Source organism: Oncorhynchus gorbuscha, linkage group LG03, assembly GCF_021184085.1.
Source record: "Oncorhynchus gorbuscha isolate QuinsamMale2020 ecotype Even-year linkage group LG03, OgorEven_v1.0, whole genome shotgun sequence".
Lineage (NCBI taxonomy): Eukaryota > Metazoa > Chordata > Actinopteri > Salmoniformes > Salmonidae > Oncorhynchus > Oncorhynchus gorbuscha.
Genome location: NC_060175.1, coordinates 64,978,049 through 65,122,227, shown reverse-complemented (window position 1 = coordinate 65,122,227; position 144,179 = coordinate 64,978,049). Strand labels below are relative to the sequence as shown.

The following is a 144,179-nucleotide window of genomic DNA, read 5'->3' as shown; positions in this document are numbered from 1 at the left end:
AAAGCTCCGCCCCTGCGCTTTCTTCTCGAGGACACTCGGTCCGGCAGAGCAGAACTATGACGTTGGGGGACCGGGAGTTGTTAGCTGTAGTCAAGGCTCTGAAGGTGTGGAGACATTGGCTTGAGGGGGCCAAGCACCCTTTCCTTATCTGGACTGACCATCGTAATCTTGAGAACATCCGGGCAGCAAGGAGATTGAATCCGCGTCAGGCCAGGTGGGCCATGTTCTTTACCCGATTTCGTTTGACGATTTCCTATCGGCCAGGCTCCCTTAATACGAAGGCCGACCCGCTCTCCCGCATATATGACACCGAGGAGCGGCCCATCGATCCGACTCCCATCCTCCCAGCTTCATGTCTGGTAGCACCGGTGGTATGGGAGGTGGATGCGGAGATCGAGTGGGCTTTACGGTTGGAACTTGCACCCTCTCAGTGTCCAGCAGGTGTTCAGTATGTGCCGCTTGGTCTTCGTGATGGGTTGATTCGATGGGCCCATACACTACCCTCTTCGGGTCATCCTGGGATTGAGAGGACAGTGCGGAGTCTTAGGGGGAGGTACTGGTGGCCCACTTTGGTTAAGGACGTGAGGTTTTATGTCTCCTCCTGTTCAGTGTGTGCTCAGAGCAAGGCTCCTCAACACCTGCCTAGAGGGAAGTTACAACCCCTCCCCGTTCTACAACGGCCGTGGTCGCACTTGTTGGTGGACTTTCTCACCGACCTTCCCCATCTCAGGGAAACACGATCCTGGTCGTTGTGGATCAGTTTTCTAAGTTCCGTCGTCTCAGCCCGTTGCCCGGTCTCCCTACGGCCCTACAGACTGCGGAGGCCCTGTTTACCCATGTCTTCCGGCACTACGGGGTGCCTGAGGACATTGTTTCTGATCGTGGTCCCCAGTTCACATTCAGAGTTTGGAAGGTGTTCATGGAACGGCTGAGGGTCTCGGTCAGCCTGACCTCTGGTTTCCACCCCGAGAGTAATGGGTAGGTGGAGAGAGTAAACCAGGATGTGGGTAGGTTTCTGCGGTCGTATTGCCGGGACCGGCCTGGTGAATGGGCGAGGTATGTCCCATGGGCAGAGGTGGCTCAGAACTCCCTCCGCCACTCCTCGACTAACATGTCACCGTTCCAGTGCATGTTGGGCTACCAGCCGGTCCTGGCTCCTTTGCATCAGAGCCAGACCGAGGCTCCTGCGGTGGAGGAATGGATGCATCGCTCGAAGGACACCTGAAGAGCTATCCAGGAATCATTAAAACAAGCTAGTGGACGGCAAAAGAGGAGCGCTGACCAGCACCGCAGTGAGGCCCCCGTGTTCGCACCGGAGGATCGGGTCTGGCTCTCGACCTGAAACCTGCCCCTCCGCCTGCCCTGCCGGAAGCTGGGGCCGCAGTGTGTAGGGCCATTTAAAGTCCTGAGGAGGATAAACGAGGTGTGTTATAGGTTACAGCTTCCTCCTTACTATCGAATTAACCCCTGGTTTCATGTGTCTCTCCTTAGGCCAGTGGTGGCTGGTCCCCTGCAGGAAGGTGAGGTGCTGGAGGTCCCTCCGCCCCCTCTGGACATCGAGGGGTCCCCGGCGTACACAGTATGCGCTATTCTGGACTCTGACGCCGGGTGAGGGGCCTACAGAACCTCGTGGACTGGGAGGGGTACGGTCCGGAGGAGAGGTGCTGGGTACCGGTGGGGGACATTTTGTCTCCACACCTTTAGAGCCTTGACTACTCTGTTGGTTGTAGATGTGCTGTCGTGTTCGTTTTCTCCGGACTGTTTGATCCTGTGATAGGGCTGGTCGGTTTTATGCACCCTTTACCAACCCTCTGCTCTCTGCGCCTGACTACAACCCACCACTCCTAGTAAACTCTGACAGCGTACTTGTGTCTATCACCTATCCACCTCATTTTCACGCGTTTCTATGGGCACAGCCAAACAACTGTAGTGATGATTCGACTTCCACTTTACCTCCTTACTGCAGCGCACTGGTGGCAAACTTGGCAGAGTCAATTATTTGAGAGTCAATTTACAGAGTGTAAAGGTCAAGTAAACAAGTAGGCTTTAAATGTAAGTGTATAAATGTAATTGTATATTTATTTCATTCAAGTTCGCTAACATTCGCTAGACTTAAAAGTAGGCTAATTCTGTTGTCATAATAACGTTAGTTGTGTTGTGTCAGAGTTAAGGCCAACTATAATGACAAACTATAGGCTATATAACGTTGTTGAGCATCCACATTAGAGGAAAGTTTATCGTTGTACAGTCCTACACCTGTCAATCAACTGATCAACACATCCCAGTGCATGCTGCCTACGAACCAATTAATGCTTGATCTGAAATGTGGTCGGAGGAGCCATTTGGATGGTGTGATGCAATTGCGAAGCACCCGGAGGCACGCAGAGGGGAAGTAGAGCTCTGTACCACAACACAGTGCGCCTCTAAAATTGTGTAACAATGTAGAGGGCTCAGTATAGCTCCGCGTTGATATGATTGTACAAACACAAACTTTTTTGTGTTTGTTGTTGCCTGTTTTGCTTGTTATTTTGGCATTAATATGTGTCACATTTCAGTTTGCAAACAATGTAAATAAAGCCACAATCAAAGATGGTCTCTTTTTTCTGTCTTGAGTAAGGCAGCTCAAAAATACAGGTGTTTTGTCACGCCTTGGTCATTGTATCTTGTGTTTTTTGTTATATGTTTGGGTAGGCCAGGGTGTGACATGGGTTTATATGTTGTATTTCGTATTGGGGTTTGTATTAATTAGGAGTGTGTATTAGTAGGGGTGTATCTAGTTAGGCTTGGCTGCCTGAGGCGATTCCTAATTGGAGTCAGCTGATTCTCGTTGTCTCGGATTGGGAACTGTATTTAGGCAGCCTGAGTGCCCGATGTATTTCGTGGGCGATTGTACCTGTCTTTGTGTTAGTCACCAGATAGGCTGTATTAGTTTCACTCGTTTGTTGTTTTGTATTCTCAGTTATTTCATGTACAGCATTTTCTTCATTAAATGTCATGAGTAACCTACACGCTGCATTTCGGTCTGACTTTCTACAAACAACAGACGAAGATCATTACAGAATCACCCACCACGATTCACAGACCGAGCAGCGTGTGAACTGGCAGGATCTAAAGGAGGACGTTATGGAATCGAAAAGGAAAGCACAGTTATACAGAGCGAGAACCGAAGGTAACGGGGAAAGCGCAAGTATGAGGAGGCAGCACTGCGACGTGGTTGGAAACTGGAAAGTCACCCCCCAAAAAATATTGGGGGGGGGCTTAGGGAGAGTATGGCTGAGTCAGGAGATAAACCTGAGCCAACTCTCCTTGTTCATCGTGAGGAGCCAAGGAGGAGACCTGAACCAGAGCCAGTGTTAGAGGTGAGCGAAGCAGAGACTGTGAAGGAGTTAATGGGGAAAGTGGAGTGGAGAGTAATGAGGGAGTTGCTAGCTTGGTGCTATAGATATAATATTCGTCCGACGGATCGTGTCGGGGATTTAATAGCACCTGAGTTAGCGCTCTATACTCAACCTGAGGTGCGTGTTAGTCAGCTGGTGAAGTTGGTGCCAGCCTCACGCATCAGGCCTCCTGTGCACATCCCTAGCCTTGCACGTCCTGTGCCTACACTGCTCTCAAGATCTCCAGTACGTCTTCACGGTCTAGCCCATCCTGTGCCACCTCCACACACCAGTCCTCCCTGTGCTCACCGTTGGGCTAGAGAGACCGGGCAGGCACCGTGTTATGCTATGGAGCACACGGTGTTTTCAGTGCGGGAGCATAGCCCGGTGAGGCACATACCAGCTCTTCCTATTGGCCGGGCTAGAGTGGGCATCGAGCCAGGTAAGCTTGGGCAGGCTCGGTGCTCAAGAGCTCCAGTGCGCCTGCACGGTCCGGTCTATCCAGAGCCACCTATACACACCAGTCCTCCGGTAGCAGCTCCCCGCACCAGGCTTCCTGTGCGTGTCCTCGCGCCAGTACCACCAGTTCCAGCACCACGCACCAGGCCTCCAGTGCGCATCGCCTGTTCAGCCCAGCCAGTGCTTTTCTCCCATCCTGTGCTATCGGAGTCTCCAGCCTGTTCAGCGCAGCCAGAGCCTAACTCCTCTCCTGCGCTGCCGGAGTCTCCTGTCTGTCCAGCGCCACCAGTGCTCCCAGTCGGCCCAGCGCGTCCAGTGCGCCTCGCCTGTTCAGCGCAGCCAGAGCCTTTCTCCTCTCCTGCGCTGCCGGAGTCTCCTGTCTGCCCAGCGCCGCCAGTCGGCCCAGCGTCACCAGTCTGCCAGGATCCGCCAGAAGTGCCAGTCTGCCAGGATCCGCCAGAAGTGCCAGTCTACCAAGATCTTCTAGATCGGCCAGACAACCTTAATCATCCAGGTCCACCAGCCAGCCAGGATTTACCGGAGCCTACTACCTGCCTGAGCTTCCTCTCAGTACTGAGCTTCCTCTCAGTACTGGGCTCCCTCTCTGTACTGGGCTCCCTCTCAGTACCGAGCTTCCTCTCAGTACCGAGCTTCCTCTCAGTATCGGGCTTCCCCTCAGTACCGGGCTGCTTCGGTCCCGGGCTGCCCCTCTGTCCCGGGCTGCCCCTCTGTCCCGGGCTGCCCCGCTGTCCTGAGTTGCCCCTCTATCCTGAGTTGCCCCTCTATCCTGAGTTGCCCCTCTATCCTGAGTTGCCCCTCTATCCTGAGTTGCCCCTCTATCCTGAGTTGCCCCTCTGTCCCGAGCTGCCCCTCTGTCCCGAGCTGCCCCTCAGTTATGTGGGGATCAGGGTGAGGACTATTAGGCCATGGTCGGCGGAGAAGGTGGATTATCCTAGGACGCGAAGGGAAGGAACTAGGACATTTATGGAGTGGGGTCCACGTCCCGAGCCAGAACCGCCACCATGGACAGACGCCCACCCGGACCCTCCCTATGCTCTTGAGGTGCGTGCCGGAGTCCGCACCTTAGGGGGGGGGTTCTGTCACGCCTTGGTCATTGTATCTTGTGTTTTTTGTTATATGTTTGGGTAGGCCAGGGTGTGACATGGGTTTATATGTTGTATTTCGTATTGGGGTTTGTATTAATTAGGAGTGTGTATTAGTAGGGGTGTGTCTAGTTAGGCTTGGCTGCCTGAGGCGATTCCTAATTGGAGTCAGCTGATTCTCGTTGTCTCGGATTGGGAACCGTATTTAGGCAGCCTGAGTGCGCGTTGTATTTCGTGGGTGATTGTACCTGTCTTTGTGTTAGTCACCAGATAGGCTGTATTAGTTTCACTCGTTTGTTGTTTTGTATTCTCAGTTATTTCATGTACAGCATTTTCTTCATTAAATGTCATGAGTAACCTACACGCTGCATTTCGGTCTGACTTGCTACAAACAACAGACGAAGATCATTACATGTTTCAGCCTTGCTCAGTGCTTTCTGTGTTGGTGTGGCAGCCAGCGGAAAATATAGAGTGTAGTAGGGTTTGGTAATGTTCTCTAGTTGTGTCGTGATTGGCTCAGTGTTCTGTCACTCATGGGGACACTATGTCAATGCAAAATCTACGGGAAGAGCTCGAAAATTCAAGCCCCTTGGGTGCTGCCATAGAATTACATTAGAAGTGCCCATCCAAGAAGGCTCAAGGCCATTGGCCACGGATAAAATTATGTCAAATCACGTTGTATCTACCGTTGCTTTGATTGGACTGATTGTATCAACATCGTACTTTCAAAATCTTAGCTAGCAAGTTGGACAAGCAGTCATCACAATGAATCCTGTCAACAAACTACTGGCAAATCCTTTTCGTCCTTGTCATATGAAGAGAAATTATAGGTAAAACCTATTGGTGCTGATCGGCCATTGGACATAAACATTGGAAGTTGGAAATCCAAAATTCAACAATGAGTGGTTTGGAAAGAATCAGTGTCTTACTGCATGCGTTGCAAAGCAATCACTAGCTTGCTAATTCTGTGGAGTGGGTGTGTGGTCCAAGTCTGGGTTTAAGGCTCTAATTTTCCAAGCTTAAAAGGATTAACATTCAACACCATGGGCCAGAGGTTGAAAACATTGGGCATGCTGTCAATCCAGCATGACTTCTGCCGCGTTCAGAACAATTGGAAACTCTGAACTAGGAAATCTCAGACTTCAGTGAGTTCAAGGCAACTGGGAACCCGAGCTCCGCCTGGGAAAATAAGTTTTGAACGGTCATCCAACTCGGAATTGTAAGTCAGGAACTCTGGCCTCTTTCTAGAGGTCCAACCTGAAGATCACTGACATCATGATTTGGCCCTGTTTTTTTCCCGAGTTCCTAGTTGTCTTGAAAGCACCATAAATCCAGAGAATGCCAGACTTTGATGATAAAGTTTGATGACAAAATATGCCCACAAGGACTGCTGTGCCACCTTCCTGATCAAGTGAGCACAACAAGGTGAGTCCAAAAATGGCATGTATGCTGCTGCTGCATAAATGATGTAATATGCAAGGGAGATATGTATATTGTAGCTAAGAAAGTAATAGTTTGTTGTGAAGTAACCTGTTAGTAGCCTCACCCTAATAATTTGGTCCCTTTCCCCCTCATAACTTAGTCTACTGTTCTGACTCGGTGGTGCACATGTAGCATATAGCCTGTTTTAGAGAAATGTAATCATTGATTATTGTAAGGGTGTTCATTGTCTGCTTATATGCCCCCGTATTTATCCTACAGTTCTGACTAGGTGTACAGGGAGAATATTGTAAGAATGGCCCATGTTCTGAATTCTGTCACTGTACATTTCAAAAGTGCTGAACAAATAGTGATATTGACTATGTCCGTCCTAACTCGCTCATTAATGTCTTAATCGAAATTACGGATTGCCTTTTATCAACTCGTCGTCCCCTTATGTCATAGTTTGTACATATCAATTGTCAGTAGAAACCACATTTGTTTAAGTAAGTCAGCCATATCAGCTATGTTTTTTTAAAGAAAGTAAATTAGGCTGAATGAACTGTTTCGCTGCCAGACAAGGCTCTACTGAGAGCCAGGTGTAGCAGTGGTAAGGATTCACTCCATGGTGCTGAAAAGAACGCTCTACTGTTGGGACTAAATAACTGTATCTTGCCTGCCTGATTGAGCAACCATTTGGATCAGTTAGGCTATGTTTTTTTCTTCTTGGCAGTTTAGCCTACAAGGTCCAGGCACCTTAGTATGTAAGTAATATGGTGTATTTTGTAATGGTGTATCAGCTAATAGAAACGTGCTAATGATTTTCTAGTGGCACACATATGAAGGAGGACGTTGCATCCATAGTTTCTGTGTCCGGCTTCCGTGTTGTAAAAGTGTTCAAAATTAAGTGGACAGACACTTCAAAACAGTCTGGCTATTTAAATGTACAGTATATATCGGAAAAATATCTGTTTCTCCATGTATGAATTTGTTATTAAATGCGTTTCTATGGTCTAATTGGAGTGAGGCTAACTTCAATGTTTCATAAAATGTGTATACATTTGTTTGATAGCCTACTTACAGGGTGTCACGCCTTGGTCTTAGTATTTTGTGTTTTCGTTATTTATTTGGTCAGGCCAGGGTGTGACATGGGTTTATTTTGTGGTGTGTTTTTGTATTGGGGTTTAGTAGGTATTGGGATTGTGGTTGAGTAGGGTTGTCTGGCATAGTCTATGGCTGCCTGAGGCGGTTCTCAATCAGAGTCAGGTGATTCTCGTTGTCTCTGATCGGGAACCATATTTAGGTAGCCTGGGTTTCACTGTGTGTTTGTGGGTGATTGTTCCTGTCTCTGTGTTTGTTGTCACAAAATAGGCTGTATAGGTTTTCACGTTTCGTTTGTTGTTTTGTATATTAAGTTATTTCATGTATCGTTCATTTTTCATTAAAGAACATGAGTAACCACCACGCCGCATTTTGGTCCGACTCTCTTTCAACAGACGAACGCCGTTACACAGGGGTCCTAAAATTCTAAATCAAATAGTTATGCCAAGGATAATTTAGCTATCTTAACCCTCCTGTTGTGTTCGTTTCATGTTAATTAATTATGTTCCCGGTCCAAAATGACCACCCCATTATAGCTGATTATAAATCCATAATAATACATATATTATCACCTAATGTTGTGTTAGATCTTTTTATCAACTTAAGTTCCTGTGAACATTACAAGTTTTGAACGTCTATTTGCTATTTATGGCCTGTAGGCCTCATTGACCTGAGCTCATACAACTCGTTTTTGAGTTTAAAAAAACAATGTATGGATTATTTTGACAAGAACAAATACCCAGATTAAACATCATTTATTACAGACAATTTAATGTCAAAGTTTAACAAGGACTCTCCTCCTCACCAGTGTCATGATCAAAGATATGATGAAGAGCCTCACATACAGTATATCGTTTGGTCATTGAGCTGCCACAGATTGAATTGTGAGCAAGGCCTCAAAAATGCTTTTACATACCAGAGCTGAGAAACGTTCTATATATTATTGAAACAATGTTGCAATTGTTTGTGAGAATGCCAACAGGTGTGGTTCCCAAGGGGGAAAGATTCTATTGGGGAAAGGTTCCTGTGTGGGTTGCCATGGAAGCCAAGAAGGGGAGTGAGGTGTGTGTGGGTGTGTGTGTGTGCTAGCAGCTGCATACAGCCTACGCTCCCTGTCCATCTGGTCAGGGTAAACAAATTGATAACGTTATGTACAGTATTTATTGTCCATTTGTTTGTCAGGAGAAAATGTCAATGTGATTACATTTGGTTGATAATCTAACTTGGGCTGGCTATACCTTTAGAAAATCCAAAAGTATTAGCTGGAATGAATCAACAAAATAGTGATGGAATAGACTGTGATTTCATTTTTAATTAGTCCTACAGTTGCATAGGCCTGCATGATGCAAACATGAAGCTCACCCCTGTGAGTTCTATTGCCTATCAGTGGTTGTCTCTGTTGTCCCCTGTTAGTCTAGTCTAAATATAATTCATATGAACAAGTATAAGGCTGCTGCATAGAAATGGGCTACGTGGCTTATTAGTGTGCATAGAAACGGGCTACGTGGCCTATTAGTGAGCATAGAAATAGGCTACGCGGCCAGCTCTCCAAGCTTTGGAGTCAGAACGTTGAATAAGATAATGTATGCATGGTGTTGGAATTTTATTAATAATCATTGATACATTTGTACCAATGTAACAATGGATGTGGAAATGGCATTTTACATCGTAGAACCAGTTTATTGGTTGTAATGGTCAATTGGGTAATGGTCCTGGGTGCCAAGTGCTTATTATGTAGGCCTACTGGTTTGAGCTCCTGTTAGACTGATTCGATTTGGTTTCTCAGATAGGACAGATACATAGCCTGATACAGAGGCTATTTCTTTTGGGAAATTGCCCGTGTATATTTGGTCAATCTACTTGTATATTTTGTATGATATGGTGCTTTCACCATTGGATCACCGAGACCTGTAAATAAATCTACACTCTGTGTACATCAACTTGCCTTGCCTTCTGCTGATTTCATGCTCCTATGACTGCAAAAGAGTTAGTCTGAGCAAGGAGTAAAATCGTTGACGTGTAATAATGTGATTGTGTTTTTTTATGTGATTGACTCTATATACAGTAATGAGAGAAACTTTACAGGTCCTCTCACTGTGCTTGGAGAGGACAAATTCAATGTGCTATTGGAGTGGGCACAAGAGATGTGGCTTCAGTTCATGTCAGGAGAGAGTTGACAATGGTATTGGAATGAAGTGGTCATCCTGTCTTAATCGGGGAACAGCAGGGGACTTAGCTGTAAATACAGATAGCAGATAGATTCCATTACAGCAGTGCCATCATAGGTTTAGGAAACACTCAATGAAGTTCAATGTCAGGATATGATATGACCCAGATGCATACACTGGAGGCAGATAGTACAGTTCACAGATGATTTATTAGAAACACGGGGCAGGCAAAGGGCAGGTCGAGGCCAGGCAGAGGTTCGTGATCACGTCAGAGTCAGCCAGGTACAGGACGGCAGGCAGGCTCGGGGTCAGGGCAAGCAGAGGTTCGTGATCAGGTCAGAGTCAGCCAGGTACAGGACGGCAGGCAGGCTCGGGGTCAGGGCAGGCAGAATGGTCAGAACCGGGAAAAACTATAAAACAGAACTAGAGAAACAGGAAGGCGGGAGAGAAGACAAGACAAACGGGCAACAGACAAACAGAGAACACAGGTATAAATACACATAATATGAAGTTGGGCGACACCTGGAGGGGGGTAGAGACAAGCACAAAGACAGGTGAAACAGATCAGGGTGTGAGAACTGTACTATCGGCCTCCAGTGTCTGTATCTGGGTCATGTCATATCCTAACCCAGAACTCTCCAAACAGCCTACCCGCTCAGAGGCGTCCGCATGGTCCTAAAAACACCTCACCACTTTTGTATGATAAAACTGGGGAGGACAAAAATACAATTTCAGAATGTACGGTGGACATGACCACCCTATCCCCAGTGAAAGTTGCGCTCCTGCTATAATTGCATCCCCAAAGCAAATGACATGTTCTCAAATCCAACCGCTCAACAGACACTCCTCAATTGTGACAGAGAAGGGTCACCTTGTCTTCTCCTTGGTGGTGGCCTGTTCTCATCATTGGCCTCACTCTGGGATTTGGAAATGGCATGTTTTGGAAAAATTCACGCTGAATATGGACTATAAATTGTGATTTCTGTGGAAGGAGGAGACCATATTGAATTTGTTTTTTCACCTGTATTTACAGTAGAATTCTTTGAGATGGGGTAAGGGCCGATAAAACGGGGGAACAGTTTGCGGGACATGCCCGAGACAATAACGGGCAGCCAAGGTCCGGTGACGGGTCCACCTGTCGTCGATACCTGGAGGTGGTCTTGAGAAAAGCTGACTTGTGACAGCAGTGGACGAACATCTGGGCCAAGGGTATGCTGACCTCTTCCTCTTGCTCCGGGAAGAGCGGGGTTGATATCCTAGGGAGCACTCAAAAGGCGAGAGACCAGTGGCTGAGCAAGGGAGGGTGTTGCGAGTGTACTCTAACCACTCGAGCTGCTGGTGGTAGGATGAGTGCAGCCGCGAGACAAGAGGTAGGGAGGATGGTCTCGGGAGTCCTGTGGAACAGAAGTGGGGCCATAGAGGCGTGACAGCGTATCCGGCTTTACAGTCTTGGACCCCGGGTGGTAGGAGATGGTGAAGTTAAATCGGGTTCTTGTGTAAGTTCTTGTGATCTGTCCATACTATGAATGGGGGTTCCGCCCTCCTCTAAGCAGTGCCTCCACTCCTTCAATGCCATCTTCACTGCCAGAAGTGTTTTTGGTTATTCATGTCGTAACTCCTTTCCGCGGGGTTGAGATGGTGGGAGTGGAAAGCGCAAGGATGCAGCTTTTGGTCTTGGGCTGAACGTTGAGACAGGACAGCCCCCACTGAGGAATTGACCTCCACCACGAACTGCCGGGATAGATCTGGATGGATTTGGATGAGAGTGGTAGTGATTGGTGTTTGAGGTCAAAGAATGCCTGGTCTGCAGCTGGAGATCACGTAAATGGGACCTTGGGAGAGGTGAGTGCTGACGGGGGAAGTCCGGGTTGTGGCCAATCCACCACCGCTCTCACCTTTTCAGGAGCCATCTGGATGTTGCCTGCGGCTATGATGTACCCCAGGAAGGAGATCAAATCAAATGTATTTATGTAGCCCTTCTTACAGTAGCTGAAATCTCAAAGTGCTATACAGAATCTCAAAGTGCTATACAGCTACGCCGCGGGAACGGCGGATAGGTCCGGGGCTTTTCCCGAGCCTGCAGGAAAACGTCCCGGGGCAGGCAGTGCCTACTTCGGCCAATGACCATGGTAAAATGGGCTCCAACCCAGGATAGAACTAGTAGCCCAGTCGATCAGGGGATTGTGCCTCTGGAGCCAGGAAAACCCTAAAACTACAGGTGCTTGAGGGGATTCAATTGGCAGGAACTGCATAAACTCACTGTGATTACCCGACACTATCAGGTTAATGGGACACGTGGTGTGGGGGACTCCAACGCGCTGACATGCATGGGAATGGAGAGCGGTTGTGTGGGTTTCCCCATCTTCAACACCAGGTTAGCGTCCATAAAGCTCTCGTCGGCCCAAGAGTCTATGAGCACTCAAAGAGATTTGGACTGGTCACCCCACAACAGGGTGGCATGGAGAGGGGTACGAGCAATGGAAGATGGGAAAACTCCCCGTACGGCTCACCAGGGTACTCATACTAGTACCTCCTTGATGAGCCTGGTTCTTTAATGGATAGGTAGAAAAAGCATTTATTGTAGCTCCACTATACAGACAGCTCTAGGTGTTAAGTCTGCGTAAGAGCTCAGCAGGAGACAATCTAGCCCAGTTGCATGCGCTCCGGTGGAGATGACTCGCCTGCCCTCTGTGACCTCCCAGAGACTTCGGCCGATGTCGGATCCACTCTGAAATGTGTGCTTCGGGGTTTTCCGGGTTTCATGGTAGAAATTGAGGATGAGTGTCGGCGACAGGGAAAAGACTCCCTCTCCCTCCTATGTTTCCGTAGCAGCCCATCGATCTGGATGGTCAAGGCTATGAGGGAGTTGAGGTCCAGGGGCAGCTCCCGGTCTGCGAGCTCTTCTTTAAATCACCTCCGACAACCCGTGAAGGAACACATTGAACCGTGCTTCCGGGTTCTAGGTACTCTCAGCCGCCAACGTGCAAAATTACACAGTGTAGTCTGCCACACTGCGGGAATCCTGACGTAGTTGGAGCAGCTTACTTGCTTACTTGTTATCACGTACACTATCCTTGAGCGAACCGAGGAAAATTAATAGGGCTGCAGCTCAAAGATGAGAGAACACTGGAAGAGAAACGCCCGGCAGGATCCAGGATCTCCAGTGTAGCGCTCCGGAGGAGGTAAGTGGGGTTCTTGGGAAGGCGGGGTAGATTGGGGAGAAACACCGCTGGTAGCGGGGTAATTGACAGTCTGGGGGTTTACTGTAGTGGCGGCCTGCCTCACAGACAATCTGTGGAATTGTGCCCTCAATGTGTTGAAGGCATGGTCCTGGTGTTACACTAAGGTCTGGAATCCTTCCATAAGACCTTTGAAGTAACTCCTTGTTTCTTCCAATGGTGTCTCCCTTGGGAGGAGACAGTGTTGCGGAGCTGGTCCGAGTCTGCTGGCTCAGTCATGGCCAGTTCGTGCTATCACGACTCAGGATATGACCCAGATGCAGACACAGGAGGTGGATGGTACAGTTGTCAGATGATTTATTAGAAATACGCGGCAGGCAAAGGGCAGGTTGAGGGCAGGCAGAGGTTCGTGATCAGAGTCAGGCAGGTACAGGACGTCAGGCAGGCTCTGGATCAGGGCAGGCAGAAGTTTGTAATCAGGTCAGAGTCAGGCAGGTACAGGACGGCAGGCAGGCTCGAGGTCAGGGCAGGCAGATTGGTCAGAACCGGGAGAGAACAGAACGAGGCAAACTGGAAGGTGGGAGAGAATGCTGGTGAGACCTGACAAGACAAGACAAACCTGCAACAGACAAACAGAGAATACACAGGGGATAACAGGAAGATGGTGACCCCTGGAGGGGGTGGGGAAAAGTACAAAGACAGGTGAAACAGATGACAGGTGACAACTTTGTTGAAGCACCTTTGGCAGCGATTACAGCCTCGAGTCTTCTTGGGTATGATGCTACAAGCTTTTGGCACACCTGTATTTGGGGAGTTTCTCCTATTCCTTTATGCAGATCCTCTCAAGCTCTGTCAGGTTGGATGGTGAGTGTTGCTGCACAGCTATTTTCAGGTCTCTCCAGAGATGTTAGATCGGGTTCAAGTCCAGGCTCTGGCTAGGCCACTCAAGGCCATTCAGAGACTTGTCCCGAAGCCACTCCTGTTTGTCGTGGCTGTGTGCTTAGAGTCGTTGTCCTGTTGGAAGTTGAACCTTCACCCCTGTCTGAGGTCCTGAGCACTCCGAAGCAGGTTTTCATCAAGGATCTCTCTGTACTTTCCTCCGTTTATCTTTCCCTCAATCCTGACTAATCTCCCAGTCCGTGCCGCTGAAAAACATCCCCACAGCATGATGCTTCCACCACCATGCTTCCCCATAGGGATGGTGCCAGGTTTCCTCCAGACCTGATGCTTGGCATTCAGGCCAAAGAGTTCAATCTTGGTTTCATCAGACAAGAGAATCTTGTTTCTCATGGTCTGAGAGTATTTTAGGTGCCTTTTGGCAAACTCCAAGTGAGCTGTCATGTGCCCCTTACTGAGGAGTGCCTTCCGTCTGGTCACTCTACCATAAAGTCCTGATTGGTGGAGTGCTGCAGACATGGTTGTCCTTCTGGAAGGTTCTCCCATCTCCACAGAGGAATTCTGGAGCTCTGTCAGAGTTGACCATCGATTTCTTGGTCACCTCCCTGATTGCTCAGTTTGGCCGGGCGACCAGCTCTAGGAAGAGCCCTGGTGGTTACAAACTTGGGGACCTTCAATGCTACAGAGATGTGAATGAATTAGCTACGCTAACTAGTAGCTACCATAACCAGGTCAGCCCTAGCCTTTTGCTTTGTCATTATGGGTTACTGTGTGTAGATTGATGAGGGGGAAAAACCATTTAAATCAATTCTAGAATAATGCTGTATAATGTAACAAAATGTGTAAAAGTCAAGTGGTCTGAATACTTTCCGAATACACCGGAAATGTAGCCTACTCTATTTCAATGAGGCCACACATACTAGGTGCACTTGAACTCTCACGCTCAACTAGGAGAGGTAGGCTATTTCTGAGTGTGAATAATGAGGAAAATATGTGATTTTAATACAGTGGGTAGGCTAACTCATACAAAGCAGAAAGAGTACCGTTTCCAAATAATCTGTGGGACAACAAAAATATTTTCATTCCAATGTAACGGTTCTCTTGTGGTGAAGGAGAGTCGGACCAAAATGCAGAGTGTAGATTGCGATCCATGTTTAATAAACAAACGTAAAACACAAATCAATTACAAACACTACAAAAAAAAGAACATAATGAACGTAATGAAAACCGAAACAGCCTATACTAGTGTAAACTAACACAGACAGGAACAAGGACACTAAGGACAATCACCCACTAAACACACAAAGAATATGGCTGCCTAAATATGGTTCCCAATCAGAGACAACGATAAACACCTGCCTCTGATTGAGAACCACTTCAGACAGCCATAGACTTAACTACAACACCCCACTAAGCTACAATCCCGATACCAACACACCACATACAAAAACCCCATGCCACAACCTGGCCTGACCAAATAAATGAAGATAAACACAAAATACCTCGACCAGGGCGTGACAGAACCCCCCCCCCCTAAGGTGCGAACTCCTGGACGCACCTCCAAACAATATGGAGGGTCCGGGTGGGCGTCTGTCCATGGTAGCGGCTCCGGCGCGGGACGTGGACCCCACTCAATCACCATCTTAGTCCCTCCTCCTCGCGTCCTTGGATAGTCCACCTTCGCCGCCGACCATGGCCTAGTAGTCCTCACCCAGAACCCCACTGGACTGAGGAGCAGATCGGGACTGAGGGGAAGCTCGGGACTGAGGGGAAGCTCAGCACTGAGAGGAAGATCAGCACTGAGAGGAAGCTCAGCACTGAGAGGAAGCTCAGCACTGAGAGGAAGCTCAGGCAGGTAGTTGGCTCCGGCAGATCCTGGCTGGCTGGCGGATCTGGAAGAGTCTGGTTGACTAGCGGATCTGGAAGAGTCTGGCTGACTGACGGATCTGGAAGAGTCTGGCTGACTGGCAGATCTGGCAGAGTCTGGCTGACTGGCAGATCCTGGCAGACTGACGGATCTGGCTGCTCCATGCTGACTGGCGGCTCTGGCTGCTCCACGCTGACTGGCGGCTCTGGCTGCTCCATGTAGGCTGACATCTCTGGCGGCATCTTACAGACTGGCAGCTCTGGCGGCTCCGTGCAGACTGGCAGCTCCGTGCAGACTGTCAGCTCCTTGCAGACTGGCAGCTCCTTGCAGACTTGCAGCTCTTGTCACGCCCTGGTCAAAGTATTTTGTGTTTATCTTCATGTTTGGTTCAGGCCAGGGTGTGGCATGGGGTTTTTGTATTGTGGTGTGTTTTGTCTTGGGGTTTTGGTATGTATTGGGATTGTAGCTAGTGGGGTGATCTAGCAAAGTCTATGGCTGTCTGGAGTGGTTCTCAATCAGAGGCAGGTGTTTATCGTTGTCTCTGATTGGGAACCATATTTAGGCAGCCATATTCTTTGGTTGTTTTGTGGGTGATTGTCCTTAGTGTCCTTGTTCCTGTTTCGGTTTTCGTTACGTTCTTTGTTTTGAAGTGTTTGTGTTTTAGATTCGTGTTACGTTTTTGTTCATTAAACATGGATCGCAATCTACACGCTGCAGTTTGGTCCGACTCTCCTTCACCACACCTAGAAAACCGTCACAGCTCTGGCTGCTTCATGCAGACTGGCAGCTCTGGCTGCTTCATGCAGACTGGCAGCTCTGGCTGCTCCATACAGACTGGCAGCTCTGGCTGCTCCATGCAGACTGGCAGCTCTGGCTGTTTCATGCAGGCTGGCAGCTCTGGCTGCGCTGAACAGGCAGGAGACTCCAGCAGCGCTGTAGAGGAGGAAGGCTCTGGCAGCGCTGAACAGGCGGGAGACTCCAGCAGCGCTGTAGAGGAGGAAGGCTCTGGCTGCGCTGAACAGGCGGGAGACTCCGGCGGTGCTGGAGATGAGGAAGGCTCTGGCTGCGCTGAACAGGCGGGAGACTCCGGCAGCGCTGGACAGGCGAGGCGCACTGTAGGCCTTATGCGTGGTGCTGGCACTGGTGGGACTGGACCAAGAACTCGCACAGGAAGCCTGGTGCGGGGAGCTGCTACCAGAGGGCTGGGGTGTGGAGGTGGTACTGGATAGACCGGACCGTGCAGGCGCACTGGAGCTCTTGAGCACAGAGCCTGCCCAAACTTACCCGATTGAATGCTCTCGGTCGCCCTGCCAGTGCGGCGAGGTGGAATAGCCCGCACTGGGCTATGCAGGCGAACCGGAGACACCGAGCGCAAGGCTGGTGCCATGTAAGCGTAGAGCCGGCTTCATGGCATTTGGCTCGACGCTCAATCTAGCCCGGCCGATACTCGGAGCTGGAATATACCGCACCGGGCTATGCACCCGCATTGGAGACACCATGCGCACCACAGCATAACACAGTGCCTGTCCGGTCTCTCTAGCTTCCCGGTAAGCACCGGGAGTTTGCGCAGGTCTCCTACCTGGCATAGCCATAGTCCCTGTGAGCTCCCTCCCAATACATTTTTGGGGCTGACTCAGGCTTCCATCCGCGTCGCCATGCTGCCTCCTCATACCAGCGCCTCTCCGCTTTCATCGCCTCCAGTTCTTCCTTGGGGCGGCGATATTCTCCAGGCTGAGCCCAGGGTCCTTCACCATCCAGTTTGTCCTCCCATGTCCAGTCCTTCTCTCGCTGCACCTTGGGGCGGCTACACTCCCTGGTTAGCCCAGGGTCCTCTCCCGTCGAGGATTTCCTCCAAAGTCCAGAAATTCTTGTCGCACTGCTCCTGCTACTGCTGTTGCCTGTTACCATGCTGCTTGGTCCGGGTGTGGTGGGTGATTCTGTAAAGGTTCTCTTGTGGTGAAGGAGAGTCGGACCAAAATGCAGCGTGTAGATTGCGATCCATGTTTAATAAACAAACGTAAAACACGAATCAATTACAAACACTACAAAAAAAAGAACGTAATGAACGTAACGAAAACCGAAACAGCCTATACTAGTGTAAACTAACACAGACAGGAACAAGGACACTAAGGACAATCACCCACGAAACACACAAAGAATATGGCTGCCTAAATATAGTTCCCAATCAGAGACAACGATAAACACCTGCCTCTGATTGAGAACCACTTCAGACAGCCATAGACTTAACTAGAACACCCCACTAAGCTACAATCCCAATACCAACACACCACATACAAAAACCCCACGCCACACCCTGGCCTGACCAAATAAATGAAGATAAACACAAAATACCTCGACCAGGGCGTGACATACAAAGTTGTCTGACCGACTGCAGCATGAACAATGCAGACCGCGCCGCAATGATCTCTGTTGGGACCCGCAGGTCCTGCAGGCATCCCGGGGGAATGCAACCCTCTAGTGCATAGTTAATACACAACACTGCTCATCATTTCTTAGCAGGATCAGATGGTGACTGGGGTCCCAGCAGGGTCATTCATCCAGGGAAGACCAGTCTACAGAGCTCTGGTGAATTTTGCAGTATATTAACAATATTAGTCAATTATATAAAGTTCCATCTTGACTTGATGGGTAGACCTACGGTAGCTTCAGGACAGCAGTTTAAGCTTAAAGCTACACTGTAAGACTTTTCTGTAATTTTCAACAGTAAAACACTGTAGAGTGCACAGTAAAATACCTTAAATGTAGATGTAGATTGCACTGCATTATTGGTAAAATGCTGAAAAATACTGTTATTAACTGTAATTGTAAGCCTCCTGTAAAAATTACTCTAATTTACTACATTTCTTTACAGTAGTACCCAGACACTGCTGTAGGTGGTGGCGCCAATCGTCTGTGGTGTGTGTGCGAGAGAGAGAGAAAGAGAGTTGTATCTCATAGTTGAAACCAAGACTGTTCTCAGGGCAGGTCTGTAATTTTGACTATCAGAAGTTACTTTTCTTAGCAGGTTACAAGAATTAACACAGCAGGTTAGGATAATTAGGTAACGCTAAAATTCGAACAATGTCCCCGACGCGACTCGAACCTATCTACAACCAGGCCTGCGCTGAGAACAGACTTGATTTCCACTAATGGGATGCTCCCCGCCAAACGGTCTGTGAGGGAAGATTTTTTTCCCTCATGCTTTTGCTAATCTTTCAGAAGTGATCCTTATCCAACCATTAATTAGGCAACATTTAAATGAATGATTTTTTAAACATCAAGCACAGACTAATATTTTATTTAGCCTTGTAGTCTGTAATAAAAGTAATACTTGATTGTGTGGTTGGCATGAGTTGCATGGTAATGTATAGCTTGATAGCTCTTTTGGTGTGTGCATGCAATTTGATGGCTGGGGGTAGTGTAATTTTCATATTGCAGGCTGCCTGTTAGCTGGAAGTAGCTTCATTGGGAATGTACGGGTGTAAATCCTGCAATTTATTTTTCCTAAATATTAAAGCATTCGTTAATCATGTAAAACAAAAACATTGAAATGTGGCGAACTACAGTTTTGCTTGTGGGGTAGAGTGCCCTTGCACCAAAGCATCACTACTTGTTACATTACCCCGAACTCATCCTGCAATTTGAGCGACTCATTCGTTTGCGGACACCAAGGTTTGAAAGCAAGCACTCCTACTTCAAGGAGTGTTATTTTATTCAATGTCTCAACTGATTTAATATATGATATGTTGGGTTGTGCAGGTTCCTTTTTCGAATAAACCCTGATGGAACCAAATGCACAGCGAAAGCAGGAGTGAGCTGCAAGACCGGAAAGGTCTTTCAGAGGAAGCCATTGCCAATTGACCCCTACGTTACACGCTTTCTCGCAGACCTGAAGGAGTTTGAGTGGAAAAACTTCAACATGTAAGTACACAAATACACACACACCTGATGACCACAAAATGTATTTGTCAGTTGTCATCTTCCTTTTTACCCAGCGAGTAATAGTAGTAGTAGTGATAGTAATAGTAGTAGTAGTGATAGTAGTAGTAGTGATAGCAATAGTAGTAGTAGTGATAGTAATAGTAGTAGTAGTGATAGTAGTAGTAGTGATAGTAGTAGTAGTGATAGTAGTAGTAGTGATAGTAATAGTAGCAGTAGTGATAGCAATAGTAGTAGTAGTAGTGATAGTAATAGTAGTAGTAGTGATAGCAATAGTAGTAGTAGTGATTGTAATAGTAGTAGTAGTGATAGTAGTAGTAGTGATAGTAGTAGTAGTAGTAGATAGTAATAGTAGTAGTAGTAGTGATAGCAATAGTAGTAGTAGTGATAGTAATAGTAGTAGTAGTGATAGTAATAGTAGTAGTAGTGATAGTAATAGCAGTAGTAGTGATAGTAATAGTAGTAGTAGTGATAGTAATAGCAGTAGTAGTGATAGTAATAGTAGTAGTAGTGATAGTAATAGTAGTAGTAGTGATAGTAATAGCAGTAGTAGTGATAGTAATAGTAGTAGTAGTGATAGTAATAGTAGTAGTAGTGATAGTAATAGCAGTAGTAGTGATAGTAATAGTAGTAGTAGTGATAGTAATAGTAGTAGTAGTGATAGTAATAGTAGTAGTAGTGATAGCAATAGTAGTAGTAGTGATAGTAATAGTAGTAGTAGTGATAGTAGTAGTAGTGATAGTAGTAGTAGTAGTAGTGATAGTAATAGTAGTAGTAGTGATAGCAATAGTAGTAGTAGTGAGTGAGTAATAGTAGTAGTAGTGATAGCAATAGTAGTAGTAGTAGTAGTGATAGTAATAGTAGTAGTAGTGATAGTAATAGTAGTAGTAGTGATAGTAATAGTAGTAGTGGTGATAGTAATAGCAATCTCTCTCTATTCTTTCTATGTCCATGTTTGTCCTAGTTGATGTATCAGAGCTAAGGAGGATCAGAGTTTCAAAGATTGGGGTGATGATCTGCATGCCACCGAGATTTATTTGAGACTTGTTTGCATCTGTCATTCTCTCAGATATCCTGCCATGCGGGTTGGGTCAGCAAATGATCTGCTTGCGCATCCCTTAGCCTGTGTTGGCTTGCGGTAGCGTGCTACTCTGGCTCCAGTCTAGCCCTGCTCGTTCCTCTCTATCCATCCTTCTCTCTCAGCCCCTTTCTCTCTCGATCTCTCCCTCTCTTGTTTCTCTCTCAAACACAGGCAGGCAAGCAGTTCTTGTTTAGTTTTCTCCCTGTTCCACTGTTGTTTTCCTATTTTTCATTGATCTGTTTAGATGTTATTTATTTCTTACATAATCCTGTATTTTCAAGAATGACCTATTCTGATGTCTTGGTTTGTGTATGGTGATGTACATTATTGGCCTGTATTTGTCAATGTTCTTATCACTGTATCTCTCTCTGTCTCTCTGTCTCTTTCTCTCCCCTACTATCTGGAATTGTAATGTTGCTCTTTTCAAATGTTGTTCTTTGTGTTTCAAGTGCAATTCATGTGAAATTCATGTTATGAATATGAATAAATATATATATTTGTAAATGTATTGTTTTTCTTACAATATTACATTTCAGTGAGCTGTATTTTAAAGACAACCTGCAATGCTGCTTAGTACTGTAAATTAATTATATATTACTTCAACACAGTTGCCAGTTTAGTACTTCAATTTTGCTTCACAGCAGTGATGCTATAATATAGTTTACAGCATGATTTTCCTTACTGTAAAACATATTACAGCCTCCCTGCTGTAAATTTACAGAATAGGTCATTCTTGCTGTAAATTTACAGCAGACTTGGACCAGCTCCGCAATGCCATCTCCTCCCAAGGAGCCACCATTGGTAAACACAAGGAGTTGCTTCCGCGTTCTGGTGGAAGGGATCCAGGACGTGGCCGAACGTCACGACCTAGCATTGGACGCATTGCGGGAGCAATACTGTGGGTGGCCTACCAAGCATTCTACCACTGCGGTAACCTCCCAGCCCCTCAGTAACTCGACTGGTAACAGCGCCGTCACCCGGGTTTCCTGGGAACCCCGCTTACCTCCCCCGGAGCACTACGATGGAGATTGCAAAACCTGCCGGGCCATTCTTTCCCAGTGCTCCCTCGTTCTTGAAATGCAGACTGCATTTGGGTCTTACCTGAAACGTTATAGTTAATGTATGAGGTGTTTGCTTCCAAAACTTTCCCTTGGAAATTAAAAAAATGTCAAGTGTGAACTGGGAAGGAAATTGTATTGGGAGAGTTGAGTTATTGACTAGACTGGTAGGTGTCAGGTGTGCAGGTGGCTCAGTCTGGCTAGTTGGTCTGGCTGAAATTTGATATAGAGGAAACCAAATTGGCACCCTTCATTTGTAGTATTAACCCTTTGATGTAGAATTTCTCATACCTAGAAGGAAGGACTTATCAAACTCTTTCCATTTCGTCCTGTAGGAGCCCGTAGGCCGAGCTCCTTGTGGAGGGCTCGAAGCCCTTCACCCTCAAGTTTGAGTCGGACTTTGACTTTGATTCTGCAAATCCAATGTTCGACAAGGAAGTGCTGGAGAGGGAGATGCAGGACAAGTTGAACATCAAAGGTTAGTTGCATTAGACTCACCACATATCTGTCGACATATGGGGTTTGTACTGTAGTTGCAGGAACATGGCAATTCGACCATGACTGTGATCATTCATTAAGAACACAATAGCTCATGTTTTGGCTATCACTGATTGGTGAAATTATTGCAAAAGGGGGACTTTTCTATCTCTGACAGAAATGGTTCCTCTCATTTTTGTCTTCAGTATCATCTGCAAGCTTTTCATCCATTCTAGCCTCTTCACCATCTCTAGAAGCCAATGAAGGAGAAACCAGGAGTAGACAGTAGTGAGAATTCCTGTTTGGCCCTGTCCGGGGGTATCATCGGATGGGGCCACAGTGTCTCCTGACCCCTCCTGTCTCAGCCTCCAGTATTTATGCTGCAGTAGTTTGTGTCGGGGGGCTAGGGTCAGTTTGTTATATCTGGAGTACTTCTCCTGTCTTATCCGGTGTCCTGTGTGAATTTAAGTATGCTCTCTCTTTCTTTCTCTCACTCGGAGGACTTGAGCCCTAGGACCATGCCTCAGGACTACCTGGCATGATGACTCCTTGCTGTCCCCAGTACACCTGGCCATGCTGCTGCTCCAGTTTCAACTGTTCTGCCTGCGGCCAACAACCCAGCAGCAGGACCTCTACCTCCGCCTTTGTGCAAGGAGGAGCTGGAGAAGCACTGCCAGAGCCTTGCAAAATGACCTCCAGCAGGCCACAAATGTGCATGTGTTTGCTCAAACGGTCAGAAACAGGCTCTATGAGGGTGGTATGAGGGCCCGACGTCCACAGGTGGGGGTTGTGCTTACAGCCCAACACCGTGCAGGACGATTGGCATCTGCTAGAGAACCCCAAGATTGGCAAATTCGCCACTGGCGCCCTGTGCTATTCACAGATGAAAGCAGCTTCACACTGAGCACATGTGACAGACGTGACAGTCTGGAGACACCGTGGAGAACGTTCTGCTGCCTGCAACATCCTCCAGCATGACCAGTTTGGAGGTGGGGTGGCATTTCTTTGGGGGGCCGCACAGCCCTCCATGTGCTCGCCAGAGGTAGCCTGACTGCCATTAGGTACCGAGATGAGATCCTCAGACCCCCTGTGAGACCATATGCTGGCCCTGGATTCCTCCGAATGCAAGACAATGCTAGACCTCATGTGGCAGGAGTGTGTCAGCAGTTCCTGCAAGAGGAAGGCATTAATGCTATGGAGTGGCCCGCCCGTTCCCCAGACCTGACCTGTGGTCCTTCTGTAGCTCAGTTGGTAGAGCATGGCGCTTGTAACGCCAGGGTAGTGGGTTCGATTCCCGGGACCACCCATACGTAGAATGTATGCACACATGACTGTAAGTCGCTTTGGATAAAAGCGTCTGCTAAATGGCATATATTATTATTATTATGATATTATATTATTAATTAATATTATATATATTAATTGAGCACATCTGGGACATCATGTTTCGCTCCATCCACCAACGTCACGTTGCACCACAGAATGCCCAGGAGTTGGCGGATGCTTTAGTCCAGGTCTGGGAGTAGATCAAATCAAATCAAATCAAATTTATTTATATAGCCCTTCGTACATCAGCTGATATCTCAAAGTGCTGTACAGAAACCCAGCCTAAAACCCCAAACAGCAAACAATGCAGGTGTAAAAGCACGGTGTAAAAGATCCCTCAGGAGACCATCCGCCACCTCATCAGGAGCATGCCCAAGCGTTGTAGGGAGGTCATACAGGCACGTGGAGGCCACACACACTACTAAGCCTCATTTTGACTTGTTTTAAGAACATTACATCAAAGTTGCATCAGCCTGTAGTGTGGTTTTCCACTTTAATTTTGAGTCACTCCAAATCCAGACCTCCATGGGTTGATAAATTTGATTTGGCATATATTATTTGCATTGATAATTTTTGTGTGATTTTGTTGTCAGCACATTCAACTATGTAAAGAAAAAAGTATTTAACAAGACTATTTCATTCATTCAGATCTAGGATGTGTTATTTTAGTGTTCCCTTTATTTTTTTGAGTAGTGTATATTTTTTGCCTGTGCTTTTCAACCTCTGTGTCACGCCTTGGTCTTAGTATTTTGTGTTTTCTTTAATTATTTGTTCAGGCCAGGGTGTTATTGCGTTGTCGTATTGTTTTTTTTTTGTAGGCATTGGGATTGTGGCTGATTAGGGGTGTGTCTAGCATAGGCTTGGCTGCCTGAGGCGGTTCTCAATCAGAGTCAGGTGATTCTCGTTGTCTCTGATTGGGAACCATATTTAGGTAGCCTGGGTTTCACTGTGTATTTTGTGGGTGATTGTTCCTGTCTCTGTGTAGTTGTTCACCAGACAGGCTGTATAGGTTTTCTCATTCCGTTTGTTGTTTTGTATATTTATAGTTATTTCATGTATCGCTATTCTTCATTAAAGAACATGAGTAACCACCACGCTGCATTTTGGTCCGCTTCTCCTTCAACAGACGAATGCCGTTACACTCTGCTGTATTCTGATAAGTAGCTTGATGACATGCACACTTCCTAAACTATTCAAGGGATCAATTTGAAGATGAAACTGAGGGGAAAATATCTTTAGGTCATGTTTGTGTTCCTGGTATTGTAAATATTACTTAATATAATTATAAATAACTTAATTACAGACCAAATGTCTGCCAGAACTAATGAATTTCCATGTATTTGTTAGTTTTCTATCGTTTTGAGCACAAGTGATGTTACATTGTTACAAATCTAATAAAGATGGGATTGCTGATTCACTTGTTCTTGTTAATTTTCTCTGTTCAATGGTAACTGAACGTTGTAGTTTACATTACATTACATTTACATTTAAGTTCATTTTAATTCTTATCTTACAAATTGTTTCACCTTATGACATCCAGTGGGACAGTCACTGAACAATAGTGCATCTAAAACTTAGGGGGTGGGGTGAGAGGGATTACTTAACCTATCCTAGGTTTAAATACAGGTATTTATTCATTGCAAGAATAAGGCAAAGTCTTAAGGTTTCATAATGTCGATTAGGGCAGCATTGTTTCTCAATCCATTTAATTGGGACTCCCAGGATGGGAGTAGTTTTGTTTTAGCCCAACACTAGTCTCGGCAACCAGACGAGTCTCTCCCAGCACTACCATAGCCTACCTGTTTCAGCCAAACAAGAGCCTGGTGACTAGTCAAAAGAAGTGTGCTAGAACAAAAATATGCACTCCTTAGGAGTCCCTCCAGCATTGGATAGAGAAACGATGAGCAAATTAATGTAAACAATGAGAATCCTGATGCAATATTGAAGATGGATGAAGGCATGTTTGGTCATGACTTCAATCCGAGAGTGTTTATGTCTTCTTCTTTTGTTTCTCTGCTTCCTCCTTTTCCTTTTCAATAGCTGTGACATATTCCTCAATTTCCTCTTGGACCAGAATCTATTTACAGTGGGAAAGAGGTCGTTAGGGGAGCAATTACATTGCATCATTACACAGGTGAGATCCTCTTGACGGATTTGCGGAGGTGTCATGATTTCAAACAGACCTTCATTGATTCATCCCGCTTCATAATGGCCAGCTCAATGTTCTTTCCACCTGACTGGACAACCTGTGAACACATGGAGCAAACCTTGTGACAGGAATATCTGAGATTTCAATCATTAATAGCGGGTGCTCTTGCAATATTGTTGCTGCCAATCAAAAGTTTGGATCTGGACTGGCAAAACCCTCACCTCAAGTAGAGCTCTGATGGCCAGTTTAATGGTGTCTGTATCGGATTCCATATGCTCCTCTTTATAGTTCTTCTCTAGAAACTCACGTACAGTCTTGGCAGATCTTCCAATGGCATTTGCCTATGTACACAACCACAGTTAGGTTTTCCCATTTTGCTCATATATAATTTCATTGCAACTTGAGGTACATTGAGTAATTCATTGGGGTGATGACAAACCTGTCAAAGCACCTTTTAAATAATTCAGATGTATGGGTCAGAATTACACCCCTACCTTCCAAGCATGATATGTTCCTGAAGGGTCAGTTTGGTACAGATGGGGTGTTCCATCGAAATCAAACCCCACAATGAGGGAGGAGATGCCAAAGGGCCTTCGCCCATTGCTTTGGGTGTAGCGCTGAAAGTGGGAATATGTAGAAATGATATATCTGCACATGTGCATTGTACTGTTGTGTGTGTGTGTGTGTGTGTGTGGGGGGGGGGGGTACCTGTTTGATGCTGGAAATGAAGCGTGTGATGTACTCCACAGTCACAGGGTCTTCCACTGTAAGCCTGTGACTCTGACACTCCACCCTAGCCCTGTTAACAACGATCCTGGCATCTGCCGTCAACCCTGCAGGCCATGGGATAAGGAGATAAAGTATGGTACACCAATTAAACCCCTCACCCAACAAGGTGAACAAACAATCAAATAGCTCAATTTCAGCAGTAAAAATGAAATGTATCATTCAACGTAGGCCTACATGATCAAATGTTGATGACATCAATTATACCATACATATGGTAGGCTAATTACATATTTGCAATCAACCACTTCACACCATCTGTGGCTTGGGTGTGCACTGTGCCTTATTGGTCCTATGTTGGTCTTCTTGCCTTATTGGTCATGTCCTACAGTAAGTTACCTGCAAAGGCCATGAAGACGTTGTCATCCAAGGCACAGATTTTGCGCACTGTTCTGTCATCTTGGAGCTTGGCTACAGTTTTCTTCTCCACTCCTAGAACAACAACGTTTTTTCCTCGCACTCCAACCTGTAAACGAATTAGGCCCAATTGATACAGTTGCGCCCGTTGTAAGCACAATTTGGGTCTGCTTCTATTGATAGGCTACGTTTTGCATCGGCACAGTGCTTGACCCATTGTTTTGACCTCAATCAACATTGACAGAAATGAGAAAGGCCTACTTACAGCGGTTGAACCTTTTTTGACCGCCTCCTGTGCGTATTCCACCTGGAATAAGTGGCCATCAGGTGAGAAGACTGTGATTGCACGATCGTAGCTCATCTTCCAAGCACTTTACCTGTAAAGAAAAGCCGATTTCTGTGTCTCCTCGACTGGCCCTCGCTCTTTTAACAAAAGTGAAAGTGATCAGACTTGAATGAAACAGCACATTCAAATTGAACACAGCGCCTCATCCGGACTTTAGTGTGCAACAGCCTTGATTTATTGCGGCCATCGTTGGTTTACGTTGGAGAGCGAGCGCATTGGATGTCGTGAATCAAAGAACACCCCTACTACTGTGAGAAATTATACTGTAGCCTATAGCTGACTGAATGGGTTATACCAACACATTACTGAGTGAGTCTCGAAAAATACGATATTTTCATAGACATGATGGAATTCTGATCAACCATCAATCTTAATAACATAATCAAGTGTAGTATCAATTTGCACCCAGGGGAATAGTGTATTTATAATGTATTTTCATTTCGGAGCAATCCAGGGATTCACACACCCCTATTATTTTCTGAACATGGAAAACCTAACTATGTTATACTGCACGCAAGATAATAGGCTAAATATTAGAATAAAAGGAGCGTTTCTTACCGTTTCCTTATATAACAATGTCGGTGGCATTTTCATCGGCGCGCCCAAGGAGCAAAGGGGAGGTGACACAGCAAACGATACAAAAGGTAGGCTAATGCCATGTCTTTCTCTATTACGTCGTTTTAACAGGACATCTTTTATTCTGGTCGATTTGAGAGCGTGGAGAGAGTCAGCCAGTGCCAACGGTGGGAAAGTAGTCAACATCCGCACATAACTGGTACAATAGAGCGAGCCAAACAAAGTGACGCGATCATAAGACGCCAATGAAAACAAATTGACATTCATCAAAGCCTACTTTTTATTGCGTCGTTACTGTTGTTGCTCTTCACTGCACAGTGGGGCTTTTAACGGAAGCCGACATAACGGCTACTATGTTATGCGTTAGAACAACACATGTTGTCTAATAATAGACTATAGCATCCGAGACCAAACACATCTAGTTTGTCCCGAGTCGGACTGAATTTTGTCTTATTCTGGTGCATGCACTTCATGGGATTTCTTTTGTTAACTGTTTATTTGAGTATTTTTTTGTTAGTTCTTTTTCTTTTAGCAACATTTTATCCTTTACAAAATACACTCTATATGATAGGCTATTGTTACAAAAAAATAGTTGATAGCCAGCCGTGCCAAATATATGAGAAGATGAGCGAGAATTCTTTAGACAGCCAGTGGTAAGAGGCAGGTGCACTGGATGAATGGATAGTCTGACAGGGGCGATGATGATGGAAGGTGTGGGCTTACGTGCAACATCATTGGACCTTTGTTTATCCTCGAAGGAACGGGGAGGACTCTTATTGGTGCTTGTCAAATTGTTGAGAGCATATGTGTGTGTGTATATATATATATATATTACGGTTAGAGCGCCTTCTTTGGATCGTAGCCTATAGAGGACAGGTTCCACTTTCTTGCACCCTCGCTTTTTGTCACTGATGTCAGATTGTTGTGATTGGCTGAAAAATAATGGTCGACTTTTGGAGTTGCAGGAAAAAAAGACCATGGCTCCGTCCGACTTAAACAGTCTCTTCTGCCCTAGGCTCTTTCTGGCAACGTTAAATATACTCCAAGAAAAACAGCTGACCCAGATAATTTTGTTCAGAGAGTAGGGGGGGGGGGGGGGCTTACGTGAGCGCAAGTCCCGAGAATCCAGGACACTTTATTATAGTGTCATAACTCTGTTATAATAAGCTGCTGGCCTAACGTGATTTTTTTATCTCCCCAAGATGCTGGATGAAAATCACCATCTGATACAATGCATAATGGATTACCAGAGCAAAGGAAAAACAGCAGAATGCACACAGTAGGAGTTACACCTGTCCTCATAGTGTTGTCACAGATGCATGTTATGTAGGTTACTATAGCAGATGTGTACTTGTATGAAGATGTGATTCTAAGCGCGAAGAATGGAATATCACAGTTTAAGGATCGTCATCATGTTGAATGCTCTTGTGATTAGTGATTAACCTGTCTTTCTGTGCTTTGACAGGTATCAGCAGATCCTTCACAGAAACCTAGTCTATCTGGCCACGATAGCAGATTCTAATCAGAACATGCAGTCATTGTTACCTGCAGTAAGTCTGTGTGGAGTTACGCAATACAATAGAGGCCCATGTTGGTCTTCTCGCTCTCACTCTCGCTCTCGCTCTCTCTCTCTCCCTTACCCGGCCTCAATAGCTGTTCTTTAACTGTAACACAATTCCCAGAGCTGTAAATTCACATGTCTCTCCTCTCCTCCTGTTCTCTCAGCCTCCTACCCCTAACATGGGGAGTATAGGTGCTGGAGGAATGGGACCGAGCGGAGGCAACGGGCCCCTACACTCCCAGAGTAACCTCAACGACACCATGACCCCTGGCCTGCCCCCTACCTCTATGTTGCAGAGTCAGATGAGCAATGGTGAGACCTCCGTATCCACACACACACACACACACACACACACACACACACACACACACACACACACACACACACACACACACACACACACACACACACACACACACACACACACACACACACACACACACACACACACACACACTCGCTATCCACTGTATGTGTGTACTATCTGAATGCTCGCCTCTCTGCCAAACTGACTGTCTGCTGCATGTACGTCGTCTGTCTACCTCTCCTATGGCAGCATATTTGATCTCGTCCTCTGCTCTGTCCAGACATCATTCTATGAGTGCATCTCCATATTTTAAAGTAGCTTCCTCTTCCACACCGATCCCTGAATACAGGATACTGTAAGTGGATGCTAACTGGGCATTTCATTCCGTCTGTCCAGTTCTCTCACATCACTGCACATTAAGTAATGGAGACGAGGAGAGGAAGCCACTTCAGACTATTTACATGCACCTCTTTATAGCCATACAGGTCTTTACCCTCTCGTCCATTTGCCGCTCCACTAATTCTTCTCTCGTCGTCTCTCCGCATAATATACACACCCTTGATTCAAAACTTCATTCTATGCCTACTGAGTCCTACACAAGCCTCCTGTGGTGTAGCGATGAACTGGATGTGTTTCGTGTTCGTGGTGCCTGTGACCATGCTGGCACTGCGTGTGCCTGAGTGGCTGGCTGCTCTGACTGCTCTGTGTGTCGTCAGGCCCCGGCCACGCTCCCATGCAGCAGCAGGCGGGTCAGACACAGTCGGCTGGGCCCTCATCCACGTCCCTCAGCCTGCCAGCCAGCACCCACGGCTCAGCCTCCGGCTACAGCCACCCCGTGCCCCCCTCCTCCCAGGGCAGCATGATCCAGGGCCTTGGCCCAGGCTACGGTTCTTCCTCTTCCTCTTCTACCTCCTCCCGCAGCAATCTCAACATGCAGTCTAACACAGGTGAGCCAGCCAGGTGTAGAAGAATCAGCGACAAGGGATCAGTGGCATAGGAATACATCATCAAAGCCAATGATATGAAATCGTTATTGGAAACACTATTCCTTTGGAGATACATAATTGCTAATTCCGCTGTTCTATTTCGTTTTCTCCAGCAAGTCTTGTTGCTAAGTGCATTGGTAACGATTGTTGAGTCCACTCATAGTGTATTGTGATTGGCAGGAAGTGAGCAGGGCGGTTGAGAGGCCAGCCCCCACTAGAGTAAATGTCAGAGCTCTGGAAGGGGGCGGATGATCAGGGAGGAAGAGAAGCAAAAAGGTTGAACATCAGAGGATGAATCATAGAGCAGGGATTATCATCTTGAGTCAGCCTATGGCAATTTGTTTCTTTGAGCGGATGGTCATGGGGCTGGAACAAGACCATGAGAAGCCCAAACAGATATAATATTTGACAAAAACATAATAATATTAAACCTTGCTTACATTTGTATATGATCACGTGTCTCTATTATGAGTGGCAATTCTTGAACAGATTTCCAAAATGAAAATCACCTGGAGATGATTTCCTGGTGTCTTAATTAACAGTATTTTTTGTCCCAAAAAACAATAATAAAAAAACACAACGATATTCTGGATACTGAACAAAAATATATAAGTGTTGGTCCAATGTTTCATGAGCTGAAATAAAATATCCCCAAAATGTTCTATATGCACAAAAAACTTGGTTCTCTCAAATTTAATGCACAAATTTGTTTACATAGTGAGCATTTCTCCTTTGCCAAGATAATCAATCCACCTGACAGGTGTGGCATATCAAGAAGCTGATGAAACAACATGATCATTACACAGGTGCACCTGATTCTGGGGACAATAAAATGTGCAGTATTGTCACACAACAAAATGCCACTGATGTGTACAATTGGCATGCTGACTGCAGGAATATCCACCAGAGCTGTTGCATGAATATTTAATGTTAAGTCGCTTCCTTTGTCGTTTTAAGGAATTTGGCAGTATGTCCAACCGACTTCACAACCGCAGAGCCACGCCAGCCCAGGACTTCCACGTCCGGCTTCTTCACCTGCGGGATGGTCTAAGACGAACCACCCGGACAGTTGATTAAACTGTGGCACAACCGAATAATTTCTGCACAAACTGTCAGAAACCGTCTCAGGGAAACGCTTTTCTATGATCGTCATCTGCACCAGGTTCTTGACCTGACAGCAGTTAGGTGTCGTAAACAACTTCAGTGGGCAAATGCTCACCTTCGATGGCCACTTGCACGCTGAATCCCGGTTTCAAATCAAAGTTTATTTGTCACGTGTGCCGAATACAACAGGTGTAGTAGACCTTACTGTAATGGAATTCCTCTTCTTCAGAGGAGGAGGAGCAAGGATCAGACCAATGTGCAGCGTGGTAAGTGTCCATAATGATATATTTAATAAATCAACAGAACACTGAACAAAATAACAAAAGTACAAACAAACAACCAAAACAGTATGGTGAAAACACTAACACAGGATACAACCACCCACACAACACAATAGAAAACAGGCTACCTAAATATGGCTCCCAATCAGAGACAACAACTGACACCTGCCTCTGATTGAGAACCATACTAGGCCAAACACATATAAATATAACAGAACAAAACATAAAAAAACTACAACAGAATGCCCACCCCAACTCACGCCCTGACCAACTAAAATAAAGACATAAAAAGCAACTAAGGTCAGAATGTCACAGTACTCCCCCCAAAGGTGCGGACTCCGGCCGCAAAACCTGAACCTATAGGGGAGGGTCTGGGTGGGCATTTACCGTGGTGGCGGCTCTGGAGCGGGACGTGGACCCCACTCCACCATAGTCTCGGCCCACTTATGTGGCACCTTAGGAGTGGCGACCCTCGCCACTGACCCCGGATTGGGGACCCTAGCAACGGGTCCCGAATGGACGGGAGATTCCGGAAGCACCGGACAGGCGGGAGACTCCGGCAGCTCCGGAGTGAAAGGCGATTCCAGTAGCGCCGGAGTGAAGGGCGATTCCGGCAGCTACGGAGTGAAGGGCGATTCAGGCAGCACCGGAGCAACGGACTGCTCTGGCAGCTCCTGACTGATAGGCGGCTCTGGCAGCTCCTGACTGACAGGCGGCTCTGGCAGCTCCTGACTGACAGGCGGCTCTGGCAGCTCCTGACTGACAGGCGGCTCTGGCAGCTCCTGACTGACAGGCGGCTCTGGCAGCTCCTGACTGACCGGCGGCTCTGGCAGCTCCTGACTGACCGGCGGCTCTGGCAGCTCCTGACAGACGGGCGGCTCTGGCAGCTCAGGACAGACGGGCGACTCTGGCAGCTCAGGACAGACGGGCGACTCTGGCAGCTCAGGACAGACGGGCGACTCTGGCAGCTCAGGACAGACGGGAGACTCTGGCAGCTCAGGACAGACGGGAGACTCTGGCAGCTCAGGACAGACGGGAGACTCTGGCAGCTCAGGACAGACGGGAGACTCTGGCAGCTCAGGACAGACGGGAGACTCTGGCAGCTCAGGACAGACGGGAGACTGGCAGCTCAGGACAGACGGGAGACTCTGGCAGCTCAGGACAGACGGGAGACTCTGGCAGCTCAGGACAGGAGGGAGACTCTGGCAGCGCTGGACAGGAGGGAGACTCTGGCAGTGCTTGACAGGAGGGAGCACCTGTAGGGAGGAGACGGAGAGACAGCCTGGTGTGGGGGGCTGCCACCGGAGGCCTGGTGCATGGAGGAGGCACCGCATAGACCGGGGCGTGGAGGCACACTGGAGGTCTCGAGCACGGAGCCTGCACAACCCTACCTGGCTGGATACTCCCCGTAGCCAGGCCTGTGCGGCGAGATGGAATAGACCGCACTGGGCTGTGCTGGAGAACCGGGGACACCATGCGTAGGGCTGGTGCCATGTACCCCGGCCCGAGGAGACGCACTGGAGACCAGATGCGCTGATCCGGCTTCATGGCACCTGGCTCGATGCCCACTCTAGCCCGGCCGATACGAGGCGCTGCTATGTAACGCACTGGGCTATGCCTGCGCCCCGGGGACACTGAGCGCCTCACAGCTTAACACGGTGCCTGCCCGGTCCACCTCTCTCCACGGTAAGCACGGGGAGTTGGCTCAGGTCTCCTACCTGACTTAGCCAGACTCCCCGTGTGCCTCCCCAAGAAATGTATGAGGCTGCCTCCCAGCCGCGCTGCCGTGCTGCCTCCTCATACCACTGCCGCTCAGCTCTTGGTGCCTCCAGGTCTGCTTTGGGGCGGCGTTATTCCCCAGCCTGTGCCCAGGGTCCCTTGCTGTCCAGAATCTCCTTCCATGTCCAGGAGTCTTGAGATTTCTGCCGCTCGTTACCACGCTGCTTGGTCCTCTTTTGGTGGGTAGTTCTGTAACGTAATTCCTCTTCTTCAGAGAAGGAGTAGCAAGGAACAGACTAATGTGCAGTGTGGTAAGTGTCCATAATGATATATTTAATAAATCAACAGAACACTGAACAAAATAACAAAAGTACAAACAAACAACCGAAAGAGTCCCGTATGGTGAAAACACTAACATAGGATACAGCCACCCACAAAACACAATAGAAAACAGGCTACCTTAATATGGCTCCCAATCAGAGACAACGACTGACACCTGCCTCTGATTGAGAACCATACTAGGCCAAACACATAAAATATAACAACAGAACAAAACATAGAAAAATAACAACAGAATGCCCACCCCAACTCATGCCCTGACAAACTAAAATAAAGACATAAAAAAGGAACTAAGGTCAGAACGTGACACTTACAGTGAAATGCTTACCTACAGGCTCTAACCTAAGTGAAGTGAACAAACTAACCTAACTTAAGTGAACAAAGTAAAGAAATAAAACAACAGTAAAAAGACAGGCTATATACAGTAGCGAGGCTATAAAAATAGTGAGGCTACATACATACACCGGTTAGTCAGGCTAATTGAGGTAGTATGTACAGTACATGTAGATATGGGTAAAGTGACTATGCATATATGATGAACAGAGAATAGCAGTAGCGTAAAAGAGGATTTGGCGGGTAGTGTGTGGCAGGACACAATACAGATGCCGTCAGTTAGCCAATGTCAGGGAGCACTGGTTGGTCGGCCCAATTAAGGTAGTATGTACATGAATGTATAGTTAAAGTGACTATGCATATATGATGAACAGAGAGTAGCAGCAGTGTAAAAAGAGGGTTTTCGGGGAGGCACACAATGTAAATAGTCCGGGTAGCCATTTCATTACCTGTTCAGGAGTCTTATGGCTTGGGGATAAAAACTGTTGAGAAGCCTTTTTGTCCGAGACTTGGCACTCCGGTACCGCTTGCCATGTGGTAGTAGAGAGAACAGTCTATGACTGTGGTGGCTGGAGTCTTTGACAATTTTTAGGGCCTTCCTCTGACACCGCCTGGTGTGGAGGTCCTGGATGGCAGGCAGCTTAGCCCCAGTGATGTACTGGGCCATACGCACTACCCTCTGGAGTGCCTAGCGGTCAGAGGCCGAGCAGTTGCCGTACCAGGCAGTGATGCAACCAGATGCTCTCAATGTTGCAGCTGTACAACCTTTTGAGGATCTCAGGACCCATGCCAAATCATTTTAGTTTCCTGAGGGGGAATAGGCTTTGTTGTGCCCTTTTCACGACTGTCTTGGTGTGTTTGGACCATTCTAGTTTGTTGTTGATGTGGACACTGAGGAACTTGACGCTCTCAAACTGGTCCACTACAGTCCCGTCGATGAGAATGGGGGCGTGCTCTGTCCTCCTTTTCCTGTAGTCCACAATCATCTCCTTAGTCTTGGCTTAGGTTGTTATTCTGGCACCACACGGCCAGGTCTCTGACCACCTCCCTATAAGCTCTCTCGTCGTTGTCTGTGATCAGGCCTACCACTGTTTTGTCGTCTGCAAACTTAATGATGGTGTTGGAGTCGTGCCTGGCCATGCAGTCGTGGGTGAACAGGGAGTACAGGACGGGACTGAGCACGCACCCCTGTGGAGCTCCAGTGTTGAGGATCAGCATGGCAGATGTGTTGCTACCTACCCTCACCACCTGAGGGGGGCCCGTCAGGAAGTCCAGGATCCAGTTGCAGAGGGGGGTGTTTAGTCCCAGGATCCTTAGCTTAGTGATGAGCTTTGAGGGTACTATGGTGTTGAATGCTGAGCTGTAGTCAATGAATACCATTCTCACGTAGGTGTTCCTTTTGTCCATGTGGGAAAGGGCAGTGTGGAGTGCAATAGAGATTGCATCATCTGTGGATCTGTTTGGGCGGTATGCAAATTGGAGTGGGTCTAGGGTTTCTGGGATAATGGTGTTGATGTGAGCCATTACCAACCTTTTCAAAGCACTTCATGGCTATGGATGTGAGTGCTACGGGTCTGTAGTCATTTAGGCAGGTTGCCTTTGTGTTCTTGGGCACAGGGACTATGGTGGTATGCTTGAAACATATTGGTATTAAATTCTCAATCAGGGACTTGTTGAAAATATCAGTGAAGACACCTGCCAGTTGGTCAGCACATGCCCAACAGCACACGTCCTGGTAATCCGTCTGGCCCTGCAGCCTTGTGTATGTTGACCTGTTTAAAGGTCTTACTCACATCGGCTACGGAGAGCGTGATCACACAGTCGTCCAGAACAGCTGATGCTCTCATGCATGCCTCAGTGTTGCTTGCCTCTAAGCGAGCATAGAAGTGATTTAGCTCGTCTGGTAGACTCGTGTCACTGGGCAGCTCGCAGCTGTGCTTCTCTTTGGAGTGTGTAATAGTTTGCAAGCCCTGCCACATAAGATGAGCGTCGGAGCCGGTGTAGTATGATTCAATCTTAGCCCTGTATTGATGCTTTACCTGTTTGATGGTTCGTCGCAGGGCATAGCAGGATTTCTTGTAAGCTTCCTGGTTAGAGTCCCGCATCTTGAAAGCGGCAGCTCTACCCTTTAGCTTAGTGCGAATGTTGCCTGTAATCCATGGCTTCTGGTTGGGATATGTCCGTACAGTCACTGTGGGGACGACGTCCTTGATGCACTTATTGAAGCCAGTGACTGATGTGGTGTATTGTCAATGTCATCGGAAGAATTCCGGAACATGTACCAGTCTGTGATAGCAAAACAGTCCTGTAGTTTGGCATCTGCTTCATCTGACCACTTTTTTATAGACCGAGTCACCTGTGCTTCCTGCTTTAATTTTTGCTTGTCAGCAGGAATGGCCACTCCAATACATTGACTTTGTTGTCCTTAAGCCATTTTGTCACAACTTTGGAAGTTTTCTTGGAGTCATTGTCCATTTGGCAGACCCAATTGTGACCAAGCTTTAACTTCCTGACTGATGTCTTGAGATGTTGCTTCAATGTGCATTCCTCATGACGCCATCTATTTTGTGAAGTGCACCAGTACCTCCTGCAGAAAAGCACCTCTACAACATGATGCTGCCACCCCCATGCTTCACGGTTGGGATGGTGCTCTTCGGCTTGCAAGCGTCCCCTTTTTTCTCAAATATAACGATGGTCATTATGGCCAAATAGTTTTATTTTTTTCCGTCAGACCAGAGGACATTTCTCCAAAAAGTACGATATTTGTCCCCAAACCGTAGTCTGCCTTTTTTTATGTAGGTTTTTGGAGCAGTGGCTTCTTCCTTGCTGAGCGGCCTTTCAGGTTATGTTGATGTAGGACTCGTTTTACTGTGGATATAATAATTTTGTACCTTTTTTCTCCGGCATCTTCACAAGGTCCTCTGCTGTTGTTCTGGGATTGATTTAGCACTTTTCGCACCAAAGTACGTTCATCTCTAAGAGACAGAACGTGTCTCCTTCCTAAGCAGTATGACGGCTGCGTGGTCCCATGGTGTTTAAACTTGCGTACTGTTTGTACAGATGAACGTGGTACCTTCAGGCGTTTGGAAATGAACCAGACTTGTGGAGGTCTACCTTTTTTTCTGAGGTCTTGGCTGCTTTCTTTTGATTTTCCCATGATGTCAAGCAAAGAGGCACTGAGTTTGAAGGTAGGCCTTGAAATACATCCACAGGTACACCTCCAATTGACTCAAATGATGTCAATTAGCCTAACAGAAGCATCTAAAGCCATGACATAATTTTCTGGACTTTTCCAAGCTGTTTAAAGGCACAGTCACCTTAGTGTATGTAAACTTCTGACCCACTGGAATTGTGATGTAGTGAAATAATCTGTCTGTCAACAATTGTTGGAAAAATTACTTGTGTCATGCACAAAGTAGATGTCCTAACCAACACTAAAGTTTGTGTCAGGACCCGGTTACGAACACGGGTCTCCGGAGTGAGAAACAGTCACTTAACCAACTGAGCCACGAATAGTCGGCAGAACCCAGAAGATGAGGCAGACACAGCAGTACTTGAGACGGTGTAATTTAATGAAGTAAAAAGTGAAGTTCTTCAGGAAAACATGTAACTCCACAACCTCAAAAGGAATTTCATAAGAACAAAGGTAATCCTCCAAGACAAAAAGGTAAATCCACAAGGTGGAAGGTATAGCACAAAAAGCCTCAAAAGATACTCAAAAAACAAATAAACAAGAACAAAAAACAGAATTCCTCAAGAGAGTCCACCGGGATCAACAAGAGTACACAGAGTACTGGGGCTGGGTGCTAACATACAAACACAGAGCACAGAACTGAGGAAAACAAAGGGTTTAAATACAATCAGGGGAAACGAGGCACAGGTGCAAATAATAATGGGGATCAAGGGAAAACAAAAGGTCAAAAGGCACAATGGGCGCATCTAGTGACCAAAAACCGGAACAACCCTGGCCAAATCCTGACAGTTTGTTAACAGGAAATGTGTGGAGTGGTTGAAAAACGAGTTTTAATGATTCCAACCTAAGTGTATGTAAACTTCCAACTTCAACTGTACATGTGTAGTCTGGAGGTTGGGATTTAGGATGTACTGTAGTGTCCACTGTATCAGTAGGGCCTAGAGAGCGAGAGAGAGATAGGGAGGGAGGTCTGTCCTCCCAGGATTCTAGAAAATTAGGATTGTATTGATTTAGACAGGAGACAGGACATCGGTGGATGATTCACTGACACAAGGAACCCCTGAAGGTATTCCACAGCTTTTCAACATCATTCTCAATAACCTCCCCTGTGCCCTCTCCTTTTAGAAAACCTTCTCTAGTCTTTATACACTTGAACTTCACACTCCAAAACCTCTGAAAGGCTGCATTGTCCTATATGAACGACAAGAATAACCAAACGCATTCAGTTCATCAGACTGATAGGCAGCCCCATCCTTCCTCTGGAGTCCAGTATTTGCTAGTCTAGCCCCAGTCACCTCACTGCTTCAGGCTCTCCTCTCTTCTCCTGACCTCTAACCCCTGACATGCAGCCCTGCAGCCCACCCTTGTCTGCCTGGTTGTCCATGTGTATTTATCTCTGTTTTATGAACTGACCCCACTTTGGTTTCTTTTCCATTTCCCCCAGAGCATTTTAAAGCCCCTCTCTCTCCCAGATTCTTTGAATATTTGAAACAGACCCCTCCCTTTCTGGTTACTCTCTGACTGTCATGACCCCTCCCTATTTCTTTTCCTTCTTTTGATTCTGCCTGTTTCTGTCCCGGTTATCTATGTTGTTGATGACAATGATGAAGATGTTGACATTGTGTGTGTTAATGTGTAAGATCTCTCCCCATAACGCACCTTCCTCCCCCCAACCCCCCTTTTAGTCTCCATCATGCACCAGCAGTCGGCAACACCTCATTACCCCTCAACCCAGACTGGTGGTGGACAGCAGCAGTACCAGGGTCAGCAGGCTGCTATGGGCATGTTGGGGCAGAGTGGACAAGGCAACAACATGATGAGCCAGAGGCCCATGGGGACCTACCGACCCACACAGCAAGGTAGGTGACCATGGGTCTCTGTCTTTCTCCAGGCTGCTGCGGTTTGGTCATGGGCTGCAGATGCACTGTGGTTTATATATGGAGGAAATGGCTGTGTGGTTCAGGGTGGAGATGATTTCTAGATGAACTCCTGAAGATGTAGCAACTGCGGATGTAGACGACATGGACGTTGGATTGAAAGGTGGAGATGTTAATGGTTAGCAGGTGTTTAGGAGGTGTGAGCCTAAATAATAGACTATAATATTTATGGTGGATATAATCTGTCACGGATGTGCATACGTTACCATGGTATCGCAGGTGTGTAGTCTAGATCTCACCCATAGTAATGTCCTGCCTGTGACTTTAAGAGGCCGACTGAAGATTTATGGCTGTTGTAACTTGGAGTCCCAGTCTCTGTAAATCCCTTTACCCATGGTGTCAGTCAGCATGAGCCTGAAACTAGTCCCGAAAGGTCCCCTTGTGTTTGCTGTGGGACGTGGACTAGGCATGTACCTCACAGAGACTCGTCAGTCGCTCGTCTGTAGGATGTCTGAGAAAATGTCTCCAGGGAAACCGGGTTGTTTGTTGTGGCTTACCTTGGTCTTATCCCAGCTTGTCCAGGTACGATCATTAGATCTTGTCCACAAGGACTCTATTGTTCCAGTGTATAGTTCATCACTGACAAAGGATATTTGTCAATGGGGAATTGAATCGTTTCCTTTTGCCATGAAAGATCATTTGTTCACTAGCTGTTGGCTTCTGTTATAATGGTCCTTTTTGCATTACGTTATTGGATCAATATTTTGTAGAATATTAATATTTAGCGAGACTGTGAGTTGCTGTCTTGCAGATACAGTGATATTTCTAGCAATACTTCTGGCAACGGAAATAAATATATTTGGTTTCTGGTTCAGTCGTTTGTGAAGGAATGGCATCTGGAGTTTCTGCACACCACCACCACAGCGTCTCCCATATGATTGGCCCTTCTGGGATTTCTAAAACCACTCTTATTGGTCCTTTCAGAAAGTCATATTTCATTTCATTCTCATAGGATTCTATAATTTTCAGATCATGGTTTGCATAGGGCTGAACATTCTGAAATGAAAATGGATGCCAAAATGATGCTAATAGGACCTCTTGAACTTGAGTCATTGAACTACAAAAAAGCTTCTCATTATGTAATTAGCACCCTTAAGACACTACTTCTCTTTCTCTCTCTCACACACACACACACACACACACACACACACACACACACACACACACACACACACACACACACACACACACACACACACACACACACACACACACACACACACACACACACACACACACACACACACACACACACACACACACACACACACACACACACACACACACACACACTCCCCTCCAACTGCCAAAGCGCCCTGGTCCAGCTCCCTTTAGTCACCAACACAGAGGCCCATTGGTCCGACCAGCTGATTAACCAATCCTGGTGTCGCCTGTCTTGCAGGATCTGCACCGCAGTACATGGGACAAGACGATTTCTACGGAGAGCAGTACGGACACACTCAGAGCTCCAGCGAGCCCATAAACCAGCAGTATTACTCTGATGGTAATCATTTAGAGCCTTGACCCTCACACAAACAACCCCTCCAACACATACACACCTTTCAGACATCTCAATCACACACACGCATACATGCCATCTCGTCTCAGTGTCATCCCACTGCCCTGTCTTCAAGTTATACTGCAGTGCTGAACTCCATATTCCAATCCTCTGGCTTCTTGTCTTTCCTTTCCCTTCGTGTGGGAGTTCAATGGGAGTCTTATGTACGGTGGATTTTTGTGGAAGGATTATGATTTTGATGGCAAAGTGCTGAGTTTGGTCTTAGAACTGTTTCCTCCCGGTGTGCCTCTGTCAATAGTGTTTCCCTCTGGTGTGCGGAAATTGTAGATTTCCCATTTTTGAAAATCGTTTAGGGCAGAGCGCCAACTGATTCTAGCGTGTATTTGTGTGCTCTGTGTGTTTAAGTGTCCGAGGCACTGCAAATGTCCGTTTGTGCTCTTGTCAACTTATGGGTGCACACCTATGTATGTCAACTTTTTACAAACTGTGAAAGGACCAAGCTCTCTACTCTAAATGTGTGAGGAGCCACGTTGTTTTTGGTAGATTGGTTTTGGCATGTACTCATTCCTGCCCCCTCCAGGTCATGGGGAGTACTCCTACCAACAATCATCCTACGGTGAACAGGGCTATGAGAGGTCCTTTGATGAGTCCTCACAGCACTACTACGAAGGAGGTATGTTTCCAACACACATAGACTCATGCCTAATAAACATAAAGGTTGTGAACTTGTGATAGTATTGTAGCTGCTAGCTATGTGCCACTGTAGGCCCAATGTCAGACACGCCGAACTACAGTAAAATCTTGCATAATTGTGTCAGATGCTCGATTACTATTAATGTTACATGCATCTGTCCACGAGAGATTACAGTATGAAGTTAAATCTTGAAGTAGTGAAATTGCTGCTCCTGATCCCCAGGCAACTCCCAGTACAGTCAGCAGCAGGCCCAGTACCAGCAGGGGTCAGGCCAGCAGCAGCCCTTCAGCCAACAACAGTACCCCTCACAGCAGGGCTACAGTGGACAGCCACAGGGCTACGGTAAGACACACACACACACACACACGCACGCTTGCATGAATGCACAGACATACAGTGGCAGACACACAGACATACACATTCCTATGTTTTGCTACGGGCATATTGATGCTGCTGATAGTTGGGATTGTTGGGCTGGTTGGGAATTGAACATTCATTTCAGGACATTTATTTTTTAAAGATGATGATTGTTTCACTGTTATAACCGTCAGTGTGATTCAAGACTTGGTTGATTGACTGATTTGGTCTCCAGGTCCAGGTCAGGGTGCGCAGTCCCAGTACTCCCAGTACCAGCAGGGTCAGGGCCAGCAGTACAGCTCCTACCGCTCCCAGGCTTCCTCTGGGGCACAGACACAGAGGCCCTACGCCTACGAACAGGTACAACTACAGCTACCCCCAACCCCACGTTTTGAGGAGGACCGTGCTGTCCAACAAAACATTGGGTAAATTGGGCAACTCACACCGCAAATAACCACAGTGGCGATGCCCATGGGTTGCTTTGAATCATGAGAAAGTATTCATGAACAAAAGTATTCCCCATCTCATGCTGACCTGACATGACTAAAGATGTTTCTTTTCTAACTCCCTCTCTTTTAGGGTCAATACGGAAACTACCAGCAATAAGGCACCACCTCCTGGGCAAACTGGTGGACAAGTTAGGCAAGGGAACAGTTCTGTGAATAACCCCCAACAGTCGTGTGTAAACCAGTCTCTGAGTAAATGAGTTAGATTTATCTCTGAATCTTTTTAGTTTGCTGAGACACGGATTAGCAGGCTAGACTAAGTCAGATTCATGTTCTGCTGGCTCACTATTTTCTAACTGAGTACAGGTGAACTGGTTCAGGAGATCCTGCATGAAACACCTTTCATCTCTGCCTTCTCTTCTTTTGCTCACCCTATAAGATGATTTGAATTATGGGGGTATCTGGTAACATATCGGGGAACCCTCAATAGCATTATTATAAGCTATATTATAAGCCTCATAAGCGTTGAAAAGACTCATATGTTTAATTCGAACCTTGCCTTTAAATGTCTTCCTTTTTTTGGTCTCTGTCCTCGCTATCAACCTCTGGTTCTCTCACCCTACTTTTCTGTCTGTCTTTCACAGGGTGCACAATTCAAGTGCTGTCCTCTGTCGAAGATTGCAATTTAAAATGTGTCCAGGTCACAAAAAGAACGTTTGGTCATACATTCAGCATCTTTTATTCAGTGTAAAGCTTAACTTGATTAAGGTGAAAATGGGACTTGTCAGTAGTGTTCAACCTGAAGTGTTCAGGTTGTGTTTGAAACTGTGAAGTTGTGTAGATTGGCGTGTGGTGTTACCGACTGTTCAGTGTTACCAATCTGTCTGTGTATGAAGAACAAATGTTTGAGTAAGGTTATAGGCACAATAGATGGTAGATTGACAAGAGAGTGCAACTATCAACAACCATCATAATATTACAACTAATATGGACAATTAATTTCCATGATCGATCCTTTTTGTTAATTCTTTAATTTTGTCTGATTGCATTTTTTTTTAAACTAAGCTTTTTTTTATTAAGAAAAATTATTTGTAGATTTTTATAAGTTGGGACTTTTTTCCATTTACACTGAACAAAAATATAAAAACGCAACATGCAACAATTTCAAAGATTTTCGTGAGTTACAGTTCATATAAGGAACAGTGGATCAATTATGTTCATTGTTCATAGCGTATGCCTGCCCATACCATAACCCCACCATGGGGCACTCTACTCACGATGCTGCCATCAGCAAACTGCTTGCTTACACGAACCCATTCACGCTATCTGTCATCAGCCCTGTACAGTTGAAACCAGGATTCATCCATCAAGAGCACACTTCTCCAGCGTGCCAGTGGCCATCAAAAGGTGAGCATTTGCCCACCGAAGCCGGTTAAGATGCCAAAATGTAGTCAGATCAAAACCCAGGTGAGGACGTTGAGTACGCTACTGAGCTTCTCTGAGACCGTTTCTGACAGTTTGTGCGGACATTCTTTGGGTGTGCAAACCCACAGTCCGGGATGAAGCCGGATGTGGAGGTCCTGGGCTGGGGTGGTTACATGTGGTCTGCGGTTGAGAGGCCAGTTGGGCGTACTGCCAAATTCTCTAAAACGATGTTGGAGGTGGCTTATGGTAGAGAAATTAACTTTCAACTCTGCAAACAGCTCTGGTGGACATTCCTGTAGTCAGCATGCCAATTGCACGCTCTCTCAACTTGAGACATCTGTGGCATTGTGTTGTGTGACAACTGCACATTTTAGTGGCCTTTTATTGTCCCCACCACAAGGTGCACCTGTGTAATGATCATGCTGTTTAATCAGCTTGCCACACCTGTCAGATGGATGGATTATATTGGCAAATGAGAAATGCTCACTAACAGGGATGTGAACACGTGTGCACAAAATTTGAGCTTTTTGTGTGTATGGAACATTTCTGGGATCTTTTACTTCAGCTCATGAAACATGGGACCAACATTTTACATGTTGCGTTTAAATTTTTGTTCAGTATATTTATTGATAAATGTACAATTTATTTTATCAGATGTTTTAATTTGTCTATGTCTCATTCTCTGTTATGCACTTCCACTTATCGTAGTTGTTTCTAAGAAATGATTTCCAAACAGCCAAAGTAAAGTAACACACAGGGAGAGGATTTTAGAATGTTTTTAGCAATCCGCACAATACCTTTTCAATACGTGCAATACAGTCAGTCACTGGAGCAGAGGACGAGGCTTGATAATGGACTTTAATGACTTTCTGTGTGCTACCACACACTATAGCCTATTAGGGTACAAAAATGAAAAGTCTTAGCCTTCTATCTAGTTGAGTACATAATCCAAAGTATTTTTTGTTTGCCAATTGTGTTTTGGGGTTTGCTTCAACTGTCTTAACCCATATAGAGGGATGTTTTGTAAAGTATTACATTCTAACCAATGTGATGTAGTCTTAGCCTATGTGTGTGAGTGCATATGGCATACATGTTTGGTGTATGTTTTACAGAAACAAAACAAGTTTGCCATTTGTCTTATTCAATTTATTTTATTCAAAGTGATCCTAGATCAAGTGTTGGTTGGTAAGTCCTTAGGAGTGTTATAGAAGACAAGTTTGTCCCACAAACACACTTGCCTTGTAATTTCCATGACAATGTACAATATGTAAAGATATGTTGTGGTTGTCTTTATTTACCTCAAACGATTGATCATTTTATGAAAATCATGGTTTGGTTTGTTGTATAGGTATATCCCCTGTAATAATCCTAGTAATGTCAGACTGGAACTTTACTATAAAATGTTGAAAAGGGGACATCACAACTCATTACACTTGCCAATAAAGTGGGATATGTTTTATGTTGCCAATAAAGTGGGATATCTGAGGTACCTGGCTGTCAAACAGCTCAATAACTGTGTTAACTCAACTCTAGTGACAATCATAGGCTTCTTTAGACTGCATAATATATCATTGTATTCATTTCCTGTGAATTGGATATGTACTGTTTTGCTTATAATGCAATACATTGCGTGTGTGTGACAGAATAAAGGGTTTGTTTGTGCATAACCACATATGAATGTTTAATCGATTGTTCATCTTCGTCTTTTGTTACGGTGTAAAATAAATTTACTTCCACCTTGTTTTGTGTCTGTCTTGTATGAAGCAATGTTCCATTACACGACCCATGCTTTGACTTTACATGCTTTTTGAACCTCGGCGCTACCGTAGCTAGCTCGCGGCATGCAGCTGAAGTGAAGTTGTTGTTCCAGACAGTTAGCATTGATATAAAAGCTTCATGTTTGTTTAGCGTTGTTAGATTGCGAGGTTTTGTCAAATATCTAGAGATAGATGGACATGTTGTTTGGCCGATTTCATTAGTAGGCTTGTCGAAAGGGACTTGTCTAGCTAACGTTGGCTCATAGCCACAGTCAGCGAGCTACGTTAGCTAGCTAACTAACACATTATCCTGCTATAGTAACGTTACTGTTGGCTAGTTAACGAGGTCAGGGCGACACTTCTGGCTGTCTCCCTGTGACATGACATTCATTATTTTGCAATGTTAACTATATTGTCAAAGGTTCAGAGCCGAAGATGGCTTGTCCAAGAGATAAGCCGAATATTTGCACACGTTTGCTTTAGAAACGAGGTGAAGGGCAGCTGTTTGACGGGGCTCAGAAGCCACTTGGCAGCACAGAGGCAAACAACTGGAATCAGGAAAGTCACCACGTCCTGTGCACAAATCTCAAAAAGAAATAACTGTCAGAAAAAAGCTGGTATGTTTTAACGTGATAAAGCTAACTAGCTCGATTAGCTACCCCCTGTCCTCGACCCACTAAGAAAAGTTAGCCATGCACTGCACAACATGGTTGTTTACATTGCCAAGTTATGTGCTTTCGGGAAGTATTCAGACTCCTTGACCACATTTTGTTACTTTATAGCCTTATTCTAAAATGTATTAAATAAAATGTCCTCATCAATCTACAAACAATACCCCATAATGACAACAGGTTTTTATTTTATTTTTGCGATTGTATTAAAAAATAAAAATAAACGTATGTAAGTATTCAGACCCTTTTCTATGAGACTCGAAATTCATCTCAGGTACATCCTGTTACCATTGATCATCCTTCAGATGTCTGTACAACTGGATTTGAGTCCATCTGTGCTAAATTAAATTGGACATGATTTGGAAAGTCACACACCTGTCTATATAATGTGCCACAGTTGACAGTGCATGTCAGAGCAAAAACCAAGCCATGAGGTCCAAGAAATTGTCCTTAGAGCTCTGAGACAGGATTGTCTCGAGTCACAGATCAGGGAAGGGTACCAAAACATTGCTGCAGCATTGAAGGTCCCCAAGAACACAGTGGTCTTCATCATTCTTAAATGGGGGAAGTTTGGAACCACTAAGACTTACTAGAGCTAGCTGCCCAGCCAAACTGAGCAATTGGGGGAGAAGGGCTGAACACAATGGTCACTCTGACAGAGGTCTAGAGTTCCTCTGTGGAGATGGGAGAACCTTCCAGAAGGACAACCATGTCTGCAGCACTCCATCAAGCAGGCCTTTATTGTAGAGTGGCCAGACAGAAGCCACTCCTCAGTAAAAGGCACATGACAGCCCACTTGGTGTTTGCCAAAAGGCACCTAAAAGACTCAGACCATGAGAAACAAGATTCTCTTGTCTGATGAAACCAAGATTGAACTATTTGGCCTGAATGCCAAGCGTCATGCCTGGAGGAAACCTGGCACCAACCCTATGGGGAAGCATGGTGGTGGCAGCATCATGCTGTGGGGATTTTTCAGCGCCAGGGACTGGGAGAATAGTCAGGGAAAGATGAATGGAGCAAAGTGCAGAGAGATCGTTGATGAAACCCTGCTAAAGACCTCAGACTGGGGCGAAGGTTCACCTTCCAATAGGACAACGACCCTAAGCGCACACAGCCAAGACAACGCAGGAGTGGCTTCTGGACAAGTCTCTGAATGTCCTTGAGTGGCCCGGAGTGGCCCGATCGAACATCTCGAGAGATACTTGAAAATAGTTGTGCAGCGACACTCCCCATCCAACCTGACAGAGCTTGAGAGGATCTGCAGAAAAGAATAGGAGAAACTCCCCAAATACAGGTGTGCCAAGCTTGTAGCGTCATACCCAAGATCGCTGGCAAAGGTGCTTCAATAAACTACAGAGTAAAGGGTCTGAATACTTACAGTACCAGTCAAAAGTTTGGACACACCTACTCATTCAAGGGTTTTTCTTTATTTTTACTATTGTCTACATTGTAGAATAATAGTGAAGACATCAAAAGGAAATGAACATGAAATAACACAAGGGATTATTTAGTAACTAAAAAAGTGTTTAAAAAAATGAAAATATATTTTACATTCTTCAAAGTAGCCACCATTTGCCATGATGACAGCTTTGCACACTCTTGGCATTCTCTAATCCAGTTTCACCTGGAATTCTTTTCCAACAGTCTTGAAGGAGTTCCAACATATGCTGTGCACTTGTTGGCTGCTTTTCCTTCACTCTGAGGTCCAAACCATTTCAACTGGGTTGAGGTCAGGGGATTGTGGAGGCTAGGTCATCTGATGCAGCACTCCATCACTCCTGATTGGTCGAATAGCCCTTACACAGCCTGGAGGTGTGTTTGGACTTTGTCCTGTTGAAAAACATATGATAGTCTCACTAAGTGCAAACCAGATGGGATGGCGTATCGCTGCAGAATGCTGTGATAACCATGCTGGTTAAGTGTGCCTTGAATTCTAAATAAATCACAGAAAGTGTCACCAGCAACAACAAAAAAACACCTCCTCCTCCATGCTTCATGGTGGGGACCACACATGCGGAGATCATCCGTTCCGACTCTGTGTCTTACAAACACACTGCGGTTGGAACCAAAAATCTAATTTGGACTCATCAGACCAAAAGACAGATTTCTACCGATCTAATGTATATTGCTCTGGTTTCTTGGCTCAAACACGTCTCTTCTTGTCATTGGTGCCCTTTAGTAGTGGTTTCTTTGCAGCAATTTGACCTTGAAAGCCTGATTTCATGCAGTCTCTTCTGAACAGTTGATTAACTTTAAAGAAGGCACACCTGTTAATTGACATGCATTCCAGGTGAAGCTGGTTGAGAGAATGCCAAGAGTGTGCAAAGCTGTCATCAAGGCAATGGGTGGCTACGTTGAATATTTTGATTTGTTTAACACTTTTTTGGTTACTACATGATTCCATATGTGTTATTTCATATTTTTGATACTGTCACTATTATTCTAGAATGTAGAAAATTGTTAAATAAATAAATAAAATGGAATGGATAGGTGTCTCCAAACTTTTGACTGGTACTGCATGTAAATATCATATTTCAGTGTTTTATTTTTATTAAGTTTGCTACAATTTCTAAAACCTGTTTTTGCTTTATCGTTATGGGGTATTGTGTGTAGATTCATGAGGGGGGGAAATCTATTTTATTCATTTTAGAATAAGGCTATAACGTAACAAAATGTGAAAAAAGTATACTTTCCGAATATACTATAGCTAGATAGCTTACAATGCCTCTTCACTAGTTTTTCTGCACTTTGGTGAATTCTGGACAGGGCTTACTTGTTCCTTCAGGCATTCAAATCAGTGTTCATTTTGGCATTATTTTAAAAATATGTATTCTCGTCTTATTAATTTTGACTAAAATATCATTGTCTTAGTTGCATTTTTGTCATTTGAATAATGATTTGGTCTATTTAATGTCGGAATGAGAAACAGTGGGCCATTTATGTCAAGTAAATGCCCTTTCATTTTAGTCACATCACATTTGTATTGCCTCATTAACCTATAGTAAACATAAATCACTGTCTTCCATGTGCACAAACATACATAGACTTGTCCTACCAACATATTCTTCTGCATAACATCCAATTCTCTTGCCAACAGTAGAAATATGACAAACATGCACTACCGGTCAAAAGTTTTAGAACACCTACTCATTCAAGGGTTTTCTTTGATTTTTACTCTTTTCCACATACTTCGAATAATAGTGAAGACAGCAAAACTATGAAATAACACATATGGAATCATGTAACCAAAAAAGTGTTCAACAAATCAAACTATATTTTATATTTCAGATTCTTCAAATAGCATCATTTTACCTTGATGACAGCTTTGAACACTCTTGGCAAGGGCCGTGGTATGCTTTATGAATGTAAACTGTGGCCCACAAATGCGTGATAGAAAGAAAAAAAGTGAGTGCTGGTATTATGGGCAATATCTTTTGAACGGTAATGCCTAGAATCAAGCCGTTTTCTCTGAGGGAAAGAGGGAAACGTGGCTCGTACGTTAATTACAGAACCTGTCTATGAAATGCAGTTGGAAAAGTGTGAGAGTTGAGTGAGACTACAAATTCAAAAGCGTTCCTATACTCAAGGGAGAGAAAAACATAGCTAGACTGTTGTTTTACTATTAAACTTAATGCTGCTGCTGTTGTTTTTTATTTAGTTAAGCAGCTTGTATAAACCAGGCAAAGGGTATCTAACTAGAAGACTGGTGGTGACTGGTTAGTTACGTTGAATATGTGTATGATTGGAGGCGGAGCGGAGCCGATCAGCCTGTCTGACCACACTGCTTAACAGAACTTTGCTGTGATTCTGTGCTGCCAATTTTAATTGTGCTTATCACTCAAAGCTCTCAATCTCTCGTCCAGTCCATTTAGTAGTGAGATTTTAGTCACAGATAATTAAATTTTGTCTCGTTTTAGTCAACTGAAATATTTGTTTCTGGGTCTCTTTAGTCAGTTATAGTCTCGTCAATTGCCATTGAAAATAGGTGTGTGATTAATATTTGAGTCACTATTATTGTTGACGAAGTGAACACTGACTCAAATTGTAAGGGAGAAGCGAGAAGGATCGGAGGACCAAAACGCAGCGTGGTAAGTGTCCATAATGTTTATTTTAAAACAAAATGAACACTACGAAATACAAAACAATAAACGTGAAAATGAACGAAACAGTCCCGTGTGGCGACAAACACCGACACGGAAGACAAACACCCACAACCCAAAAGTGAAACCCAGGCTTCCTAAGTATGATTCTCAATCAGGGACTATTCTGCCCTTGAGTTGCGTTCCCATGCAAAACTAGACAGATAGCTAACAACTAAGTCTTCAATAAAACTCCCAAGGCGTGACTTTTCTTGAATGAATATATTGAAAACGTGTTGTGAAACTGCAAAATACAGAAAAGAATATACTTTAGTATTCAATTCACACCGACATACTGTAGCTGTACATTACACATTTGAAGTTGCATAAATACAACGCACGCGCTAAGGTACCATGCATCTGGCATGATGCCAAACCATATAGCTAATTGTTACTCATATGGTAATTGGCTCCTTTCATTACTCTAATAATGTACAACCATCCATGTAGAATAACAAAGCATATTACACTAGAAACAGTAACAAAACCACAGTATTGTATATTTTACAATTCGTTTGCATGACGCACGAGCAAAGTAATACAGCTAACGACATACATTAAAGGCATTGCAATTTGTGAGTAAATGCAACCAACATTGATATGTAAGCAACTCTATCAATAACAATATTATCATCATTAGCTAAATGCTTGAATCGAATTTACAGACAAATATTTTCCAAGGCCTTAGCGTGACAAGAAATAACTACATTGAAAGACCTGTAGCGTTGTTTGTAGCTGCTTCTATGCGTGCAGAACAAATTCTGTACTTCCTGTTTGCGTAGTCTTTCTAAGTACCAGAAAGCTCCACTAGGGGGCAAATAACACCATTGAACACAATGAAAATCCAATTTAACCATTGTAATAAAATAATCTGTTTCCTTCTAACAGGATGGCAGCACGGGGAAAACAATTGACAGCTGCCTCTGTTTGAGAACCATACTAGGCCGAAGTCAAAAACCAACATAGAAAAACCAACAGACTGCCACCCTAACTCACGCCCTGACCATACTAAAACAAAGATTTAATAACAGAACTAAGGTCAGAACGTGACACAAATAAGGATAAGGAAATATTGATTAGACTATAAGATGTGACAATGATATTAGCTTAGTTACGTTTTCAAGAGGGTGCAAGTGGGATATGATTTTAGAATGCAGGTAGATATCTTTAAGCTCTCACTCTGTTTAGACTCGCCACTTTGTGGACCACCGCAATGTGAAGCTACTGACTGGAGCAGGTGGGAAAGGGGCCTGCACCTTCCATAGTGAGCCCTGGAAAGAGTGGGGTGGACCGGACAGAGGGAATGGAGGAGATGGTGGGAACATCATCAAAAGTGGGTGAGAGACACTGTCACTCTCAACAGTGTTGCATTTTCTCAAACCGACCTGGTTTATAATCTGGTTAAAAATGTCTTGATCTTCTGAGAAGCTTTCGTTGACCTCTTCAGATCATTGTTGTTGAGAAAGGTTTCGGATGCTTACATCAAGTCCTATTTCCGTCTATCTGTTACTTGCGTGACTCCAGACGAAAGACAGGTGAAATCCCTGGCGCAGGTCACCCCCGTTTACAAAGGAGGTGATGGCGACTCAGGAGGCTGTAAGAACTGCAACGGACGCAACGCCAGCACAATCTACATCGCTGTGATTTAGTGCCCATGGCTACGGCCGGGGTGTTGCTTTGAATTAGGGGCTCTTGTATGAACGTAGATTTGAATGACTTTCATTTTGCGATGTAATTACTAAGTAAATACCAAATACCGAAATGCTGACTGTATAATAAAGTGAAGGCCAAACTGAATGTTGTGTGTGGTGTTTTGGAACCATGCAGGTGCCAGTGGGCACGGTGGTGAGGGAGCGGGGGAGACTATGGCAGACCTCTCCCAGCATAGCCAGGAGTACGTGGCTGTGTTTGGAGTGGCTGGGGGGGAAAGAGGAACCGTGCTTCCTGTCCAATGAGAACCGTGCCCCAATGACGGCCACCCCGGGAGAGAGAGGCCAGGAGAGTTGTCCTCCAGCTGGAGCTGCGTACCATCAAATCAAATCAAATGGATTTATATAGTCCTTCGTACATCAGCTGATATCTCAAAGTGCTGTACAGAAACCCAGCCTAAATCCCCAAACAGCAAGCAATGCAGGTGTAGAAGCACGGTGGCTAGGAAAAACTCTCTAGAAAGGCCAAAACCTAGGAAGAAACCTAGAGAGGAACCAGGCTATGTGGGGTGGCCAGTCCTCTTCTGGCTGTGCCGGGTGGAGATTATAACAGAACATGGCCAAGGTGTTCAAATGTTCATAAATGACCAGCATGGTCGAATAATAATAAGGCCGAACAATTGAAACTGGAGCAGCAGCACGGCCAGGTAGACTGGGGACAGCAAGGAGTCATCATGACAGGTAGTCCTGGGGCATGGGCCTAGGGCTCAGGTCCTCCGAGAGAGAGAAAGAAAGAGAGAGAGAAGGAGAGAATTAGAGAACGCACACTTAGATTCACACAGGACACCGAATAGGACAGGAGAAGTACTCCAGATATAACAAACTGACCCTAGCTTCCCGACACATAAACTACTGCAGCATAAATACTGGAGGCTGAGACAGGAGGGGTCAGGAGACACTGTGGCCCCATCCGAGGACATCCCCCGGACAGGGCCAAACAGGAAGGATATAGCCCCACCCACTTTGCCAAAGCACAGCCCCCACACCACCATGGCTGGACTGGTGAGACATGGGAGTGGGGCTCACTCTCCTCTGACTAGGTCTATGTTATTATAATGTGGGCGGGTTACAATAGTATTGTGGACGTATAAATGGGATGTTACTTGATCCCACAAAAATGTGTAACATTTTCTTCGATTTACAGGTTGGTGTGTGTTTTTCCACTTCAGGTTGGGTTTCCTAATGCAGGGAAGTCCTTCTCTTCTATGGACCATCTCCAATGCCAGGCCTGCTGTGGCTGCCTACTCCTTCACAACCCTCAACCCCCATGTGGGAATTGTTAAGTACAGGGACCATGAGCAAGTGGCAGGTAATGGAGTTTGTCTTACTGTTGTATATTATGTTGGGCACAAAGGTTGATCATGCAGTTTACCACCCCTCCCTTTCCCAATATCTGGTGGCTGACATCCCTGGTATCATACATGGGGTCCATCTGAACCAAGGCCTGGGGATCTTCTTCCTGCGCCACGTTGAGCGCTGTCGCTTCCTGCGCCATGTTGATCGCTGTCGCTTCCTGCTCTTTGTCCTGCACCTGTCCTCCCCAGAACCCTGAACCCAGTTCCAGCACCTGCGTTTCGAGCTGAACTAGTACGAGCCGGACTCTCCCACTCGCCCCACGTTATCGTGGCCAACAAAATGGATCTGCCTGGGGCTCGGGGGAAAATGGACGCCCTCAGGGGCCACATGGCCCAAGGGTGATCCCTGTGTCAGCCCTCACAGGCCAGAACACAGAGGAGCTGATAATCCACCTCAGGGAGCTGTATGATGTCTACCTGCAGACCCAGGGACAGGGCAGTGGGGAGGAAAAGCCCACCAGGTTGTAGGTCTGCCAGGGAAATGGAGTGAAATACGTCCATGCCTTTTCCTTTTCCTCACTGTTTAGCACCTACCAAATGTAGTTTGTTCATATTATAGGACTAATTTATATTTATATAATTGTGAAATATGGTATTTATTTATGATTGAATGTGCTTAATTACACTTGATTCTGCATTGTTTTATTTACACGATGTACTATACTCATACTCATCACAACTGTACAGGGGTCAGTGCTGATGTCATCAGATAGTTACTGTGATGTCATATTTACTTGTTCAGGGTTTTCCCTTATAATATCAACATCACACATTTAACCTTTAGGGTGTCTAGAAACTCTAATCAAAAATGCAAGTTAAACACTGGACAAGGCTTAAGTGGAATCCTTGGTACGTCTAACTCTGACGTGTCCCCGTTGAAGATGACATTTAAAACGGTTAAGGTAAGGGTAGGGTAAGGTCGTCCCAAGGATTCCACTTAGCATCTGCCGTTAGACATTTGGTCTCAGCTATCAACTTCTATTTTAACAACATTTTCAGAGCCGGAATCTCAGGAATTCTCAGTGACACGTCTGTCACCCTCGCTAAAGGTCTTTTCTATGTATTTCTCGGTGAAAAAAACAACACTGTGTTTGAGCTGACTTTTGACTTCTGTGCCCGGGGTCACACCATGGGTCACACACACTAGCGGATGTTTACTGTGTGTTGCTGCTAACTGGACTTCCAGAGGGCAGTGAGAGCGAGCAGGGTCAGGTCAGGCAGTTAGATGAGCAGTCAGGGCTGGCACACCATAGCTGCGTTTCATTGCACAAAACGTTTTCCTTCCCCCTGTCCTCATTAACTCCCCTCCACCGATCAAATAGAACTGGGCAGATGAAAGCAATATGACAGAAACTCAACCTGATCTTAGAGCATTTCGTATTATTATGTATGTAAACCCGAGACACTCCACGAAGTATGATACAGTGTGTTACGCTTCATATGGTATGTAGTAATTTGTGGATGTCCTTGACCCATTTCGTATTAAATGTTACGAATTACAATTCATATTATACAGTGGGGCAAAAAAGTATTTAGTCAGCCACCAATTGTGCAAGTTCTCCCACTTAAAAAGATGAGAGGCCTGTAATTTTCATCATAGGTACACTTCAACTATGACAGACAAAATGAGAAGAAAAAAAGCCCATGATCGAGGGAGATTATCAGTGATCTTGTATGTCTTCCATTTCCTGATAATTGCTCCCACAGTTGATTTCTTCAAACCAAGCTGCTTACCTATTGCAGATTCAGGCTTCCCAGCCTGGTGCAGGTCTACAATTTTCTTTCTGGTGTCCTTTGACAGCTTTTTGGTCTTGGCCATAGTGGAGTTTGGAGTGTGACTGTTTGAGGTTGTGGACAGGTGTCTTTTATACTGATAACAAGTTCAAACAGGTGCCATTAATACAGGTAATGAGTGGAGGACAGAGGAGCCTCTTAAAGAAGAAGTTACAGGTCTGCGAGAGCCAGAAATCTTGCTTGTTTGTAGGTGACCAAATACTTATTTTCCGCCATAATTTGCAAATAAATTAATAAAAAATCCTACAATGTGATTTTCAGGATTTTTTTCTTCTAATTTTGCCTGTCATAGTTGATGAAAATTACAGGCCTCTCTCGTCTTTTTAAGTGGGAAAACTTGCACAATCTTTGGCAGACTAAATACTTTTTTGCCCCACTGTATCTTACGAATTTGCAAAACGTACAATTTGGTACAAATTGGTGAAAGGTATAGTATGTTAAGGAATCCTATGGAGGTGGCTAACATTAGTGAAGCTATGGTTACGTTTAGGTGTTAGGTTAAGGGTTAAGGGAAGGGTTAGCTAAACGGGTTAGGGGAATGGTTAGCTGACATGCTAAATAGTTGCAAAGTAGCTAAAAAGTAGCTAGTAGTTGAACAGTTGCTAATTAGCTTAAATGCTAAAGTTGTCTGATGAGATTCCAACTCACAACCTATGGGTTTCTAGACATTTGCGTTATATCCCCGACTAACCACCCTACTTTTGTTTTTTTTTGCATTAAGTAACCATCTGTCTTATTATGTTGTGGATAGGATTGGGTCCAGTTCGGGACAAAAACAAAACAACACCCAATCTAAACCAGAGTGGGTGTGCAAGCAGGTTTGGAGGAAAAATCTTGGTGTTAACAGTGCAGGAGTGGAGGTCAATTGAAGAAGTTTATTTCCCCCCCAGGTCTTTCTATGGGACCTTTCGCTTCGTTCTACCTCACAAAGAAACACTATCATCAGTCTACACTCAGCCAATCGGAGTCAAATACAAAATGGACAAGGCCAATTATTCAGTAAGGGAGGGGGGCTAACAGCAGCTAAAGGAAAACAAGGTTTACAGGAGACTCACCAACCGATTGAATAAAGTGACAGTAGACCTAATCAGCCAGTCGGATGAAGAACATTGAAATGCACATTAGCCAATGAGAGTTACAATGAGACAATAACTGGATTTAGACTAGACTAGCCATTCACAATAATGCCAGAGTGTGGAATATGCCGGAACACTGGCAGTGCATCCTGTGTAGAGGATGAACCTGGCTTAATTCATTAATCAAATATTGAGAGATGGCGGAGAAAAGAGAGAACGTAGGGAGAGAGAGCCGCTGGGCTGTGCCAAGCTTTTATCCTTGGGACAAATGAGAAATAGGATGTCAACGTTAACTGCTTCTGAATGATCTTATGTGTGTGAATGAGTTGAACGCTGGTGTAGTGCAGCATGTTGAGCCTGGCCACTGTTACTGCTGTCTTTAAAGGATGACCCACATCACCTGCCCTCGGGGCGCTGTTATTGTCTAGATGCTGTGGCTATATCAAAACGGAGTGGACCATTACAGCTCTGTGCTCGCCTGAGGTGAAGCAGGGTGCTTCCTTTCCACACGTGTATTTAATGAGGACATTGTTGACCTGTGAATAAGTATTGTTATTGATTAATTCAGTGTCATCATTTTTGCTTTGGTTATTTGATTTGGTTCTGCTTTTGAAGTGTGTTGTGTTCTCTCCTACAGGGCAGCATGTGAGGGGAACGGACAATGAGGGTGAGAAGTGGGCCAGAGTTCTCTGGGACTACCTTTGTCTGCACCAATCTCTGGAAAAGGCAAGCCTTCGTATCTGACTGTATATACACATAAGATACATTTTGACAGGATACATTTCAAATGGGATTCAAACTGAATTTTAAGTTGTGTTAAGCTACACTCTTTTGGGAAGTCATGATTAGCTCATCTGGCTTCACCCAAAATAACATCATAATGAACTATCCTCTCTTACGATGATGTCATATTCCATGTCATACTCATAGATTTTCTCTTCTGTGTTTTGTAGTAATCTGTTCAAATTATGTCATAATTATGTATGTTCTCTCAGAGTGATGTCATAATAGGCCTGGGTTGGCATGACGTGCGTGTGGCAGAGAGGTCAGCTGATCTCTTCCTGGAAGGATTGGCTCCTTGGCTGCTTTTCACTGGTTACTTAGGCAACCAGACTGCAGGTCAGCAAGACACTGGGCATCTTTCCCGCTATTTCTGTCTTTCTCTGTCCCTCTTTCTGCCCATGCAAGAAAACACACACACACACACACACACACACACACACACACACACACACACACACACACACACACACACACACACACACACACACACACACACACACACACACACACACACACACACACACACACACACACACACACACACACACACACACACACACACACACACACACACACACACACACACGCATGTTACTATCCAATGTCTCTAGTGTGTGTGTTGTGTGTTCCAGGTGTGTGGACGAGGCCAGAGGCTGACGTGTTCTTGGATGCTGCTCTGAGGATGGGAGTGCCCAGGGGGAACATACAGCTGGAGACAGAGGCCACCAACACTGGAGAGAACATCCGCTTCTCCTACAGGCTGCTTAAGGAGAATAACATCCCAGGTGAGACTCTCCTCATTACAGACACACTGAAGTAAAAAAAAAACAACACTTTTACATGAAAGGCATCTGTTATTGGTGTGGCATTATTCTACAACTAAGGTGTAGAGGAGCACAACTGAATCACTGAAACACATTTTAGCCAAGCCGGGATTGTGTTGTTATGCTTATACAGACGGTCTATGTGTATTTTTGTCATTTACCCATTAGTGATTGTGTTTGTCATGTGTCTATCCCAGCTCACAGGGTGATCCTGGTCCAGCGGCCCTTTACGGAGCGCAGAGTTTTCGCTACCTTCCTGCGCCAGTGGCATGACCAGGAGGAACACACGCATGCCATCGTCAGTCTCCTCCCAGATGGGAATCTCTGCCTACCCCCACCCCACTGTGGGCACTGCCACAGACCTCATCACGTGCATGCTAGGTACTCTGTCCACAATATCAAGAATTGTGTGTTTTCGATAGAACTTTAGACCATGTAAGATAGTGTATGAATGCATTCAGAATCAAATATTCTCAAAAGTCAGTATTTTTCCATTGCCAACCATTTCACTTAATGCAGTGTAGGAATAACAGACATGAGTATGATGCTATGTGTGAGGTTTACACTTTGTGCTTGTGTATTCCAGGGGTTCTAGAGAGGATCCGTGACAACCCACGGAAAGGCTTCCAGGTGGAACAGGAGACTCTCTCTGCCTACCAATGGCTCCTGCACGCTGTCTACATTCCCAAGTGAATGCACAACACACACGCCCGCGCATGAACGCCTGCACTCACTTCCACGCACTCACACTTGTCCCTACGTCTTGCTATGTTGATGCTGCTGATAAGTCGGGATGGTTGGGAATTGAACATTAAATCACAGTGAACGTATATTTTGGAAAGATGTTTGTTTCATTGAAACCGTGACTTGAGATGCATGAAAATATACCACAGAACTCTGCATTACTACGTGACTACTGCATTATTACTAAGTAAAACGATATGAATGTAAAACAATGACCTTTATCTAGATACCAAAAAACACTCATAGAATATACATTCAAAGCCAACACCAATACAAACAAATAAATCAACCAGACTTCAGCGCAAAACTTTCAACCCAAGCTTTCATTGGTAATCCAAGCATGCCCCCATGTATATAGATGGGGCTGTTGTGGAACAGGTTGAGGGCTTCAAGTTCCTCGGAGTCCACATCACTAAGGAACTATCATGCTCCACACACATCAACACAGCCGTGAAGAGGGCTGACAACGCCTCTTCCTCCTCAGGAGGCTGAAAAGATTTGGCATGGCATAGGCTCTCAGATCCTCAAAAACGTCTACAGCTGCACCATTGAGAATATCTTGACCAGTTAGTTAAATATCTTGAATAGTTAGTTAAACAGTTAACCAATAGCTACCCGGAATATCTGCATTGATTCTTTTTGCAATAATCTCTTTTGACTCACCCCATACACTGCTGTTAGTTACTGTTTATTATGTATCCTGTTGCCTGGTCACTATATCCCTACCTGTATGTACATATCTACCTCAATTACTTCGTACCCCTGCACATTGACTCGGTACTGGTAACCCGTGTATATAGCCAAGCTTTAATTACTTGTCTATTTATTCCTTGTGTTATTGTTTTTATACTTTTTGGTTCAATTCTTTTCTACTATGTATATATTGTTTCACTGCATTGTTGGGAAGGGCCCGTAAGTAAGCAGTTCACTGTTAGTCTACACCTGTCGTTTACGAAGCGTGTGAAAAATACCATTTGATTTGGGAATCATCATCATAACCATCATAGAAAACAATATTACACTATTCTGACTCAATGTATTTTCTGAAGATTAAAGAGGTAAGCGATGGCGTGGTATGTTCACTGTTAATTCACCTCTAAATTGCAGCCATCGCATTCATAAAAGCACAGGGCCAAGTCAATGCCATGCAAGTATCTTCCCACTACATCGTCTCTCTCTGTGTGTGTTCTCAGTGGTCAATTTCATTGTTCTCCCTTCAACACTGAGTTCCATCTTGGTCTTTGTATTGATTGATCACTGACCTTCGTAGTCCTGTGTGCATTTGATGGTTTTTGTAAAAAATATTTAAAAAATGACACTGCTTGTTCTCATCCAGATTTTGCAAGAGCAAGTTTGCTGTTCTACCTCATTTGAAGAATGAGTGATCCAGTCCAGTTTATATTCCAGGAATGTGGCCGGTGACCTAGCCTGTTATGCCAATGCTATCTAGCCAGTCCTGGCAGAGCCAAGATGGGCTTAGGATGCGCTGAGGTCTGCGGTGTTGCAGATGGAGGCCAGGGTGTTGAACCTGGGGCCCAGGTAGAGGAGCGTGTCCTGGTCGAAGAGGGTCTCAGGGATGGAAATAGCATCCAGCTGGAGGTCTGTCTCTAGGTCCCCCTCTTCAGCGTAGGGGTGCGGGGCATAGTCCCCCAGCTCCTCTCCTTGAACTTGCAGGGTGTACATCCTCTGGAGAAGGTGGAGAGATGGATGGAAGGAGGGCAGGAGGGAGGGAGAGATTGAAGTGAATGGAGGAGAGTTGTGGTCACAATAAGGTTAATCGACAAAGAAGAAAACAGTTCAACTAGTACATAAAAAAAAATCACAATTTGAAAGTTTTTTTTTTTCATTGATTACAGCCATGACTGTTTGTGACTGTTGAACATTGTTACCTGATTCAGTTGGGTCATCAAGTGCCCGGATTTGTCGAGACAATTATCTTCTTTCCATGAGGAGTATCTTGTTCTTGTCTTCATTGATCTGCTCACCATTGACCCCTGAGTGATGAGAAACACAATATCACTACACACAGAACTCGCACACACGTACAAACAACACCATGCAACATTAGTAAAAATGAAAGTCTCAGAAAAAAATAGCTTACACATAAGGTTAATTGAAATATTCGATTTTGAAATACCTGTTCATAATAACCGTTGGAGCGTAAATTTGTGGGCGCACTCTGAAACAAGATGTTAAATGTTGCTGTAACACAGTGCCACTGAGAATTGAATGGACAGGGCAAAAATGTATAAAGGTAGTCGACTTATTTGATTGCTATAGCCTACCTTGCGCAGGGTGGTTCCTCGTTGAAACTCTCCCTGTTGTTGCTCTTGGTAGGAGGAGGAATACTTGGAATATCCTGAACGTACCTGTGCTCGCATACTGGCTGACTTCTGTACAGCCTGGGAAAATATATAATATTGACTTGTCATGGTTAAACAGTTTTCCATTTGTCAAATATGCCCAGTATGAACCAAAATAATTGATTGATTGAACATTGCAGGTTTCCTAACCGACATCCTCTCGATGGGTTGAAAAGCAGCTTTCGTTTCCACCTGGCTGTACACTTGGAGTATGGTAGCCGTAGGCACCTGGGGTCAAAAACAGCATATCGTATCATTTCCAGAGAAGAATAATATAATAATAATAATATATGCCATTTAGCAGACGCTTTTATCCAAAGCGACTTACAGTCATGTGTGCATACATTCTACGAACACGTGATTGTAGTGATAGTAATGTTGTCTGTGGTTACCTTGCAATCAGTTCCTGGGATCTCAATGTTCGATTTGAGCAGATGTTCTCCAGAGATTTCATCGAGAGGGATCAGCTTCAGATCTCTCTTAGAAGTCACCAGGAGAGACAACAGTAGAAAACCTAGGAGGGACACACATTTTGACACACATCATTCACACTAACCTGTGCTGTTTTAAATGTATTTAGTGGGGGCCAATTTGCCAAATAAGCACTAGGTGGCAATGTAGGCCAGTTTGTCTTTTCCACCAAACACAAGACTCAAAAGACTATATACCTAGTAGTAGCAACATGGCAGCAATGACAATCCCTATAGCACTCTCTCCAATCTTAGATCCAGTGGCCCTGCGCATGCGGCAGCTGGCAACCCTGGAGCAGTCACACACAGTGACGGACAGGTTGTGGAGGGCACCCTGACCCTGCAGGTCAAACACCTTCAGCAGCAGCTCGTGGTGACCTGCGTACACTGTGTTCTCCTTCACCAGGTTCACTGTGTAGCCTGGAGGGATGTGTAGTGAGAAAGAGAGATAGCAATAGCATTAGTTTAGCTAGTTGAGAACTGCATGAAGTATAGGCCTATAGTATTGAGAGACTTATGCCACATTAACATGCTAGTCGGAAATAGAAAACTCTGACATTTCTGACTTGCTAACTCGTTGTAGAAAGATGATTCCGAGTGTCCCACTTGGGAAGTATCAGAATCAACCAATAGGAAGCTCTATGCAAATAACTTACATTGATTTGAACTCTGAGGTTACGAGGATGTGAATGTGGCATGGGGCCTTCTTGTGCAAAAGCTACAGTTGAAGTTGGAAGTTTACATACACTTAGGTTGGAGGCATTAAAACTCATTTTTCAACCACTCTACAAATTTCTTGTTAACAAACTATAGTTTTGGCAAGTTGGTTAGGACGTCTACTTTAGGCATTTTTACAACAATTATTTACAGACAGATTATTTCACTTATTTCACTGTATCACAATTCCAGTGGGTCAGAGGTTTACACACACTAAGTTGACTGTGCCTTAAAACAGCTTGGAAAATTCCAGAAAATTATGTCATGGCTTTAGACGCTTCTGAGGCTAATTGACATCATTTGAGTAAATTGAAGCTGTACCTGTGGATGTATTTCAAGACCTACCTTCAAACTCAGTGCCTCTTTGCTTGATATCATGGGAGAATCCAAATAAATCAGCCAAGACCTCAGAAAACAAATGGTAGACCTCCACAAGTCTGGTTCATTCTTGTGAGCAATTTCCAAACACCTGAAGGTACCACGTTGATTGGTACAAACAATAGAACGCAAGTATAAACACTATGGGACAACGTAGCCATCATACCCCTTGAAGGAGACGCGTTCTGTCTCCTAGAGATGAACGTGCTTTGGTGTGAAAAGTGCAAATCAATCTCAGAACAACAGCAAAGGACCTTCTGAAGATCTGGAGGAAATGGGTACAAAAGTCTTTATATCCACAGTAAAACGAGTCCTACATCGACATAACCTTAAAGGCCGCTCAGCAAGGAAGAAGCCAGTGCTCCAAAACAAGACTAAGCCAGACTACGGTTTGCAACTACACATGGGGACAAAGATCGTACTTTTTGGAGAAATGCCATCTCTGTTAGGCTTGCAAGCCGAAGAACACAATACAGGAGGGACTGGTGCACTTCACAAAATAGATGGCATCAAGAGGAGGGAAAATTCTGTGGATATATTGAAGCAACATCTCAAGACATCAGTCAGGAAGTTAAAGCTTGGTTGCAAATGGATCTTCCAAATGGACAATGACCCCAAGCATACTTCCAAAGTTGTGACAAAATGGCTTAAAGACAACAAAGTCAAGGTATTAGCGTGGCCATCACAAAGCTCTGACCTAAATCCTATAGAAAATGTGTTGGCAGAACTGAAAAAGTGTGTGCGAGCAAGGAGGCCTACAAACCTGACTCCGTTACACCAGCTCTGTCAGGAGGAATGGGCCAAAATTCACCCAACATATTGCGAGAAGCTTGTGGAAGGCTACCCAAAATGTTTGACCCAAGTTAAACAATTTAAAGGCAATGCTACCAAATACTAATTGAGTGTATGTAAACTTCTGACCCCCTGGGAATGTGAAAGAAAGAAATAAAAGCTGAAAAAAATAATTCTCTGTACTATTATTCTGACATTTCAAATCAAAAATCAAATCAAATTGTATTTGTCACATACACATGGTTAGCAGATGTTAATGAGAGTGTAGTGAAATGCTTGTGCTTCTAGTTCCAACAATGCAGTAATAACCAACGAGTAATCTAACCTATCAATTTCACAATAACTACCTTCTACACACAAGTGTAAAGAGATGAAGAATATGTACATAAAAATATATGAATGAGTGATGGTACAGAACGGCATAGGCAAGATGCAGTAGATGGTATAGAGTACAGTATGTACATACGAGATGAGTAGGGTATGTAAACATTATATTAAGTGGCATTGTTTAAGTGGCTAGTGATACATTTTTACGTACATTTTTCCATTATTAAAGTGGCTGGAGTTGAGTCAGTATGTTGGCAGCAGCCACTCAATGTTAGTTTAACAATCTGATGGCCTTGAGATAGAAGCTGTTTTTCAGTCTCTCGGTCCTTGCTTTGATGCACCTGTACTGACCTCGCTTTCTGGATGATAGCGGGGTGAACAGGCAGTGGCTCGGGTGGTTGTTGTCCTTGATGATCTTTATGACCTTCCTGTGACATCGGGAGGTGTAGTTGTCCTGGAGGGCAGGTAGTTTTCCCCCGGTGATGCGTTGTGCAGACCTCACTACCCTCTGGAGAGCCTTACGGTTGTGGACGGAGCAGTTGCCGTACCAGGCGGTGATACGCTGCTGCGCCTTCTTCACCACGCTGTCTGTGTGGGTGGACCAATTCAGTTTTTTCGTGATGTGTACGCTGAGTAACTTAAAACTTACTACCCTCTCCACTACTGTCCTCAGCTGTTTCCTGAAGTCCACGAGCATCTCCTTTGTTTTGTTGACGTTGAGTGTGAGGTTATTTTCCTGACACCACACTCCGAGGGCCCTCAACTCGTCCCTGTAGGCCGTCTCGTCGTTGTTGGTAAATCAAGCCTACCACTGTAGTGTCGTCTGCAAACTTGATGATTGAGTTGGAGGCGTGTATGGCCAAACAGTCGTGGGTGAACAGGGAGTACAGGAGAGGGCTCAGAACGCACCCTTGTGGGGCCCCAGTGTTGAGGATCAGTGGGGTGGAGATGTTGTTAGCTACCCTCACCACCTGGGGGCGGCACGTCAGGAAGTCCAGTACCCAGTTGCACAGGGCGGGATCGAGACCCAGGGTCTCGAGCTTGATGACGAGACTGGAGGTTACTATGGTGTTAAGTGCTGAGCTGTAGTCGATGAACAGCATTCTCACATAGGTATTCCTCTTGTCCAAATGGGTTAGGGCAGTGTGCAGTGTGGTTGCGATTGCGTCGTCTGTGGACCTATTGGGGTGGTAAGCAAATTGGAGTCGGTCTAGGGTGTCAGGTAGGGTGGAGGTGATATGGTCCTTGACTAGCCTCTCAAAGCACTTCATGATGACGGGAGTGAGCGCTACGGGGCGGTAGTCGTTTAGCTCAGTTACCTTAGCTTTCTTGGGAACAGGAACAATGGTGGCCCTCTTGAAGCATGTGGGAACAGCAGACTGGGATAAGGATTGATTGAATATGTCCGTAAACACTCCAGCCAGCTGGTCTGCGCATGCTCTGAGGACACGGCTGGGGATGCTGTCTGGGCCTGCAGCCTTGTGAGGGTTAACACGTTTAAATGTTTTACTCACGTCGGCTTCAGTGAAGGAGAGTCCACAGGTTTGGGTAGCGGGCCGTGTCAGTGGCACTGTATTGTCCTCAAAGCGAGCAAAGAAGTTGTTTAGTCTGTCTTTGAGCAAGACATCCTGGTTCGCGACAGGGCTGGTTTTCTTTTTGTAATCCGTGATTGACTGTAGACCCTGCCACATACCTCGTGTCTGAGCAGTTGAATTGCGACTCTACTTTGTCTCTATACTGACGCTTAGCTTGTTTGATTGCCTTGCGGAGGGAATAGCTACACTGTTTGTATTCGGTCATGTTTCTGGTCACCTTGCCCTGGTTAAAAGTAGTGGTTCGCGCTTTCAGTTTCGCACAGTTCAATGCTGCCATCAATCCACGGTTTCTTGTTTCTGAATGTTTTAATAGTTGCTGTGGTTACGACATCGCCGATGCACTTGCTAATAAACTCGCTCACCGAATCAGCATATTCGTCAATGTTGTTGTTTGACGCAATGCAGAACATATCCCAATCCATGTGATAGAAGCAATCTTGAAGCGTGGAATCAGATTGGTCGGACCAGAGTTGAACAGACCTGAGCGCGGGAGCTTCCTGTTTTAGTCTCTATCTATAGGCTGGGAGCAACAAAATGGAGTCGTGGTCAGCTTTTCCAAAGGAGGGCGGGGGAGGGTGTTATATGCGCCGCGGAAGTTAGAATAACAATAATCCAGGGTGTTACCAGCCCTGGTAGCACAATCGATATGCTGATCAAATTTAGGGAGTCTTGTTTTCAGATTAGCCTTGTTATAATCCCCAGCTACAATGAATGCAGCCTCAGGATATGTGGTTTCCAGTTTACATAGAGTCAAATAAAGTTAGATCAGGGCCGTCGATGTGTCTGCTTGGGGGGGAATATATGCAGATGTGATTATAATCAAAGAGAATTCTCTTGGTAGAAAATGCGGTCGACATTTGATTGGGAGGAAGTCTAAGTCAGGCGAACAGAAGGACTTTGAGTTCCTGTATGTTTTTATGATCACACCACGTCTCGTTAATCATAAGGCATACCAGAAAGATGCTTGTTTCTGTCGGCGCGATGCGTGAAGAAACCAGATGGCTGTACCGACTCCGATAGCGTGTCTCGAGTGAGCCATGTTTCCGTGAAGCAAAGAACGTTACAGTCTCTTATGTCTCTCTGGAATGCTACCCTTGCTCGGATTTCATCAACCTTGTTGTCAAGAGACTGGACATTGGCGAGTAGTATGCTCGGGAGTGGTGCGCGATGTATGTAAACTTGGTGTATGTAAACTTCCGACTTCAACTGTAGGTATGTAGAGAGTAAAAAAGCCCATATGGAATAACGTATTATGAATGAGAGGTCAGATAGAGTGTACGAGACATTCATGAGGAGGAAAACCACACCGTTGTCGGGGTCAATCCTCCACTTGCCCTTGACATCGTCCCCTTGGAGCTGGAAGTAGAAGGGTCCGCTGTAGGGTTCTTCATCCAGGTCGTAGGCTGTGATGTTGACCTCGGTGTGCTCATCAGAAAGACACATGTCCATGGTGGCCATCTCAAGCTCCGGAAGGTTGTCATTCTGGTCCTTTAGGTAGATGTTGAGCGTTCCAGTTCCGGTCATGGGAGGCTGGCCTGTCAATCAGAGAAACTCTCAACTGACACATGCTGGTGGTACCGTGGATGATATACCGATACAGTGTTATTTGACTGATTTTGGTATAATTTACTGTATTGGAATAGTATTTTTTATAGTTCTTACCATCATCAATAGCAAACACTGTCACTTGATAGAGATTGTCCTTCACATAAGGTGACTCTCGGTCTAAGATCTTAGTTGTGGTTATTTTGCCGGTCTTTGTGTCTACTGCCACACAGTCACAAGGGTCCTTTCCTTTCACGTACCTACAATACATGGTTTGGGCATGTAAGATGTGTTTTCGACTACAGGTCTAGCAAAAGGTTGGCTTGGTTGGCCTGATTGGCTTCAAGAGTGTGCATCATCACAACATATGATCTAGGTATGACACTTTTAGTAGAAGTTTTATAAAAATCAAGAATGATCTGTGGTTTGAGGTCAAATTAATTATAGTAATGAATTGGTAATGAACTGTAAAAAAAACAATGTCATGGAGAACTGGCCGAGATTTCCAGTCTAGCTTGATAAACCAGTAGGAGGTGCTGCAGAACTGTACAGTAGGAGATAGAACAGAAGACCCCACTGAAGGGTGGGTTAAATGCATCCCCAGTCTTACTTGAAGGTGTTGGCATGGTTCCTGTCTAGATCGATGGCAGTGAACGTCTCCAGGTACCAGCCAACCTCCACATTCTCCTCCACCGTCACATTTTTGATGGCGGGGGTGAAGATGGGCGGGTCGTTGATGTCCTCCACCGTGACCGTCACCTGGCGGGTGGACAGCAGGGGCCGTTCACCTGTCAAAGATACCCCCCCTGTGGTGACCACATCCCACAGGCCCATGGCAGGACGACCTTTGACCTTACAAGAGAAGTAGGGTGCCTCATTCTCTACACTGACTGACAGGTTCCTCTGAGAGCCATCCTCGTAGTCCAGAGGCTACCAAGAGACAGAGGGAGAATGTGGTTTACGGAAGGATGATTTAGTGTTTCGTCAAACAAATGGATACAGGGATATGATTATTGCAACCACATCTATGAGCACAGTTCATCAGATACTACTCCAACTAATACTACAGGTCTGCTATTAGTTTGATTGCAACAACAACAACAACAACAACAGAAATATGATTAATAGAACCACAACTTTAAAAATGTAAATTGCAGAAAATCTGAAAGTCTCACATGACATACATTATCTTATTTAGGAGGCATTAACTTATTTGAAAGGGAACAGACCTTTTCAACAAACAAGACTCCTTCGTTGGTGTCTGGATCAGTGGTGATTCTGAAGTTCTGGTCCTTGTCTCCGTGGATAGTGTATTTGGCCTTCCAGGCTACAGTACCTTTGGTATCTTGGTCTGAAACCTGGAGCCGAAGAATTGGTACATCACTTCTGTCTCTCTCCTTGATGCTTCCTGCACCCTGAAATAATATAATATCCCAGGAGGATGGTACATTATAAGAGGGATATAGTTATGGTTCCGGAGAATCATTAATATATTTGAACAAATACCTCCACCACATCTTGTGATAAAGTGAAGAGGATATAATCATGTTGCCCACCGTTTGCCCAGTGAAGACAGGCAGATGGTTGTTTTCATCCTCTATATTGATGATGTTTGTACATGTGCTGGAGAGCTGAACCACCTCTCCACGATCTTTAGCCTCCACCAGGATGGTGTATTTCTTTGATTTCTGAAGTGGAAGATTATAACAATCACACTATAGTTGAAATTTAATGAATGAAAGATTATAGACATAAATAGAGGCACCTCTTACCTCGTGCTCCAGACACCCTTTGAATTTGATGATTCCAGTCGGACCACTTTGCTCAAGGAAGAACTCCAGGTTGTCTGGGGGCGTAGGGGTGATGGAGACAATCTTCAGGTCAAAGGTGCCATTGTTTGTGCTGCTTTGATCTTTATCTGTTGCAACTACAGCTGTCATGAAATCTCCTGATATGAGAGGAAACAGAGAGTCATGGTTTCAGGCTCCAATTCAACCAATCATAGATAAAGGACAACCACATTGCAGGTTCACTCAAAATACTTACTCTGTGTGTTTCGCAGCAAAATCCGTTGGTCAATGTCTGCAATTTGTGTCGATTTTAAAGTAACTGTCCGTTGACAATCTCACTTTTAAAAGTGTATGTTAACTGTTAGCTCACACCCAAATTGTGTTGTTGACTCAGCCTATACTCATATGTGTGGCCAAATAATACATTGGAGAATGAAACACTTAAAAAAACAAACATCTACAAACAGACTGCTTCAAAAATGCTTGCTATTTCCTCATAGAGGTTGATGTCATCCTCCAGATGAGGATTAGCTGGCCAATCTGTGGTCGACTCCATTTGATATTTTTAATGACCAGTATACGCCCACACCATTTTGTTGTTGGGGTACGTCCACACCATTCCAACACAGAACAGTTGCGTTTTACCATACTTAAAAAAATGAAAACTATTTCACTCATATTGTAAATAATTATAGTTCATATTTCAAAGAAGAACTGGAAACACTTAACAGTTACATTAACAATACATCCTAAACATTCTGAGGGAGCTCACAGTGTGGTTTTCTTTTATCCGCAATAAATAAAACGAAGGCAGCGAGAATAAAAGAAAAAAGAAAGAAAGAAAGAAAGAAAGACACAAACAAATAGAATATTTTACCCTGTGAAGTAGACTCTTTCAGGTTGATGGTGTAAGTGTTCCTCTGGAAAACTGGGGGGTTGTCATTGATGTCTAGAATCTCCACCTCCACTCCCAGCCGGGTGTCCAATGCATTATTGGATGTATCTCGGGCCTCAAATGTCAGCTGTAGTCCCATGTGATAAGGAAGATGTGAATCAATCCACCAGTCATTCAACCAACCAACCAATCAATACATCAACCAATCAAGCAAACTATCGAGCTATTAAGCAATACATTTAATAAGAACTAAACCAAACTAAAATAACACAACGCAATACCCATACAGAAAAAAATACATTTCAATATACACTGCTCAAAAAAATAAAGAGAACACCTAAACAACATAATGTAACTCCAACTCAATCACACTTCTGTGAAATCAAACTGTCCACTTAGGAAGCAACACTGATTGACAATAAACTTCACATGGTGTTGTGCAAATAGAATAGACAACAGGGGGAAAGGTGAGCATGGAGGCGCTACCAGGAGACAGCCCAGTACATCAGGAGACGTGGAGGAGGCCGTAGGAGGGCAACAACCCAGCAGCAGGACCTCTACCTCCGCCTTTGTGCAAGGATGAGCAGGAGGAGCACTGCCAGAACCCTGCAAAATGACCTCCAGCAGGCCACAAATGTGCATGTGTCTGCTCAAACGGTCATAAACAGATTCCATGAGGGTGGTATGAGGGCCCAACGTCCACAGGTGGGGGTTGTGCTTACAGACCAACACCGTGCAGGACGTTTGGCATTAGCCAGAGAACACCAAGATTGGCAAATTCGCCACTGGCGCCCTGTGCTCTTCACAGATGAAAGCAGGTTCACACTGAGCACATGTGACAGACGTGACAGTCTGGAGACGCCGTGGAGAACGTTCTGCTGCCTGTGACATCCTCCAGCATGACCGGTTTGGCGGTGGGTCAGTCATGGTGTGGGGTGGCATTTCTTTGGGGGGCCGCACAGCCCTCAATGTGCTCGCCAGAGGTAGCCTGACTGCCATTAGGTACCGAGATGACATCCTCAGACCCCTTGTGAGACCATATGCTGGTGCGGTTGGCCCTGGGTTCCTCCTAATGCAAGACAATGCTAGACCTCATGTGGCTGGAGTGTGTCAGCAGTTCCTGCAAGAGGAAGGCATTGGTGCTATGGACTGGCCCACCCGTTCCCCAGTCCTGAATCCAATTGAGCACATCTGGGACATCATGTCTCGCTCCCATCCACCAACGCCACATTGCACCACAGACTGTCCAGGAGTTGGCAGATGCTTTAGTCCAGGTCTGGGAGGAGATCCCTCAGGAGACCATCCGCCACCTCATCAGGAGCATGCCCAGGCGTTGTAGGGAGGTCATACAGGCACGTGGAGGCCACACACACTACTGAGCCTCATTTTGACTTGTTTTAAGGACATCAAAGTTGGATCAGCCTGTAGTGTGGTTTTTCACTTTCATTTTGAGTGTGACTCCAAATCTAAACCTCCATGGGTTGATAAATTTGATTTCCATTGATAATTTTTGTGTGATTTTGTTGTCAGCACATTCAACTATGTAAAGAAAAAAGTATTTAATAAGAATATTTCATTCATTCAGATCTAGGATGTGTTATTTTAGTGTTCCCTTTATTTTTTTGAGCAGTGTGTTTAATGTCATGTAAAATGTAGTTCCAATACATGTAGATACATTTGGGCCATAAGCAAAAAACAAATCCTCATCCAGCAGCGGCTCCTATTGGCAGGGGACTTTAATGCAGGCAAATTTAAATCCGTTTTACCTCATTTCTACCAGCATGTCACATGTACAACCAGAGGAAAACAAACTCTAGACCACCTTTACTCCACATATAGAGACGCATACAAAACTCTCCCTCAATCTCCATTTGGCAAATCTGACCATAATTCTATCCTCCTGATTCCTGCTTAAAAGCAAAAACTAAAGCAGGAAGTACCAGTGACTCACTCAATGTAGAAGAGGTCAGATGACACGGGTGCTACGCTACAGGACTAATTTTGCTAGCACAGACTGGAATATGTTCTGGGATTCATCCAATGGCATTGGGGAGTATACCACCTCAGTCACCGGCTTCATCATGAAGTGCATTGACGACGTCATCCCCACAGTGACCGTACGTACATATCCCAACCAGAAGCCATAGATTACAGGCAAAATTCGCACGGAGCTAAAGGCTAGAGCTGCCGCTTTCAAGGAGCTAGACACTAATCCGGACGGTTATAAGAAATCCCGCTATGCCCTCAGACAAACCATCAAACAGGCAAAGCATCAATACAGGACTAAGATTGAATCCTACTACACTGGAACTGACCATCGTCGGAGGTGACAGGGCTTGAAAACTAGTACGGACTACAATGGGAAACCCAGTCACAAGATGGCCAGTAACGCGAGCCTACTAGACGAGCTAAATGCCTTTGTTGCTCACCTTGAGGCAAGCAACACTGACGCACGCATTAGAGCACCAGCTGTTTCGGACGACTGTGCGATCATGCTCTCTGAGGTGAGCAAGACCTTTAAACAGTTCAACATTCACAAAGCCGTGCGGCCAGACGGATTTCCAGGACATGTAGTCAAAGCATGCGTGATCAACTGGCAAGTGTCTTCATTGACATTTTCAACCACACCCCGAGAGCGTCTGGTCAGCGGGGTGGTGGCACCGGGATCCTCATCTCTCCCAAGTGGTCATTCTCTCTTTCTCCCCTTACCCATCTGTCTATCGCCTCCTTTGAATTCCATGCTGTCACAGTTACTAGCCCTTTCAAGCTTAACATCCTTATCATTTATCGCCCTCCAGGTTCCCTCGGAGAGTTCATCAATGAGCTTGATGCCTTGATAAGCTCCTTTCCTGAGGACGGCTCACCTCTCACAGTTCTGGGCGACTTTAACCTCCCCACGTCTACCTTTGACTCTTTCCTCTCTGCCTCCTTCTTTCCACTCCTCTCCTCTTTTGACCTCACCCTCTCACCTTCCCCCTACTCACAAGGCAGGCAATACGCTCGACCTCATCTTTACTAGATGCTGTTCTTCCACTAACCTCACTGCAACTCCCCTCCAAGTCTCCGACCACTGCCTTGTATCCTTTTCCCTCTCGCTCTCATCCAACACCTCCCACACTGCCCCTACTCGGATGGTATCGCGCCGTCCCAACCTTCGCTCTCTCTCCCCGCTACTCTCTCCTCTTCCATCCTATCATCTCTTCCCTCCGCTCAAACCTTCTCCCACCTATCTCCTGATTCTGCCTCCTCAACCCTCCTCTCCTCCCTCTCTGCATCCCTTGACTCTCTATGTCCCCTATCCTCCAGGCCGGCTCGGTCCTCCCCTCCCGCTCCGTGGCTCGATGACTCATTGCGAGCTCACAGAACAGGGCTCCGGGCAGCCGAGCGGAAATGGAGGAAAACTCGCCTCCCTGCGGACCTGGCATCCTTTCACTCCCTCCTCTCTACATTTTCCTCCTCTGTCTCTGCTGCTAAAGCCACTTTCTACCACGCTAAATTCCAAGCATCTGCCTCTAACCCTAGGAAGCTCTTTGCCACCTTCTCCTCCCTCCTGAATCCTCCGCCCCCTCCCCCCCCCTCCTCCCTCTCTGCAGATGACTTCGTCAACCATTTTGAAAAGAAGGTCGACGACATCCGATCCTCGTTTGCTAAGTCAAACGACACCGCTGGTTCTGCTCACACTGCCCTACCCTGTGCTCTGACCTCTTTCTCCCCTCTCTCTCCAGATGAAATCTCGCGTCTTGTGACGGCCGGCCGCCCAACAACCTGCCCGCTTGACCCTATCCCCTCCTCTCTTCTCCAGACCATTTCCGGAGACCTTCTCCCTTACCTCACCTCGCTCATCAACTCATCCCTGACCGTTGGCTACGTCCCTTCCGTCTTCAAGAGAGCGAGAGTTGCACCCCTTCTGAAAAAACCTACACTCGATCCCTCCGATGTCAACAATTACAGACCAGTATCCCTTCTTTCTTTTCTCTCCAAAACTCTTGAACGTGCCGTCCTTGGCCAGCTCTCCCGCTATCTCTCTCTGAATGACCTTCTTGATCCAAATCAGTCAGGTTTCAAGACTAGTCATTCAACTGAGACTGCTCTCCTCTGTATCACGGAGGCGCTCCGCACTGCTAAAGCTAACTCTCTCTCCTCTGCTCTCATCCTTCTAGATCTATCGGCTGCCTTCGATACTGTGAACCATCAGATCCTCCTCTCCACCCTCTCCGAGTTGGGCATCTCCGGCGCGGCCCACGCTGGATTGCGTCCTACCTGACAGGTCGCTCCTACCAGGTGGCGTGGCGAGAATCTGTCTCCTCACCACGCGCTCTCACCACTGGTGTCCCCCAGGGCTCTGTTCTTGGCCCTCTCCTATTCTCGCTATACACCAAGTCACTTGGCTCTGTCATAACCTCACATGGTCTCTCTTATCATTGCTATGCAGACGACACACAATTAATCTTCTCCTTTCCCCCTTCTGATGACCAGGTGGCGAATCGCATCTCTGCATGTCTGGCAGACATATCAGTGTGGATGACGGATCACCACCTCAAGCTGAACCTCGGCAAGACGGAGCTGCTCTTCCTCCCGGGGAAGGACTGCCCGTTCCATGATCTCGCCATCACGGTCGACAACTCCATTGTGTCCTCCTCCCAGAGCGCCAAGAACCTTGGCGTGATCCTGGACAACACCCTGTCGTTCTCAACTAACATCAAGGCGGTGGCCCGTTCCTGTAGGTTCATGCTCTACAACATCCGCAGAGTACGACCCTGCCTCACACAGGAAGCGGCGCAGGTCCTAATCCAGGCACTTGTCATCTCCCGTCTGGATTACTGCAACTCGCTGTTGGCTGGGCTCCCTGCCTGTGCCATTAAACCCCTTCAACTCATCCAGAACGCCGCAGCCCGTCTGGTGTTCAACCTTCCCAAGTTCTCTCACGTCACCCCGCTCCTCCGTTCTCTCCACTGGCTTCCAGTTGAAGCTCGCATCCGCTACAAGACCATGGTGCTTGCCTACGGAGCTGTGAGGGGAACGGCACCTCAGTACCTCCAGGCTCTGATCAGGCCCTACACCCAAACAAGGGCACTGCGTTCATCCACCTCTGGCCTGCTCGCCTCCCTACCACTGAGGAAGTACAGCTCCCGCTCAGCCCAGTCAAAACTGTTCGCTGCCCTGGCCCCCCAATGGTGGAACAAACTCCCTCACGACGCCAGGACAGCGGAGTCAATCACCACCTTCCGGAGACACCTGAAACCCCACCTCTTTAAGGAATACCTAGGATAGGTTAAGTAATCCCTCTCACCCCACCCCCCCCCCTAAGTTTTAGATGCACTATTGTTAAGTGACTGTCCCACTGGATGTCATAAGGTGAATGCACCAATTTGTAAGTCGCTCTGGATAAGAGCGTCTGCTAAATGACTTAAATGTAATGTAAATGTAAACCTCTCCCTGACCAAGTCTGTAATACCTACATGTTTTAAACAGACCACCATAGTCCCTGTGCCCAAGTTAGGGAAGGTAACCTGGCTAAATGATTACCGCCCCATAGCACTCACGTCGGTAGCCATGAAGTGCTTTGAAAGGCTGGTCATGGCTCACATCAACACCATCATGCCGGAAACCCTATACCCATTCCAATTCGCATACCGCCTCAACAGATCCACAGATGATGCAATCTCAATCACACTCCACACATCCCATTTCCCTACTGGACAAAAGGAACACCTATGTGAGAATGCTTTTCATTGACTACAGCTCAGCATTCAACACCATATTGCCAACAAAGCTCATCACTAAGCTAAGGAACTAAACAGCTCCCTCTGCAACTGCATGCTGGACTTCCTGACAGGCCGCCACCAGGTGGTAAGTGTAGGCAGCAACACATCTGCCACACTGATCGTCAACACCTGGGCCCCTCAGGGGTGCGTGCTTAGTCCACTCCTCTACTCCCTGTTCACCCACAGCTGCATGGCCAAGCACGACTTCTACACCATCATTAAGTTTGCTGACGACACAAAAGTGGTAGGCCTGGTCACCGACAATGATGAGACAGCCTATAGGGAGGAGGTCAGAGACCTGGCAGTGTGGTGCCAGGACAACAACCTCTCCCTTAATGTGAGCAAGACAAAGGAGCTGATCGTGGACTGAAGGAAAAGGAGGGCTGAACAGGCCCCCATTAACATCGATGGGGCTGTAGTGGAGCGGGTCAAGAGTTTCAAGTTCCTTGGTGTCCAAATCACCAACAAACTATCATGGTCCAAAGACAGTTGTGAAGAGGTAACGACAACACATTGTCCCCCTCAGGAGACTGAAAAGATTTGTCATGGGTCCCCAGGCACTACAGAGGGTTGTGTGTACGGCCCAGTACATCCCTGGGGCCAAGCTTCCTGCCATTCAGGACCTATATACAAGGTGGTGTCAGAGGAAGGCCCAAAGAATATTATGTTATTTGTCACATGCTTTGTAAACAACAGGTGTATACTAACGGTGAAATGCTTACTTATGTGCCCTTGCCAACAATGCAGAGAGATATAATATTGAAAAATAATAGAAAAGTAAAACATGGAATAATAAATGTAATGATAAATATACAATGAGTAACGATAAGAGACATTTATGCGTGATCCGAAATTGTGGTCGGATGTTCCGTATGGAGGGTGTAGCGCAATTAAGGAGCCTCCAGAAGCATGCATAAGCTAAGTTTAGCTGCGTACTGCATCACCGTGTAGCTCACACTTTTTTTTTACAATGCGGAAAGCTCCGACTAGTTTCGCATTGACATGATTGGTTGACGGTAGGTGGGGGCAGGAGGTCTTATGTAACACAAACTCATTTCCTTGACAACATCTTTCACAACAGCGCTGCGCTGCTCCGTGGACTGCAAGAAGTATGAATGCAGACGTCGAATTGGCCATGCAGCACCTTTAACTCGGCTATATACACTGGGTACCAGTGCCAAGTCATTGTGCAGGGGTACGAGGTCATAAGCTAGATACAGTTGAAGTCGGAAGTTTACATACACTTAGGTTGGAGTCATTAAAACTCGCTTTTCAACCCCTCCACACATTTCTTATTAACAAACTACAGTTTTGGCAAGTCAGTTAGGACTTCTACTTTGACACAAGTAATTTTTCCAACAATGGTTTACAGACAGATTATTTCACTTATAATTCACTGTATTGCAATTCCAGTGGGTCAGAAGTTTACATACACTAAGTTGACTCTGCCTTTAAACAGCTTGAACAATTCCAGAAAATTCCAGAAAAAACTTCTGAGGCTAATTGACATCATTTGAGTAAATTGGAGCTGTACCTGTGGATGTATTTCAAGGCCTACCTTCAAACTCAGTGCCTCTTTGCTTGACATCATGGGAAAATCAAAATAAATCAGCCAAGACCTCATATAAAAATGGTAGACCACCACAAGTCTGGTTCATCTTTGGGATGATCTTTGGTGCAAAAAGTGCAAATCAATACCTGAACAACAGCAAAGGACCTTGTGAAGATCTGGAGGAAACAGGTACAAAAGTATCTATAACCACAGTAAAACGAGTCCTACATTGACATAACCTGAAAGGCCGCTCAGGAAGGAAGATGCCACTGCTCCAAATCCGCCATAAAAAAGCCAGACTACGGTTTGCAACTGCACATGGGGACAAAGATCCTACTGTCTGGAGAAATGTAACAAAAAATAAAAAAGGAGGATGCTTGCAAGCCGAAGAACATCATCCCAACCATGAAGCACGGGGGTGGCAGCATGTTGTGGGAGTGCTTTGAGGGACTGGTACACATCACAAAATAGATGGCATCATTGAGGAATGCAAATTGTGTGGATATATTGAAGCAACATCTCAAGACATCAGTCAGGAAGTTAAAGCTTGGTCGCAAATGGGTCTTCCAAATGGACAATGACCCCAAACATACTTCCAAAGTTGTGGCAAAATGGCTTAAGGACAACAAAGTCAAGGTATTGGAGTGGCCATCACAAATCCCTGACCTCAATCCCATAGAAAATGTGTGGGCAGAACTGAAAAAGCGTGTGCTAGCAAGGAGGCCTACAAACCTGACTCAGTTACACCAGCTCTGTCAGGAGGTATGGGCCCAAATTCACCCAACTTATTGTGGGAAGCTTGTGGAAGGCTACCCAAAATGTTTGACCCAAGTTAAACAATTTAAAGGCAATGCCAACAAATACTAATTGAGTGTATGTAAACCTCTGACCCCCTGGGAATGTGATGAAAGTAATAGAAGCTGAAATAAATAATTACCTTTACTATTATTCTGACATTTCACATTCTTAAAACAAAGTGGTGATCCTAACTTTTACTAAGATTAAATGTCAGGAATTGTGAGAGTTTAAAAGTATTTGGCTAAGGTGTATGTAAAATTCCGACTTCAACTGTATGTACATATAACTAGGAATAATGTGACAGATTTTAAACACCTACAGCAGCATATACAGTGGGGCAAAAAGTATTTAGTCAGCCACCAATTGTGCAAATTCTCCCACTTAAAACGATGAGAGAGGCCTGTAATTTTCATCATAGGTACACTTCAACTATGACAGACAAAATGAGAAGAAAAATCCAGAAAATCACATTGTAGGTTTTTTAATGAATTTATTTGCAAATTATGGTGGAAAATACGTTTTTGGTCACCTACAAACAAGCAAGATTTCTGGCTCTCACAAACCTGCAACTTCTTCTTTAAGGGGCTCCTCTGTCCTCCACTCGTTACCTGTATTAATGGCACTTGTTTGAACTTGTTATCAGTATAAAAGACACCTGTCCACAACCTCAAACAGTCACACTCCAAACTCCACTATGGCCAAGACCAAAGAGCTGTCTAAGGACACCAGAAACAAAATTGTAGACCTGCATCAGGCTGGGAAGACTGAATCTGCAATAGGTAAGCAGCTTGGTTTGAAGAAATCAACTGTGGGAGCAATTATTAGGACACGGAAGACATGGAAGACATACAAGACCACTGATAATCTCCCTCGATCTGGGGCTCCATGCAAGATCTCACCCCGTGGGGTCAAAATGATCACAAGAACGGTGAGCAAAAATCCTAGAACCACACGGGGGGACCTAGTGAATGACCTGCAGAGAGCTGGGACCAAAGTAACAAAGCCTACCATCAGTAACACACTACGCCGCTTGGGACTCAAATTCTGCAGTGCCAGCTGTGTCCCCCTGCTTAAGCCAGTACATGTCCAGGCCCGTCTGAAGTTTGCTAGAGAGCATTTGGATGATCCAGAAGAAGATTGGGAGAATGTCATATGGTCAGATGAAACCAAAATATAACTTTTTGGTAAAAAGTCAACTTGTCGTGTTTGGAGGACAAATAATGCTGAGTTGCATCCAAAGAACACCATACCTACTGTGAAGCATGGGGGTGGAAACATCATGCTTTGGGGCTGTTTCTCTGCAAAGGGAACAGGCGACTGATCCATGTAAAGGAAAGAATGAATGGAGCCATGTATCGTGAGATTTTGAGTGAAAACCTCCTTCCATCAGCAAGGGCATTGAAGATGAAACGTGGCTGGGTCGTTCAGCACGACAATGATCCCAAACACACCGCCCGGGCAACGAAGGAGTGGCTTCGTAAGAAGCATTTAAAGGTCCTGGAGTGGCCTAGCCAGTCTCCAGATCTCAACCCCACAGAAAATCTTTGGAGGGAGTTGAAAGTCCGTGTTGCCCAGCAACAGCCCCAAAACATCACTGCTCCAGAGGAGATCTGCATGGAGGAATGAGCCAAAATGCCAGCAACAGTGTGTGAAAACCTTGTGAAGACTTACAGAAAATGATTGACTTCTGTCATTGCCAACAAAGGGTACATAACAAAGTATTTAGATAAACTTTTGTTATTGACCAAATACTTATTTTCCACCATAATTTGCAAAGAAATTAATTAAAAATCCTACAACGTGATTTTCTGGATTTTTTTTCTCATTTTGTCTGACATAGGGTTAGGGTTAGGGTTAGTGTACATTTGTGAAAATTACAGGCCTCTCTCATCTTTTTAAGTGGGAGAACTTGCACAATTGGTGGCTGACTAAATAATTTTTGCCCCACTGTATGATGAGTCAAAAAAGTGTAAAAAGGGTCAATACAGCTATTTGATTAATGTTTAACTAACTATTTAGCATCGTTATGGCTTGGGGGTAGAAACTGTTCAGGGCCCCTGTGTTGAAGTTCAGCATGGGGGATGGGTTGTTGCCTAGCCTCGCCACCTGGGGGTGGCCCGTCAGGAAGTCCAGGATCCAGTTGTAGAGGGAGGTGTTTAATCCCAGGGTCCTGAGCTTAGTGATAAGCTTGGATGGCACTATGATTTTGAAAGCTGAGATGTAGTCAATGAACATCAATCTCAGATAGGTAGATGTTCCTCTAGGTGGAAAATAACAACCATGTGTCATGATTAGACAGTGAAAAAGACACCAATTTCTTTAAGAATTTATTTAAACAGTTAAAGCAAATTTACCAACATTTCTGAAAATAGATATATACTGTTTTGCAATGGTGTAAATTACTTGAATAAAACTATTTTAAAGTACTAATTAAGTAGTTTTCTGGGGTATCTGTACTTTACTTTACTATGAGATATATACAGTATGTTTTTGTTTTACTTCACTACATTCCTAAAGAAATTGAATGTACTTTTTCTCTGACAGCCAAAAGTACTCATCACATTTTGACAGGAAAATGGTCCCATTCACACACTTATCAAGAGAACATCCCTGGTCATCCCTACTGCGTCTGATCTGGCAGACTCATTAAACATAAATGCTTCGTTTGTAAATGTCTGAGTGTGGGAGTGTGCCCCTGGCTATCCGAAAAGAAAAAAAGAAAAGAAATTGTGCCATCTGTCTTGCTTAATATAAGGAATTTAAAATGATTTATACTTTTGCTTTTGATACTTAAGTACATTTAGGCAATTCCATTTACTTTTGATACTTAAGTATATTTAAAACCACGTAGTATTTTACTGGGTGTCTTTCACTTTTACTTGAGTCATTTTCTATTAATTAATGTATCTGTACTTTTACTCTATTATGACAATTGAATACCTTTTCCACAGCTGGTGTTTTGGAATTCAACTCTTCAAGTGTCTCTCTTCAGTTGAATGAAGTAATGAGAGATTGGGCACTGTTTTTCTATATTTTATATTTACATTTTTATCGATTGAAACAAAAACTGTACACCGTAAAACATTCCACAATATGTCAAAGTATAGGTCTTCAAATGAATATTTGGTATACAGTGGATGGTTCGCGGTGTTATGGTGTGGTGTGTTCGTAACCAAGTGTAAAAAAAACACTTGAATGGCCCTCCAACTGGTATTTACTAGTTAACTCGTCCATGAATCCCCTTGTGATGGGGAGTGGAAGCTTGTTGTATGCAACAGGGTGGGACAATTGAATGCAAAATTCCGTTGTTAAAACATTTCTAGCCTGTCTATCTATGGGTTACAGGTTTGACGTGTTATGTTCGACCCGCTCAGTTTTTCACGACAAAGCAACAGAAAATTGCCAAACAGAGTAGAACCAGCTCCCCTGCTTTTACGAGGATCAGTGTAGTGGAGGTGTTCAACACCTGGGGGAGGCCCGTCAGGCAGTCCAGGACCCAGTTGCACAGGGAGGGGTTCAGACCTAGGGCCGCGAGCTTAATGATGAGCTTGGAGGGTAATTGTGGTGTTGAAGGCTGAGCTATAGTCAATGAACAGCATTCTTACATAGGTATTTCTCTTGTCCAGATGGTATAGGGCAGTGTGCAATGCGATAGGGATTGCATCTATTGGGGCCTCATGCAAATTAAAGTGGGTCTAGGTTGTCAGGGAAGGTAGAGGTGATAAGATCCTTAACTAGCCTCTCAAAGCACTTCGTAATGACAGAAGTGAGTGCTGTGGGGCATAGTCATTTAGTTCAGTGACCTTTGCTTTCTTGGGTGCAGGAACAATGGTGGACATCTTGAAGCAAATGGGGACAGCAGACTCTGAGGACGCGGCTAGGAATGCTGTCTGGGCCGGCAGCCTTGCGAGGGTTAAAACACCACGAGTAGTTAATCATTAAACATACTGTCTTTTTACTTCCAGGACAGTTCTTTATTCCTGTCTGCGCGATGTACTGAGAACCTAGCTGGCTGTATGGACGGGGACAGTATATCCTGAGAGAGCCATGATTCTATGAGTATGTTACAGTCCCTATTCTCTCTGTGCAAACTGGAAACCACATGTACTGAGGCCGCATTTTTTGTAGCTGGGGATTTAACAAAGCAAATTTGAGGAAAACTCTACCGAAGTTTTATCAACACATTGACACATTTGACTCTTGCCTCAAAAACACTAAAGCACTGTTACTCCCCCTTCTGAGATGGCTACAAGGCCCTCCCCTGCGCTCCCTTCAGCAAATCAGATCACGACTACATTTTTTCTCCTCCCTTCCTATAGACAGAACCTCAAACAGGAATTACCGGTGCTAAGGTCGATTCAACATTGGGCTCACCTATCGGAATCCATGCTTCAAGATTGTTTTGATCGTGCAGACTGGGCAATGTGGCGGCAGGTAGCCTAGTGGTTAGGGCGTTGGACTAGTAATCAAAAGGTTTCAAGATCGAATCCCCGAGCTGACAATGTAAAAATCTGTTGTTCTGCCCCTGAACAAGGCAGTTAACCCACTCTTCTTAAGCCGTCATTGAAAATAAAGAATTTGTTATTAATTAACTGACCTACCGAGTTAAATAAAAAATTATGGATAGCCTCTGAGAAAAAACAATGTATACACAAGGTGCAAATGTGTAATATCATGCTGTTTAATCAGCTTCTTCATGTGCACAAAATTTGAGAGAAATAAGCTTTTTGTGCATATGAAACATTTCTGGGATTTTCTATTGCAGCTCATGAAACATGGGATTAACACCTTACATGTTGCGTTTATATTCTGTTCAGTGTAATTAAAATTGATAGAATTAGAATTGTTTCAAATCAATTATTTGGCCAATTCTAAATGTCGTTAAAAAATATATTTTAATTGTCTTTTTTTAATGGTTAATGAGTTCCATTCACCCACCTTAAGTTTCTGGTGAAGCTCGTAGTCTAGTTCTCCATGAACTAAGATATCTCCAGTTTCTGTATTGATGGACAGTTTTCCTCTGGGATCCAGATCAACCCCTTGACCATGTAGATGGAAACCCACACGGAACGCCTTCTCAATCTGAACCTGAAACAAAACATACATTCAGTGCATGAATTTGTGTGTGTGTGTGTGTCTGCGTATGCGTGCATGTGCACGCATGGGTGTGCATGTGCACCCGTGTCCGTCCGTCCGCCTACTTGTTCGACCATGTGTGTGTGTGTTTGTATCAATGCACATGTGATTACATAGAAAAAGGAGGCATTTCCCTCTCGACAAAAGAGTGTGTGATCTTTACTTACTTTCCCCAGTACATAAGGATAAGGTCCGGGCCTCGCCTCTTCTATCTTAAAAGAGTCTACAATCCAGATTCTCTTCTGCCGATGCAGTAACTCTTCAGAGGACACACTGACAATCCCCAGACACTACAGAGCAAACCAGACAAGAACAGATGCATTGGTTAAAAAAGGTGAGCCTGTCTCTATTGTGAGTAGGGGCTCAATAAGGTACGGTTAAATTGTACATAAGAATGAATGCGACTGAAAGCCATGGGAACATAAAGACATTTAGCTGAGCTCATCTCACCACCATCTCATTCTCTATATATACATTTATATAAACTACTGTTCAAAAGTTTAGCGTCACTTAGAAATGTCCTTGTTTTTGAACGAAGAGTATATATTTTTGTCCATTAAAATAACATCAAATTGATCAGAAACACACTGTAGACATTGTTAATGTTGTAAATGATCGTTGTAACTTGAAACGGCTGATTGTTAATGGAATATCTACGTAGGCGTACGGAGGCCCATTATCTGTAACCATCACTCCAGTGTTCCAATGGCACGTTGTGTTAGTTTAGAATTTTAAGAGGCTAATTGATAATTAGAAAACCCTTTTGTAATTATTGAAAACTGTTGTGCTGGTTACAGAAGCAATACAACTGGTCTTTAGATTTGTGGGTTTTGTGGGTTCGATTACAGGCTCAAAATGGCCAGAAACAAATAACTTTCTTTTGAATCTCGTCAGTCTAACGCCGTGTACCCCTCCCTTCACAGAACAGCGCAAACTGGCTCTAACCAGAATAGAAAGAGGAGTGGGAGGCCCCGGTGCACAACTGAGAAAGAGGACAAGTGCATTAGAGTGTCTAGTTTGAGAAACAGATGCCTCACAAGTCGTTAGGCCATAATGACCATCATTATATTCAAGGAAAAAGGGGGAGGCTTGCAAGCAGAAGCACTCCATTCCATCCGTGAAGCAAGGGGTTTGCTGCAGGAGGGACTCTTCACAAAATAGATGGCAACATGAGGAATGCAAATTGTGTGGATATATTGAAGCAACATCTCAAGACATCAGTCAGGAAGTTAAAGCTTGGTCGCAAATGGGTCTTCCAAATGGACAATGACACAAAACATACTTCCAAAGTTGTGGCAAAATGGCACAACATATTCAAGGTATTGGAGTGGCCGTCACAAATCTCAATCCCATAGAAAATGTGTGGGCAGAACTGAAAAGGCGTGTGCTAGCAAGGAGGCCTAAAAACCTGACTCAGTTACACCAGCTCTGTCAGGAGGAATGGGCCAAATTTCACCCAACTTATTGTGGGAAGCTTGTGGAAGGCTACCCGAAATGTTTGATCCAAGTTAAACAATTTAAAGGCAATGCTACCAAATACTAATTGAGTGTATGTAAACTTCTTACCCCCTGGAAATGTGATGAAAGAAATAGAAGCTGAAATAAACCATTCTCTCTACTATTATTCTGACATTTCATATTCTTAAAATAAAGTGGTGATCCTAACTGACCGAAGAGAGTGAATTTTTACTAGGATTAAATGTCAGGAATTGTGAAATACTGAGTTGAAATATATTTGGCTAAGGTGTATGTAAACTTCCGACTTAACCTGTAGGTATTTATAGGATTACACATTTTCAATGGATAAGCCACCAGATGTATTAAAGGTTATGAATTTAGTTTTTTTGAACATTCAAGACCAGTTTGCGACCATAAACGGAGGCTTGTGGTGACTGAAAAGCAGTCTGGAGCTCTTCAACAGCCTGAACCAGAGAAGGAGCACATGAATGTAAGACTGTATATTGGTTACTAAACACTGCTAAAAAATTAATTCACACTTCCAGATTTCGCCCACCTTCCAGACCCAAAGATCTAAAGCACTATATCTTCAACACAAAATGCTTAAACTCTGGTTACTTAATCAGTATGATACATTTGATTTAAATATGCTATTCCAATCCTAGTCTGAATGAACACAGAAAGTCCCATCCCAAACTATATCCAAGTAAATGGTTGAGCATGATAAACCACTGTGACCCTCTCCAATGACCCTCTATTCAGCAGATTATTGATTTCAAACATGAAACCTTACCAGTGTGATAAGCAGACAGGTACTTCTAGTCCCCATGTTGTATCCAGATGTGTGAGCTGATATGGTACTCCGATGCCACAGAGTGTTGGCTTGTCCCTAAATACAGTACAGACACAGTCCACCTGAGGTGAAAACACAGCTGAAGAGACTTGTGCTGGCTTCGGCTACAGTATTTATGGGCGGGAGGGCAAGCGTAGGCTGAAATGGGTGATGTCATACACAGCTGAGCAATTCAAAAAACCTGCAGTAGGTGGGTGCAAGCTGAAACATGGTTTTAGGCAGAAAGATGTGTGTAATAAGAATTTTAGTGGGTGCATATAATTGTCCTATTTCAAAAATGTTCATGTGTGCTATACAGTACGCATGTGTGAAATGGAAATGTGTTTTTTTGGTATATCCCAACTGAGACAACCTCAGAGAGTAGGGTCATGGCCAGCTATTATCAACATCAACCCTGCAGCACTTAGGGCTAAGGCCTTGGTCAAGGGCACATCAACAGTGTTTTTATCTTGTCGGCTCAGGGATTCGTACTGGTGACCTTTCGAATACAGGCCCCGACGCTCTAACAGCTAGACTACCTGCCGTGTGTCTGTATTTGTGTTTGTATTTGCATTTATTATGGATCCGCATTAGCTGCTGCCAAGGCAGCAGTTAATCTTCCTGGGGTCTAGCTAAATGAAGGCAGTTATACAATTTTAAAACCATTACAATACATTCACAACAGATTTCACAACACATTAAGTGTGTGCCCTCAGGACACCACTCTACTACCACAGACAGCACAGACAGTCAAAAGTTTGGACACACCTACTCATTCCAGGGTTTTTCTTTATTTGACTATTTTCTACATAATAGTGAAGAAATCAAAACGATGAAATAACACATATGGAATCATGTAGTTAACCAGAAAACAAATCAATATTTATTTTATATTTGAGATTCTTCAATGTAGCCACCCTTTGCCTTGATGAGAGCTGGCTACATAAAAGAATCTCAAATATAAAATAAATGTTGATTTGTTTTCTGGCTAACTTCATGATTAACTGCAAAATTTGAGATTTTTGTTTCAAACCGCCCTGTCTTTGTAAGACGCAGAGTAGGTGAACGGATGATCTCCGCATGTGTGGTTCCCACCGTGAAGCATGGAGTGATGGTGTAGGGATGCTTTGCTGGTGACACTGTCTGTGATTTCTTTAGAATTCAAGGCACACTTAACCAGCATGGTTACCACAGCATTTTGCAGCGATACGCCATCCCATCTGGTTTGCATTTAGTGGGACTATCGTTTGTTTATCAACAGGACAATGATCCAACACACCTCCAGGCTGTGTAAGGGCGTGATGGAGTGCTGCATCAGATGACCTGGACTCCACAATCACCCAACCTCAACCCAATTGAGATGGTTTGGGATGGGTTGAACCACGAAGTGAAGGAAAAGCAGCCAACAAGTACTCAACATATGTGGGAACTCCTTCAAGACTGTTGGAAAAGGTGAAGCTGGTTGAGAGAATGTCAAGAAACCCGCCTCACCAATTTATATTTATAAAAAAGTATTATTTACCTCAAATCTGTAATCCTCCAAGAAGCTAGCCAGAAACTCCAAGAAGCTAGCCAGAAACTAGCCAGAAGCTAGACAGGAGCTAGCCAGAAGCTAGCCCAGAAGCTAATCCAGAAGCTAATCAGAAGCTAGTTCAGAAGCTAGTTAGCTTCTTTACTGGCAAATCGTTAGTATCCAGCTAACCACGGTTTGTGGTCATCAGCTATCCTTTAGCTCGAAAATCTATCGCCAGTTTTGTACGGCGCAGCGCAGCGCGGCTCGGAACGGAACATACCAGACCAATTTTTCTCTCCATGTCCCTGAATTTCAACTGCTCCCTGGACATTCATACCTGGATCTCACAGCTAGCTAGCTGCTATCCGTGTGACTATCGGCTTTCGTCGATTCCGGATCAAACATCAATGTTTCAGTATGATATGTTAGATAAAGGAATAACGACAGACACCAATGTCAGGTTCAATAGCCTTGTTTGTGCATTGTACGAATGGCTACAACTGGAGTCCGGGGAACAGTCCGGCTAGTCGATTACCTATCAACTAGACTCCGTAACAATCAATTATTCCGGCGCTAACCAGATCCATCAATCACTCCTGAGTTCCATCAATCACTCCTGGGCTGCAGTCACCTATCCGGACCCGTTTTACTGCCTACGCGGAACCCCACCGGGCCTTCACAACTGGACTGCCGACGTTATCTACCCGAAGGAGTTATCCGACTGGCTCCTCCGTCGCGACGTTACCTGAATGCCCATCTGCGGCCTGCTAACCGTTAGCTGTCTTACCGGCTGCTATCTGAATAGACAATCGGACAATTTATTTATTTATTTTTATTATTATTATGTTTTCCTATATCTATTGTTTTTATTTGTTGTTGTGTGATTTGGATTAATCCCCTCTACCACACGGAACCCCACTAATCTACTGACGGAACGCAAGAGGTGGCTAATAACAGACCTCCATCCTATGCTAGCTTGCTACCAATGGCCTGGCTAGCTGTCTAAATCGCCGTGACCCCCAACCAACCTCTCCACTCACTGGACCCTTTTGATCACTCGACTAAGAATGCCTCTCCTTAATGTCAATATGTCTTGTCCATTGCTGTTCTGGTTAGTGTTTATTGGCTTATTTCACTGTAGAGCCTCTAGTCCTGCTCACTATACCTTATCCAACCTATTAGTTCCACCACCCACACATGCAATGACATCTCCTGGTTTCAATGATGTTTCTAGAGACAATATCTCTCTCTTCATCACTCAATACCTAGGTTTACCTCCACTGTATTCACATCCTACCATACCTTTGTCTGTACATTATACCTTGATGCTATTTTATCGCCCCCAGAAACCTCCTTTTACTCTCTGTTCCAGACATTCTAGACGACCAATTCTTATTGCTTTTAGTCGCACCCTTATTCTACTACTCCTATGTTCCTCTGGCGATGTAGAGGTGAATCCAGGCCCTGCAGTGCCTAGCTCCACTCCTATTCCCCAGGCGCTCTCTTTTGACGACTTCTGTAACCGTAATAGCCTTGGTTTCATGCATGTTAACATTAGAAGCCTCCTCCCTAAGTTTGTTCTATTCACTGCTTTAGCACACTCTGCCAACCCGGATGTTCTAGCTGTGTCTGAATCCTGGCTTAGGAAGACCACAAAAAATTCGGAAATTTGAATTTGAATTCCAAACTACAACATTTTCAGACGAGATAGAACTGCCAAAGGGGGCAGTGTTGCAATCTACTGCAAAGTTCTGTCCTACTATCCAGGTCTGTACCCAAACAATTTGAACTTGTACTTTTAAAAATCCACCTTTCTAAAAACAAGTCTCTCACCATTGCCGCCTGCTATAGACCACCCTCTGCCCCAAGCTGTGCTCTAGACACCATATGTGAACTGATTGCCCCCAGCTATCTTCAGAGCTCATGCTGCTAGGCGACCTAAACTGGAACATGCTTAACACCCCAGCCATCCTACAATCTAAACTTGTTGCCCTCAATCTCACACAAATTATCAATGAACCTACCAGGTACCTCCCCAAAGCCTTAAACACGGGCACCCTCATAGATATCATCCTAACCAACTTCCCCTCTAAATACACCTCTGCTATCTTCAACCAAGATCTCAGCGATCACTGCCTCATTGCCTGCATCCGTAATGGGTCAGCGGTCAAACGACCTCCACTCATCACTGTAAAATGCTCCCTGAAACACTTCAGCGAGCAGGTCTTTCTAATCGACCTGGCCGGGGTATCCTGGAAGGATATTGATCTCATCCCGTCAGTAGAGGATGCCTGGATATAAAAAAATGCCTTCCTAACCATCTTAAATAAACATGCCCCATTCAAGAAATTTAGAACCAGGAACAGATATAGCCCTTGGTTCTCCCCAGACCTGACTGCCCTTGACCAACACAAAAACATCCTATGGCGTTCTGCATTAGCATCGAACAGCCCCCGTGATATGCAGCTGTTCAGGGAAGCTAGAAACCATTATACACAGGCAGTTAGAAAAGCCAAGGCTAGCTTTTTCAAGCAGAAATTTGCTTCCTGCAACATGAACTCAAAAATGTTCTGGGACACTGTAAAGTCCATGGAGAATAAGAACACCTCCTCCCAGCTGCCCACTGCACTGAAGATAGGAAACGCTGTCACCACTGATAAATCCACCATAAATGAGAATTTCAATAAGCATTTTTCTACGGCTGGCCATGCTTTCCACCTGGCTACTCCTACCCCGGTCAACAGCACTGCACTCCCAACAGCAACTCGCCCAAGCCTTCCCCATTTCTCCTTCTCCCAAATCCGTTCAGCTGATGTTCTGAAAGAGCTGCAAAATCTGGACCCCTACAAATCAGCCGGGCTAGACAATCTGGACCCTTTCTTTCTAAAATAATATAATAATAATAATAATATATGCCATTTAGCAGACGCTTTTATCCAAAGCGACTTACAGTCATGTGTGCATACATTCTACGTATGGGTGGTCCCGGGGATTGAACCCACTACCCTGGCGTTACAAGCGCCATGCTCTACCAACTGAGCTACAGAAGGACCAATGATCTGCCAAAATTGTTGCCACCCCTATTACTAGCCTGTTCAACCTCTCTTTCGTGTCGTCTGAGATTCCCAAAGATTGGAAAGCAGCTGCGGTCATCCCCCTCTTCAATGGGGGGGACACTCTTGACCCAAACTGCTACAGACCTATATCTATCCTACCATGCCTTTCTAAGGTCTTCGAAAGCCAAGTCAACAAACAGATTGCCAACCATTTCGAATCTCACCATACCTTCTCTGCTATGCAATCTGGTTTCAGAGCTGGTCATGGGTGCACCTCAGCCACGCTCAAGGTCCTAAACGATATCTTAACCGCCATCGATAAGAAACATTACTGTGCAGCCGTATTCATTGATCTGGCCAAGGCTTTCGACTCTGTCAATCACCACATCCTCATCGGCAGACTCGACAGCCTTGGATTCTCAAATGATTGCCTCGCCTGGTTCACCAACTACTTCTCTGATAGAGTTCAGTGTGTCAAATTGGAGGGTCTGCTGTCCGGACCTCTGGCAGTCTCTATGGGGGTGCCACAGGGTTAAATTCTTGGACCGACTCTCTTCTCTGTATACATCAATGAGGTCGCTCTTGCTGCTGGTGAGTCTCTGATCCACCTCTACGCAGACGACACTATTCTGTATACTTCTGGCCCTTCTTTGGAACACTGTGTTAACAACCCTCCAGGCAAGCTTCAATGCCATACAACACTCCTTCCGTGGCCTCCAATTGCTCTTAAATACAAGTAAAACTAAATGCATGCTCTTCAACCGATCGCTACCTGCACCTACCCGCCTGTCCAAGATCACTACTCTGGACGGCTCTGACTTAAAATACGTGGACAACTACAAATACTTAGGTGTCTGGTTAGACTGTAAACTCTCCTTCCAGACCCATATCAAACATCTCCAATCCAAAGTTAAATCTAGAATTGGCTTCCTATTTCGCAACAAAGCATCCTTCACTCATGCTGCCAAACATACCCTTGTAAAACTGACCATCTTACCAATCCTCGACTTTGGCGATGTCATTTACAAAATAGCCTCCAATACCCTACTCAACAAATTGGATGCAGTCTATCACAGTGCAATCCATTTTGTCACCAAAGCCCCATATACTACCCATCATTGCGACCTGTACGCTCTCGTTGGCTGGCCCTCGCTTCATACTCGTCGCCAAACCCACTGGCTCCATTTCATCTACAAGACCCTGCTAGGTAAAGTCACCTCTTATCTCAGCTTGCTGGTCACCATAGCATCTCCCACCTGTAGCACACGCTCCAGCAGGTATATCTCTCTAGTCACCCCCAAAACCAATTATTTCTTTGGCCGCCTCTCCTTCAAGTTCTCTGCTGCCAATGACTGGAACGAACTACAAAAATCTCTGAAACTGGAAACACTTATCTCCCTTACTAGCTTTAAGCACCAACTGTCAGTGCAGCTCACAGATTACTGCACCTGTACATAGCCCACCTATAATTTAGCCCAAACAACTACCTCTTTCCCAACTGTATTTAATTTATTTATTTATTTTGCTCCTTTGCACCCCATTATTTTTATTTCTACTTTGCACATTCTTCCATTGCAAAACTACCATTCCAGTGTTTTACTTGCTATATTTTATTTACTTTGCCATCATGGCCTTTTTTGCCTTTACCTCCCTTCTCACCTCATTTGCTCACATTGTATATAGACTTGTTTATACTGTATTATTGACTGTATGTTTGTTTTACTCCATGTGTAACTCTATGTCGTTGTATCTGTCGAACTGCTTTGCTTTATCTTGGCCAGGTCACAATTGTAAATGAGAACGTGTTCTCAACTTGCCTACCTGGTTAAATAAAGGTGAAATATATATATATATTTTGTAAATCACCCGCAACTTGCATTCAGAATGACTGCCAGGGTAGGGAAGATTGAAACTGAGAGATTGAAAATCTCAATCATCTGGCGGCTCTGGCGGATCCTGGCTGACTGGCGGCTCTGGCTGCTCCATGCAGACTGGCGGCTCTGGCTGCTCCATGCAGACTGGCAGCTCTGGCTGCTCCATGCAGACTGGCAGCTCTGGCTGCTCCATGCAGACTGGCAGCTCTGAACAGGCGGGAGACTCCGGCAGCGCAGTAGGGGAGGAAGGCTCTGGCAGCGCTAAACAAGTGGGAGACTCCGGCAGCGCAGAACAGGCGGGAGACTCCGGCAGCACTGTAGAGGAGGAAGGCTCCGGCAGCGCTGGCCTGGCAGGAGACTCCGACAGCGCTGTAGAGGAGGAAGGCTCTGGCAACGTTGGACAGGTGAGGCGCACTGTAGGCCTGATGCGTGGTGCTGGCACTGGTGGTACTGGGCCGAGGACACGCACAGGAAGCCTGGTGCGGGGAGCTGCCACCGGAGGGCTGGTGCGTGGAGGTGGTACTGGATAGACCGGACCGTGCAGGCACACTGGAGCTCTGCCCAACCTTACCTGGCTCGATGCCCACTCTAGCCCGGCCGATACGAGGAGCTGGTATGTACCGCACCGGGCTATGCACCCGCACTGGAGACACCGTGGGCACCACAGCACAACACGGTGCCTGCCCGGTCTCTCTAGCCCCCCGGTAAGCACAGGAAGTTTGCGCAGGTCTCCTACCTGACGTAGCCATACTCCCTGTGAGCCTCCCCCCAATACATTTTTGGGGCTGACTCTCGGGCTTCCTTGCCAACCGTGTTCCCTCGTATCGCCGGCTCCTCTGCCCTCCTAAGTCCCTCAACCTGATCCCATGGGAGGCGATCTCTTCCAGACAGTATTTCCTCCCAAGTGTAACAACCCTTGCCGTCCAAAACATCTTCCCATGTCCATTCCTCCTTTCACTGCTCCTGCCTGTCACCACGCCGCTTGGTCCTGTTGTGGTGGGTGATTATTTTACGGTTTTCTTCTATCTCCTCCTCTGATGAGGAGGTGTAGCAAGGATCGGACCAAAATGCAGCATGGTAATTTTGATACATGTTTAATAAAGAAAGAACACAAACAATACAAAACAAGAAATGTAACGCGAAATCCTAAACAGCCTAATCTGGTGCAAACTAACACAGAGACAGGAACAATCACCCACGAAACACTCAAAGAATATGGCTGCCTAAATATGGTTCCCAATCAGAGGCAACGATAAACACCTGCCTCTGATTGACAACCACTTCAGGCAACCATAGACTTTTCTAGAAAACCCCACTAATACCACAATCCCAATACCTACAAAAAAAAAAAAACTAAACACACCACATAATAAACCCATGTCACACCCTGGCCTGACCAAAATAATAAAGAAAACACAAAATACTTACACTAGGGCGTGACAGAAGTATTGGTTGCATGTTTCATGAGCAGAAATAAAAGATCCCAGAAATTTGCCATACGCACGAAAAGCTTATTTGCACAGATGTTTGCACAAATTTGTTTACATCCCTGTTAGTGAGCATTTCTCATTTGCAAAGATAATCCATCCACCTGACAGGTGTGGCATATCAAGAAGCTAATTAAACAGCATGATCATTACACAGGTGCACCTTGTGCTGGGGACATTAAAAGGGCACTCTAAACCAGAGAATTGAATGTTCTCTACCATTGCCATTTTAGAGAATTTGGCAGTACATCCAAACGGCCTCATAACCACAGACCACGTCTAACCACGCCAGCCCAGGACCTCTGCGTCTGGCTTCTTCACCTACGGGATTGTCTGAGACCTGCCACCCGGACAGCTGATGAAACTGTGGGTTTGCACAACTGAATAATTTCTGAAGAAAATGTCAGAAACCGTCTCAGAGAAACTCATCTGTGTGCTCATTGTCCTCACCAGGGTCTTGACCTGACTGCAGTTCAGCGTCGTAACCAACTTCAGTGGGCAAAGGCTGACCTTCGATGGCCACTGGCATGCTGGAGAAGTGTGAATCCTGGTTTCAACTGTACCGGGCAGATGGCAGACAGCATGTGCAGTTTGTTGATGTGATCAGTGTGTCCCATGGTGGCGGTGGGGTTATGGTATGGGCAGGTATAAGCTATGGACTACGAACACAATTGCATTTTATCGATGGCAATATGCACAAAGAGATACCATGAGGAGATCCTGAGGCCCATTGTCATACCATTCATCCGTCATTCACACCTCATGTTTCAGCATGATAATGCACTGCCCCATGTCGCAAGGATCTGTACACACAGTAATTCCTAGGAGCTGGCCTTCATACTCACTAGACATGTCCCACATTGAGCATGTTTGCACAGCCATTGAAGAGGAGTGGAACTGTATTTAGAAGAGGCGTGGATTGTATTTATCATCATTCGTCATTTAGGTCAACATTGGATCATTCAGAGATCCTCACTGAACTTCTGGAGAGAGTTTGCTGCACTGAAAGTAAAGGGGCTGAATAAATTTGCACGCCCAATTTTTCAGTTTTTGATTTGTTAAAAAAGTTTGAAATATCCAATAAATGTCGTTCCACTTCATGATTGTGTCCCACTTGCTGATTCTTCACAAAAAAATACAGTTATATATCTTTATGTTTGAAGCCTGAAATGTGGCAAAAGGTCGCAAAGTTCAAGGGGGCCGAATACCTTCGCAAGTCACTGTATGTGTCAATATCAGTCAAATGTTTTTTTTGTGCTGTAATTCAGTCGATATTGGATCAATTATAACAATTCTAAACGTTTGGAGTATCTTTGATGACCGTTGCAAATGTATTCTGATGAAAGCCATGTGAGCCAATACAGAGCATACGTCTGAGACTTTGCCAGGAGTAATTTCAACACCTTTCTCCATCAATACCCATTCCTACCACACAGGAAGCATCAATCTGTTGAACAAATACTAAGACAGAATGCCACTGTAAGTCAGTATCAGATCAGACAACAGACGTGTTATGACAAAGGAACTTCCTCGAACCCAGAGGGTTGTAAAACATTTGACATTATTTTGATTTCAGCCATTGTGCTATGATTATGTGTGGGTTGGATAGGGAGGGTGAGGATATGATGGTATAATATTTGATTGGGAAGACAAGACAGGCTCTGTCCATTTATGACGGCATAGAGTAACACATATTTTACACAACGATACACTTTTATACACGCATGTTCTGTCCTGACGAGGCAGGCCAAAAACAGCATGGTGACAAACAGTGGTGGCTTGGCTAGAAGAGATCTCTCAGGGCACAAGCTGTGGCCAAAGACAGACTCCAGTGTCTGAAGATTGTTGCGACCTTATGTTGCACCTGGAAGACAACTAACTAAGTAAGCAATACACTTTTTTTTAGACAATCGTCAAAATGTGATTCAGATCGTAGAATGGTTATGACTACAACGCTACACATGCATCATAAAGGCTCCCTTTTCATTGCATTGGTTGATCAAATCACATTGCTCCATCCAACATTCACACTCTCTTTTTTGTGTCAAACCGGTATAACATTGTCTGTCGACATACGCTTAACGAGAAGGCCAGAGCAGGCTGTGAGCGTGTTTTCCACTGCAGGTGTCTGTGGAGAATAATTTGCATATTTACAGGGCTTATCAGTGGTGATCTGATACGCACACACAAGGATAGTCATTACACAGCAGCATTTTTGGAGAGGGAGGACCTCTTCTGATTTTGCAGTGAAGCATAGCAGGTACAGCTATGGCAGCTTGCTGGTTGTTACTGACTGACGTAAACCATTGCCTTTTCTTGGTCCTTCTGTAGCTCAGTTGGCAGAGCATGGCGCTTGTAATGCCAGGGTAGTGGGTTCGATCCCCGGGACCACCCATACGTAGAATGTATGCACACATGACTGTAAGTCGCTTTGGATAAAAGCGTCTGCTAAATGGCATATATTATTATATTATTATTATTATCTTGTCTATAATTACCTGTTGCCTATTTATCCGTAACTCTTTCAGTCTCAAATATCCAGCACTAACCCCTATCATCTTCTGTACTGAAACCCTATTCCAATCTGTTACAGTAGCATAACCTCCTTCTTTACCACGCCCCTAAGGAGACAATGAAAGATTTGATAAATGCCCAAGCTAAGCCCATGCTGTTTGTCTCTATTGCTGCAGTTAAACATTTTTATACTGCATAACTTGCCATAACATGGGAAAAAGTGTATATGTCAGTACAATTGCTCTAATCCATTATTAACGAATGGAGTGAAGGACCCAACCCTCAGTCAATCAGATTAATCACATTCTCCATTCATGAACAAAACCAACAAGGTTGTTGACTGTATGGGAGGTGAATTCATCTCCCATGTCATTTACAGTTGATGGTGGGTACCAGTGTTGGGGAAGCTACTCTGAAATCAGTTTACCAAACTACTAATTACTTGACACTGGAAGAAGTTAAGCTACACTAAATCTAACCTTCAGAAAAACACAGTTTATTTAACTAAAGCTACTTTGAAAAAGTAGTTCACTACATCCAAGCTACTGTACTTCGTGAAAACGTATCATATCTAAATCTGAAATGACTACAAATTGCAAGAACAAAGCCTTCTGGGGTTATTTTTTTTACAGAGTGTGTAATTTGGCCTATTAAACACAAAACAATATGTTTCAAGTGAGAATTAAGATGGTCTGATGCTGAAAAGGAAAGGCAATTTGGTAACACTTCATTTGAAGAGGGCCTAAATACAGAGAAATGACATATGCACTTATCTGAAATTACAAAGATGTTACAATGAATGCTTGATACCATGCTTGTTACAAATATTAAAGTTCACAATAGCATCCCATCCAGTGGAGGCTCCTCAGAAGAGGTCAACCGTCCTCCTCAGTGAATTTCATACAAATAAAAAGAGTGAAACATAAAGAAAACTATACTAAATATATTCATGTCACCAAATAATTGATTAAAACAATGCAGTGCAGGACTACAGTAGCTTCAGCAGCACTCTGTAGAGTGGCACTATGGTGTAGCCGGAGGACAGCTAGCTTCTGTCCTCCTCTGGGTACATTGACTTAGGAGGCTCATGGATCAGGCGTGTATTCATTATGCCGATTGTGTTAAAAAAGTTTCTTAAACAAAAGCAAACGAAACGGGAATGAACATACCTAAATTTGTCCAATAGAAACTCTAATTTGCAAATGTTGGCTTTATGATTACACTCTAGATTAGCTAGATGCAGGTGAGAGTCTGCAAGGCGGTATTGAATGTGTCATTGTCTGTCACCTTGACTATTCAAAATTCTCTCGACCTGTGCAACTACATTGTAAACTTTCTTTCATACGCTAGGTTGTAGCAGGGTAGCCTTGGGCGGCAGGGCAGGGTAGCCTAGTGGTTAGAGTGTTGGACCAGTAACCGGAAGGTTGCAAGTTCAAACCCCCGAGCTGACAAGGTACAAATCTGTCGTTCTGCCCCTGAACAGGCAGTTAACCCATTGTTCCTAGGCCGTCATTGAAAATAAGAATTTGTTCATAACTGACTTGCCTAGTTAAATAAAGGTAAAAAAATGATGGAAACAGGGAAAATGTTAGTATCATGTAGGAGCCTAAACCTATCCATGTTACATTGAGCTGGATGAATGGAATATGAATGACAGTCATCCAATATGCTGTAATATAAATAAGGTATTGTTCATAAAAATAGTGATAATCCTCCCTCATCTTAAATGGCACTGATCTCAACAACTCGTCAGTGCTATTCAGTATCCCGGGGATGTCCTCACCTAACCCTAATCTAATCTTAACCCCTTACCTAACCTTACTCTTACCTTAACCATTTAAAAACTGTCAACTTCAATTGGGTAGGGACGTCTCTAGGATCTGAATAGCACGGACCACAACATATTTCAAACTGCACAAACCACTGTGATTAGTGTTAGCCAATTGAAAACTGACCACCTCACTGACATAACTCTGCAAAAAAGGCCTCTGGAGTCTGATGCACAGGCCTAATGGCAAAGACGGGTTTACAAACGGTTCACTTAAAAAAAATACTTTCAATTGTTAAAAACATTTTAACGGTGCATTTGACAATTGGTCAATTACTTTAACCGCCAATATTTTTTTTTACACATTAATAAACAGTTATGGTTAAAATTGTGAGATAATCATTCCTGCCTGCCAAATTGTCAGCCTATTAAGCTTGGTTAAGTAATGGTTTAAAATGATAAGACAAACTCTTATTCCATCATGTAACCGTGGAAGGGTTTAACTGTTGAGGAAAATTTGCACTTTTGGATGGGCTGCATTGGGGGCAATTATTTACTTACAGCAGGAATTAAGGCATCTTGTCAAGATCTGCACAACACCCTTTAAATAAGGACGACCTCGAATGTGCCCAAGTCTTAACACTGACGTCATGTGACAGTGCTCAAAGAACAAGGTTGTGAACATCAGTGTGCAAAGTGTTGTAGGTCAAAATCGCCAACACAGTAGAGAGAAAGTATGTTTTTCATGCAATTTGAGGAGCTTTTTTGGATACATCTGCTGGACAATTTGGCATAGGTAGTTAGCTAGCTAGCATTTGCTAGCTAGCTAGCATACTGTGTTGGCTAGCCAGTTAACTGTGGCTAGCTAGCAAACTTTAGCTGGCATTTTTGATCTGCCTACCAACTAGGCTAGCTTAGTTTACTAACCACAGAATAGACTTTCCATGCAATCTGTTGAGTTGTTTGGGATTAGCTAACAAGATACCTAAAGCTGGAAATTATGCTATGGTCACTACTAGCTAGCTACCTAGCTGGCTAATGTTAACTGGGCCCGATGGTCTTATCTTCCCTGAACCTTGTTAACAGGGTATCCGTACCCCAATGGTTATACGTGTCAACACACTATGCATAACATTCCTTTTCAATGTATCTAAACGCTAGGTAAGCACTATTATTGCTAGTGGGATAACACAGCAACTAGCTAGGTAGCTAGGTATGCCTAAACTATAGAAATCACGATGATGAGTGTCTATGAAAAAAATGGTCATATATCATTTTTCTCTACCACAGAATTCTGCAAGGTCTCAGACTCCAGGATGGGGAATTCAAGAAAGAAACAGATGAAGACAGAAACAGTTGTAGATTTCCATTTTGTAAGATCAATATCTGCTGAAATTGAATTTGCATAATGCAAAAATCCCCATAAATATCTGTCAGTTTAAGATAAAGATGTATCAATTTTGTATGGGATGCGTCTTAATCCACCTATGTAACACTTCCTCGTCTGCGGCGAAACAGAGCTAAAGCAGTGTCTGTTAGACCACGAGACATCCCGAAAATCAGTCTTCTCCCAAATCGTCTGTAGCGTCTGCAAACTATTACTACCCCTCTATGGGAAGATAACACTCCCGAACGCGATGGTGTCCTCCGTTTTGCACCATGTGGCAGTGCACAAAGAACAGGGTCACCTCCACAGGCGTCTTGGGACTCTGAAGTCAATCTGCCAACTTCTGTCTGTAAGCGTCCGAAACAGTTTGGGCAAAAACAATAATATGACCCATCTATGTAAAGGTGAGACTCTCACAAACACTTACATGCTTTGTTCTATGATGCCCACAGGCCTAACAAGACTCGTCTGAAGGTTCCCCAGTACCATTTGAAAAAAATGAATGGGAAGTACAGTATACTGTATATGGAGACGGCTTGGATACAAAAAAAATAACTCATGTTTCCTGATCATTCTCAGATATAGGACAGAGACTTCAGAACAAACATCATTTAGATTTTTTTGGGGGGACTATCTGTTGTTCCATGTAGTGAATCTGTTATTCAATTCGTTTTTATGGGCTAATAGCACAATGGGAATAAGGCCCAAACATTTTTTTCATCAAATAATGTATTTATTTATATTTACAGGTACATCAAGGGGTCTTAAAATTCAAAATCAAATAGCTACGTAAATGATATTTGGTATGACATCCCCCCTTAGACTCTTAAGGCTTATTAAAAAGCTAAGAAAAGCACAAGCATGTTGTTCTAAATTAACTATCTAGGTCAGTGTTACCCAACTCCAGTCTTCGGGTATCCCAAACAGTACACATTTTTATTGAAGCCCCAGGCAAACACAACTTGATTCAACTTGTCAACTAATCGTCAAGCCCTTTTATGAGTTGAATCAGGTTTGTCTAGGGCTACAAATGTTTAATGTTGGGGATAGTCCAGGACTGGAGTTGGAAAACAATGATCTAAGCTACTCACCAAACTAGGCTACATATGTACGTTATTGTGTTTGTTTAATCTAATTGAATCAATTTATTAACAATATAAACCCTTAATTTTTGGTAAGAAATGTAAGATATTTTTACATGTTGCAATAAAGTTGACTAAAGTAGAAGCTCATCTTATGTTTGTAGGTATTTTCACTTGGTAATGAGTAGTAAGTAATTACTGTAACGATTGTCGTTGGTGGAAGAAGGTGAGGACCAAGGTGCAGCGTGGTACGTGTTCGGCATTTTATTAAATATAACTAAACACTAAATACAAAGTAACAAAAGGCACAACCGAAACAGCTCCGTCAGGTGCAACCCACACTAAACAGAAAATAACTACCCACAACCCATAGTGGGAAAACAGGCTGCCTAAATATGGTTCTCAATCAGAGACAACGATTTACAGCTGCCTCTGATTGGGAACCATACCAGGCCAAAACCAGAAATACAAAACATAGAACAAAAACATAGAAAAAATAACATAGAACGCCCACCCTAGTCACACCCTGACCTAACCAAAATAGAGAATAAAAAGCCTCTCTATGGCCAGGGCGTGATAATTACATTGAAATACACTTAACTTAAACTAGCTAAATCATGTGTAACGCCTATTAATTCATTGTACATATGCAGACATTACATGTACTCTGTGGTATACTAATGTGTTTATTTTCTCACTTAGGTGGGGATTCCGGAAGCATTAAATTGAGGGCCAGGTTGTCAAGATGGGTAACGTACTATATAAGTACACATTAAGTACAAGTAAGTACCCCTCAAGATACACTTCATTTTAACTACCTAATCCTGTGTAACACCTACTAATTACATTGTACTTATGTAGATATTACATCTACTCTGTGGTGGGTTTATCCTCTCACTTGGATGGCAAGGAGGTTAAGGTTGTCATTATGGCAAATGTACACATTAATTCCAGGTTATTTTTAAAATAAATATTTTAAGCAACTTGGGTAAATCCATATCCATATCCTAAGCAGAAAAAAGGCCATAAAAGTATGATTCACACAATGCTCATGTTCCCACAGAAGTGGTGTTGACATTTTGAAATTTCTATCTATCATAGCATCTATCATAGCATTGAAGTAAAGCTCATTCCGGCATAACCAGTAGATCAAGAGATTATACAATTCTGTTGAAAATACTATGAAGCGTGACGATGATAAAAAAACACATAACATAACAAAATGCCATACAAACACACCCCAGCCCAGCCCTGTCAAAACCGAAGCCCATAAAGCCATCCGAGCATGATACGGTTTATTCAGTACAGTAAGTTCATCATTCATTGTGTCAGACAAAAATATCAGCAGTCTCTCCCAGTCCTTCTTCTGGGTAAAAGCCAATCCACAACAGTTTCGGTCTGTAAGAAAATGCCCCACTGATGTCGATAATGCAAAGCTTGATCCAAAAATCACAATGGAGGAATTTTGTTTTCACCTCAAACAGGGGACAATGACAGATGTGCCTAATTAGCACCATTTCCCAGTCCAGCCAGGTGTATGTGTCTACACCCTAATGTTCCTCTCCTACATGTCCTGGCGACAGATGCCCCCCAGGGTGTTGAACTTTGACCCCAGGTCCCCTAGGAAGTTCAAGTCATCCCCCAGGTTACTTAGCGATAGCTCATCCAGTGACTGGCACTTGCTGCCTCTCCCCTCATATCTGTAGTCGTAGGGTTGGTAGTCCATCTCATCTCCAATCATATACAGCCTCTGGGGAACCAATACGCCAGCGTTAGAGGATGTTAACTATTAAACTTTTCAATAATTACATTTCTACAAGATCTTAAACAACTCTCAATACTAGTAACTAATGAAGTACTTATAATATATCCAACTGAGGGATATTTCTTACAATAAAGAATGTATGTAGTAGCGAAAAGACAAATATCACCACCATAGTTAGTTACTGTTTTCAAGACCACATGGTGCATCATTCACATCTCAACATAACTGTCCGTCTCTGTTTTCACAGCACAGGCTATTTGTGACATTTTCTACATGTCACATACGTGTCAGGTCGGATGTTTTAAACCCTCGTACTGTACAAACACCTGGTGTTACACAGTACTCTACCACGCTAATACAAAGGAGTTGTGCTAAAATGCCTCTTAGTGAGGATTACGGGTCTCATTGTGTGATTACACAGGGGCTGGCCTGAGGTGGTTCCCCCTCTGGGACCCACAGATCCCTCTCTGGGGCCCTTGGGCCAGAGTACACACAACTGGTTCTGTAATGGCTGTGTTTCTTGGGGACAGGTATCTTACCCGGTCTATGTGCTCTGAAATGTGCTGGTCCGACAGCAGGCCGAAGGAGCGTGAGTACTTCGAAGAGTTACTCTGAGGAGAGAGCAGAGGAGCCGTGAAAACACAGGAAAACAAACATGAAGGCAACAATTTCATGCAGTGTGTATGTATCAATGGTGTGTGTGGTGTCAAGTAGACACGATTCTGATAGTTAGTGCACAGCAACACTTACCCTCATGGTATTGTTCCTGCTTGCAGTCCACGCCTGGTACTGCAATTGGAAAATTCATATTCACATTGTTGATATGTATTAACGCACCCACTTCACTGTATAAATCCTTGACTTGTTCCACATTTTGTTGTATTAAAGCCTGAATTTAAAACGGATTTAAAAATATTTAAAAAAAATATATATCATTCTCACCAGTCTATACACAATACCCCATAATGACAAAGTGAAAAGATAACTGTAACTAGGCCACTCAGGAACATTCGATGTCATCTTGATAAGAAAATCCAAGCTCATCATTAAGCTCTGAGCCATGGGTCGGAAGCCTGCCCTGTGCAACTGGATCCTGGACTTCTTGATGGGCCGCCCCCAGGTGGTGAAGGTAGGAAACAACACATCCACTACGCTGTTCCTCAACACAGGGGCCCCACAAGGGTGCGTGCTCAGCCTCCTCCTGTACTCCCTGTCCACCCATGACTGCGTGGAGTTGGGGAATTATCAGAATTAGTTGAGTAACATAGATAAGATGTGTTATTTTCATGATATGCTTATGAGTTATTTCTCATAAGAATGTATTTTGTTGTACTATAGTGGTGGCCATGTCAGGACTAAGTTGCATGGGCCATGGAGAGGGGAGAGGTCAAGGGGTCATCGTGTGTAAACATATCTTTTCGGTGTGGCAGTGACTCCCTACTTTTCTCATCGGGGAAAGAAGTGTGACAGTGTCTGGAATCATTCTATGCTCCCTCTTTGTTGACCTATAGGGTCACTCTCCTCTCTGTGAGTTTGTCCTCTGATTGTATTTAGAATTGGTTCTAAATAAATTACAATTTGATATATATCATAGGGTGGGGGTAATGTCTTGGTACCATTTTGTACCAAGGACGAGATAAGAGCTTTGTTTAGGAGACCAAACTGAACAATAATTTATAGCCCACTCTGTCTTACTAGGGGATATTCTTTCTGAAGTAAGGTTTTTTCTTTGTAAGTTCCTAAGACCTGTGTTTTGTCATGTCGTCTAGGACGGGGTGGATCTTTGCTATAAAGGATCGCATTTGCCATTATGTTGGGGACTCTCAACTTTTCATTTAGAGATACTGAACTGTTGAAAGTCAAAATGCTATTGCAAAAGCTTAATTATTATTAAAGGTGAAGATTAAGCATAACTCTGACTCGTGTGATATGCTCTCTCATCATTTGGTAATTAAGGAAATTTCCACGACAGTGGCCACACACGCCTCCAACTCAGTCATCAAGTTTGCAGATGACACAACAGTAGTAGGCCTGATTACCAGCAATGACGAGATAGCCTACAGGGAGGAGGTGAGGACCCTGGCGGTGTGAAGCTAGGAAAATAACCTCACCCTCAACATCAACAAAACAAAGGAGCTGATCGTGGACTGAGAGCAGAGGAAGCACGCCCCTATCAACATTGACGGGACCATACTGGAGAAGGTGAAAAGCTTAAAATTCCTCTTTGTACATATCAATAATAACCTGAAGTGATCAACCCACACAGACAGCATGGTGAAGAAGGTGCAACAACACCTCTTCAACCGTAGGAGGCTAAAGAAATTTGGCTAGGCCCTTTAGATCCTCACAAACCTTCACAGATGCACAATTGAGGGCAGGGCTCTCCAGAAGGTGGTGCAGTCTGCTCAACACTTCACCAAAGGAACACTGCCTGCCCTCCAGGACACCTATAGCACCTGACCTCACAGGAAGGACAAAAAGATAATTAAGGACATCAACTACCCGAGCCACCCTGCTATCGTCCAGAAAGCGATGTCAGTACAGGTGCATCCACGCTTGGACTGAGACACTAGCCAGCTACCACCCAGTTACTCAACCCTGCACCTGAGAGGATGCTGTCCTATGTACATAGACATGGAATCACTGGTTACTTTAGCAATGGAACTCTAGTCACTTTAATAATTTTTTACATAATGTTTTACATAATAATATATAATAATATAATAATAATAACAATAATAATAATAATAACATAATGTTTTACTAATTTCATATGTATATACTGCATATTACAAATAGGTCTATCTTCTGTATACCAACGATACCTTGTCAACACAACTGATTGGCTCAAACTCAGTAAGAAGGAAAGAAATTCCACAAATTAACTTTTAACAAAGCACACCTGTTAATAATTGAAACGCATTCCAGGTGACTACCTCATGAAGCTGGTTGAGACACTGTAAAGAGTGTACAAAGCTGTCATCAAGGCAAAGATTGGCTACTTTGAAGACTCAAATATGAAATATATTTAGATTTATTCCATTTTTTGGTTACTACATGATTCCAAATGTGTCATTTCATAGTTTTAAAATCTTCACTGTTATTCTATAATGTACAAAATAGTAAAAATAAAGATAAACCCTTGAATGAGTAGCTGTGTCCAAACTTTTGACAGGTACTGTATATACAATTGAAGTCGGAAGTTTGCATACACCTTAGTCAAATACATTTAAACTCAGTTTTTCACAATTCCTGACATTTAATCCTAGTACAAATTCCATGTCTTAGGTCAGTTAGAGTAAACTTAGTGTATGTAACCTTCTGACCCACTGGAATTGTGATACAGTGAATTATAAGTGAAATAATCTGTCTGTAAACAATCGTTGGAAAATTACGTGTGTCATGCACAAAGTAGATGTCCTAACCGACTTGCCAAATCTATAGTTTGTTAACATGGGATCAATCTATTGTTCCATAAAGGGCTTTTAGGGGAAAGGAATACCCCTCGTCCGAACAGCTTATGCAGTTTGCACCATGCCAGGACAAAATGTATGATTAAAGGGTTGTCTGTGATGGTTTTTATAGATTTTCTGTCCCATTTGTATAACGAATCTGCCCCAGTGTCATCATTTACCTCAAGCTTTTCAATGTTCAACCATGAGGGAGAGGGACCATTGTCAAACCTCTGAGCCAGAAACCTAGACTGTGCAGCCCAGTAGTACATTCTAAAATTGGGGAGGTTTAAGCCCCCTTGACTGTAATCAAGGGTCAGTTTATCCAGGCCAACCCTAGGGGTTTTGCCGTGCCAGATAAACCGTCTGGTCAGCTTGTCGAGAGAGGAAAAAAAATGCTGCGGGAACAGGGATAGGGAGAGATTGAAACAGATATAGAATCCTGGGCAGGACATTCATTTTAATTACATTGATTCTACCCAGTAGAGTGAGAGGTAAGTCCATCCATTTACAAAGGTCAACCTCCACCTTTTGCAACAAACTGGCCAGATTGAGTTTATAGAGGTTGTTCAGATTACCATCCACCATTATGCCCAAATATGTGAAGCCCATAGGCGACCATCTAAAAGGAAACTTGTGCTTGATGGTATGATGGTCAAAGACAGACAACGGTAAGATTTCGCTTTTATGAAAATTGACCTTATATCCAGAGAAAGAACTATAACACTGTAGTAGGATCTGCAAGTGAGAGAGGGAGTGTTCTGGGTTTGTTAGAAATAAGATAAGGTCATCCGCAAAGAGTGATAATTTATGGGTATGGGGGCCCAACTCAAAGCCATGTATGTCAGGGCACGTTCTAATAGCCTCAGCCAACGTTTCGATGGCGAGGGCAAAGAGGTGGGGGCTAATTGGGTAACCTTGTCTGTTCCCCCTATAAAGAGGGAAAGAGGAGGAAGTAATCCCATTGGTAACAATCCTAGCTTTAGGAGATTTGTAGAGTGATTTTATCAAATTTACAAACCCGGTACCTAAACCTAACTTTTCCAAGACGCGAAAGAAGTATGGCCATTCAACCCTATCAAAGGCCTTTTCAGCATCGAGGGAGACTGCGACACTAGGGATTTTGTTTTTGTTAGCAAGGTGAATTATATCAAAGAACCTTCTGAGATTATTGGAGGACAATCTATTAATTATGAAGCCAGTCTGAACTGGGTTGACCAACAGGGGAAGACATGACTCCAGTCTCTTAGATAGCATCTTGGTGACCAGTTTACAATCTGTGTTAAGGAGAGAGATTGGTCTATAGGAGGCGCACTTTAGCGGGTTTTTCCCTTTCTTGTGGATTAGAGTAATCACTGCTTGAGAGAAGGACTCTGGAAAGCAGTTGTCTTCTCTGGCTTTTTTAAGTACCTCCATAAGGTAGGTGGACCAACAGCTCCCTAAATTATTTATAGAACTCTGGAGGGAAGCCATCCTCCCCAGGAGATTTATTAGAAGGTAAGGATTTAATGGCATCCAACAATTCAGGAACTGAGAAGTGTTCACTCAGGCGCCCGCTGTCTTCCCCTGACAAGCATGGGAGGTTGAGAGAGGAGAGAAAGGAGTCGATCTCTGATAGATCATCGCTTGATTGGGAAGTGTAGAGGTTTTCATAGTATTTCTTAAAAGTATTATTAATTTCAATAGGGTCAAAAGATATCTCATTAGTAAGAGTTTCTATGGCATTAATTGTCCTCTTACTTTCCTCTGCTTTCAGTTGCCATGCCAATACTTTGTGAGCTTTCTCTCCAAGCTCATAATAACGCTGTTTTGATTTAGTGATGGCCCTCTCAGCTTGATATGTGTTCAGAATATTATATTTAAGTTTTTTATTTACCAAAAGCCTGTATAGATCTTTAGTCGGGCCTCTTTGGTAGGTTCTCTCTAGCTCGGAGATTTCAGATTCAAGGGCACTCAGTTCTGCACCGTGTTTTTTCTTCAGCCCTTTAGTATAGGAAATAATCTGTCCCCTCAGATAGGCCTTCAATGTGTCCCAAATAATGAAGCTGTCAGGAGCAGAGGGTTTGTTTGTCAAAGTAAAACTAATGATCTGCTCTTTGATGAATGCACAAAATTCAGGTTGCTTTAGGAGTGTAGAATTTAGTCTCCATCTATATGCTCCATTTACCTTGGTAGGAATGGAGATTGATAATACCAGAGGAGAATGGTCACTAAGCAATCTGGGGAGATACTCGACATCTAACACTCTATGAAACAGTTGTGTCGAAAGTAAAAAGTTATCTATGCGTGTGTGTGTCTTATGTGGGTGTGAATAAAAAGAGTAGTCCCTATCATGTGGGTGCAACTGTCTCCAGATGTCTAGTAAATTGAGATCTTTCATGAATGACATGGTGAGCTTGCCGGCTTTGGTAAGAAGTGAGGGTTTATCAGAAGACCTATCAAGAACTGTATCTAAGCAAAAATTAAAATCTCCTCCAACCAGTAGCCATCCTGGTGGTGCTTGAGCAACCTGAAGAAAGACATTCTGAATAAACATATGGTCATCGAAGTTAGAAGCATAAATATTCAATAGGGACCAAAACTCTGAAACATATGCCCCTGCACCAAATCAAACCTGCCAGAGGGATCAGAGATGGTGTTGTTGACACAGAAGGTGATGTGTCTACTTATCAAAATTGCAGTTCCTCTTGCTTTGGAGTTAAAAGAGGATGCAAAAACTTGTCCTACCCATTCCCTCTTCAATGTCTTGTGTTCACTGGCTGTAAGATGTGTTTCTTGTAAAAACACAATGTCAGCCTTTAATTTCTTAAGGTATGTATAGACACTTTTCCTTTTAATCGGGCTGTTAAGACCTTTTACGTTGAATGTGACATATTTTAGTGGATTAAGCATAGGTTGGGTTTCAAATATGTAACTGAATAGAAATCTATCATATGCAGATAATTAGGAAATGTTTCAACTTTGGTTTGAGCACAAAAGTGACCTGTGTGTCTCTTTAGGAAGGAAACAATAAACATAGAAAAAAGGAAGAAAAAAAAGAATAAAAATCCCACACACCCAGATTGTCAGACTAAAACAACAATCCCAACAATCAAACATGAATACACTTGTAGAGATACGTTGCTGCTCGCTTTCCATCTTGCTCTTACTAGCTAAACCTTGGCATAAACTAAAACCTGCGAGCTCTCTAAATTGAAAACAAACGTTGTGAATATATATATTTATGGCTGAATATTTACTGCCCATGGTAAGGGATGCTTGAGTCTCTTTTCGGAAGATTAACATAAACGAGGGGGAAACCAATGGACCTAAACCCACTTATTGCTTCGCCCAGTAGATATGGATTAAACCAAAATATACTCTCCTGTAAATGTAATAGAACTCACCCCGGGAAGATACGGTTAGTTGAAAATGTACAAATCAATTATAGTAAATGGGAGATAATAGCAGTTCAATCCGGATAAGAGAAAACCAACGAACTGAATTTGATCCCCCAGAGAGACCGTCCTGGCTCAGACGTTGTTCAGTTCTTTGAGAAAAGTGTGCACTTCTCCCGGTGTGTTGAAGAGATGGCTTCGGGCTTTGTACTGAACTTTCATCCGCGCAGGGTGGATGAGGTAGCCAGTGATGTTCTTCTCCTTCAGTGCTTTGGAGGCAGGTCTGAACTGCTTGCGGCGTCTGGCGAGATCCGCGCTCATATCTGGGAAAAGGCAGACCCTCTTTCCATCGATGGTGATGTCCCCTTTGGCTCTTGCGAGTTGCAGTATCTTCTGTCTGTCTTGGAAACGGAGGAACCTGATCAGGACGGCTCGTGGGGGCTCATCTGGCCGGGGTTTCGGCGCTGATGTTCTGTGGGCGTGTTCGATTTCCAGCGGCTTGGTGAAGTTCATTATGCCTAGGACCTCCAGGATCCATTGAGTGAAGAAACGGACCGGGTCACGGCCCTCGCTGTCCTCTTTCAATCCCACCACACGGATATTACTACGTCTACTCTGGTTCTCCATCTGATCTACCTTGTTTTTGAGGTAGGCATTGTCCTTTTGCAGTTGTATCAAGACCTGGTCGTGTCTGGCGATGGTATCTTCAACTGTGCTAATGCGGAACTCTGCCTCAGTCGTTCTCAAAAGGAGATCATTCATGGAGGATTTCAGGTCGTCAATGGAAGAATGGAGTTCAGCCGATTTCTTATCAATTTTCAGAGAAAGACCTCTGTTACCATCCTGAATTTCCCGGAGGAGAGTAGCCAGCATGTCGGCAGGCTCGCAAGAGGCCGCTGAGAGCAACTGTCTGGAACTGTCGTCTGAGTTATGAGGGCTATCCGGTTCCGGTTGGAGCGAGTGGTCGCATCTGCACTTCGCTCCCGCGGGTAGTATAACTTTTTCATTATATTTCATTATAGCACAACGGTTTGATTTGTCTAATCTTAGCAATTTCTTCTCAGCTAGCTACATAGCCGTCTTTGTATCAAAGATAATTGCGTAATTATCGTATTTCGCCGTCCTAACGTAGTCTTCACTAGCCAGCTAGCTAACGTCCACTGATTAGCTGCACTGGAGAAACTATTACACTCAACTGAACGACGTGATTAGTGTAGTGTTAGCTAGCTACATAGCTGTCTTTGCTGTCTTCGTATCATCGTATCCAAGATAATTGTGTTGTTTAGGTTTAGAGTGTGTAGTCTTAGAGTGATTATCTTAATTTACCGAGGTTAGCTAGCCAGCTATTTGTCGTCCTTAACGTAGGTGACTCTGCTAGCTAGCCAACGCTAGCCAACGTCTTCTGTATAGAACTCAACAACCCGGTCGCATTCACAGGTAGTATCACATTTTCACTTCATTTCATTACAGTACAACGGTTTGATTTGTTTGATCGTAGCTAGCTACATAGCTAGCTACATAGCCGTCTTTGTATCAAAGATAATTGTGTAGTCTAGAGCGATTTTCTAGGTTCGCTAGCCAGCTATTGTCGTTCTTTTAACGCAACGTAACGTAAACAACACTGCTAGCTAGCCAGCTAGCCCCCGAATAGCAACACCGCAGAAACTATTACACTCAACGGAACGACTTGATTAGTGTAGTGTCAACAACGCACCCACTGCCAGCTGGCCTACTTCAGCAGTACTGTATCATTTTAATCATTTTTAGTCAATAAGATTCTTGCTACGTAGCTTAACTTTCTGAACATTCGAGACGTGTAGTCCACTTGTCATTCCAATCTCCTTTGCATTAGCGTAGCCTCTTCTGTAGCCTGTCAACTATGTGTCTGTTTATCCCTGTTCTCTCCTCTCTGCACAGACCATACAAACGCTCCACACCGCGTGGCCGCGGCCACCCTACTCTGGTGGTCCCAGCGCGCACGACCCACGTGGAGTTCAAGGTCTCCGGTAGCCTCTGGAACTGCCAATCTGCGGTCAACAAGGCAGAGTTCATCTCAGCCTATGCCTCCCTCCAGTCCCTCGACTTCTTGGCACTGACGGAAACATGGATCACCACAGACAACACTGCTATTCCTACTGCTCTCTCTTCGTCCGCCCACGTGTTCTCGCACACCCCGAGAGCGTCTGGTCAGCGGGGTGGTGGCACCGGGATCCTCATCTCTCCCAAGTGGTCATTCTCTCTTTCTCCCTTACCCATCTGTCTATCGCCTCCTTTGAATTCCATGCTGTCACAGTTACTAGCCCTTTCAAGCTTAACATCCTTATCATTTATCGCCCTCCAGGTTCCCTCGGAGAGTTCATCAATGAGCTTGATGCCTTGATAAGCTCCTTTCCTGAGGACGGCTCACCTCTCACAGTTCTGGGCGACTTTAACCTCCCCACGTCTACCTTTGACTCTTTCCTCTCTGCCTCCTTCTTTCCACTCCTCTCCTCTTTTGACCTCACCCTCTCACCTTCCCCCCCTACTCACAAGGCAGGCAATACGCTCAACCTCATCTTTACTAGATGCTGTTCTTCCACTAACCTCATTGCAACTCCCCTCCAAGTCTCTGACCACTACCTTGTATCCTTTTCCCTCTCGCTCTCATCCAACACCTCCCACACTGCCCCTACTCGGATGGTATCGCGCCGTCCCAACCTTCGCTCTCTCTCCCCCGCTACTCTCTCCTCTTCCATCCTATCATCTCTTCCCTCCGCTCAAACCTTCTCCCACCTATCTCCTGATTCTGCCTCCTCAACCCTCCTCTCCTCCCTCTCTGCATCCCTTGACTCTCTATGTCCCCTATCCTCCAGGCCGGCTCGGTCCTCCCCTCCCGCTCCGTGGCTCGATGACTCATTGCGAGCTCACAGAACAGGGCTCCGGGCAGCCGAGCGGAAATGGAGGAAAACTCGCCTCCCTGTGGACCTGGCATCCTTTCACTCCCTCCTCTCTACATTTTCCTCCTCTGTCTCTGCTGCTAAAGCCACTTTCTACCACGCTAAATTCCAAGCATCTGCCTCTAACCCTAGGAAGCTCTTTGCCACCTTCTCCTCCCTCCTGAATCCTCCCCCCCCCTCCTCCCTCTCTGCAGATGACTTCGTCAACCATTTTGAAAAGAAGGTCGACGACATCCGATCCTCGTTTGCTAAGTCAAACGACACCGCTGGTTCTGCTCACACTGCCCTACCCTGTGCTCTGACCTCTTTCTCCCTCTCTCTCCCAGATGAAATCTCGCGTCTTGTGACGGCCGGCCGTCCAACAACCTGCCCGCTTGACCCTATCCCCTCCTCTCTTCTCCAGACCATTTCCGGAGACCTTCTCCCTTACCTCACCTCGCTCATCAACTCATCCCTGACCGCTGGCTACGTCCCTTCCGTCTTCAAGAGAGCGAGAGTTGCACCCCTTCTGAAAAAACCTACACTCGATCCCTCCGATGTCAACAATTACAGACCAGTATCCCTTCTTTCTTTTCTCTCCAAAACTCTTGAACGTGCCGTCCTTGGCCAGCTCTCCCGCTATCTCTCTCTGAATGACCTTCTTGATCCAAATCAGTCAGGTTTCAAGACCAGTCATTCAACTGAGACTGCTCTCCTCTGTATCACGGAGGCGCTCCGCACTGCTAAAGCTAACTCTCTCTCCTCTGCTCTCATCCTTCTAGATCTATCGGCTGCCTTCGATACTGTGAACCATCAGATCCTCCTCTCCACCCTCTCCGAGTTGGGCATCTCCGGCGCGGCCCACGCTTGGATTGCGTCCTACCTGACAGGTCGCTCCTACCAGGTGGCGTGGCGAGAATCTGTCTCCTCACCACGCGCTCTCACCACTGGTGTCCCCCAGGGCTCTGTTCTTGGCCCTCTCCTATTCTCGCTATACACCAAGTCACTTGGCTCTGTCATAACCTCACATGGTCTCTCTTATCATTGCTATGCAGACGACACACAATTAATCTTCTCCTTTCCCCCTTCTGATGACCAGGTGGCGAATCGCATCTCTGCATGTCTGGCAGACATATCAGTGTGGATGACGGACACCACCTCAAGCTGAACCTCGGCAAGACGGAGCTGCTCTTCCTCCCGGGGAAGGACTGCCCGTTCCATGATCTCGCCATCACGGTTGACAACTCCATTGTGTCCTCCTCCCAGAGCGCCAAGAACCTTGGCGTGATCCTGGACAACACCCTGTCGTTCTCAACCAACATCAAGGCGGTGGCCCGTTCCTGTAGGTTCATGCTCTACAACATCCGCAGAGTACGACCCTGCCTCACACAGGAAGCGGCGCAGGTCCTAATCCAGGCACTTGTCATCTCCCGTCTGGATTACTGCAACTCGCTGTTGGCTGGGCTCCCTGCCTGTGCCATTAAACCCCTTCAACTCATCCAGAATGCCGCAGCCCGTCTGGTGTTCAACCTTCCCAAGTTCTCTCACGTCACCCCGCTCCTCCGTTCTCTCCACTTGCTTCCAGTTGAAGCTCGCATCCGCTACAAGACCATGGTGCTTGCCTACGGAGCTGTGAGGGGAACGGCACCTCAGTACCTCCAGGCTCTGATCAGGCCCTACACCCAAACAAGGGCACTGCGTTCATCCACCTCTGGCCTGCTCGCCTCCCTACCACTGAGGAAGTACAGCTCCCGCTCAGCCCAGTCAAAACTGTTCGCTGCCCTGGCCCCCCAATGGTGGAACAAACTCCCTCACGACGCCAGGACAGCGGAGTCAATCACCACCTTCCGGAGACACCTGAAACCCCACCTCTTTAAGGAATACCTAGGATAGGATAAGTAATCCCTCTCACCCCTCCCCCCTTAAGTTTTAGATGCACTATTGTAAAGTGACTGTTCCACTGGATGTCATAAGGTGAATGCACCAATTTGTAAGTCGCTCTGGATAAGAGCGTCTGCTAAATGACTTAAATGTAATGTAATGTAAATGGCTAATGCTAATCTTGCTAGCTGTAGCGTTATCGTTATCTTGGGAATCAACGATGTTTTGGTCGTCCTTCTTTCCTCTCGGTCGGAGGTCCATGGCTCTTTGGGAAGGTAAGTACTTGACAGTTTATCAGCCGATGTTAGAATATTGTTTCAACGTTGTTATTTAGGTACAAATAGAATAACTGCTCAGCTCCGCGGCATCACGTGCTCCCCAGAGGGTTTATTTTTAAAGGGAGAGTGCATATTAATCAATGTTTCAGTAAAAGTGCTGGTTTTAGCCACCTGGCTAATTTTCAACAGCAGTGCAGATAGACAATGAGCACACGCAAAGCAACAAAACAAAATGTCAGACCCTGCTCTGTTTCACCTGTCTTGTGCTTGTCTCCACCCCCACCAGGTGTCTCCCATTTGTCCCCATTATCTCCGGTGTATTTTCTGTTAGTTGCCATTTCTTCTTGTCCTGTGAAGTCCCACCAGCATGTTCCCATGTTTCCTGTGCTCTACTTTTTGTTTTTCTTACTCTTCCCAGTTCTGACCTTTCTGTCTGTCCTGACCTGTAGTTTTAAGAAAGGTAGAGTCCAGTTAGTTAGTGAGCTAATCACCTTTGTTCACATCTGACTCAGAAACCTCATTTATAGTGAAGACAGCTTGAGTCTCATTCACTGGCACTGAGCCCAAGAAACCAGTGGAGGAGAAGAGTGAGTACCTTGCCAGAGACAACAAAGTATGAGTTGAAGGCTGTTGCTATTTTGACTGCATCCTGTGATAGACTGACATTCACGTTGATTTCTAATATTTTTACAGTGTTACTATTGTCTTTCCCTGTCAGCTTCTTTAGATTCTCCCAGATCAATTTAGAATTTTCCTTAGCTTCACCAATTATGTTAATAAAAAATGTTTGCCCTGACCTGTCTGATTTCTTTCATTGTCTTATTTCTCTCAACATGGTAAACCTACATCTATCATGTTCTAATTTTGACTTCAGGGCTGTTTTTGGTGCATGATCTCGTTCTTTCACACAAATGATCAAGGAACCCACCAGGTACAACCCTAAATCCGTAAACATGGGCACCCTCATAGATATTATCCTGACCAAATTTCCCTCCAAATACACCTCTGCTGTTTTACAATCAGGATCTCAGCGATCACTGCTTCATTGCCTGCATCAGTAATGGGCCAGCGGTCAAACGATCACCCCTCATCACTGTCAAACGCTCCCTAAAACACTTCTGCGAGCAGGTTTTTCTAATTTGACCTGGCCCGGGTATCCTGTAAGGATATTGATCTCATCCCATCAGTTGAGGATGCCTGGTTGTTCTTCAAACGTAATTTAAATAAGCATGCCCCTTTCAGAAAATGTAGAACTAAGAGCAGATATAGCCCTTGGTTCACTCCAGACCTGATTGCCCTCGACCAGCACAAAAACATCCTGTGTACTGCACTAGCATCGAATAGTCCCCGGGATATGCAACTTTTCAGGGCAGTCAGAAACCAATACACACAGTCAGTTAGGAAAGCAAAGGATAGCTTTTTCAAAAATAAATTTGCATCCTGTAGCTCTAACTCCAAAAAGTTCTGGGACACTGTAAAGTCCATGAAGAATAAGAGCACCTCCTCCCAGCTGCCCACTGCACTGAGGCTAGGAAACACTGTCTCCACCGATAAATCCATGATATTCAAGAATTTCAAGAAGCATTTCTCTACGGCTGGCCATTCTTTCCTACTGGCTACCCCAACCCCAGCCAACAACTCCACACCCCCCACAGCTACCTGCCCAAGGCTCCCCAGCTTCTCCTTCACCCAAATCCAGATCGCAGATGTTCTGAAAGAGATGCAAAACTTGGACCCGTACAAATCAGCTGGACTAGACAATCTGGACCCTCTCTTCCTAAAGAATTCCACCGCCATTTTGTTGTTGCAACCCCTATTACAAGTCTGTTCAACCTCTCTTTTGTATCGTCTGAGATTGCTAAAGATTGGAAAGCATCCGCGGTCATCCTACCCTTCTAAGGGGGTGACACTCTAGACCCAAACTGTTACAGACCTATATCCATCCTGCCCTGCCTTTCTAAAGTCTTCGAAAGCCAAGGTAACAAACAGATCACTGACCATTTCGAATCCCACCGTACCTTCTCCACTGTGCAATCCAGTTTCCGAGCTGGTCACGGGTGCACCTCAGCCACGCTCAAGGTACTAACAATATCATAACCGCCATCGATAAAAGACAGTACTGTGCAGCCGTTTCCATCGACCTTGCCAAGGCATTCGACTTTGTCAATCACAGTATTCTTATCGGCAGACTCAACAGACTTAGTTTCTCAAATGACTGCCTCGTCTGGTTCACCAACTACATCTCATATAGAGTTCAGTGTGTCACATCGGGGGGCCTGTTGTCCAGACCTCTGGCAGTCTCTATGGGGGTGCCACAGGGTTCAAATCTCAGGCCAACTCTTTTGTATATGTCAATGATGTCGCTCTCGCTGCAGGTGATTCCTTGATCCACCTCTACGCAGACGACACCATTCTCGTTTTTGTACACTGTGTTAACAAACTTCCAAATGAGCTTCAATGACATACAACACTTCTTCTGTGGCCTCCAACTGCTCTTAAACGCTAGTAAAACTAAATGCATGCTCTTCAACCGATCGCTGCCCACACCCGCCCGCCCGACTAGCATCTCTACTCTGGACGGTTCTGACTTAGAACATGTGGACTACTACAAATACCTAGGTGTCTGGCTAGACTGTAAACTCTCCTATAGTAGGCAACCCAGACTTGCCAAAAGCCCCGAGGGATGCCAACTTTAATCTTTGGCATACTCTAGGAATCAGGACCTTTTCAGACCTATTTCATCAGAAAACCACTACACTGAAATCCTTTCAAGAGCTCTGCAGTGAATTCGATGTGCCAAGATCCCATTTTCTTTTAAGTATCTTCAAATTAGACATGCAATTTCCTCATTTACCTCCAAGACGAGGTTTAGAACTCAGTTGAATGAAGTTGAAACCCTTCTTGTCACAGCACAATCCATTAAAGGCAAAATATCTTACATCTATAGACTCCTTTCTGAGAAAGGAAGCTCCTCCTTTATTCCTTTGAAAATCATCTGGGAAAAGGACCTTGGTCTGACTATCAGTGATGAGTTATGGGCAGAGGTTTGCGACAGGGTATACTGCTCCTCTACCAGTGTAAAAATGAAAGAATCTAATTACAAATGTTTGTACAAATTTTATTATACTCCTTTGAGGCTCCATGGAATGAAAACAGATATGTCTCATAACTGTAAAAGATGTACCTCTGAAAGTGTAACCTATATGCATGTATTTTGGAGCGGTAGGGAGATTGTCAGATTCTGGCAATCTGTACATACGGCTGCACAGAAAATACTAGAGGTACAGTTTGATATGATCCCGTGTATCTACCTTCTTAATGCCCAGCAGGACTTTGTTCTTTGATTCTGACAGAGAAAATTTGCTTATGACTATTACATACTTTGCTAAGAAATGCATTCTCCTATTGTGGGCCTCTAATACCCCCTACATTTAAAATGTGGATTGACCAGATTGTTGACTTTCTTCCTCTTGAAACGCTCACTTATGACCTCCACAAGAGACAGCCCAAGTTTGATAGACTCTGGTCTCCACTATTCAACTATATTTCAAACTGGACAGAGTGAACGGGGTGACAAGGGAAATGCGCAGATACATGTTGTGTAAGGTACTGTAAAACCTAAAAACGAATTATTGGCCCATCGTCTCAGCGAATGCTTGAAATAGCTGATAAGAACCTTGATAGTGCTGCTGCAAATGTTATATGTTTTTTTTGTGTGTTTTTATTTTAATTTAGTTTTTGAGTACGTGTGCGTATGTGTGTGTGTATGTATATGTACGTATGCATGTATGTATGTATATATATATATGTACAAAGGAAAATATATAGATTAAGAAAAATAAATGCTTTTATTTGACTTTATCATTCATTTTAATTGTATTTTTATTTTTTCAAATGTATTATTATTTTTTGACTTTTTATTTTTTTAAAGCCTGTCACATCTGTGAATGTGGAATGTGTTTTGTTGGTTGATTGAAAAACAAGAAAACTTAATAAAACTTTAAATTGAATAAAAAAATGGAAAAGTGGTGTGTGCATATATATTCACCCCTTTTTCTATGAAACCCCTAAATAACATCTGGTGCAACCAATTACAATCAGAAGTCACATAATTAGTTAAATGAAGCCCACCTGTACGCAATCTAAGTGTCACATGATCTGTCACATGATCACACCTGTTCTGAAAGGCCCCAGAGTATGCAACCGCACAAAGCAAGGGGCACCACCAAGCAAGCGGCACCATGAAGACCAAGGAGCTCTCCAAACAGGTCAGAAACAAAGTTCTGGAGAAGTACAGATCAGGGTTGAGTTATAAAAAATATTTGAAACTTTGAAAATCCTACGCAGCACCAATAAATATATATTGGCACCACAAGAATATGGCACCACAACAAACCTGCCAAGAGGGGGCTGCCCACCAAAACTCATGGACCAGGCAAGGAGGGCATTAATCAGAGGCAACAAAGAGACCAAAGATAACCCTGAAGGAGATGCAAAGCTCCACAGCTGAGATTGGAGTATCTGTCCGTAGGACCACTTTAAGCACATTCCACAGAGTGAAGAGTGGCCAGAAAAAAGGCATTGCTTAAAGAAAAAAAATAAGCAAACACGTTTGGTGTTTGCAAAAAGGCATGTTGGAGACTCCAAACATATGGAAGAAGGTAATCTGGTCAGATAAGACTAAACTTGAGCTTTTTGGCCATCAAGGAAAATGCTATGTCTGGCGCAAACCCGACACCTCATCACCCCGAGAACACCATTCCCACAGTGAAGCATGGTGGTGGCAACATCATGCTGTGGGGATGTTTTTCATCAGCAGGTACTGGAAAACTGGTCAGAATTGAAGGAATGATGGATGGTGCTAAATACATGGAAATTCTTGAGAGAAACCTGTTTCAGTCTTCCAGAGATTTGAGACTGGGATAGAGGTTCACCTTCCAGCAGGACAATGGCACTGAGCATACTGCTAAATCAACACTCGAGTGGTTTAAGGGGAAACATTTAAATGTCTTGGAATGGCCTAGTCAAAGCCCAGACCTCAATGCAATTGAGGTATGGGTGTGAGTTAAAGATTGTGGTGTGAGTTAAAGATTGCTGTACACCAGCGGAACCCATCCAACTCGAAGGAGCTGAAGCAGTTTTGCCTTGGGGGGGGGGGGTAGTTATGCAAGTTATGCAAGTTCTGTTTTTGTTTTGTTTGTTTGTTACAAAATATGTTGTATCTTCAAAGAGGTAGGCATGTTGTGTAAATCAAATGATACAGACCCTCCCAAAAAAATCTATTTTAATTCCAGGTTGTAAGGCCACAAAATAAGAAAACTGCCAAGGGGTGTGTATGCTTTCGCAAGCCACTGTAAACAAAGATAAACAATCCAACATTACTTTAAGACATGAAGCTCAGTCAATATTTGAAAATGTCAAGAACTTCCAAGTGCAGTCGCAAAAACCCTCAAGCTCTATGATGAAATTGGCTCTCATGAGGACCGCCACAGGAAAGGAAGACCCAGAGTTACCTCTTTTTTTGTCTATCTTTTATGTAACCTTTATTTAACTAGGCAAGGCAGCAGACAATAAGTTCAGTAGAGTTACCAGCCTCAGAAAATGCAGCCCAAATATATGCTTCACCGAGTTTAAGTAACAGACACATCTCAACATCAACTGTTCAGAGGAGACCGCGTGAATCAGGCCTTCATGGTCAAATTGCTGCAAAGAAACCACTACTAAAGAGCACCAATAAGAAGAGACTTGATTGAGTCAAGAAACACGAGCAACGGACATTAGACTGGTGGAAATCTGTCCATTGGTCTGATGAGTCCAAATTTGAGATGTTTGGTTCCAACCACTGTGTCTTTGTGAGACGCAGAGTTGGTGAACGGATGATCTCGCAAGTGTGGTTCTCACCGTGAAGCAAGGAGGAGGTGTGATGGTGTGGAGGTGCTTTGCTAATGACACTTTCTGTGATTTATTTAGAGTTTAAGGCACACTTAACCAGCATGGCTACCACAGCATTCAGCAGCGATACGCCATCCCATCTGGTTTGCGCTTAGTGGGACTATCATTTGTTTTTCAACAGGACAATGACCCAAAACACCTCCAGGCTGTGTAAGAGCTATTTTACCAAGAAGGAGAGTGATGGCGTGCTGCATCAGATGACCTGGCCTCCACAATCACCGGACCTCAACCCAGTTGACATGGTTTGGGATGATTTGGACCACAAAGTGAAGAAAAAGCAGCCAACAAGTGCTCAGCATATGTGGGAACTCCTTCAAGACTGTTGTAAAAGCATTTGAGGTTAAGTTGGTTGAGAAAATGCCAAGAGTGTTCAAAGCTGTCATCAAGGCAATGGGTGGCTAATCTGAAGATTCTAAAATATATTTTGATTTGTTTAACACTGTTTTTGGTTACTACATGATTCCAATTGTGTTATTTCATAGTTTTGATGTCTTCACTATTATTCTACAATGTAGAAAATAGTTAAAACAAAGAAAACCCTATGAATGAGTAGGTATGTCCAAACCTTTGACTGGTGCTGTAAATCAATAGTTTTTTGTATTCTGAAAATGTCTGAAACATTAACTTTCTTGACCATGCTATAGGTCATGTAACTGTTTGTTACACACAATATGCTTTGTGGACTTCACCGGACAGATGTTGAATTCGAGAACTTTTTGGAATGACACTGCAAATGTTCAAGTACCCCTCTAGTAATCCCTTGGGTTTAGCTCATGGGTCCCAGATGACTCGAGAGTGATATATATATTTTCAATGTTTTCTGACTGCTGGGTTTAGGCCGTTTAGTTTTGATTGGGGGTAGTTTGGTAGCGCAATTAACTATCCCTCGTGCTTGCACTGGATGCGAGGAACTAATTAAAACAGCTTGCGTGCCAGAAGCAGAGTCAGTAATCGCGTATTGGGACTTGTCTACACTTATGTCTGGACAGTCAAAGTTCGTCTTGGAGACGGACCACTCAAGAGAAATCATGGAACCATAGCACTCCACTGCCATCCACTGCTTTCCACTCTGGTGAGTTTTTATAGCTTGGTGGTGTTAGGCCCAAGGTTGAAGTGTCCGTCCCTGGAGAGCAGGAGGGTAGTCAACAGGTAGCTTAGCAGTTTCCGATAGGTGTTGAAGGATGTGTTTGTTACTCCCAAGTGTTTCAGTAAAGTAGGAAGTTAGGTAGTCTTGGCCATTAATCAGGACATCATGCTGTGTCCTGTCCGGAGATGGCATTCCCCGACTCCGACAGTAGATTCTTTGTGTCATCCCAGCAAGGATGCACTGAAATTATCAAGAGAACACAGCTTCATAGCTGACAATTTTACTAGAGTTATAACGCATAATTGCGCTTTAAATCTTTGTGAGTTATTTAGCTATGGTCGGCGTACACAACCTGGTCTCAGAGCATTTCGTATTATTCTGTATCTAAAGCCGAGACACTCTACTGTGGTTAGAGTGGATAGTTGGTCGGAGTGGGCGTAAAACGCGAATGTCTAGCAACCTAAAGGTTGTGAGTTTGAATGTCAATAACGGACAACTTTAGCATTTTAGCTAATTAACAACTTTTCAACAACTTACTACTTTTAGATACTTTGCAACTACTTAGAATGATAGGTAACCTTTCCCCCAACCTTAACCCTTTTAGCTAACCCTTCCCTGAACCTTAACCATTTAACCAAACTCCTAAACTTAACCCTAACCCTAACCCCTAGCCTTGCTAATGTTAGTGAGCTAGCTAACATTAGCTACCTAGCTATAATTCTTAAAATATCATATATTTTGCAAATTTGCAATTTACATTTTGTAGCTTTGCAAACTCACAACACATAATATGATTTGTAATTCGTAATATATCAGACAAAATGGGTGATGAACATCCACAAATTAATGCATATCATACGAAACATAACCTATCAAACTAAAAGCTTGTCTTGAATTCTCACACCCTGATCTGTTTCACCCACCTCCAGGTGTCGCTCATCTTCCCCATTATCCCCTGTGTTTTTATACCTATGTGCTCTGTTTGTCTGTTGCCAGTTCATCTTGTTTGTTCAAGTCAACCAGCGTTTTGTCCAAGCTCCTGCTTTTTCCATTTTCTCGCCCTCCTGGTTTTGACCGTTGGCTGTCCTGACCCCGAGCCCACCTGCCTGACCACTCTGCCTACCCCCGACCCTGAATCTGCCTGCCGACCTGTACCTTTGTCCCCCTCTGGATTTCCGAACTCTGCCTTTCCCTGATCCTGATCCTGCCTGCCACCCGGTACCGTTGCCCCACCTCTGGTTTACTGACCCCTGCCTGCCTTGACCTGTCTATTATTAAACCAATATTAAACTATTGTTTATTCGATGTGGGCTGTATCTGGGTCTTACCTTCATACCTGATAGATTTACATACAGAATAATACAGAATGCTCTGAGACCAGGTTGGCATACACCTGCTCTTTTAGATAAAATAACAGAATATGGAGGAGAAGCAGCACCTGCCATACCACTATCCCTTCGATCTGCTATCTTTCTTTACAGTATTAGGAGAACCAACAAGTTGAATACGTATTGGCTCAAGACTTTTCAGCTTTTCCTTTTTTATTAACTTGTACATTATTTCTGCAAACATAATTCCACTGACATTATGGGGTTTTGTGTGTAGGCCACAAAATATATGTATAAAAAGTCAAGGGGTGTGACGTGTGAACACTTTCAGAAGGCACTATATGCAGCGCTAAGGTAGAAAAAGGAGGGTTATGTTGCTCCCTTGTGGCTGCCTGGAGCAGATGTCACTTACCTTGCCTTGCCCATCCTGGCTTCTCAGAGTTCTGTTGGCTTCGCTCATTCTCTGGAATGTTCCCCATCCTGAGATCCCTCCCTCTCCTGAGGAGGATAGCTTGGTGACCTGGGGAGAGATGGAGGATGAGTACTGAGACAATGGGCACAACTGCCATTATACATGAAATACTTTATAATGTACACTCTATACACACACAAGTATTTGGATTAGCCTATTATAGCCACACCCGTTGCTGACAGGTGTATAAAATCAAGCACACAGCCATGCAATCTCCGTAGATAAACATTGGCAGTAGAATGGCCATACTGAAGAGGTCAGTGACTTTCAACATGGCGACGTCATACGATGCCACCTCGCGTTCTCTGGAGTGATGAATCACACTTCACCATCTGGCAGAATGACGGACAAATCTGGGTTTGGTTGATGCCAGGATAACGCTACCTGCCCGAATGCATTGTGCCAACTGTAAACTGTGTTGGAAGAATAATGGTCTGGAGCCCCTTAGTTCCAGTAACGCTACAGTATACAATGAATAACATTCTAGACGATGCTGTAGTACTTCCAACGTTGTGGCAACAGTTTGGGGAAGACCCTTTCCTGTTTCAGAATGACAATCCCCCCTTGCACAAAGCGAGGTCCATGACCGGCCAGCACAGAGCCCTGACCTCAACCCCGTCAAACACCGTTGGGATGAATTGGAACGCCGACTGCGAGCCAGGCCTAATCGCCCAAAGCCTGACGTCACTAATGCTCTCGAGGCTGAATGGAAGCAAGTCCCCGCAGCAATGTTCCAACATCTAGTGGAAAGCCTTCCCAGAAGAGTTGAGGCTGTTATAGTAGCAGATGGGTGGGACCAACTCCATACTAATGCCCATGATCTTGAAATTAGATGTTCGACAAGCAGGCGTCCACATACCTTTGGTCATGTAGTGTACACTGATGCCCTACTCCATCAGCTAGGCGTATCCTCCATCAGATTTGTGTACCACTGTTGTCACCACTATTTTGTTGAGCTAAGTAATGCCATGATGTGCATGTTAGATAATGACAGGGTGATAGTGTAAATGCACAAAGTGCTAAATGACACTATAATTGAGGACCATAAAGAGTTCAATTGTGTTTTGCACACTGTGATGTAGTACCACTCAACATAGAACTATGAGACGTATACCACTGAGACCGGTAGAAGGAACATGCAATGCTCTTTGATACATCTCTCATAAATAGATGACACGGGTCAAAGACAATGCTATTCAGTGCAATCAAACCGTCGGGGATAGTACAACTGATCCAAGCTGTAGTAGATAAAACATTGGCAATTTACAAAGTTCCCCAAACTTCAGAATGAGCTAGAGCACGGCTCTTCAACCCTGCTCCTGGAGAACTACCCTCCTGTAGGTTTTCACTCCAACCCCAGTTGTAACTGACCTGATTCAGCTGATTTAACGAGCTTATTGTTATCATCATGTGCACTTGTTTTGGGTTGGAGTGAAAACCAACAGGACAGTAGCTCTCCAGGGAAAAGTAGTTCAAAGATATTTTCAAACACAACATGTTTTAAAACATATACTTGTTTCCGTTTCGCTGAATTTAGGCTGGAACTTCAACACTTGAAAAATCAGGTTTGTCAGCAAGGCTGTCACTTACCACGGTCCTCCCTGTGGTTCCGTATGTCTCATTGGTCTCTTGGGTCATCTCATTGGTCTCCTGAGCAAGCTGTCCGATCAGAGAAGAGAGTCAAGCACAGCATAAATGGCCTCTGCCGAGTACCCAAAAACCGGATGTTTCGGTTTTCAGAGGATATCGAAAGAGAGCTTTTGAACCAAGGTGACACTCTTAACATTACTGGATTGGTTGAACAGTGCAGAAGAGAACGTCCCCCAACATTTTTTTTCATCTCGTCAAGACCAGTATGTAGAGCAAGGGTCTCCAACCCTGTTCCTGGAGAGCTACGCTCCTGTATATTTCTGCTCCAACCCCAAATTTAACTAACCTGGTTCAGTTTATCAACCAGCTAATTAGAATCAGGTGTGCTAGATTACGGTTGGATTGAAAACCTACAGGAAAGTAGCTCTCCAACAACAAGAATCTAGTTTCAGGCATTTCCTTTAAACGACAGGGATTTAGACCGTGATCACTGTGTTGTCGTGAAATGGTGGAAGATGGAGTACAGATGTAGGATCTTAATTTGATCACCCCTTTGCAGTATAAATGCAAGAAATGTAAAACTTTTAGTGCATTTGAGGTTTAAAAAGGCTTCTGAAGTTTGTCATTTCCACTTTTACATTTCAGACTTAATTTTCCCTTACGAAAACTGATGGCACTTTATAATACCTCCAATTACAAAGCATTTATAATGGAATAGTAAATAGTTAATTTAATTTAATTTATGAATCATTACTCCAGTCATGAGATGTTTAATATAGGTCCTTATAAACCATTTACTAATCATTAGTTAAGTATTTTTGCGTGGGCTATTTATACTTTATAAATACTTTATAAATGTTTTGAGTGACATTGGTGAAACAAATGTTGCAAGGATTTGAGGAAGAGTAATGGGAATGTTTTTTTTGCTAATGTTTTTGCAACCTTTCAAATGCAAACTAATCATTAAACAGGGAAAGGTATTCTACACACAACAGCTGGCAGGACCAGCCAGTTTTTGTCTAGTGGGTTTGTATTCTTTCCTTGCTACTGATATGTGCTTTCATTGCTTCACTCTTTAAACAGCAGACAATTTTTCACACAAGGCTTTGCTTGGCTGGACCTTTACTGGGCAGGTAGTAACTATTTAAACGTAATAGGATAGCTCAGCAAAAATAAATATTCCCGTAGTCCTTTCCTTACCTCGTAAGCAGTCTATGGACCGCTCTTAATCTCTCGTAGACAGACTGTAAATGCTCTGTAATAGCTATTGTAAATTGGACAGTGCAGTTAGATTAACAAGAATGTATCCTTTCTGCCGAAATAAGACATGTCTATGTCCTGGAAAGTTTGCTGTTACTTACAATGTCACGCTAATCACATTAGTGCGCGTTAGCTCAACCGTCCCGGTATAGGTTTAACAGATAGAATATCTACCAATGGCATGTCCAAATTACACTGGTCACACAAAACTTTTCTAAAGTATTTCTCAAGTAAAAATAGCCCACACCTTAGACAAGGCCATGCAAAAAGACAAGTAATGATTATTTAATGGTTTATAAGGATCTATATTAAATATCTTATAAATGATCTTACGAATCATTATTAAATACGTTAAACGTTGTTTACAAATGTGTGAATAACTAGGTTACTAACATTTACAAATGTGCGAGTAATGATTAATAAATTATGAATAAACCATTTACTAATGCATTAGAATTATGTGACGTTTTAATAAAGTGCTACCTGAAAATGTATCAACGCCTACAAAAATGTCCATGAATTATAATCCACATAATAATTCACATTTCCTGTTGGTGCAGCATTATTTCCCTGCAGAAGCAAACTGGCTCAGATTAAGCTAGCTACTACATCTGTATATAGTAACTAGTCTTGTTGTTGCTGTTGAAAGAGTTAATAACATGATTATATGAAGAGGTGTAGCGTAGCAGATAGAGCGGTAAAGGTAGATAGTAACTAGCTCTGTCCAACAGTAGGGCTATCTTACAGTTTGGAGACTTGGCTCTAACTCATTCTCCTTTGACAAGCTGATGGCATGCTTGTACCAACAAGTCCATCCTGTTTAGGAAACCATCATAAAAGATTATTCACTATATAATTTAGCGCACCTCATAAATCTTCTAAATCTCACTAATGTTTACTATGCCCTCTAGTGCACACTGTGCCCTACACAATCCACTATTTTAAATATCTTAGTTCACATTACTTCACTCTATTTTATTCCGTACACTCCATACATCTCTAGTACTAGTAGTAGTAGTACTACTAGTACTACTATGATATGCCTTTGTTTTGTACTTTACCCCTGAAACTCCCATACGGACTTGGGAGTGGCGAAGGTTGAGAGCCATGCGTCCCCTGAAAGACGATCCTGCCAAGCCGCACTGCTTCTTGACACAATGCTCGCTTAACCCGGAAGCCAGATGCACCAATGTGTCAGTCGCAACACCATCCAACCGGCAACCGTGGTCAGCTTGCAGGCTCCCGGCCCGCCACAAGGAGTCGCTAGAACACGACGGGACAAGGAAATCCCGGCCGGCCAAACCCTCCCCTAACCTGGAAGTCGCTGGGCCAATTGTGCACCGCCTCATGGGTTTCCAGGTCATGATGCAGTGCCTTAGACTGCTGTGCTACTCGGGAGGCCGCTGTCTGTACTGTATTCTATACTTAATACAAAAGACAAGTCATCCAAGCCGATCAACTAGGCCTACAGGTGTAACTGCCACCTTTGCCGGGGCCACCAACACATTATTTTAGCAGACTGGTTCATGTTCCCTGCTCAGTCAAACTAGACATGGAAGTGTGGTTTGGAGAATGGACATGTGCTCATGAGAATGGACATGTGCTCATGGAGAGTGTGGTTTGGAGAATGGACATGTGCTCATGAGTCACAAGTCGAGAGTCACACCCAAATCATGTATGTGTGCTATTTTACTGTCTCTCATTGGTACAACAGAAAATAAATGATGCTTGTGGTGACAGAACATGCTTTCGTTTGTGCTTTCCATACTTATATAGTACATATTAGAGGGAAACACACACCCTACACAGAGTCACCTGTAACTGTCATTGTATTAATGACTTCTATTAACTCTATTAACTCCACCTAAACACAGCTCACAAAGCCATACAACGAATCGGTCAAATGACTAAAACATCAGGCATAATGCACAATAAGGCACAGACGCTTGGGTTGAGTAAAGTCCCTTTTCTTTAACTGACATGCACATATATACACACACACACACACACACACACACACACACACACACACACACACACACACACACACACACACACACACACACACACACACACACACACACACACACACACACACACACACACACACACACACACACACACACACACACACACACACACACACACACACACAGCATTGAAAAACCTCAAACCCTTGTGAAGCAGAAAGAGATGTTAAAGACAAAATTAAGAAGAAGAAGAGAGGAAAGTAAGGATAGTGGCCAGTTTACCTTTATGCCTATGGTGGCCTGCTTCATTCCATCTACCACGTCCACGGCTACATGGTTGGAAGTGGTGCGAGCCAAGATCAACATGGGCTCACCCTAAGAGAGAGGGACAGAGGACGAGAGAGAGGAGGAGGGAAAATGAGAGATGAGGAGAGGAGGAGTGGTCGCAGGAGAGAGGAGTGGTGGCAGGAGAGAGGAGGAGTGGAGGCAGGAGAGAGGAGTGGAGGCAGGAGAGAGGAGGAGTGGAGGCAGGAGAGAGGAGGAGTGGAGGCCAGAGAGAGGAGGAGTTGAGGCCGGAGAGAGGAGGAGTGGAGGCAGGAGAGAGGAGGAATGGAGGCAGGAGAGAGGAGGAGTGGAGGCAGGAGAGAGGAGGAGGGAGGCAGGAGAGAGGAGGAGTGGAGGCAGGAGAGAGGAGGAGTGGAGGCAGGAGAGAGGAGGAGTGGAGGCAGGAGAGAGGAGGAGTGGAGGCAGGAGAGAGGAGGAGTGGAGGCAGGAGAGAGGAGGAGTGGAGGCAGGAGAGAGGAGGAGTGGAGGCAGGAGAGAGGAGGAGTGGAGGCAAGAGAGAGGAGGAGTGGAGGCCGGAGAGAGGAGGAGTGGAGGCCGGAGAGAGGAGGAGTGGTGGCAGGAGAGAGGAGGAGTGGAGGCCGGAGAGAGGAAGAGTGGAGGCAGGAGAGAGGAGGAGTGGAGGCCGGAGAGAGGAGGAGTGGAGGCCGGAGAGAGGAGTGGAGGCAGGAGAGAGGAGGAGTGGAGGCAGGAGAGAGGAGGAGTGGAGGCAGGAGAGAGGAGGAGTGGAGGCAGGAGGAGAGGAGGAGTGGAGGCAGGAGAGAGGAGGAGCGGTGGCAGGAGAGAGGAGGAGTGGAGGCCGGAGAGAGGAGGAGTGGAGGCAGGAGAGAGGAGGAGTGGAGGCAGGAGAGAGGAGGAGTGGAGGCCGGAGAGAGGAGGAGTGGAGGCAGGAGAGAGGAGGAGTGGAGGCAGGAGAGAGGAGGAGTGGAGGCAGGAGAGAGGAGGAGTGGAGGCAGGAGAGAGGAGGAGTGGAGGCAGGATAGTGGAGGCAGGAGAGAGGAGGAGTGGAGGCAGGAGAGAGGAGGAGTGGAGGCCGGAGAGAGGAAGAGTGGAGGCAGGAGAGAGAAGGAGTGGAGGCAGGAGAGAGGAGGAGTGGAGGCAGGAGAGAGGAGGAGTGGAGGCCGGAGAGAGGATGAGTGGAGGCAGGAGAGAGGAGGAGTGGTGGCAGGAGAGAGGAGTGGAGGCAGGAGAGGTTAGCAGAGATGATTGGAAAAGAAGAGGAGTTTAGGAAAGCAGTAGAGGAACGAGAAGGAGAAAAGGGGTGAGGAGAGAAGAGAACATTAAAAGTTATTACAACATGAAACATGTCAGATTACATACAGAGGGAGAACACCTGTCTTGCCATGAGTACGTACCAGTAAAGACCTGTCATACCCAGACCTGCCACATGCAGACTCAATGACCACAATGATGTAAGCACATCACTGCCCGGTAAGGGATTGTATTGGACACTCCTGTCTGTGTGCTGAACACCCCAAACATTGCACATTGTGCACAAATAAATAGCTAATAAACCTATATTATTACTGCACACACACACAAGAGCACACACTTGCACGCGTAACCCACATGCCCACACCCCCACACACCTTGCATGCGGAGCCCCCTCCCTCCTCGTTGTAGTTGATAAGAGTCTGGTTTCCGTCCTCTTGCAGATTGAGGGGGAGGTGTGTGAACGTCTTACCGCCACACTCACACAGCAGGAGGAAAAGCAGCAGCACTGGAAGAGGGACACACAACCACAGTGTCACTACTAACAGTCGTACGTATAACATAGCATTTTACAGTACGAACAACTCAAGGGTGTATAAAGTCATGGTTGCATAACACTTCATAGCATGTCACTGCTATATTACTGCTACCTGATCAACATGTTCTAGCAATATTGCATCACAAGTTTGATCTAAATTCGATAGATGTGATTTGGATTAGACTGAATTGGTATCTTTCAAATCTTTCTCCACTCCAGATTTCAGGCTATAAAAGCACTACGGTTAGTTCTAAGACTGTCTGAGTAACTGACTTTACTGATTGTCCGCCTACTCTCTTAACTATCCCTTATCTCTATCTACAGTACTCCATACCTATTCCCTTCGAACTCACGTAAGAGGAGAAGCAGTCCAGCCAGCAGTAGTCCTATAGCGGCCAAGCCCAGGCTGGAGGTCAGGGGTAGAGAGGCCCTACACTTGTCCCCTCCCCCACAGTCACACACCATAACCTCGACAGTGTCATTTACAACCATCCCTTGCTGGTCCTGGATCACCAGAGGTACTGTGTAGTTACCGTACGGCAGACTCTTGAGACTGACCAGACCCGCCTCCACACCTGACCACCAGGGAGAAAGAAAGAGAGAGAGGTGGAAGGAGAGGAAAAGAAGATAGGGGGTTATTTATACTCAATGCTGTGCAGCGTTGAAGGACCTGACATCTCAGTATTTTTCTGTATTTTTCCAGGTGAACAGGTTGTGTTGAGATTGGCTGAAATGTCCATGTGTATTTATGGACTTTGTAAGAGGTCTATGACAGCTATACAACCCTTCAGCTCTGTACGGAAATAGCCGATCAATGTATATCAGGATAAATGCAGAGCTTTGGTGTGTGTGTGTATATGGATGTGTGTGATTCTGCTAACCAGTGGCAGGGTCCAGTTTCCAGCGGCTCTTCAGTGCTTTGTCTCCGTCGTCCGCTCCCAGGGAGAGGAAACAGGGGCATCCAAAGGGATGGTTGTCCTTGTCTGATACCGGCACAATCACCTTGTTACCACACATCACCAGCTTCTTCTCCACCACATAGGGTGTGTTATCATTGATATCCCCCAGGTGGACCAGAATGGTGCCTGTAGCCGTGGCAGGGGGCTCCCCTGAGAAACGAAGACAGAGACGTTGAATACTCTATTATGCTCAAAACACATATGCACAGTTGAAGCGGGATGTTTAGCAAACTATATTTAAACAGATTTTTTCACAATTCCTGACATTTAATCTCGGTAAAAATTCCCTGTTTAAGGTCAGTTAGGATCACCACTTTATTTTAAGAATGTGAAATGTTAGATTAGTAGTACAGAGAATGATTTATTTCAGCTTTTATTTCTTTCATCATATTCCCAGTGGGTCAGAAGTTTACATACACTCAATTAGTATTTGGTAGCATTGCCTTTAAATTGTTTAACTTGGATCAAACATTTCAGGTAGCCTTCCACGAGCATCCCACAACAAATTGTGTGAATTTTGGCCCATTCCCCCTGACAGAGCTGGTGTAACTGAGTCAGGTTTGTAGGCCTCCTTGCTTGCACACGCTTCTTCAGTTCTGCCCACAAATTTTCTATGGGATTGAGGTCAGGGCTTTGTGATGGCCACTCCAATACCTCGACTTTGTTGTCCTTAAGAAATTTTGCCACAACTTTGGAAGTATGCTTGGGGTCATTGTCCATTTGGCAGACCCATTTGCGACCAAGCTTTCACTTCCTGACTGATGTCTTGAGATGTTGCTTCAATATATCCACGTAATTTTCCTGCGTCATGATGACATCTATTTTGTGAAGTGCGCTAGTCCCTCCTGCAGAAATTACCCCCACAACATGATGCTGCCACCCCCGTGCTTCGGCTTGCAAGCCTCCCTCTTTTTCCTCCATTCATAACGATGGTCATTATGGCCAAACAGTTCTATTTCTGTTTCATCAGACCAGAGGAAATTTCTCCAAAAAGTACTTTCTTTGTCCATATGTGCAGTTGCAAACCGTAGTCTGGCTTCTTTATGGCGGTTTTGGAGCAGTGGCTTCTTCCTTGCTGAGCGGCCTTTCAGGTTATGTGTTATGCAGGTGAGTGAGGACCCAAAAGCGACTTAACAGAAACTGAGTTTATTAAAGTCCAAACAGAGATAACATAATCCTCAATCCTTTACAGGAAATGTCCAAACGGGGAAAACATAAATCCTCTAGTTGTTGAGGGGGATTGCAGGATAAGCGGCAACAGACTGCAGGTCCCTTCGGGTAGGCGCGGGACGTAGCGGACAGAGACACCTGCTCACACGCAGCATCTGAAGATAAGGCAAAACACGACAGGACGGAACAAGGACACAGCATACAGCAAACAAGAATCCGACAAGGACAGAGGCAGAAACCGAGAGAGAAATAGAGACCTAATCAGAGGGCAAAATAGGGGACAGGTGTGAGAGAGTAAACAAGGTCGTTAGGAGAATGAGGAACAGCTGGGAGCAGGAACGGAACGATAGAGAGAGGGGGATAGAGAGAGGGAAAGAAACCTAATAAGACCAGCAGGGGGAAACGAATAGAAGAGAAAGCACAGGGACAAGACATGACAATATTTGACAATACATGACATTATGTCAAAATAGGATTAATTTTACTGTGGATATAGATACTTTTATACCTGTTTCCTCCAGCATATTCACATGGACCTTTGCTGTTGTTCTGGGATTGATTTTGCACTTTTTGCACCAATGTACATTCATCTCTAGGTGACAGAACGCGTCTTCTTCCTGAGCGGTATGACGGCTGCGTGGTCAAATGTTTTTTACACTTACGTACTATTGTTTGTACAGATGAACGTGGTACCTTCAGGCATTTGAAATTGCTTCCAAGGATTAACCAGAGTTGTAGAGGTCTACAATCTGAGGTCTTGGCTGATTTATTTTGAATTTCCCATGATGTCAAGCAAAGAGGCACTGAGTTTGAAGGTAGACCTTGAAATACATCCACAAGTACACCTCCAATTGACTGAAATAATGTCAATTAGCCTATCAGAAGCTTCTAATGCCATGACATCAATTTCTGGAATCTTCCAAGCTGTTTAAAGGCACAGTCAACTTAATGTATGTAAACTTCTGACCCACTAGAATTGTGATACAGTGATTTATAAGTGAAATAATCTGATCTGTAAACAATTGTTGGAAAAACAAGTTTTAATGACTCCAACCGCATGCAAGCACACACCACACACACAAACACATGCACACATACACACTACACACTAACCGTTGTCTATGGCTTGGATTAGAATAGTGTAGATGTTGTCTTTGTCGACGTAAGGTGACTCCCGGTCCATCTTCTTCACTGTAGTAACCTCTCCTGTCTTGGGATCTATGGTGAACCAGCCTGCTGGGTCCTCAAATAACTCATACCTGGTCAGGACATGGAGAGGACAGACGGACAGACAGACAGGCAGGCAGACAGGCAGACAGGTCAACACATGGCTTTTCCTTACTGCCATAAGTAATAATGGTGAAACCAACTTACACAAAGGCTTCAAATAATGTGCAGATGCTTAATGTGAACACACAATTTCAATATACACTACATGACCAAAAGTATGTGGACTCCTGCTCTTTAAACATCTCATTCCAAAATCATGGGCATAAATATGGATTTGGTTCCCCTTTGCTGCTATAACAGTCTCCACTCTTCTGGCAAGGCTTTCCACTAAATGTTGGAACACTGCTGCGGACACTTGCTTCCATTCAGCCACAAGAGCATTATTAGTGAGCTCATTAGTGAGGTCGGCACTTATGTTGGGTGTTTAGGCCTGGCTCGCAGTCACGGTTTTATTTACTCCCAAAAGGGGTTGAGGTCAGGGCTCTGTGCATACAAGTCAAGTTCTTCCACACCGATCTCAACAAACCATTTCTGTATGGACCTCACTTTGTGCATGGGGGTGTTGTCATGCTGAAACAGAAAGGGCCTTCCCCAAACTGTTGCCTCAAAGTTGGAAGCACAGAATCGTCTAGAATGTTATTGTTTGCTGTAGCGTTAAGATTTCCCTTAAAAAAAACAGTCCCAAGAAAAACAGTCCCAGGCCATTATTATCCTCCACCAAACGTTACAGTTTGCACTACGCATTGGGGCAGGTAGCATTCTCCTGGAATCCGCCATACCCAGATTAGTCCGTTGGACTGCCAGATTGTGAAGAGAGAGCGTTTCCATTGCTCCAGAGTCCAATGGAGGTGAGCTTTACACCACTCCAGCCGATGCTTGGCATTGTGATCTTAGGCTTATGTGCGGCAGCTCGGCCATGGAAACCACTTTCATGAAGCTCCCGACCAACTGTTCTTGTGCTGACATTGCTTCCAGAGGCAGTTTGGAACTCGGTAGTGAGTGCCGCAGCCAAGAACAGATGATTTGTATGCGCTACACGCTTCAGCACTCGGTGGTCCCGTTCTGTGAGCTTTTGTGGCCTACCACTTTGTGGCTGAGCTGTTGTTGCTCATTGACGATTCCACTTCACAATAACAGCACTTACAGTGCCGGAGCAGCTCTAACAGGGAAGACATTTGATGAACTGACTTGTAGGGAAGGTGGCATCCTATGACGGTGCCTCGTTGAAAGTCACTGTGCTCTTCAGTAAGGCCATTCTACTGCCAGTGTTTGTCTATGGAGATTGCATGGCTGTGTGCTCAATTGTATACACCGGTCTGCCACGGGTGTGGCTGAAATAGCCGAATTCACTAATTTAATGGGGTGTCCACAAACCTTTGTATATATATTGTATATACATCACAACCTAGGTGAATGAAGAATCATTATTATTATGATGTTTCTGAGGCATAACATGTTATGCCACCCACCTGATTTTTTCCATATCTGAGTCAACGTCGGTGACTTTGGGTTTGTACAGCACCTTTCCCACCTCCTGCTCTTCCTTTCCATACACGTTTGTCACTTTATTGTCAAACACCGGGGGGTCGTTCACGTCAATCACCTTCACAGTCACGTTGACTGTCTGGGGGGGCACAGTCGGGGTTTTACCATGGGACACGGCCCCGCCGGAGCTACACACAAACAAAGGCTCCTCATTCTCCACGGCGATCTGCACATTGGTCAACGTTGTCTTCTCAAAATCCTTCCCCTGAGAGAAATGCAAAAACAGTCAAATCATCACAATAACTGTTCAATCACAACACTACAAAAAGTAGGGCTCGCAATTCTAACCAATTACTGAGCTTTTATTATATAAAATGGATCAATTAAGTAACAAAAATGTTATCTTGTCAGCACATGTTCGTGACTTTTTAAAATGTATTGCAGCAGCAAAATCAAGCATTTTGGAATGCAACTACCGTATCACAAAAAACTCAGCGAAATCCTGGAGGGACTGACTTAAGTAATGTTCAGTCTCAGGACATTGTTGGCCTACTCATGTAAGGGCATAAGGTCAAACAGACTCACCTTGATGACAGTCAGTATGCCCTCGTTGGTCTTGGGGTCGGTCTCGATCTTATAGTTTCCTTCCTCGTTCCCCTTCACAATGGAGTAAACGGCTCGCCATGCGGGGGTGTTGGGGGTGTCTGCATCAGTCACAGCCACTCGGAGTATCTCTGTATTGGATTCCATCTCCATCATGTGAGTATTGTACTGCAAAGAAAGGCGGTAAAGTAAGTATTTGTGCTTAAAAAATCAATAAAGACTTTTTCAATCAATCGATCAATTGTTCAATTGATCAAACAACCAATCAACCAGCAAATCATTGAACCAATCAGTCAATCAATCAATCAACTTGGAACTTACGGTCTTGTCTTTGAACACTGGCTGGTGAGTGTTGGAGTCCATTATGTGGAGGTTGACCACTGCAGTTGAGGACAGGGCTGGTATCCCATGATCCCGAGCTTCAACAACCACTTTATACATCTTTACTTTCTATGTGAACAACAACATAAATGAAATATTGATCCACCATTTTACATAAAGTTATTGACTGTGTGTGTGTGTGTGAGAGAGAGAGTTTGTGCGTCAATTGTGTGTGTTTGCACACACTGTATGTAATGATGTGTGTGTCATAGTGGAGCCTTACGTCATAGTCAAAGCAGCCGGTGAAGGTGAGCTGGCTCATCTTGGTGCCCTCCACCTGCTTCAGGTTGATCTTGGGCTCAGCTGGCTCCTGAGACAACACCCTTACACTGATGTTGGAGTTCTGTGTGTTCACCTGATCCATGTCCCTGGCTATCAGAGGTACTGGCAGATACCCTGATACAGGGAGGGGGGGGGGAGGAGGAGAGTAGGGGGGAAAGGTGAGAAGGAAAAACAGGAATAGGAGGAGGAGAAGAGGGGAAATGAGTTCCCCTTTACATGTTCTCTATGATCAAGAAAGAGCAGCCACTTGCCACTTGATTTCTCAGCCGAACGCAACAACTGCCTGGTTCTTGGGCGAACACTCTAGCTAAAGAATACTTTGTACGAGGCTTATATACAGGCACATGATTTACAGCCTTTGTGTGTACTGACCCTCTGGCATGTTCTCTTTTACACTGGCTTTCATGACAGGGTGCTCAAAGTAAGGGGCGTTGTCATTGATGTCCGTAATCGCCACGTCGAACGTCAGAGTCTTGTCCACAAGCTCACCAGTCTCCTTGTCAATGATGTCAAACATAATCTGTGGGAAATAATATATTACTGCTATGTTAAGGTATTCCGTTTGTCTGTCTGTCCATCCGTCTGTCTTTTGTCTTTTGATGCTTACATGAAAGAAGGGGTATGTCTCCCTGTCGATAGGCTTGTGTACGTACACCACTCCCTTCTCGTCGTCGATGGAGAACACGTCCAACGGTTCCTCGGTCACTCCATTCCCAGATAAACGGAACTGATGACTTTTGAAAAGAGCCGCTTTATCGTTGAACATCTGGAAAGATGACCGGTTTTCAGGGCGGTAGAGGGTTCACAGTAAAGCTCACCACGGAATTCTGTGGGAACTGTTCTTCTCTTGAATGATTATATACTATTTATGAGCCCAGTGGTTTTCTACCTTTACTGAGGTAGCATGTGTCGACAGATTTGTCTTGTTTGTTGCTGTATGAATGTTTTTACCTGTGTGGCGAATTTAGGGAAAGGTCCAGGGTCCTCCTCCACTAGCTCAATTGTGGATAGGACCCACCTTCTTTTGGAACGCAGCAGCAGCTCCTTTAGGGAGTCAGAGAAGGTGAGGGGAAGAGGGTCATTGTACCTGTGTTTTTAAACTCAAATGTATTTTAGTTTCTGGAAATACCCATGACATACCCTCTTTTCCCGCTTGTTCAGTGTATAGTTGCCAGTGTCATGTGCCGGTGCTAATGCAACCGTCATGGAGACCTGATGATAGAAGGGTGCAAACGTGCAATTAGAGAGGATATATTCACAGGTGTGTGTAGTAAAAAATACAGAAAGATGAAGGTATGAATCATTGCAGGTGACAGACCTGTGGAAGCCATCGCGATAGTGGGAGAGTTTGGATGTACTGTATAGTGGCGTGCGTGTGTGTGTGCGTGCATGATGAGTAATGATGATGGTGGGAAGTACATTATATGCAGCAGGGGATGATTGTATGGAGCCGTGTAAGATAGAGGACATTGCCATTTTGTGTATTGTCTGGTCTCACATGTCAGAAAGTTGCAATACAAACACATTGCGCGATTAACTGAGCACTGTAACTATTATTGTAAAAAAAGGCCACCCTGCTTGTCATGTATTGTCATATATTGTCATGTCTTGTCCCTGTGCTTTCTCTTCTATTCGTTTCCCCCTGCTGGTCTTATTAGGTTTCTTTCCCTCTCTCTATCCCTCTCTCTCTCTCTATCGTTCCGTTCCTGCTCCCAGCTGTTCCTCATTCTCCTAACAACCTCGTTTACTCTTTCACACCTGTCCCCTATTTTGCCCTCTGATTAAGTCTCTATTTCTCTCTCTGTTTCTGCTTCTGTCCTTGTCGGATCCTTGTTTGCTGTTTACTGTGTTCTTGTTCCGTCCTGTCGTGTTTTGCCTATCATCAGATGCTGCGTGTGAGCAGGTGTCTCTGTCAGCTACGGCCCGCGCCTACCCGAAGGGACCTGCAGTCGGTTGCCGCTTATCCTGCAATTCCCCTCTACTACTAGAGGATTTCTGTTATTTCCGTTTGGACATTTCCTGTAAAGGATTGAGGATTATGTTATTTCTGTTTGGACTTAAATAAACTCAGTTTCTGTTAAGTCGCTTTTGGGTCCTCACTCACTTGCATAACAGAAGGATCCGACCAAGAATGGACCCAGCGAGCTCTGGCTGGTCTCCTCCAACCTCTGCTTGTCCCCCACCATCCATGTTCCCACATCTCCCTGAACTTTGTCACGGGTCTAACCCCGTCTGATGACAACACCGCCATCCTGACCGTGGTGGATCAGTTCTCTAAAGCCGCCCACTTCATTCCTCTCCCCAAACTACCCTCTGCCAAGGAGACGGCCCAGGTCATGGTGCAGCACGTCTTCCAGATCCATGGACTGCCTCTGGACATGGTCTCCGACCGGGGTCCTCAGTTCTCGTACCAGTTCTGGAAGGAGTTATGCACCCTCATTGGGTCGTCGGCCAGCCTATCCTATGGGTTCCACCAGCAGTCCAACGGCCAGTCGGAGTGAGCCGATCAGGACCTGGAAACCTCCCTGCTCTGCCTGATCTCCGCCAACCCCACCACCTGGAGCCAGCAGCTGGTCTCGGTGGAATACGCCTGCAACACCCTTTCCTGCTCTGCCACGGGCATATCACTGTTTGAGTGTTCCCTGGGGTATCAGACCCCGCTCTTCCCTGAGCAGGAAGAGGAGGTCGGCATACCTTCTGCCCAGATGTTTGTCCGACGCTGTTGTCTTATCTGAAGGAGAGCCTGGTCAGTCTTCCTCAAGATCACCTCCAGGTATTGATGACAAGCGGATCGCCGGTAACATCTCGGCTCATATCGTTACGGGCAGAAGGTATGGTTATTCACTCGGGATCTGCCCCTCCTGTTGGAATCCCGCAAGCTCTCCCCCCTGTTTATTGGCCCATTTCCCATCTCTAGAATTATTAGTCCATCTGCTGTTCATCTTCTGTTGCCCCGTAACCTTCGTATATACACTACCTTTCATGTATCTCGTATTAAGCCCGTGTCTCACAGTCCTTTGTCTTCCATTTCCAGGCCCAACCCTTCTCCCCGTGTCACCGGTGGCCATCCGGCCTGAGGGTTCGACCACAGGGCAGGGGTTTTCAGTACCTGGTTGACTGGGAGGGTTATGGCCAGGAGGAGAGGTGCTGGGTCCCCGCTAGGTACATCCTGGACCCAGCCCTCATTGCCGACTTCTGCCAGAACCCAGATCAACCAGGTATGCACCCAGGTAGGATGCCAGGTAGCGCCCCTAGAGGGGAAGATGGGGGTTCTGTCACGCCCTGATCTGTTTCACTGGTCTTTGTGCTTGTGTCCACCACCTCCAGGTGTCGCCCATCTTCCCCATTATCCCCTGTGTACTGACACCTGTGTTTTTTGTTTGTCTGTTGCCTGTTCATCTTGTTTGTCAAGCTTACCAGTGCTTTGTCCTGTCAACTACTGTCTTTTCCCAGCCTATCTTTTTCTCGCCCCCACTGTTTTTTTACCCTTATCCGTCCTGACCCTGAACCCGCCCTCCTGACCACTCTGCCTGCCCCTGACCCTGGGCCTGCCTGCCGCCCTGTACCCTTGCCTTTGTTTGCTGCAAAAAAAACATAGTTACTTCAACATGGTCTGCACTTGGGTCTTACTTGGATACTTGATAGATGCTCCAGATACTCAACTAGTCTGAAGAAGGCCAGTTGTATTGCTTTTTTAATCAGAACAACAGTTTTCAGTTTTCAGTTGGGTTTTCTAATGATCAATTAGCCTTTTTTTAAATTACAAACTTGGATTAGCTAACACAACGTGTTATTGGAACACATGAGTGATGGTTGCTGATAATGGGCATCTGTACGCCTATGTAGATATTCCATAAAAAATCTGCCATTTCCAAATACAGTATTAACATTTAAGTCATTTAGCAGACGCTCTTATCCAGAGCGACTTACAAATTGGTGCATTCACCTTATGACATCCAGTGGAACAGCCACTTTACAATAGTGCATCTAAATCTTTTAAAGGGGGGGAGGGGGGGGGGTGAGAAGGATTACTTTATCCTATCCTAGGTATTCCTTAAAGAGGTGGGGTTTCAGGTGTCTCCGGAAGGTGGTGATTGACTCCGCTGTCCTGGCGTTGTGAGGGAGTTTGTTCCACCATTGGGGAGCCAGAGCAGCGAACAGTTTTGACTGGGCTGAGCGGGAACTGTACTTCCTCAGTGGTAGGAAGGCGAGCAGGCCAGAGGTGGATGAACACAGTGCCCTTATTTGGGTGTAGGGCCTGATCAGAGCCTGGAGGTACTGAGGTGCCGTTCCCCTCACAGCTCCGTAGGCAAGCACCATGGTCTTGTAGCGGATGCGAGCTTCAACTGGAAGCCAGTGGAGAGAGCGGAGGAGCGGGGAGACGTGAGAGAACTTGGGAAGGTTGAACACTGCAGAGTACGACCCTGCCTCACACAGGAAGCGGCGCAGGTCCTAATCCAGGCACTTGTCATCTCCCGTCTGGATTACTGCAACTCGCTGTTGGCTGGGCTCCCTGCCTGTGCCATTAAACCCCTACAACTCATCCAGAACGCCGCAGCCCGTCTAGTGTTCAACCTTCCCAAGTTCTCTCACGTCACCCCGCTCCTCCGCTCTCTCCACTGGCTTCCAGTTGAAGCTCGCATCCGCTACAAGACCATGGTGCTTGCCTACGGAGCTGTGAGGGGAACGGCACCTCAGTACCTCCAGGCTCTGATCAGGCCCTACACCCAAATAAGGGCACTGCGTTCATCCACCTCTGGCCTGCTCGCCTCCCTACCACTGAGGAAGTACAGTTCCCGCTCAGCTCAGTCAAAACTGTTCGCTGCTCTGGCTCCCCAATGGTGGAACAAACTCCCTCACGACGCCAGGACAGCGGAGTCAATCACCACCTTCCGGAGACACCTGAAACCCCACCTCTTTAAGGAATACCTAGGATAGGATAAAGTAATCCTTCTCACCCCCCCCTTAAAATATTTAGATGCACTATTGTAAAGTGGTTGTTCCACTGGATGTCATAAGGTGAATGCACCAATTTGTAAGTCGCTCTGGATAAGAGCGTCTGCTAAATGACTTAAATGTAAATGTAAAATGTAACACTAGACGGGCTATTAACAATGTCTACACTGTATTTCTGATCAATTTGATGTTATTTTAATGGACAAAATTATGTGATTTTCTTTCAAAAACAAGGACATTCCTAAGTGAACCCAAACTTTTGAACGGCAGTGTATATGTATATTGTATAGTTATAAACCTTAACTAGTACTGTTTACATGTGTGCATATCTTTTGTCTTATAGAACGACAGCAATAGGATTCCAAGTCATTCGGATTACCACAATCATATAAACATCCTCAAATAGAAACAGCTGTGTGTGTGTGTGTGTGTGTGTGTGTGTGTGTGTGTGTGTGTGTGTGTGTGTGTGTGTGTGTGTGTGTGTGTGTGTGTGTGTGTGTGTGTGTGTGTGTGTGTGTGTGTGTGTGTGTGTGTGTGTGTGTGTGAGCATGTGGTGTTGACCAAGTGTTCAGTATGGCCTCAACATCATGTTCTAACCGGACAGCACTATAGTGGGCAGAACCAAACCAATCAGTAAGAAGTATATAGTGGGTGAGGTTATTCACAGCCGACCGCACAGACGGGTGAGGGCATAACAGCCAAATGGTAATGAAACCACATACATTTTATCTTATACACTCTTGGATAAAAGGGTTCCAAAAGGGTTCTCTGGCTGTCCCCATAGAGTACCACAGTATGATTCATAATACCCATATAACCTAGCAGTCAAACAGGAAAATAGTTCCAATTGTTTTTCCACCATTAATTTTTCCCATTGGAGTTTTTAGAAACATTTTCGTGTAGGCTTACCCTGGCGTGACGTTTTGATAACCGTGTAACTAGCTCTAGGACAAGGTGACTTTTATCAATATATTTGCCTGTATTTACCCCCCCAAAATTAAATGCTAATTTGGGGAAAATGAATATAGCGATTGGAACCTTTTTTTATGGGTATTATAATACCTTAACTTTGGTGCTCTATACAACTCTTTTTGGTTCAAGATTAGAACCCTTTTTGGTTCCAGGTAAAACACCTTTAGGTTCCATGTAGAAACCAAAAGGGTTCTTTAAAGGGTTCTTCGATGGGGACAGCCGAAGAACCCAATTAGATTCCAGGCAGTGTACCACAGCAAACAGAGAGCAACAAGGCACGAGACACCTTCACTTTGTTTACAGCACAGAAAATATGCCATGCAAAGTTGCATTCCATACATATGTGTCATGGACACCAAACATTTCATAGACATTTTTTATAGACATCAAATTTAAAAAAAATATGTAAAAGCTTGAAGACCCACTAAGGGATAGTCACCTTGGGTTGGTAGACTTGGTGAAGGGATGGTCAAATTGAAAATATGCAGCACAAATGAACAACATAAAGTATATTTATTCAGAGTCAGACTTTAGAACTCAATGGGGTGTGTGTTATGAGGATTTAAAGCGGCAATCAGCAGTTAAAAAAATAACAAAGCGTTCTCCCGCCCGTTTCGGTTAAAAGCTGAGGGATGGGACTGGAGACATGTAATCACTCTCAAATTCATAGACGGAGCTACGGATGCAAGGACTCCATGATATAAAAATGAGCGTTTTAACCATGTTTTGGTTGTTTACACTTACTTTGTTTGCAAACATTGGAGTAAAACAAGCTTATATTTTTAGTTCAGATGGGGTACAACATTGTTAAGTTATCAATGGGTACATAATCATTTATTTATTTAAGTCCAAAGCTGTTATGGTTGAACGCAAGGTGAGGTTTATAACAATTGAGTTGGGATCACTGCAGCCAATTGACATGTATAATACATAAAAATATATTTGTTAGAGACCACAAAAGAAGAAAAGCTTGAAGACCAATGATACCCGATAAATGATCCAATAATTATAAGGAATGCTAATAATTATTGGATTATTTTTGAATAAATGAGCCAGTTTATTTTTACCACTTTTTTCTCCCAAATTTCGTGATATGCAATTATATTCTTGTCTCATAACTGCAACTCCCCAACATGCTCGGGAGAAGCAAAGGTCGAGTCATGCGTCCTCCGAAACATGACCTGCCGAACCACACTTCTTAACACCTGCCCGCTTAACCCAGAAGCCAGCAGAATCAATGTGTCAGAGGAAACATTGTTCATCTGATGACTGAAGTCAGCCTGCAGGCGCCTGACCTGCCACAAGAGCCCCAGCCAAACGCTACCCTAACAACACTGAGCCAATTGTGGGACTCCTGGTCATGGCCAGTTGTGACACAGTTTGGGATCGAACCCGGGTCTGTAGTGACGCCTTAGACTGCTGCGCCACCCGGGAGACACACGTTAATTCATTTTTTTACTTTAATAAAAAATATAGCCATTGAGGTGCCTCTGCAGGTCGGGGGCAATACTTAAGAAGACCATAGTGACTCAGCCCCAATCAGAAAAAGGGAGTGGCTTGTTTAGCTTTCTCTACTGTCTCTGACTAAACATAATTAAAACCACTGGCAGCCATTTTGTGCGATTGCTTATAAGGTAGGCTAGATGGACTCATAACCTTTCAGTGTTCAGAGAGAAAAAACTCAGTGTCATACTAATATTATGATATACTGCACCCACATGACACTTCCGTGATCTACATTTCAGTACAAAGTACTTTTTTTAAAAGTATGCACTCACATTCTTTAGATAAGAGCGTCTGCTAAATTACTAGAAGGTAAAAATGTGTGTGTTTACCATTTACCGAGGCTGGTTTTGTACTCACCGTCAGCAGAAGACAGGACACTTTCGCCATTTTGGACCGTTCCTCTTGATATCCTTTGGGTAAGTGTCAAGAACTCAAATGTGGCAGAGGTACTTGAGGCATTTGTTACAGGCAGCATGTGAGGGACGGCCCACTATCCCTCCAGGCTCACTGAGCATCTGACACAGTCATTCTCCCCCCCCCCCCTTTGTCCTAGACATGTGTCCTCACCAAGTATCTGTGTGCATGAGAAAGAGAGATTGTGTATGCGTGAGAGTGTGTGAGTGTAGGTGTTTATACTTTGTTTAGTATATACGTGTGTGCATGTGCGTTTGTGTGTGCGTGCATGCGTTCATGTGTTCGTGTAAAGGTGTGCCACTAATAACCTGTTGCTGCTATGTGACACATCTCAGGTCTGCAGGGCTTCAGTGATGGTCGTAGTTTGCGAGGTCAGAGTAAGACCCTCTCTCCCTCTCTGCCGGTCTCATATTTTATTGATGCTCGTCCTACAGGGCGAGATGACTCATCCTCGGCACTACCCAGATTTCTAGGGTTATGTCGAAATCAGAAAGGATTTCATAGGCCTGCAGACAATACAAATTCTGTTGTTGGAATTTTGTATTGTATTCAAGGTTCAGGTCAATCAAGTGTAGTAGGTTGTGTGTCCAGGTTTAACCAGAATTGCAGATGGCAGAGGGTTGGCGCAGTGCACATTGAAAACACAATTGAAACAAATATTATCCCAGCCTATCCCTCTCCTCATGCCCCAACCCTTTGCAACGCAAGTATTTCTCAGAACACAACCCAGTAATCTGCTTTGCGTCCTGGGGGTGTGAGAAGATGCTCTTGGCATAGAGAGATGTTTCATTTATTTTTTTGCTATGGTTGACTGACAACAGTAAGATGGCTAGATGACAAGACCACACTTGTTAGAATCTACATTGGCACTACCTCTGACAGAGACATATACCTTTTTGTCCAGGAGCACTTGTCGGATAAGGTATCCATTCAGCTTCTTAGTGTCTTGATAGTGTGGGAATCAATGGATTCATCCAAATGCTACTCATA

At 44.8% G+C, this 144,179-nt stretch overlaps 4 protein-coding genes and 1 pseudogene across 10 annotated transcripts; 2 read left to right on the top strand and 3 right to left on the bottom strand.

Annotated features, from left to right (window-relative positions):
* Nucleotides 1-25,065: 25,065 nt before the first annotated feature.
* Nucleotides 25,066-27,830, bottom strand: LOC124031712 (proteasome subunit alpha type-7-like). Of its 2 annotated transcripts, XM_046343301.1 has the most exons (8): nucleotides 27,648-27,830; nucleotides 27,009-27,166; nucleotides 26,726-26,852; nucleotides 26,309-26,433; nucleotides 26,095-26,217; nucleotides 25,822-25,941; nucleotides 25,635-25,697; nucleotides 25,066-25,528 (listed from the first exon to the last, which is right to left on the bottom strand). In XM_046343301.1, the coding sequence occupies exons 2-8, from the start codon at nucleotides 27,102-27,104 to the stop codon at nucleotides 25,442-25,444; spliced, it is 741 nt and encodes a 246-aa protein (XP_046199257.1). In that variant the 5' UTR covers nucleotides 27,105-27,166; nucleotides 27,648-27,830; the 3' UTR covers nucleotides 25,066-25,441. The 2 variants fall into 2 exon arrangements, with proteins under 2 accessions (XP_046199257.1, XP_046199256.1); XM_046343300.1 differs by lacking the exon at nucleotides 27,648-27,830 and having other exon boundaries at nucleotides 27,009-27,326.
* On the top strand, nucleotides 27,572-44,128 carry LOC124031710 (calcium-responsive transactivator-like). 6 transcript variants are annotated; one of them, XM_046343293.1, is made up of 11 exons: nucleotides 27,572-27,733; nucleotides 28,868-28,944; nucleotides 29,131-29,215; nucleotides 29,391-29,538; nucleotides 30,250-30,480; nucleotides 39,174-39,347; nucleotides 40,828-40,929; nucleotides 41,525-41,617; nucleotides 41,861-41,980; nucleotides 42,231-42,420; nucleotides 42,575-44,128. In XM_046343293.1, exons 1-11 carry the CDS (start codon nucleotides 27,665-27,667, stop codon nucleotides 42,699-42,701), a joined length of 1,416 nt encoding a protein of 471 aa, XP_046199249.1. In that variant the 5' UTR covers nucleotides 27,572-27,664; the 3' UTR covers nucleotides 42,702-44,128. The 6 variants fall into 6 exon arrangements, with proteins under 6 accessions (XP_046199249.1, XP_046199253.1, XP_046199252.1 ...); XM_046343296.1 differs by having other exon boundaries at nucleotides 27,574-27,733; nucleotides 42,231-42,355; XM_046343294.1 differs by having other exon boundaries at nucleotides 27,661-27,733; nucleotides 28,868-28,991.
* A 5,913-nt stretch (nucleotides 44,129-50,041) lies between these two features.
* LOC124031709 lies at nucleotides 50,042-59,314 on the top strand (annotated as a pseudogene).
* LOC124031708 (cadherin-13-like) lies at nucleotides 58,917-85,229 on the bottom strand. The gene is made up of 17 exons (XM_046343292.1): nucleotides 85,093-85,229; nucleotides 83,009-83,131; nucleotides 82,644-82,793; nucleotides 69,573-69,717; nucleotides 68,678-68,853; nucleotides 68,462-68,593; nucleotides 68,135-68,320; nucleotides 67,516-67,835; nucleotides 67,023-67,165; nucleotides 66,668-66,895; nucleotides 61,750-61,971; nucleotides 61,474-61,595; nucleotides 61,232-61,309; nucleotides 61,004-61,120; nucleotides 60,856-60,897; nucleotides 60,608-60,712; nucleotides 58,917-60,404 (listed from the first exon to the last, which is right to left on the bottom strand). The coding sequence occupies exons 1-17, from the start codon at nucleotides 85,126-85,128 to the stop codon at nucleotides 60,195-60,197; spliced, it is 2,535 nt and encodes an 844-aa protein (XP_046199248.1). The 5' UTR covers nucleotides 85,129-85,229; the 3' UTR covers nucleotides 58,917-60,194.
* A 15,037-nt stretch (nucleotides 85,230-100,266) lies between these two features.
* On the bottom strand, nucleotides 100,267-143,264 carry LOC124021380 (cadherin-like protein 26). The gene is made up of 19 exons (XM_046336598.1): nucleotides 143,133-143,264; nucleotides 136,482-136,553; nucleotides 136,293-136,385; nucleotides 135,949-136,107; nucleotides 135,714-135,861; nucleotides 135,283-135,455; nucleotides 135,000-135,128; nucleotides 134,661-134,846; nucleotides 134,060-134,340; nucleotides 132,474-132,619; nucleotides 130,113-130,340; nucleotides 129,585-129,806; nucleotides 129,071-129,201; nucleotides 127,422-127,514; nucleotides 123,910-123,978; nucleotides 122,260-122,367; nucleotides 102,328-102,366; nucleotides 102,117-102,188; nucleotides 100,267-101,562 (listed from the first exon to the last, which is right to left on the bottom strand). Exons 1-19 carry the CDS (start codon nucleotides 143,160-143,162, stop codon nucleotides 101,377-101,379), a joined length of 2,565 nt encoding a protein of 854 aa, XP_046192554.1. The 5' UTR covers nucleotides 143,163-143,264; the 3' UTR covers nucleotides 100,267-101,376.
* Between the last annotated feature and the right edge of the window lie 915 nt (nucleotides 143,265-144,179).

Coding starts and splice junctions, on each gene's coding strand:
- LOC124031712 (XM_046343301.1), bottom strand. CDS start 27,104: ATGAGCTACGATCGTGCAATCACAGTCTTCTCACCTGATGGCCACTTA. Junction 26,218..26,308: donor TCATTTCCAGCATCAAACAG/GTACCCCCCCCC, acceptor TCCCACTTTCAG/CGCTACACCCAAAGCAATGG. Junction 25,529..25,634: donor AGCGGGATGAATCAATGAAG/GTCTGTTTGAAA, acceptor CACTGTAAATAG/ATTCTGGTCCAAGAGGAAAT.
- LOC124031710 (XM_046343293.1), top strand. CDS start 27,665: ATGTCGGTGGCATTTTCATCGGCGCGCCCAAGGAGCAAAGGGGAGGTG. Junction 28,945..29,130: donor AAAACAGCAGAATGCACACA/GTAGGAGTTACA, acceptor GTGCTTTGACAG/GTATCAGCAGATCCTTCACA. Junction 39,348..40,827: donor CTACCGACCCACACAGCAAG/GTAGGTGACCAT, acceptor CCTGTCTTGCAG/GATCTGCACCGCAGTACATG.
- LOC124031708 (XM_046343292.1), bottom strand. CDS start 85,128: ATGGGGACTAGAAGTACCTGTCTGCTTATCACACTG. Junction 61,121..61,231: donor AACCCATCGAGAGGATGTCG/GTTAGGAAACCT, acceptor ATATTTTCCCAG/GCTGTACAGAAGTCAGCCAG. Junction 60,713..60,855: donor CCAACGGTTATTATGAACAG/GTATTTCAAAAT, acceptor CTCATCACTCAG/GGGTCAATGGTGAGCAGATC.
- LOC124021380 (XM_046336598.1), bottom strand. CDS start 143,162: ATGGCGAAAGTGTCCTGTCTTCTGCTGACG. Junction 123,979..127,421: donor AGGCCACCATAGGCATAAAG/GTAAACTGGCCA, acceptor CTGATCGGACAG/CTTGCTCAGGAGACCAATGA. Junction 122,368..123,909: donor GAACCACAGGGAGGACCGTG/GTAAGTGACAGC, acceptor ATCTCTCCCCAG/GTCACCAAGCTATCCTCCTC.